This window comes from Pagrus pagrus (genome assembly GCF_965226575.1).
Source record: "Pagrus pagrus genome assembly, chromosome: 19".
Classification (NCBI taxonomy): domain Eukaryota; kingdom Metazoa; phylum Chordata; class Actinopteri; order Spariformes; family Sparidae; genus Pagrus; species Pagrus pagrus.
The window spans coordinates 27697426-27819321 of record NC_140203.1 but is presented as its reverse complement, the minus strand read 5'-3'; the positions used below and the strand labels follow the sequence as shown (position 1 = coordinate 27819321).

At 41.6% G+C, this 121896-nt stretch overlaps 1 protein-coding gene and 2 long non-coding RNA genes across 6 annotated transcripts; all 3 read right to left on the bottom strand.

Annotated features, from left to right (window-relative positions):
* Positions 1-11565: 11565 nt before the first annotated feature.
* On the bottom strand, positions 11566-33717 carry LOC311275294 (uncharacterized protein). Of its 2 annotated transcripts, none has more exons than XM_084383704.1 (6): positions 33448-33717; positions 27933-28072; positions 19761-20181; positions 17780-18022; positions 17351-17592; positions 11566-15781 (listed from the first exon to the last, which is right to left on the bottom strand). In XM_084383704.1, the coding sequence occupies exons 2-6, from the start codon at positions 28064-28066 to the stop codon at positions 12877-12879; spliced, it is 3945 nt and encodes a 1314-aa protein (XP_084239830.1). In that variant the 5' UTR covers positions 28067-28072; positions 33448-33717; the 3' UTR covers positions 11566-12876. The 2 variants fall into 2 exon arrangements, with proteins under 2 accessions (XP_084239830.1, XP_084239831.1); XM_084383705.1 differs by having other exon boundaries at positions 33592-33701.
* A 1896-nt stretch (positions 33718-35613) lies between these two features.
* On the bottom strand, positions 35614-38045 carry LOC311274982. 2 transcript variants are annotated; one of them, XR_014624802.1, is made up of 3 exons: positions 37902-38045; positions 37315-37614; positions 35614-36647 (listed from the first exon to the last, which is right to left on the bottom strand). It is a non-coding gene; the product is annotated as an uncharacterized lncRNA (long non-coding RNA). The 2 variants fall into 2 exon arrangements; XR_014624801.1 differs by having other exon boundaries at positions 37315-38045.
* A 13999-nt stretch (positions 38046-52044) lies between these two features.
* On the bottom strand, positions 52045-54044 carry LOC311274621. 2 transcript variants are annotated; one of them, XR_014624774.1, is made up of 3 exons: positions 53481-54034; positions 52484-52520; positions 52045-52171 (listed from the first exon to the last, which is right to left on the bottom strand). It is a non-coding gene; the product is annotated as an uncharacterized lncRNA (long non-coding RNA). The 2 variants fall into 2 exon arrangements; XR_014624773.1 differs by having other exon boundaries at positions 52045-52520; positions 53481-54044.
* Between the last annotated feature and the right edge of the window lie 67852 nt (positions 54045-121896).

Here is a 121896-nt window from a genome sequence, read left to right as displayed (position 1 = left end):
GTCAGTTCAGACATTACATTGGTTCAGCTGCCTTCACCATCATAACTGACCATAAGCCTCTGCTGGGCCTTCGCACCATGTCCATTGACAAAGACCCCACAGGAAGGAGAGCGAGATGGTTATTAGAACTGGACCCTTTTAACTGGGTCATGCAGCACAAAGAGGGTCAGCAGCATATCAACGCTGACACTCTCTCAAGGTAGCCTCAGAACCCTGAGTCTGGTGTAGAAAAAAACACCTCTCAAGAGACAGCTGCTCCGGTGAATGCTGTAGGCTCAGACAGAGAATCAGATGTCCCCCAGTCTCAGCCACCTGCTGCAGACCCCTGCACCTCTGACCTCAACACAGGGGGTTTGCAGGCAGATACAGACTGTGAGGTTGATGACCTGTCTTTCATACATGCACTTTCACATGATGGGACTGGAATGAGAGAGCTGCAAAGGTCCGATGGGGGGTGATCGTGCCCTCCCCACTGGTCCCTGATGTGCTGCAGCACCTACATGGAGGCCCTGCCTCAGCACACTTTTCTGCGGAGCGAGTATGGGAATGGGCAAGGCAAACCTGTTATTCGCCCTCTATGTTCAAAGATATTCAACAGTGGTGTGAGCAGTGCATCCCATGCCAAACCCGCAAAGCCCCAGCACCAAAGCATTGAGTATCGATGGGAGGGTCTCAGCTGGAGACTGCTTTTAGTGGTGCCAGTCAGGGCGGCGCTCAGGCTAAAGAGAAACAAAAGCTGTACAATGAAGGAGCGGCCTGTCACAAACCATATGGAGATCTGGTGTGGCTTCATAACTCTTTTCTTTGTTATGGCAGCATATTTCTATAAATGGTTTCATTATTCTTAATTGTACTTCTGTTGTAAAGAAATGTGACGTTTCTTTTCGGAGAAGGGGAGGTATGTAACCTATTTCCGGTTGAGTACTTTTATTTTAAAGGGACAGGACGGAAGTGCGAGTTGTCTGAATGTTTTCTGACTTGTTCAAGGCAGAGCGCTGAAAATAAAGTGCGACCCGTTCCATGTATGAATGGAGTTTCCCATTTCTTTACTTTATTATACCTTAGTATAGGCGCAATTACACTTCTAAGATGGCTGTGATGTGATGATGGCATTGTTTATTTCGGACATGTGAAAACAAAACAAAACAAAACAAAACAAAACAAAAAGTTAAATTAGTTCAACAAATAATCATCATAAAATGAAAAGCATGTTACAAAGTATTTTCCATTAATAAGCATTGACACGCCCCAAAAAAGGAGAAGGAAGAAGTATACACTTATTTACTCCTACTCCTTCTCCACAACTCACTCATTAATCCTAATTAATTTACTTCCATTCCTGAACCTGTGTACCTTTGTATGCTCCCATCTAACTATATGCAATTCCATATACTATATGGACAATTAATAATAATAAACACACACTCACACACATACAAATATACATTCATATCTTATACTATATTATACATAATATATATACATTTCTATATCTTATTATAAAAGTCATTACCACAAATGTATATTTTATAACATTTATATTTTATAAACGAAAACACCTGGTGATCCCTCAAATTATAACCCCACTCTCTATCAAAAAAGTTTCTGAATATTGCCTGGTAGTAGTTTATTTCTTGCTTTATACATTATTTGTGCAGTTTGACATACAACCAGGTAAAATAACTTTAACGCACAGGAATTTTAAAGCAATATGTTGGTGTGATCATAATATCCTCCTTTATGAACTCTTCCTATGGCTCTTTTTTGAAGTGTGAATAGTGGTTGCAGTGAGCTTATGGTAAGACCAGTGAACAGTAGAGAATGCCCAGTGATTTGTGATCCAGTACATGCTTTGCCTCACACAGGACTGAGATGCTTTGTGACAGTTTAGATTGTACATGTTTTATGTGAGGTTTCCAGCAGATTTTGGGATCTATTATCGCACATATAAATGTGTTTACATACACTCTTTCAAGACCAATCCAATGACCAATCTTGCCTCAGACTGATGTTACGACCACCCACTCAATTAACATATTGACACAGAAATATTTAAATTAATAAATGCAGAAATGTAGAAACGCGTAAATACATGTGGAAATACATAAAGAGATAAATAAGATAAATCAATGAAAGTAAAAATACATTTCTGCATTAATTTATTTATTCATTTATTTATGTATTTAATTATTTATTCCTGCATTTATTCACTTATTTATTTATTTATACTTTTGTCAACATTTTCTAATTAGCACAAAGCATAGTTTTGCTGAGGATGATGAGAATGTCATTCATTTTGCAGATATTTGATCATAACCCAAAGTAGCAGACACATCTAAAAATTGAACTGATGATGGTGAATAACCTGTTATGATTGAACTTTGTGGTGGCCTGTTTCCTGTGCTTTATGTTTCAGAGGTGCTTGGTGAGGAATCAGTATTGGTGTGCGATACTGCAAGATTTGGTATCGAGTTTTGGTATAAGTAAATACAGGGCCAGTATCGCAGATAATTAAGGTGGATGCATCATCAAATTGCTAAATCTAAATGAATTTTCATGACCTCTAAGTGTTTTTGTGATTTTTCCTTTGGATTATTAATTAGTTAAAACCCAGGACATAATTTGGGCAAAGTTTATAGGTAAACAGAAAATACATTATGATCATAATAAAAGTTTTTGTTCAGAAACAATAGAACAGTAACAAAACAATTTTTCCCCATACATTGTCATGTCTGGAGGTTGCAGGTCCTTCACAATCATTTCTGCCAGGATCCTCGTAATCTCCACTGCTCTTGGGGAATCGGCTAAGTGAAATAATAAAATAATTAAGTCTGTAGCACATCTACTTGTAGTTTAAATATAGTAATCATACAGTATCCCTTTCACAGTTAACACAAAAGGGTAATTATATTCAATCAAATCTGAGCCATATTATATAATTAAATTCAATCAAATCTGAGCCATATTATATTCAGTATATTTGTTTTAATTCCAGTAAATGTATACATTTAAATAACACGTTTCAATGGGATAAATTCATTATATCAAGGTCTTAGCATAATTTATACTTTTTGAGTTGGCTAAAGTAACAAATGACCAGTTGCACTTAAGATTAATATTAATTAATGCCGAAGATGACTAAAATATTACTTTCACCATTATTATCTACCTGGATATTCTCTGCCAGACTGAAAGGCCTCTACCAATGACCTCTGCCTCTGGGTCGGGGGTCTGGGTCTGTCGGAGCCTGGGGGTGGGGGATTTCTCTCCTCCTCTCTCCGTTTCTGTAGCTCTGTGGTTTTTTCCGCATGATTTTTCATATGCTTGTATAAATGTGTTGTGTTACCACTGTATCTTACAGATTTTTACAAATTATATAGCTTGCTGTTGTTTAATTTTCAGCCTGAAAATATAGCCACACAGCGCTCCTCTTCCTATCCTCTGCCATTCTTCTGCTTCATCTCTGTGCTGCGTGTGTGTGCTGCTGGCCGGGCCTGGCTGGCTGAGCCTGCTTGCTTGTTTGCCTGGCGCTGCTGAGTCACGTGACAACAACATCAAATCACAAGAGGGGGGAGGAGGAGCAGAGTGTGCCTGCTCGGTGCTGGGACAGGGGCAGCACTTGAACGCAGCAGCACTTACACAGACACAGACAGCCAGGTCGCCTCTTTGATGAAACTGCAGCAGTGCATACAGGAGAGAAACTGAAACTAAAGTATTAATCTCATTACACTGGTATCGATCAATATCAATACCAACGTTGGTATCGATATTATCGACAACCCTGATTTCCTGAGCCTTCCTCTTGCGTAACCGTGAGTCTCCACCTGCACCACCCTGGGAGCCACCGGCTTGTGCTCGATCTCACCATCTCTTCCTACCAGCAAAATTTTCTGGTGATCAATAAATTCACCTTTCAAAGTCACTACCTGTTTGGCATCAACTTTTGGGTCCACCTGTTGTATACTACAACCGTTACAGAATAATCTGGCCAAAATGGATCCAACCAACCCAAACTCGATCCATCACGCTTTCAATGCTCAAGGGATCCTTGTAGGAAGACACGAAAACATGCTCCAAGAAATCATGAACTCCCTACAACTCACCATACAGACAACGTCCTCTACCCCCTCCCCTCCTGCATCAGTGAGTAACCCACCCATGGGGTTATGACAGGGCACACAGCCCGCTGCAAGTTTTTCTATTGATTTCTGCATTCTCGCGGCAGAGAGTGGAGCCCCCTGCTGCCCCGGAGGAGCCCATGCAACTGGGACGAGCTCACCTGCCTCCTGAGGAGCGCCAACGCCATTTTCTGAAGAAGCCCTGCATCTACTGTGGTGTGCCTGGACATTTCCTAGCCAACTGCCCGTCCATGCCAAAAGACAAAAGACATGCCAAAAGAGCACATTGGTGAACCAGACCACTTCCTCCTCTAGCTCCCCTAATTGAGTTAACCTCTCTGCCTCCCTCCAGTGGTCATGTGAGTCCCTGCCTATCAACGTGTTAATAGATTCTGGTGCCGATGATAGCTTCATTGATTCAAGCCTGGTCCAGCAAGTGTCTATTCCTGTTGTGTCTCTCAACGATCCCGAGACTGTCAATGCCCTCGACGGCAAACTGTTGGCTGAAGTCACCCATCGCACTGTCGCGGTTACTCTCATCATCTCTGGCAATCACCAAGAGCAATTTCAGCTGTTTGTCATCTCCTCACCTACCTCCCCTGTGCTTCTTGGTGTCCCCTGGCTTGAACTCCACAACCCCCACATAGACTGGTCATCTGCCTCAATTTCCAGCATATTCTGCCATTCCCACTGCCTCTGCTCCGCTGTACCCATGTCCAGAACTCCAGCTCCCCCTCCTCTCAACCCTCTCAACCTGTCTCTAGTGCCCACTGAACATCAGGACCTCGCACAGGTTTTTAGCAAGGAGCTAGCCCTCTCTCCTCCCCTGCACAGACCTTACGATTGTGCCATCGAGCTCCTACCAGGCGCCTCGCTACCTTCTAGCCATCTCTACAACCTGTCATGCCTGAGAGGGAGGCCATGGAGAAATATATCACTGACTCTCTAGCTACAGGACTTATCCAACCATCCTCCTCTCCTCTGGGTGCTGGTTTCTTCTTCGTTGAGAAGAAAGATAAGTCATTACGCCCCTGTATTAATCATCGTGGCCTCAACAACATCACGGTAAAGAACAAGTACCCCCTTCCCCCGTCATTTGAGCTACTTTTCCATGCCCAATTCTTCACCAAGCTGGATCTTCGAAAGGCCTACCACTTGGTCCAGATTCAGGAGGGAGACAAGTGGAAGATCGGATTCAACACACCCTTGGGCCACTTCGAGTACCAAGTGATGCCCTTTGGCTTGACCAACGCCCCAGCTTTCTTTCAGGCTCTTATTAATGACATCCTCGTTGTTGTTGATGTTTAATCTCTTTGTGTTCGTCTATCTAGACGATATTTTGATTTTCTCACAGTTGCGGTTGGTCCTACAGAGATTGCTGGAAAATAAACTGTTTGTTAAGCCAGAGAAGTGTCACTCCCCAGCAGTGAACTTCCGACAACAGCTGCAATGTTTCTTGAGCTTCATCAATTTCTACTGGAGATTCATCCTGAATTATAGCCGAGCGGTCGCCCCCCTCACCCAGCTTACCTCTTCCTTCACCCCCTTCACCTCGCCCCCCGAGGTCAGCCTTTTTGAGGCTCAGGAGGCAGTTCACTAACGCTCCAGTTCTCAAGAACTCGGATCCCAAGTTGCAGTTCATGGTCGAGGTTGACGCCTCTGACTCTGGGGTAAGAGCAGTCCTCTCCCAACATGATGTCACCTCCCGAGAGGAATTATGACGTAGGTAATAGAGAGCTGTTAGTGGTGGTGTTGGCCCTCCAAGAATGCCGTCACTGGCTGGAGGGTACCCAACAGCCCTTTATTATATGGACAGACCACAAGAACCTCTCCTATCTATGCTCCGCCAGATGTCGTAAGTCCATGTAGGCCCTCGGTCAACATCACCTCAGATCTTGGTCCCCAGTCCGCTCAGATGTGGCAGGCATTCTGTAGGGCGCTGGGGCAATGGCGATTCTGAGGGGCCACCCCAGATTTGATAGGTAGTTGGTCAAGTTTGTCAACACAAGAAACAAGAGAAATGCTGTCAATCAATGATGACAGCTGATCAGCTGATTTAGGGCCAGTTTTACATTTTTAACTAACACAGTAATGGTCATACTGAGGCTGTGAGAGCTGATTTCTGCTCAGTGGACATTTGGCCATGCAGGTCTGATAGGTGAGCCATGAGAGATGAGCACGGCACACTGCATCTGCTGCTGCTGCTGCTGGTCCAGTCGTTAATGTAACAGGAGTATGTCATAGTGACAACGTCAACTGCTGGATAAAAATGCTGAAATCTGTCGATTGAGAGGTATGGTAATTTAATGTTTGGTTATGTCGTCTGAATGTGTAGGAAAACTTTATCTAGCACTAAGTAGCAGCTAAAAGATGAACTACTACTACTGCTAAGCTAGCTAGTACAGTAGTTCGTAAGCAGCCTGCAAACCAAATTAAGCATTTAACGTTAGCGTTTTTTTTTTTTTTATTGTTATTTGGATACCGCCATGAAATATGAAACGCTGTTTTTCTGGACTGAAGACTGAGGGTGTTCTTTTGCAGATGTGTGTGTTTAATAGAGCTAATGTCATATTTTTGACCAACCAGTGTGTGAAATATAGTGTGACAGTCTAGATTTAAGTAGCTACAACACAAGAACAAGCTGTGATTTATTTATTTGCTCTGTGATTTAAGGGCTGTTTAAAGACTTTTTTCTCTTGGAGATAAAGGACTTTTTGTTTGTATCAATTAGCTCATCTTCACAGTTCACATGTTTTAGATGTTAAATAGGTAGAGGCAGAGCAAATTCCATCAAAATGCCACAAATGCTTGAGATACAATATGTGTTAATTGTGTTATTAAATGTGATCGAAGATGTCGGTAGTTATGTAAAAGTAAACCTTTGTAGATACTATAAATAGACCTAATTAGGCACATTGTTGACACCTCCTTTCTTTTTGACATTTTAATGGAGTCAAAGCTGTTATTTAAGGGGTTCCAGAGCCCCATGAACATCCTGTATTTTGCACACTGATTCTAACCCAATTTGACAATGATCCTGCATGACGTTTGATACTTCAAAGTGAATTGACTGACTGATTGATTGATTGATTGATTGATTGATTGATTGATTGATTGATTGATTGAGTGAGTGATTGAATTACATTTCCCCCCAGGGATATTAAGAGAATAGCTATGAAGAAAAGCAGAGATATTCAGAGCTGCTTCTTCAAAAAAAGAATAGAGTCACAGCCAGCCGCAGCTTCTACCAGCAGCAGTGAAAAGGCCCAGTCAAGTCAGCAGCCTAGGTACAGCAGTAGTGACGAAGAGCAGTCAGCTCCCCCTGCACAGGATGGTAGGTCATGCTTGGATAGTTTGAATTTACCATGTAGGCTCACATTCAAGTTGTTTGTCAAACCAGTTATACAATTACAACAGTCTGAAACATCACTACACAAGAACAATTGTTAAAACAGTTGTAAAAGACAGAAGAACAAAAATGAAATGTGCATAATACATAAAGACACACACACACACGTATGTATGTATGTATGATTGTGTGTGTAAAATATATATATATATATATGTGTGTGTGTGTGTGTGTGTGTGTGTGTGTGGCAGAACCTTCAGCCTATTGATGTCTGGACATGAATACTGTCTGGGATGAAAACCACTTTTTGCACATTTTCATACATCACAAGGCATCCTATATAATGACATTATTCAGTCATCAGGCCATCATCTGTGTCACCTGTATCGTTACCTATGTTTGCTTTACTAATTTAGGCACCATCTTGTGGTTAAATAAAAATGCACCTGGCAAAGAACAAACCAAAAATATCAAATTCCAGTATCTCCAACAAATTATATCTAAGCTAAATAATAACATAAACTAAGCATGTAAAGAACAACAAATATTTCAGTTTTTTGGTTGTTTGTTTGGTTGGTTTACTTTATTAATCCCTCTGAAGGGAAATTGATTGTCACTCTGTACGTACAACATCCAACACACAATACTACAACATGACAAGCATTGACAACTCAGGCAGTACAATAAGTGCAATGCGATGCATTACTTAGCATAGCACACAACAGAAAAACAACAACAATCAACAACAATGTTCATTGAAAAACTTCACTGCACCAGGTACAAAAGACCTCCTGAATCTATCTGAGGAACATCTTGGCATCACCAGTCTGTTGCTAAAAGAACTCTTCAGTTCATGGAAAAAAACATAGAGTGGGTGGTCCTTATTGTGCAGAATGCACCAGAGTTTCCTACCCACCCTCTTCTCCATGACCACCTCTAAGGAGTCAGGAGGCAAATCAATGATAGAACCTGCCTTTTTTATCACTTTGTTAATCCTGTGTCTGTCCTCAGACTTCAACCCCCACCCCCAGCAGACAACAGCATAAAAAAGCACACTAGCTAAAATACTATGAAAAAACACATTCAAGAGTGGCCTGCTAACATCAAATGATATTAGCTTCCTGAGGAAAAACAGTCTGGACTGGGCCTTTGTGAAAATAGCATGGGTGTTCTCTTTCCAGTCCAGCCTATTATCCACAAGGATGGGTATCTGTAGTGGGGGACAACCTCGATAACCACATTCTTGATAACTACCGGAGTGACTGGTGTCTTTTTCCTTCTAAAATCAATGTCAAGTTCTTTTGTCTTGTTTAAGTTTAAAATAAGGTGGTTATCACACCATTTGACGAAGCTGTCTATTTCTCTTAAGTAGGATGTGTGGTTGTCTCCAGTGATGTAACCTACAAGTGCAGAGTCATCAGAAAATTTTTGTAGATGACAGTCAGAAAACAAGCTTGACCTACAGTCTGATGTGTACAAAGTAAATAAAAATGGAGACAAAACAGTACCTTGTGGTGCCCCTGTATTTGTTAAAATAGTTTTAGATACCCCATTACCCATTTTCACAAACTGGGGTCTACAAGTGAGGTAGTCCATAACCCATTGGGCAGTACAGCTATTTATATTCCAATCGAGTAATTTCTTATATAAAATGTGTGGCTGGATAGTATTAAAAGCATTCGAAAAATCAAAAAATAAAATTCTTACAGATGCACCAGCTTTCTCCAGGTGACTGTACACTCTGTGTAGCATATAAAGTAAGGCATCATCCACACCAACTCCTTTCTTATACGCAAACTGTAATGGATCCTGGTATGCAGAAACCTGCTTACTAAAATGCCCAAGGACCACTCTTTCAAAACATTTCATAAGCTGAGAGGTCAGTGCTATTGGCCTAAAGTCCTGTATGTCATGAGCATTTTTTAGGCACTGGCACAATACATGAAGTTTTCCAAATCACAGGGATCTTAGACTGAGTGAGGGAAAGAGAGAAAATAAACTGTAGGACATCACAGAGTTGTTCGGCACATATTTTCAGGGCTCGTGGTAAGACCCTGTCTGGGCCCGGAGCCTTATTTATCCTGAGCCTCTTCAGTGCAGAGCAGACCTCATCAGATGTAATAGCAATAGGGGGGCTAAGATGACTATCAAATCCCCTTTGAGAGATAGTGGCGCACACTGCATTCCGTTCGGCAGAGAAGTCAGTATTGTCAAACCTAGTAAAAAAGCAGTTTGCCTCATTAGCACACAACCCTCCAACCAGTAACTAAGCAGAGGTAGGGCCATAACCTGTAATTAATTTCATGCCCTTCCATAAACCTTTTGAGTCTCCCTGCTGGAGTTTGCTCGCCACTCTGTCCGTATACTTCCTCTTCCCCTGCCTGATGGCCCGTTTTAGGTTTTTCTGTGCTAGTTTGAGCTCATTCTTGTCGCCCTTAAGAAAGGCTCTTTTCTTATTATTAACAGCAGCTTTAATTTCCTTGGTTACCCAGGGTTTATTGTTAGCAAAACTTTTAATTGATTTACATGGGATAATCATATCAACACAAAAATTGATGTACCCAGTGATACCATTTTTCCTTACAAGATTAGTTTATCTTTTGCTTACAGATAAACTTTTTAATAAGGCCTATCTTTAAGTATTAAGCTTTGATTGGAAGTTTTTGGTTTGTTCTGTTGCCTGGATTGCTGTGTTTTTATGTAACCACAAGATGGCGCCTCAATTAGTAAAGCAAACACAGGTAACAATACAGGTGCACAGATGATGAGCTGATGACTGATTAATGTTATTCTATAGGATGAGTTAAGAGCAGTTGAATTTTGCTACCCTAATCTAACTTATGAAGAGATGAGGACTTTAATCAACTCCAAGGAAATGGCTCTTAGAAAATTTGTACCCTATCCTGAACATAATTACTGATTAAAAACATACATGTTAAAATAACCAGAGATTCCTGATTTTAAAAATATTTTCTTACCAGCATAGACACCTTATTTGACAGTTACGAGACAGGAAATCATGGGAGAGAGAGGGGATGTGACATGCAGCAAAGGACGTCTGGCCGGGATTCGAACCACGGTCGGCTGCGTACGTGTTATTAAACTTCGCTATGCCATGGCCACCCCACATAAGCTTTGTGTCCCATCTTGGCCACCCCAGGAAAAATGTCCTGGATACGCCACCTCTAGCCTCACGTCCGGTTACCATCCCCAATCCAATGGACAGACCAAACTGTTTCCACGAGCGTCCTCAACATTTATTAATGTGAGCTGTGTGTTTTCCCTCTACCTTTACAACACATGGTGACTTCCACAGCAACTGCAAATAAGTGTAGTCACATTGTGATAACATGGATTACAGCACCTGAATGTTGGAGAAGTTAATTTTATGTAAGAAAATGTAAAAAAAACCCAACAAATTCTGAGAAATCATTTCAGAAAAGCACTAAAATAGTGCACGACCCTACAAGAAGGAATCTTAATGGACTTTTGTTCCACTGGTTTAGGAACAAACTGTTTATCATTTAAAGTTATGAATGAAACATAATCCCTTCAAAAATATTAGACACTGGTTTAATTTGAATTAATTAATCATCAATCTGATATCAAGATGTCTTAACATCTTATCTTACAGCTATATGCGTCATTCTACCGAATTTGTACAATCTGTTGTCCCTGCATTGACTTTTCCAATCAGCATTCTTTTACCAGAAGGTTAACTTATTACATTTCCAAATAACTTGCCCAACACTGATGAAAATATCAGGTAGCTGCTTGTTTTTGTGTATGCATGGTTAACTGTAAAAAATGAAGACCCAACTTTTCAGTTAGTGAGCTAATTCTAGGGGTTGGATCAGATGTAGGCAGTTTCCTTCCGCTTCTTTTATTCATGCTAAGCTAACCACATCCCGACTCCAGCTTAATGCACAGACATGAGATTGATATTAATCTTGTCACTATCAGAAAAGAAAAAAAAATAGTATTATGCAGAATTGTTGAACTATTTCCTTAAAAAGACTTAAATCATTGTTAAAAATGTGGCTGCCTGGCACCAAGTGCTATAAAATATAATAAAAGTGTCTCACATAACACAACACAGACGTTTTTAACACATGTATGTGTATAACTTTATTAAATGCAGTTAAATATTGTTTATGCATCCATTCTCTTAAAAACAATGCAGTAAAGGTACACACCATTACACAAACTGTTGAGACTGATGTCTGCATATGCATTTTTCACATCTGAACATGACATTTTCTCACATTACATTTGTTACATAATTTGACAAATGTTGTAACATCAGTCATCTGTCTTAAAGTGCTTCATATTCCCACATTGTCATTACCTCATGTGCCCAAGAATTTGCTGTATTTAGTTGACAACATGCACACTGTTGGATTAATATTTTTTATTAAAGAAAAAAAAATATAAAAACTTTATTGGCTAAATCCATTTTTGTGTAGTCTGTGGTTTTGTTCTGCATCAATAAAATCAATCCAACCATCTCTTTTTGGATATCTTCTTTCACTTTGTGTGGTCAGTGTTGTTTTCCACCTTTGATCATTCCATGAATCCCTTTATTCAAACTGACACTGAATGTTAATGTCATGTTAAACATGTGTTTCTTTGGTATGATCATTAGCTTTCTAGCAATCAAGGGTAGTTAGCAGACATGTAATAACAGAGGTCAGGGGAATCAGCTGCAATGGTAAAACAGACAAATTGCCACATAGAAACCATATTGATATTAGTTTGTGCGTTATTATTTTCTTATCCTACCTTTACCTGATAGCTTTAAACACTTTAAACAGTTCAGTTTCAGTAAACTTGTAAGTGATGTTGCCTTCAAGTGCAACTTATGACCTTGTGTTTTTAATAAAGGAATATGAGCACATAAAATATTAGGTATTTAAGCTGTTTGAGGAGATCACAAAACTTATGTGACCTTGTTTTCTTTAAAAGATGGTGAATGATGAATGTTGTTCTCGGGAAGGAGAAAAAGGTGAGATCACTTCTAGGATTGGGTATTGTTAGTACTGATACAATACCTTGCTTTTTGTACCAATGCCAACATTATGCATCTTTACTTTAATTTAAGAAATACACTAGTTCCTTCTTTATGTTTTACAAAAGAGGCCAAAAGGTAAAACATGTGCACAACTACATATGGTGACTCAAAGCTGAAGCAGGAAACTAGACTGTAAAGAGCGGAGGGGCTCTTGGACAGACGGACATACACACAAGACCACGGAGGTCACGAGATCAGGTGACACAGCCAAAGGCATCAGTAGGCCCGTGCCGAGATGCTTTTCTACCTGTACTACAATAGAGGTTAATAGAGGTTTTTCATGTAGTGCAAAATAAAATAAAAATAAAAATGGAAAAAGCAAGGGAAAGCAGAACATTTCAACTTTTCTCTTCCTCTTCGTCTTCTTCCTCCTCCTCTTCCTCTTCTTCTTCTTCTTCTTCTTTTTCTTCTTCAGTGTCTACATCCTTTGCCGTAGTCTTGGTTATCTTCCAGCTGTGAGTCCATTCGCTCTTTCGCACACCTTGTTCTTCATGCATCAGTCCCATGTACCTCTGAGTCCGGTGTTCAGTGGAGAAACACACCACCTCATCCTCGTCCGGCTTCTTCCAGCGACAAATCCTCCATGACTCTTTCCAAGCTCGCCACTCCTCTTCCTCCTCCCCCTCCTCCTCATCCTCTTCTTCTTCATCTCCCACTCTGTGAGCTACTGCCAACATCCACGACTGCTTCCAGGAGTAGAAGGAGGTGTTGATTTTATGGAACTGCATATGGAGTGGCACAGTGGGATTGCATTTGATTCGTTTCTTTTTTTCTTCTTTGTTGTCCTTGTCTTTCTTGTCTTCTTTGTCATGGTCATTGTCCTCCTCTCTTTTGATTATCATCTCATCTACTTCAGCATTTTCTTTGTCAGTCTCCTCTTCCTCATCTACGTCTTCATCCTCCTCCTCTTCCACCTTGTCCACTTCTTTGTCCGTCTCATCCCTTTTGTCTCTCTCATTCACTTTGTCATCCTTGTCTACTTCTTCAATGTCCTCGACCTCGTCTTTGTTGTCCTCCCCTTTTCCCTGCTCTTTGTCTGCTTCATCCTCCTCATTTTCTTCTTCCTCCTCCCCTTCTTCTACCTCTTCATCCTCCTCTCCTGGATCTTCTTCATTTTTCACCTTCTTGTTTTCATTGTCCTCCTTCTGGTTTGCTTCTTTGTCCTCCTCGCCCTCCTCTCTGTCTACTTTTTCCTCCTCCATATCTTTGTCAAACTTTTCCTCCTCCTCTACATCTTCTTCATCCTCCTCCTCCTCCTCTATATATTCTTCCTCCTCCTCCTCCTCCTCCTCCTCCTCCAGGTCAGCTTCTTTATCCTTGTCCTCCTTGTCTACATTTTTTTCCTCCTCCTCCTTTACCTCATTCTCGGTCTCATCCTCTTCCTCATCATCTTCTCCATCCTCCTTTTCCTTGTCTATACTTTTGTCTTCCTCCTCACCCTCCTTACCTTCTCCATTTTCATCCTTGTTTTTGTCTGTTTCTTCATCCTCCTTGTCCTTTTTGTTTGCAATTTTTTCCACTTCCTTATGTACTTCCTTATTCTCCACCTCCACTTGTTCCTCCTCCTCCTCCTCTTCCTCAATTTCTTTGTCATCCTCCTTAGCTACTTTGTCCATCTTGTCTTTTTCTGTTTCTGTTATGTCTTTCCCCTCCTCCTCCTCCTCCTCCTCCTCCTCTACTTCTTCTTCGTCCTCCTCGTCTACTTCAAGTTCTTTCTTGTCCTTGTCTGATTCTTTGTCTTCTTCCTCTTCTTCATCTTCATCCTCCTCATCATCCATTTGGTCTTTATCTTTTTCTGCTACGTCTTTCCCCTCCTCCTCCTCCTCCTCCTCTACTTCTTCTTCCTCCTCCTCCTTGTCTACCTCAAGTTCTTTCTTGTCCTTGTCTGATTCTTTGTCTTCTTCCTCTTCTTCATCTTCATCCTCCTCCTTTTTGTCCTCCTCCTTGTGTACTTGTTTTTCCCTCTCCTCCTTTTGTTCTTCCTCCTCCTCCTCCTCTTCCTCAATTCCTTTGTCATCTTCCTTAGCTACTTTGTCCATCTTGTCTTTTTCTGTTTCTGCTGCGTCCTTCTCATCCTCCTCCTCCTCCTCATCCATTTGGTCTTTTTCTTTTTCTACTGCGTCTTTCCCCTCCTCCTCCTCCTCCTCCTCCTCCTCCTCTACTTCTTCTTCCTCCTCCTCCTTGTCTACTTCAAGGTCTTTCTTGCCCTTGTCTGATTCTTTGTCTTCTTCTTCCTCTTCTTCATCTTCATCCTCCTCCTTTGTGTCCTCCTTCTCCTTGTGTACTTGTTTTTCCCTCTCCTCCTTTTGTACTTCCTCCTCCTCCTCCTCTTCCTCAATTTCTTTGTCATTCTCCTTAGCTACTTTGTCCATCTTGTCTTTTTCTGTTTCTGCTGCGTCCTTCTCATCCTCCTCCTCCTCCTCATCTATTTGGTCTTTATCTTTTTCTACTGCGTCTTTCCCCTCCTCCTCCTCCTCCTCCTCCTCTACTTCTTCTTCCTCCTCCTCCTTGTCTACTTCAAGGTCTTTCTTGTCCTTGTCTGATTCTTTGTCTTCTTCTTCCTCTTCTTCATATTCATCCTCCTCCTTTTTGTCCTCCTTCTCCTTGTGTACTTGTTTTTCCCTCTCCTCCTTTTTTTCTTCATCCTCCTCATCCTCCTCCGTAATCTCTTCAATGTCTTCGTTATCCTCCTCCTCGTCTTCATCTTCTTCCTCACTTACCTCCTCCTTATATTTACGTCTGTCCTCCTCTGTCATGTTTACTGCTTCATCCTCCTCCTTGTGTATTTCTTTGTCCTTCTCCTCATTGTCAACCTCTTCCTCCTCCTCCTCATCAACTCCTTCATCTTCCTCCTCCTCCTGATCTTCTTCATCCTCCATATTCTTCTTGGTATTTTCTTTGTCTTCTTCATTCTTATCAACATCGTCCCTTTCCTCCTCATTATCTACTCCTTCATCCTCATCATTGTCTACTCCTTCATCTACCTCATTTTCCTCCTCCTCCCCATCCTCCTCGTCCGTGACTTCCATCATCTCCTGCTGGCCTCCTTCCTCCTGCGTCTCATCCAGTTCTACCTCTTCTGGTGGGATCCATTGTTTTGGAGTCATCCAGGCCTCTGCCCACTCTGTGCTATCTGTGATCTCATCTTCAAGCTGAAATGTGAGGAGGAGGTTTGTGGTTTTACGTCTTCTAGTCAGCATGTCGCTGTGTCGATGATGGGACTCCAGTGAAGCCTTGCACCACCTGTAGATAGAGTCATAGTTTGTGTATTATTATTTTTCAAATAAGTCTAGCAAATAATAATAAACAAATTGAAAGTTCAATCTTGACATTGTGTTGTTGTACCACACAGTTCTTGCTAACAAGTGCATTTCTGTGCATAAAATGTGTTTTTGTATCACCTAGTGTGCACAGTTGTCACTTTAATCCTGATGGTGACATTACTCTATAGGTATACAGGCTACAATATCGTGCAAAATTGAGTATTTATAGTAATAGTTATGGAATATTATACATCTACGACAAAACTGAAAGAGGGGTGGGACTGACAGAATAAGGTGCATATACAAATTGGTCTTCTACTTCAGCACCGAGGACATCAATGTATATTTATCAATAACCAGCACAGTAAGGCCTAGTCCAGTACAGTATGTACATGGATAATTTTTAGAAATGGTGTTTGTTTTTTTTTAAATCTCCAGATAAGGGTTTTAGCAACAGAAAGCAGATCTTATATTCTGCCCAGTTGCTAATTTACCAACAAGACCATGTGACGGCTCTTCACAAAATCTGTTTTCCATCATTGTATTATTAATATCCATTTGTCTCTCTCCCCCCGATACAAAACCCAAATACTCAACTATCATAATACATATTCCCAGTTTTTTTAATATTCTCATCCTGGAAGGAGTTTTCCAAAAGCTCCTTTTCAGTGACCTCAAGACACATAGAAATAGCTTTGTTTTAAGAAATACCCATGTACATGTAGACAGGGCCTTTGGCTGCTGTTATTTCAGAGCCATGGTCAGGTCTAGATTCTGACTTGACCAAACTTCAGCCAGATAAAGGACCAATTAGTCAGGCTTATCTGACTAAACAACCCCTCTGCCCCTGCACTCACTCTGCTACAAGGGGATAGAGAGGGGGGATGGCAGGTTAACAAGGGGAATGCATTTTGCCTTCTGCAAGTACCACGTTACCACGAAACCTCATCGTCGTATACGACATATTTAGATAATTAACTGGTATATTTACTAGTTACTTTGCTAATGAAAGCATCTAAATACTTCTTTTGCCACTGGTGTACACACATAAGAACTCAAACATTGGTAGGGTGACAGGCTGCCATTCATTATGAATGGAACCAGCAAAAATCAGCGCGGCACCTCCCCCTACGATTCAAGAATCAGAAGTTGCCCAGTGACATGGAAAAGTTGAGCAAAGGTCAACTTCTAATTAACATTGATGTATAAGCAAAATTAAATGTAAAAGTACTTCAAAATAATGTGGGAAAGGTCAATTGTTGCATGTTGATGAAGGTTCTCAGTTGTGCAGGTCATGGTAATTCTAAGTGCTGTATCGTAGGCAGCTGGACTTGTTTCAGTTTGTTGAAGATGTTTCACCTCTCATCCAAGAGGCTTCTTCAGTTCTAACTAAGTGGAGAGGAGTTTGCAGACTTTTAAACTATGTGTGGGAGTGTCCTTATAATGATTCAGTGGAAGAAAATAACTCCAATCAGAGCTGACTATATAAAATATGAGCTTAACTAGACAAACGCAATCGCCAGGCATGGAACTCTCAGCACCGACCCACCTGATCTGCTGCATGTATCCCCAACAGGAGCTCCAGTTCTTCTGATATTCTTCTGCTTTCTCTGGAGGAGCTGCAGCAAGAAGCCAGGAGTCACTCCAGCCGGGCAGAAAGCAATCGTCTATCCTCATCATCACTGTGGTTTTGGTGGTGGAGGAGCTTGCTGTTAGTGTCTTGTCATCTGTGGTGTCTTCAAGTTCTGCCCCGGACAGTTTCCATGAATCTTCCCAGTCTGAGAGCTGGTCCTGTTTATTACAATATACATTTTTAAATAGCAATAATAAAATGTGTTTCCTGCTCAGTGGTAACATCTGGCCACTGACATAAAATGCATCTATGTGTCAGTATTTCCTGTCTAAGTTTATTGGCCAGCAAAGTTGAAAGAGCACAAAACAACAATAAAATAGTTATTGCAAGGATGTTGTTCCCCACCTCCTCTTCTAGTTGTTGTACTTTGTCAGACTTGTTGCTAAGGTCTTGTTGGTAGTCCAGCCAGATATGATCCCAGTCCTTTTTCTGCTGTCCAAAGGCAAAGTTCATGATCTTCCAAGTACCGGCCCAGACAGGAAGAGCAAAGATTTCTATCTCAGGTGTGCAAACCATTTGTTTTTCATACAAAACATCCCACTGGAATTGTTTCACCTCAGAGCACTCCAACTGGGCAGAACACTTCATCTGGAGACCAGAACAATGAAGACAAATAATGGTTAACTGTTGAAGTTTTAACTGGTCATTTTTTACCTATCTCACAGTTGTCTTTGCTTGTGATTTGAGGAGATCAAGGATGTTAATTATAAGCTGATATAAGATTGATTGAAGCTGTACAACAGATGATTGACAGGTCTTCCTTCACTCTGACATCAGCACATACCCTTCATAGTTCTGACTGGAGGAATGCACCACCTGCTGGTGTGCTACCTGCATGTTTGCATAACAGTGAATCTGTACAGTGTTCCCAGTAGACAAAGTATATTTAAGTTTAAATCTTAATTTACTTGGTCTTTTAGTATGTCGTTGAATTACTTTACTTTCTCACAATACCATGCACGATGGAATATTACCAAAATACATTTTTTGAAGCATACTATCATGGACAAAGATAGTCATTGCTTGTTTGGTTTCAGTCTCAAAGGGCAAATCGTACCTGCCTTAAGTGGTTTAGTTTCTGTCTGTCTATTTGTTAACCAAAATGAAATTAAAATAATGCCAGCTCAGTGCATGATGGGACTGGGAAGAGAGCCAAAGTCTACTTGAGCAGGGATAGTTAATGCCACTGTGGAGAACAAGTGAGGCTAATCCAGAAATCTAGCGGGGCTTGTTTGCGAGAGCTGTAATTTTTTGATAAAGCTCAAATGTGTCACAACATACTCTTATAATAAACACAAAATTAAACATAGCATCAACACAACTGTCACAGAAAGTTCAGTAAAAACACTTGATTTTGTAAGCTGCCAGCTTTCTGTCCCCTACAGCCTAATATTTTGAGAGGATAACGAGGCATACTGCTTTGTTTTAACCGGTTACCTACATTTTATTATATCTTATTTAATTAAAGGATAACTACCGTTTTTTAAAACCTTGACCTTATTTCTAGCAAAATATATGATCATGTACTCACCCAGATAACTTTGGTGTCATTTGGCATCGTTCAGACGAAATTAGATCCAGTGTTGCGCCGATATATCCATATAATGCGAGTGACGGGGCAGCGACACACAGCCTCTATGAGCATTATCTGCCACGAAACTAGTTAATTTCACTAATATTTTGTCATGATACGCTAGTGCTATTCCCCTCTGAGTCCGGGCTCGTCCGTTATCAACATCCGGGGTCAAACTAGCAGTAGCAGCTACAGGTAAACAAGCCGGGCTGTCGCGGATGCGCGCGCAGCTCAGAGACGACATCCTCCAGGTCAGAGGTAGTAGGTCAACCTACAGACCCCGGATGTTGACAATAGACGAGCCCGGACTCAGAGGGGAATAGCACTAGCGTATCGTAACAAAATATTGGTGAAATGAACTCGTTTCGTGGCAGATAATGCTCATCAAGGCTGCCCTTCGGTGCCCCGTCACTCGCATTATATGGATATATCGGCGCTACACTGGATCTAATTTCGTCCAGACGCCAAATGACACCAAAGTTATCTGGGTGAGTACATGATCATATATTTTGCTAGAAATAAGGTCCAGGTTGTAAAAAACGGTACTTATCCTTTAACGTTCCTTGCACTCTTGTGGCTTAAAAGGTGTGTATACCACCTTAATTGTGTGGTATACCAAGACAACACAACACTGTACCTTCCCAGCTCTAGCCAAAACACACCTTCCCTGCCTCAAACACTTCACCAAAAACATGGACTCTGGGTTTTAGTGTATTTCAATATAAATCCATCAGTTTTTGTCAGTCTCAGTACCTGTTTCCAGGAGTGACTCCATTTATCAGCAGGGGACACCCATTCAGCCTCCGATCCATACTCCTTTGGTTTGTACTTCCTGTGGTCAGGCAGCTTTATTGTTGTGAATCCTGGGATTCTGGCTTTCAACTCCTTGGCCTTCAGGTAAAGATACTTTGGAGGCTTCAGGCTCATCCAGGATTCTCTCCAACACAGCCGGAACACATCCAACTCAACTGTGCGTTTTGGCCTGCAAGGTTTGGGTTGAGCTGGTTTCTTTGGAGGAGGCAGAGGAGGCTCAGGTTTTGGTTTGGGGGGAGGGGGGACAACTTTGAATTTGATCTTGGGCTTGTTTTTTTCTGCTTCACCTGCGCCACTGGTGACCCTCTTGAAGTCTCCATTGGAAACAAGAGACCAGTGATAGTTCCACTTTGAATAACATCTGCAGATTCAACAAATAACAAACAAATTAAACTTATAAAAACAACTCACAATATTGTCAGAATGAGTGGACATTGACAAGTATAGATTAATCCAGTGTATAATTTATGTTTCGTGTTCGTTTATAAGTACATCACTCACATAATGTAAGTTACGCACACTAACTTATTCATGAAACACAACATCACTCTGAAGCCTACTGTATGACCCATCCAGCCACCTAGACCATCACCAACTCAGACTCTTTAAACTACTGCACAAGAGAGTTGCTTTAAAGATGCTATAAGCAGTGTCGTTTTAGCTAACTTCCAGTCCATCTTGCAGTTAGTAATCCCCTCCCTCCTCTCTGCGTCACCACACTTGCACAACTCCTTTTCTGTTTTTCAAGGCATCTTTCTTTGTGTTCGAAACTCTGCTTACTATATAGTTCTGTTGTCGTGTTTGTGTAACAATTGACAATGACACAAAAGGAATATCATGAAAGCACAATAAATATATATAACTATATTTATGTGGCTCCATTTTATTCTTAATTTTGTTACGGACAGAGATCAGAGATTCCTCAAGGTCCTGATGCGAACAGAGATTTCTCAAGATCTAAGTCACAGGACATCAGAAGCTATTGGGTACACCTGTGATGTTCTCCCTCAGCAGACTTGCAGTCAGTCAACCAGGAGACTATATATATTGCAGTTTCCCTGCTCAATGGTTGTGTGTCTTCAGGGAGTCAACACCATCAGTCGGCTTTCAGTGTTTTCTGTTTGAGTGAAAATCTGAGTTGAGTGTGTTTGCAGATTTTTTCTTTTGGCCAGTTTCCATACATTTTGTTTCCCCCCGTTCAGTGACTCCCAGTGAATCAGTGGGTCGCTGTGTGCTTTATTCCCACCACCACCTTTTAGACACCAAAGGACCAGTTTGCTTTGACCATTTTTGTGATTTGTGCAGTGCTTTGTTAGTTTCCCAACCTGCGACCCCTGTCCTTCAGGTTTTGTTTTCTGTGGAAATGTAACAATTCTGAGTGTGAAAAACTGTAGATTTCCCTAAAAAAACAAAAATCCAACAACGGAAGTAAATGTAGTCTTCATGGCATGTGCACTCAACTAACAATCCCAGAGTGCAATGCGTAAAACTTTATTAATGCAAAGATTACCATTGTATGACACTTCTCAGTGATGATGTCAAATGATGATGATAACGAATCTCAATTTACTGCTCACTATTGAAAAAACTAGAATGTACATTATGCTGTATAGAAAGAGTAGTGAATGAACAAACAAGTAAGGGGTAATGCCTGACAAGGTGTCCATTATCAGGAACTATGGATGATGTGAAGACCAACACTGTCGCTTGCGACACAGAGTTCATTAATTTCGGATTATGGACACCTTGTTGGGCATTATCCCACTTATGCCATGGTCAATTGATAGTCCATGTGTACTGTCTGCCAATGCCTGCAGCACCGAGCTATAGCTACAGCGAATGGGATGTGAGATGATCGCTTGTGTTCAGAGAGATAGTGATGGCTTCTTTTTGTAGCTTGTGTGTTACAGGTGCTATCCCATGGGGCCAGTTCAAAACATTTAATCTGGATAAAAATTATCCGGATTTGGAAATCCCATTCTTTGCTATTCAGGATCAGGTAATCCGTCTTACTCTTATACCGGTTTTTCAAAGCAACATTGGACTGGATCACCCTGATCCAGATACACAGTTTTCAAGATTACCAAATCTGGATTACTAGTGCTCTGAATGGGACAACATATCACAATGTGGGCTACCAGCTATGTAAAGAACAACAGGTAGAAGAGCCAACATGAACAACATGAACATCGCTACCAGGCACAATGTCCCTCTCTGTGATGATGTTTATGATGCACCTGAGCCTGTTGAAGAACCAGACCAACCTCTGACGTTCTGCCAGAATGAGGGACTGACTGGACGTGTAGTAAGGGATGCAATTGTTAGAAATTATTTTTGATCATCTCTGATGATTGTTTCTTTGAAATTAATATACAGTGATGAATGACAGATAAATGTAATATATTATTTTTGTTTGTTATTGAAATCTGTTGGGGGATTGTTTCATGGGGACAAGATCATTTTTATTTTATTTTTACTTTACTATACTGAAAGGCTAAATTGGTAGCCTATGTCTACTTTATCTACTTTATCACTGTAACGGTTAAACAAGTCAAGTGCAAAATATAAATTAAAGTGTATATACACTAAATGATACAAATGTATTATTTGACCAATTTTGAAGTTTTACTACATTTTCTTCCTGAAATCCACCTTGAAATCCTACCCCCTGTTGGGATCAGGATGATCCTGTTTTTTGGGATCAAAGTTATCCAAATCCTACTGAAATGTTTTGAACAACACAAACTGAAGGTTTGATCCAGATTACAACTAGGATTGGATTCTGTGATCTAATCTGATTTCAGAATCCTTCTTTCCCTTTTGAACAACCCATTTTCAAGATTTGATCCAATCTGATAACCAAAATCTGATCAGATTACCTTTGAACAACTGGCCCATGGTGTTCAGAGGATGATGATTGTATGATGATGAAGGATTGCAGTCAGTGTTGTAAATAATATATTAAATTTGTTTTAATTCATCCAAATAATGTCTAAAGTTATCTGCAGACAGCTGATGCCAATGCTATTTTATATACATACGTATGTATATACATATGTGCCAGCTTGTGCAGGTTAATTGTTTGGCAGCGCCGCGGGTGATTAAAACCAGGTGTTGGTCACCGCTCTCCCTCTCTGCTTCTGCTTTGCGGTCGGCTGGTGTGTTGGTCGGCGTGCATGTCCGTGTCTCCCTGTCTTGTCATTAAGGTAGGCATCCTTTATTATCTGCTGTTTCGTTGCATTTTTTTATTCGGCTCTGGGGCTTATCCTCCCCCTCTGTTGCAGTGCTGGTGAGCGGGGTGAGCCGGAGGGAGCGAGCGGTTCGGGTGGGCGCGTGTTGGATGCAGTAGAGCTCAGAGGTATGCTGCTTGAATTTTTCTGCTGCTGCAGTTTTCCATCTATTGCACTAGTTGTGACACTTTCTCTTTTGCTGTGCAGTGGGACCGACGTAACCAGCGGCTCCCATTCTCCTAGTTCTGCACTTATCCAGTTGGCGTCCTGGTGTGTTCCTGTCATCGGCCACCACGACAAGGTTTGCTGCCGTCCTGGCTCGGCTCCGGGTGGACTGAGAAGCTCCATACTTTCTCGGGTCACTGCATGTGGCCACAGCTTCAGGTCCAGTGTGAAGGCATCACGCCATTATCGGTGCCCACACTACGAAATCCAGTCTGAGTCAAGCTGAGTTTGGCTCTACTGTCTTTTCTTTTGATTTAAATCATTATTTTCCTTTACTAATTTAAATATCAAAGATTGTTTCGTTTAATTAAGGTCAGGGCCGGCCTGTGCATAATTGCCGCTCTAGGCGAAAAACAATTATGCCGTCCCTAAGCCTACATTTGCAACGTACTGGTCCATACCAGCAACAACAAACAAACTGCAATGTGTCGTACACAAAGCAAAAACCAACAACAACACACAAAAGCCAATACGTTATACACATAAGGCAAAAAGTCTAGTGCAACGCTAGTGTGTTTAAAGTATCAACAATAAAATACAGTATGTGACGCAATATGCGGGCATTTTGCGGATCCATATACAAATAATGCACCAAACCACAGGTCTGCCTAATAACGCCAATAATCTGGTTCCAAATTATTTACAGCAATCACGACAGCACATATATATTTTCCAAATAATACAATTTCAGCTCCTCAATAAATAATAAGTGCAAATCTCTCCAACACACCACGTTCTCATATGCATCAAACACAGACAGAGTAAATAAAGCTTACCTTTCATAAGTTCTTAATTGCATCCTCTATTTCTATTCTCTGTGCCAGTTCATGTTCAATAGAGATTGTTGCAAGTCCATTCAGTCGGTCTTGTTTCATTGTGCTGCGGAGGTAGTTTTTAATTAGTTTCAGTTTTGAGAAACTGCAATCTCCTGAGGCAACTGAAACTGGAAGGGTCCGAAGTACTCGCAATGCTACAAAAGCATTAGGGAAAACTGATTCCATCCCATTTGCACAGATGAACTTGAGTGCGTCGAGTGGTTTAGTTCCAGCTGCCAGACGTCTACTCAAAGCCGTTAACTCCGCAAAAAGTTCTTGTCCATCCACATCTCTGGAGTCACAGTGTGTCAGGGCTTTTGCCAGTCCTGTGCACTCTTGGAGAACGTCTGTGATGTTCCTCTCCTTGATGGCTGAAATGTCATACAACACTCGAAATATGTCCCCGTGCTCCTGCAGCTGAGAAAAGCGTTCCTCCACAGCACTGACAGCGCAGTCCAGTATGCTGTTAAAGAAAGACACTTTGTAATCCTGTTGCGGATCCATCACGGCCTCATCTTCTCCTTCGTAGTTAAACATTTTTTTCCTCTTTCGTGGTTGCACTGCACTTTGCGGAGGAAAGCAGGGCTCTGTTTCCAAATCCTCCGCCAATGATCTTGCATTAGATAGCACTTTCTCAAAGTTGCTGTCTGTGCGATAGTCGAGCAGGAATTGTTTTGTCACGTTCAGCTGTGCCACTGCACGAGGTACATCAAGAGTCTTTGTCTGTAATGTTTTGCTGGTAATGTTTACCTCACTTAAAATGTCATACCACATTATGACAGAGCACATGAATGGGTAGGTTTTGATCTTAGCTGCAATGCCTCTGGCTTCACATCTTGTTTTAGCTCCACAAGCACCAGTTAAATTCTCATTTTCAGCCAGTGACAGCAGCGCATCATACACATCCCCTAACTGATGTCGGATGGGTTTGAGCGCATCTACTCAACTTTCCCATCTAGTCTCACTTAAAGGCTTGACTGTGAGGCCATGTTCACCTATGTGCTGCTTTAACACATCCCAGCGAGAGGTGGATGCAGAGAAAAAGTTATACACCTCTTGGACTGTTGTGAAGAAGTCCACTGCTCGCAGACAACATGAAGCTGCATCATTAAACACCAAGTTAAGAGAGTGGGCACTGCACGGCACAAAAAATGCCCTTGGGTTTATGTCTCGCACTCTTCTTTGGACACCACTGTGTTTTCCTTTCATATTTGATCCATTGTCATAGCCTTGGCCTCTCTTAAGAGCCCCAGTCATGCCGGCACCTGTGCAATCAGTTATCTCTGTGAAATGCTCCCTGATCTCCACATTTCCTCCTTGTGTTGTAACAAAACGCACAATCATGGTCATCTGCTCTATTCTACTCACATCGGGTGTGCAGTCTAAAATTATGGAGTAGTACTTACCTGATCTCAGCATAGTTAAAATTTGCTGCTCAATCTGGGATGCCAGCATTGCAATGATCTCATTTTTAATGTTTTTGCCCAGATAGTGAAAGTGCGTTTCTTTTGAAGTTACTCTCCTAATGTGTTCAGCCATAACTGTGTAAAAAAGGCCGATCATCTCCACTATTTTGAGGAAATTTCCATTGTTATGCTCAAACAACCTAACTGTGCTGCCACGGAAAGCCAGGTTTTGCGTTGCCATTACTCTAATAAGACTAATCAACCGCTGCAACACTTGTTGCCAATGCATTGTCTCGGCAGCCAGTTTGCACTGATTTTGCGCATCGATGGTGTTTTGCGACGCCAATCTTTCCACTTTTGAAAACTTACCATGTGTTCAGGTGATTTTTCATGGCTGCTAAGGATGCTTAACATATTTTTATAGTCTTTAACACCGTCTCTTGCTAGAGCCGATTTTCTCTCACTTCCACAAAAAAGTTTACAGCAGAAGCAAAACGTAACATCCTTGCTTACTGAATAAACAAGCCAGGGCCTTTCTAGGTTTTCTCCATTTGCTAACATCCGACTATAGTGTGACAATCAATTCCTTTTACTTGATGTGGTCCTCTCTCAATCAAAATGTCTCTTAGTCCTTGAGTCACTGTTGGCCATTGGCCAGGATCATTCGAAATATCCTGACCTTCTCGGTGGCTTGGCGGTAGATTTGAAGGCAGGCTGCCGTCTGCTGTTGTGGCGATGATGCTAACATTTGCACCGGTGGGAGTTGTGCTAACGTTAGCGGTCGGTGATGCACTTGGAGGCTCGTTGTCATCCTTACTAGAACTCCCGGCATCAATGTATTTTAAAAAAGAATCCCTCTGTTTTTGGAGAGCTTGCTCCTTCAATATCCTCTTCTTTTTGTATTCCGTACCAGATAATTTTGGTCGTTTCAACATCATTACTGTCCCTCCTCATACTGCATTTTTTTTCAGAAATACCGGTAGAATCAAAATTGTTAGCGGCAGCTACGATTGGCTCGTAAGAGCTGGGGGCGGGATTTGTGTGCATGAGGCAGCCACAGGTCTAGCAGGATTGACACATGTCTCAGCAAATCATACAAAACGCGTAGTCTAGTGAGCTTGCAGTTAGTTGATTTTGCTCATGAGTTGGCCCCGGTTGGCCCACATTTCGCCGCCCTCGCCAAAGTGCCATTCTAGGCAATCGCTGAGTTCGCCTATATGCACGAGCCAGCCCTGAGTAAGGTCGCACTTAGTTTAGTATTCGTTTGCTAATAGTTTGGATTATTTTGTTTATTGCATTAAGTTGATTTTGGGTTAAAATATTATTTTCTTTCTTTGTTTAATATTTGATTATTTCCTAGCCTAAGTTGGTTTATATTGTGTTTCTTTTGTTAATTTTCTTTAACTCCTTAGTTGTAGATCAAATTTGTTGTTTCTTTTGTGATATATAAATTATTTCTATTCTGTTCTGATATTTTCTTTCAGGTTTCTTTGGTATTAATTGATTGTTTATTTGGTTTCCTTTTCTTTTCCTTTTAACCCGTAGATCCCCCCAGATGTCCCCACACTGTGCCTTGTGTTAATTTTGTTTTTTTCTTGTTTTACAACAGGTGCTGAGGCCCAAGCGAGCAGCAGCCCTCCCCTGGTGGTGGTGTTTGACACAGTTTTTGGTTGCAGTGCACTGGTGGTTTATAGTTTGGATTTTGTCCCTTTTTCAGTTCCCTGCCGCCGTGGTAAGCCCCAGCTCTGGTTGGGTTCTTTTTGTTTGTTTCTTTTGCCAGTGTGGTGGCTCCATCTGGTCAGCCAACTCCGCAACCCTCATTTATTTTAAAGTCATTTTAAGCAATTTGCTGACAACTTTCTTTGAAACCACGCCCTCTGGCCCTCGTGTGATTTCACGAACCTGTTATGACCTTGTACAGTATGGCTATTTCCTGGGTTAAAATCCCAGAAGGCGTTGTTGACAGCACACATGCACACACACGCACACCCGCTCCCGCCACATTGAGCAGTTTCATAGGTGTCGGAATATCAGGCTTCATTTGACACCTTGCAGCCAATTGAGTAGACATTGGTATAAAAGTCAGTTGTTTTTTTCTCATGCAATTTGCTTACTGTATGTAGCACTATCACATTTGTCTTTTTTAATCCTATGTGGATAAGTATGGCCCATATCAGTGACATTTTCCACTGAATTGCAATAGTCACCAGCAGTTGAATAGTTAGTAGCTAGTTTGTGGTGTTACTTAGCCAGAAAAATGCTTTGGGGACCTCACAGCCAGATCATAATCTCTGATTTTTAAGATGATAGTGGCTTTCGAGCAATATTAAGATTTTTACTGTGTTAAGATTAATTGGTATTATGCTTAAGTTGTATTCACTAACTGTCACCTTACAATGTGATACAAAAATAACTTAAGTGATCACATATTCTCACAGTTTGAGTGAACTTTTCTGCTTCCATTCAGCCTCCTGTTTGTTCTGGTCTTCGACGCTCTGAGCTATCTTCTCCCATCGGTCTCTCAGCGGCCCGTTGCTGAACGACCTCTTCTCCTCCTTTTTTGACAACATTGTTAACTTTAAGAAAAACAAACAAACAAACAAACAAACAAACAAACAAAAACAGACAAGTAATAAAACAGAAACAATGTGTTACTCATGGCGTTCGGTTGCATGACTGTGAAACATAGTTCTCTGTGGTTGTATGTGGTGTGTTCAAGTGCTGGTGAAGAATCTCCAGACATCTGATACTTGATGGTCATTTTTACAGCACTGTGTTCACAAGCACGAGGATGTTTTGTAATTTTAAGGATTTTGTCACTTAAGCAATGTTAAATGTATATAGTTACAAGTTCCAACAGCACATGAGCACATCACAAGGACCAGTTGTTGAATTGTTAAGTAATAATCATACATTTACATTATCATTGCTAACCAGTTCAGTTTAATTAACTGCAGTGCAAGCAACTTGTAGGGACTTGCATCTTTAAGTGATCCATCACTATTTGATATTTTCCTAAAGATTATTCAAGTCTATGAAAAATAAAAAATGAAAAATGTCCCATTCTGACATCTTCAATGTTTTCTTTTGTTCACTCACACAAAGATATTCAGTTTACAGTGACATAAGTCAAAGAAAAGCACCAAATCTTCTTTGGAGCTGGTAACAGAATATTTGGCATTTTTATGTCTCTGATAGCCATGGCCGAAGGTCAAGTCCACTTTGACCTCACGGTGTCCTATTCTCGTGAATGCCATATCGCTAGAATACCTTGAGGGAATTTCTTCAAATTTGGCACAAATGTCCACTTGCACTCAAGGATGAACTGATTAGATTTTTGTGGTCAAAGGTCACTATGACCTCACAAAACACATTTTTGCCAATACTCAATATTGCATATGATAATTATGACAAACTTGTTTACAAATGTTTAATAGAATAAAATGATGAAGTCATGGCAGTTTATATCAGAAAGGTCAAGGGTCAACTTAACAGTGATATTATAATGTTTTACATAAGATATTCCCACCATTATTCAACACTATAGCTCAGGAGCAATAAGTTGAGTGGTGTATGGAGGCATACAACCACGTGGCGATAATTTTAGTTTCCCAATTTTTCCTTGAAAATGAAATGATCAAATTATTTGCCAATTATTTTTGACGAATTTATCACTTAATCATATTATTTATTAACTGTTTCAGCTTGATATCACAGCAAACATTATCTGCATTGTTGTTAATGTCCACTTTTCTAGGAAAGGGCAGAGTGTCATGTCTCATCTGTCTTCAGGTCATGCTTGTTGTTGTGTTTTTTCTTGTCTTTTAGTTCTGTTTCCTGTTTAATTTTGGTGTCCAACTCTCCTCTTGTATCAGATCTCTTCCTGCCCCTGTGTGTTTTCTGGCAACTGTGATTGTCTGCCTCTCCCTGATGTGTTACACCTGTGCCTTGGTATCCACTTCTCTCATGTATATAGTCTGCATGCTCCCTGTCTTCTGGGCCAGTTCGTCTTTGTCTGCCCGTGGCAAGCATTCCAGCATTTCTCCTTGTGAAGCCTTTCTAGTGTTTGACCCAGTTTTTGATCTCCTGTGTACCAAACCTGATTCCAGTAAATATTTTTGCCTTTTTAAACTTGATCTGTCTCGAGTCATGCATTTTGGTCGTGTCAAACTTTGTCACAGAGTGCCTGTTCTTTGCTGTCCTCCTGTGTCCAAACCCCCCTGGGTGACCTGGTACTGTACCCTGCAAACATGCACTTTTGGGGGCAGCGAGCAAAAATGTTGGGCTTCATGTGGGCAGCCGAATAGTGGCGTGAAATGCCAGGCACATGTGGGCCCCAAGATGTGTACCTAGTACAGTGTCTTGCTGAAGACTGACTCAGTCAAACTGAGACGCAAGACAAGAGGCATCACTCTATAATTAAACATAGCTCAGCAATTTGCTTCAAGGAGAAACAACAAGGAAACACAACTGCACTGAGTCTGTAAAGATGGAGATATTGGTTCTAATGGTGAGTTTGAGATTTAAAAATGAGGATTTGTCATTATTTAATAGGTCGACTACATTATTAAACTTTTTTCAATCAACTCAATTTAAGACATCAACATTTTATAAACCATTTTCTTTTTTGTAATTCACTTTTTATTGCTTTTTAACAGTACAACAAAAAGACTAACATACATGAACATGAACAATGGCAGGAACATACCAACATGACATGAAAAGCAACAAAAACATCAAAACCCCACAACAAAAACAAAGAGAAAAAAAAAGGAAAGAAAAAAGACAAACATTACTCACCAAGAAATACTCACATGAAGTAAATTAATCCAGACATACAAATAATTATATCTACATACACAGGGTTGACACCTCCACCGTTTCTCCTGACTCTCTCACCCCCACAGTCCCCGCCCCACAACATATCATACTTTTGTCACAGTCAAGACACAGCCCCCATCCACATAGAAATTCATCCCCACTGCCCCTCTAATCATCCATCTCGTACAAGCCACATGTAAGGACCCCATATTTACATAAATATTTCCTCCTTATTGTTCAGTCTGAAAATCAGTTGTTCGTAACTGGCTATTTTGTTCATTTCTTCCAACCATTCATTAAATATAAAATTAAATAAAATTAAAATATTTTTTTGTTTTCCAGTGTCTTAGAGCAATCCTACACCCAGTAGTAAGGGCCAATCTACACCATATGGTTTGCTGGAGTGATAACTCTACCCCCTCTGTTACTATACCCAAAATACATAGGACAGGGGTCTGAGATAAATCTATCCCGAATACTTTGTTAATGAATAATATTATATTTTCCCATAGGTTTTGTGTATTTTCACATTCATACAACATGTGTAAAAGTGTTCCCCTACTCCTCTCACACCTCCAACACAACTCAGATTCACAGAGCTTTAATCTCGCCATTTTACAAGGAGTCCAATAAAGTCTATGTATGATTTTATATGTAATTAGGCGGGTCTGTATTTCTCTAGATGTCTTATACCAGGATCTGGTTATTTCCTCCCACTGCTCCCCAGATATCTCACTCCGTAGATCCCCATCCCATGCTCTCTTGAGACCCTCAAGTTTTGGCGGGTGAGATTGTCTCATAAGACTGTTAAATTTTGATGCACCACCCCTAGCCCCTTGGTTGCCCTGTACTAGTTTTTGTAACTCTGTTTGAAGTAACAGGGGGAATTTACGTTGTGCAGACATTATACAGCTACTTAATTGCAAATATTTCCAAAAGTCTTGTTTAGGGATTCTGTATTTAGTTACCAGTTGTGCAAAAGACATAAAATCGTCTCCCTCAAAAACATCTCCAATAAAAATAATCCCTGCTTCAACCCATGATTTCCAATAGAGAGTTTTTTTTACCCACTTTCAATAATTTGTTATGCCATAGGGATGATTTTCTAGTAAAAGGGTTTATGCGAATAAGACGTTGTGATGCTTGCCAGGTTTCTCTTGCAAACAACAACAAAGGATTCTTAGATGGAATTTCTCCCCCAGTTTGCGAAATAAAAGTCTGTAACGGGATTGGCTCTGTAAGTTCAAAACCCAACCTGGAGCTCGGTCCTCTGTAATATATATTTTGGCCAGCTGATTAAGAGAAAAGGCATAGTGGTACCAGTCCACTCTTGGCAGGTTGAGGCCTCCATCTTCCTTTGCAGCACACATTTTAATTCTGTTTAAATGAGGTCTTTCACCTCCCCATAAAAAGGTATTTACCACTGCATTGAATTTTTTAAGCAGTGAAGGAGGAAAGCTCATGGGCAGTAGGTATATAATATAATTAATTTGTGGAACCACCATCATTTTAAGAATATTTATTTTTCCCAGCAGAGATAATCCTAATTTACCCCAATTTTGTAAAGTGCTCTCGATTTTCAAAATACTTTACCAACCCAATCCCTTTGTAACTTGGTTGATTCCTTGTTATTCAAATGAGTTTCCTGCAAAAAGCAGATGTCTGCTTTCTTTTGTTTTAGATATAGCAGAAGTTTCTTCCTCTTAATAGCCAGGTTTGCCCCTTTAATATTCCATGATAAAAACCTAAGCATGTCTGCCATATTAATACAACACTTCTGCTAATTTACCCTCAGCCATCCTGTCAAGCTCTGAAATATATGCCAGTGAAGGTGGTAACAAGTGAGAAATGACCCAGATTTGATGTCTCCCTGTGTTAAAAACGTGCACATGTATGAAACAGAAGAAAGAAAGAAAAAAAAAAAAAAAAAACAAACAAACAAAAAACAGACATAAAAGCTGAAAACCCCAAGTGAGAACCTTGAGAAGAACAGGATGGTTCTCCATAACCCCTTAAACCAAAACAACGGAATAATACGTCCGTGAAGCTCAAAGTCCTGACACACCAAACACCACCCCCTCCACGTACCTCAAATGCATCATCTTATCTGAACTTAACTCAGCATGTATTTTGTTCAAACAACCAAATAAATCCAAAACCTAAGTCATATAAAGAGCAGGAGTTCAATGTCCCATGTTTCGAATGCAGCTTCATGCTCAGAATTGGTATAGTAAATACATTTACTCAATCAAAACAGATGTTTTGGCTGCATTACATTCTCAAAATGATGAAGTCACTCTAACATTTATTCATGTGGTCAGTTATAACTTACTAATGTATGTAAACTTGACACTGTAGGAACAGTGGTTACCTGACCTTTTGAAACAAGCCATAACTACACCGCTGGTTGAAAATTCAGAAACTTCTGTAAGTAGTTAATGTCGTCCTAAAGATTGAATTTCAAAGACAACTATGTTGTCTGCTTGTCTGTACCTTATGGCCCACCTTTTAAGAATGCAAGTGGTCAAGCTAATATCATATAACATGTTGGCATGACAGAAACTGAACTGATGCAGTCATCAAAGCTTTCGCCATTATGGAAGAGGGCGTACTTTCATCTAAATCGGAGCAGAAAGACGATAGACGCGATTTGGGTGCTAATCACAGCTAATGTAGCCTGGAGCTGCTAGTCTTGAGTAGAGATGAAGCGCAAGACAGTGTTCTGGTAAGGTAAAATGTTTCTAACATCTCCACATTATTTTCATTTTAAAACTTGTGTTCAGTTCCAGCTGAAACTGGCTCAGGTGACATCACTTGAAGCATTTACCAGACTTCACTCAGCTCCCTCTTGAAACACTTAGGGCTGCACTATTTTCACACACCCAGTAGAAATCCACAACACCTGTAAACTGACTTAGATGTTTAAAACCGGCTTTAAAATTGTCTTGGACCTCCTTTGTCGGAAACATGATCTCAGTGTTCAGTGTTCAGCCTTGCCCAAGCGTAGCACAAAGATCGCTCCCTCAAAACTTAAACAACCACAACAGAGCACCATTTTGAAATATATAATTATAATATTGTTAATTTTCTGGTAAAACAAAGAGAAATCAGTAAATCGATAGTGACTTACCTTTCTGTCTCTCTCACAGTCTGCCTGTCTGTTTGTTTACATCTCCTGCTGTAACCAATAACAGTATACATTAAGGTGAACCAAGTCAGTCCCACGGTATCTCAGCCTGTCTGTCTTTAATCTTTACAGTAGCTACAAATGTACCTGTCTGTCTCTCTGCCTGTCTCTCTGCCTGTCTATCACACTCTGTCTGTCCTCAGTCTGTTTCTGTAGTTAACTTTTATCAGCTAACACAGTCCGTCCTGTGTGTTTGCTCTGTGGTGAGCAGGCTTCCCTCTCCCTGCTATTTTTACATCATACGTTGACAGATCCAGAGCTGCAGCTCTATATTTAGTGTCTGGCGAGGCAAACACGAGGAGAGCAGCCGGCAGCCTGGAAATTCAGAGAAGTGTCTTGAAATGAATTGAACACTTATGTGAAATTAATCTGTATTCAACAGGTTTAACAACATAAACAAACAGGGCAGCTGTGAGCATGTCTGAGCAGAAAAGAGTGCTGTGAGCTAACCAGTGTCATTCTGCATGCTGAAACACAGCAGTGACATTTATTACTTTGGCAAGAATCCAAGTCGAAGCTTTCTCCAACTAGCGAGCAGCCAGTCAGTGTGAGGACTGTCATTGATTGGTATAGAGTTACAGGTGTACAGGGTGCCTGCAGTAGAAGTCTCCTGAGGCCTGTACTATGAAGCATATTTTGCCAGGGAACTTGAGGGTTAACCCTGGGTTTTCAAGGTTATGATAGTGGTTCACTGCTTACTGGGGTACATCACAATGGAAAGTTGGCATGTAGACATGCTGCACACAATGACAGATCAATGTGTTTAAAAGCAACACCCATTGACCAATCAATTCTCTGAAAAATGGCATTATCTTTTAAAGAAGCTCCCATGGAGCTAGGTGTGCAGACCATGATAGGTGTACTCCTGTGTAGGAGGGCCACCTCATGGCTGTCAAAAGCCATATCATTGTCTTTTTGTATATCAATATCATCCTGACAGAGACAGTTTGAAGCATTGAAGCTCTGTGTTTTATGTACTCAGAAGCAAGACTATTTACCGCTTTGAATTATTATGTTAATATATTTATTATTTTGTTTGACACCGCAGGGGTTACAGCTGAAGGTATAAGACTAAAAATGTAATTAATTAATTATTGTCAGATCTACTGGTGGGCAGTAATATTATAGTCCTATTAATTTACACATTTACACAGTGGGCGATTTTTTTTTTTTTGCCAGCTGTCCTTCTTGCTTTTGGCAGCTGCTATGCTGCTTCTAGCCTTGTTTGTCTTTACTTTCTTATTAATATAGCTGACGCTGTGTGTGTGTGTGTGCCATCATGGCAAGACGTGGCTATATCTTTTGTAGTAGAAACTAACAGAAGTGGTTTTGACTACTCTGTCAGTTTGTCTGTCTGTCAACAGATATTGTCAACAGATGGTGTCACAATTGGCAAGATGAAGTAGGAAAGATTAAGTCAACTTACAGGTGTGTAATTGAAAACAAAATCAAGGCCGAGTTCAAAGAGGGAAAGCAAAGGAGCTGGAAGTTGGTGCCACAATATGGCGCCATATACTGAAATACAACACACATAGGAGTATCCTGGAGCATCACACACATCCTCAAGCACACACCAAATGTGTCATATAGACAGAAGTGGCTGGGAAGTGTCTATAAAGCTAATGTGACAAAATTGCTGCCTCTGTAAAGTGGATGCATGTGGTGAATAGAACAGTGGTGTATCCTTACGAGCTGACTGGTTACACTGAAAAAAATTTGAAGTGACATTTACTTAAAAAAAGCTAGACAAGTTTTTCCACGCAGAAAGTGCTTGTAATCTTTACTCAGGCTATTTCTAAGTAATATTAACTTACTAGAACCACTTATTTTTCATGAAAAATACACAAGTAAATTGCACTGGCAATACTCACCTATAGATTGTAACTTTCACTCAGATTACCATTGCATCTAATTACAAAACCCAAGTAAACGTTGCTGATGCTTCTTTGTGTTTCTTACTCATCTTTGCTTTGTTATATTCTATGTAAATATAAAGTAATATTTTTTATGAATGTTTTAGTTAATATTAATTGAATTAAGTAAATATTTTTACTATTCTATTAAATAATAATTCAATATCTTCCAAAAACAAATATTTGCAGCTTAAGGGATGTTTGAAAGACACTTTTATTTCACATTTGAAATGGCATAGATATATTTAAAATATCTACATAACATTATAACCACAAACACATGGCCATACAACTTCTTGCTAGCAAATTTCAAAACAGTGCATATATACATATACATAGAGTACATACATCAAAGGAGTTCAGAGACTGTTATTAAGCTCAAAAGTAAAGTAGTGTAGAATTTGAAAAATTAAATGTGGAATGACAAAGCACCAACTGACTTAAGAATAATATTCCAGCATATAAAAGAATACAGTGTTACAGTAAACTTTTCCCTTCCAATTCTGTAATTACATCAATTGGGCTCTATTACAAACTTCAAAAGATTGAAGCTGTCACTTCCTCATGGATTTTATAGGCAGAAGTTCATTGAGGCGGAAAAAAAAAATCTTCAAAGTTTCAACCAATCAGATAGCTGGCCTTAGCAGGGGAAAAAACAAGCTATTCAAAAACTCAGCGGGCACTGTCCCCTTTCTTCTAATCAACTTTCAGAACAGTAAAGAATACACACATCAACTCTGTCCATTGACAGTTGCAATCACTACCTTTGCAGACATTCTCAGGATGTTCAGGACAGAAAGAACTATAAAACTGAGCAACACTTGAAATCGCTGTCAGAAAACTGACACAAAATGCAAACAAATTGTTTGTGCTGGACAAAAGCACAAATAAACACTGGAACACTCACGCTAAAAGTTTCTTGTGGAGCGACTGGACCTTTGCTGACATTTTAAGAATGTCAAGCTCAAGAAACAGCTTCTAATACTTAAAACGTATATTTCAGTTTCAGTGGGTAACTTAAGTTGACAGCATACTGTAGATGACACCCATGAGCAGGAGGCAAGCGTTTGTCACACTTCCGCAGTCCTCCAGAACTTCTGTCCCCTCAATGATGACTGACACGTACACGGGATCTTGGTTTTCCTGTGCCACATTGGGATGGATGACGGAATTCTTCATCATGTGATTAATGCAGTCCTCTCTCACTGCTTCTTTGCTTCTTTTGACGTCCTGTGAAAACAAATAGCCACAATTAGAAATAACTAAGAATAGATTCCAAGTAAAAGAAAAGGTTAAAGCTCTGGTCTACGATCTAAGAAAAATTTGAAAAAAGCACCCCCAGACTGCGACACAAACGTGCCCGTAAACCGTAATCTCTTGTTTATGACAGATAAGACACACAAATACACACATCGTAACGCGTTTATGATAATCCATCATATTGATTTAGCAAAGGCTTTGTTGAAAACAAACGGACAAGACCGGGAGGAGGGTTAGCAAAACAGTTGAGTAGTGACCGGGCGAGAGGTTGTTATGGAGAAATAAATCCGGACAAATAAAATAAAAATCCGGAAATAAATCCGAAACCTCTCCGCTTCGCGTTGGGATTTCATTCATCCATTCATTCATCTTACTTGCTGCTTCATTTAGCTGCCACGAGCAAATAAATAGGCTCATTTGGTGTAAACATGATAGCAATGTTAGCTTGTTGTTAGCTTACAATGCTAGCATAGAGGCTAAGGTCTCCGTCGAACAAGTAAACAAGTGTTGACAACACTGCAGAGACAGACACCGTCTAATAACACAGAAACAAACTAACGGCAGCTTTCACAGTCATCAGCAGCATCAGCATGAAAGTTATCTGTGTCACAACATCCACAATAAAGACGAAGATTACCTGCTCAACAGAAACTCCGCTGTATCAGCACCGGGTCCATATCTTCACAGACCTTTCGCCACCGTTCAAATGATGACCCGATGTTTATTCGGGTTTGAGCCCTCTTTGTTTCACATCTCCGGTTTGTGTCTTTACAGTGACAGACTTTCTTTCTTTGAGTCTTTGTCAGTGGGACAAGCAGAGGCAGCTGAACTGCTCAGGGCAAAACAAACCTCTTGTCTGCTTGTAGTTTCAAATGCGGAAGTGGGTCGGGACCAGACGTGAGCAGGAGCAGGAGAGTGAGCGAGGATTGGATCGGACCTGCAAATGAATTTTTCGCAACATAAGAGTAGGCTACCTCCTATTACAAATTGAACCAGGCAAGGACAGGAATTCCCTCACACACAGGGGCGTAGCAAGCTTTTCAAAAGTGTGGGGGATGGATGTGGTCTTTCCAGTTAAGAGAACTTGTTCCAGATGCCTTAACATTTGCATTCCCTCCTGCTCAAATCTTTCTCTAAGCTGCATGTCAACAACATCCAGAACTTTGTAGAATTCAGTCCTGTAGTAGTCAGAAGGGGACACATGTACATGTGCAGGAGCACTACCTGTGAAGCGCTGAGGTGGGATACGGACAGGAGGAGAGGCAATAGGAGTGAGATGGAGTGTCTCACACATCCTTGTTGCCTCTCATTTACTCATTCACACACGTACGAATATATATCTGGGAAACAGACAGGTACCAAAAACAACGTCTGTAACGTTCTCTGATGATTATAAACGTTAACTACTCCTTATATGTTCAGTAAACAGGTAGGCACCAAACCCACGTATGTGTTTTTCTAATGTTTTCATGAGTGTTGACAGCCATAGACATATATACATATGTTCTTCAATGTGCCTCCTTGTACATACAGCTGTATAGATATAAGTATGTATATATGTTCTTCAGTGATCTGCTCTATGTAAAAGCCAGCAATTTACATAGACATATTTTTTGATTTTTGATTTGCAGGCTTTTTTATTTTTTTGTCTCTATGATTGTCATTTTTAGTAGTTAAAATCACTGGATATAAAAACGATTCATCTAAATCAGTTAAATGTAAAATGTAGACATCAGTGCTTTTTATTCCCACAGACATCACATTTACATGTCAGGATCTGGTTATTATAGACACAGATTCAATATTTATCATCACAGTAACAGAGTTACATACATTGGCAGCTGTAAACACTCATAGAAACATTAGAAAAACACATCCGTGGGTTTGGTACCTACCTGTTTACTAAACATATAAGGAGTAGTTAACGTTTATAATCATCAGAGAACGTTACACGCGTTGTTTTTGGTTCCTGTCTGTTTCCCAGGTATATTCGTACGTGTGTGAATGTGTAAATGAGAGGCATGAACTTATAGCGCTTTGTAGAAGGAGCTTTATAAAGTTCACTCCACTGACTCGACGTACGATTCACCACTCAGTGAAGCGTCTATGTATATGTACATCTATGGCTAGTTCCCGCCTCCTCAGCACGAGCTGAAGGATAAATCTAACACAGCAAGAGAGGCGGGACTTAAGGCAGAACAGCCAATCATCAGCCGGTCAGACTGAAAGCCGGTGTCATGTTTGAAGCAACAACAGGAGAGGGAGGGGGAGAGGAGGCATCCGCAGCGCAGACAGAGAGCGGCCATAGAAACTGAGCGACTGTAGTGAGGCATTTGTGCAAAACTACGGAAAAACTGCAGAAAAAGTGTGGGTGTTGAACCCTCTAACCGGGAAAAGTGTGGGTGTTAAAACACCCACATCCCCCACGGGTGCGACGCCCCTGTGTGAGTCACACAAGAGTAATATTTTGGGAAATGATTGTATTGGAGTCTATGGGCAGTAGGAAGGGATCTTGCTGCACTCAGAGGGTCACTTTGAAAATTCTGTAAATCTCTCTGCTTTTGAGCACATATTAAGGAGGAGATGACAGGTTTGTATACACTTGTGGAGAAAATCATGTGCATAAATTGTTAATTGTAGCCACAGTGACAGGATGAACAGTGAACAGTTTCAGGCCAACACAGACACTGATCAGATTAAATAAAAGAGTGATACATTCTCAGTGTGTATGACCTCATCATTAGATTATGTAATTAAAATAATTTGACATTTTACCTCATTCAGTGAGTCCAACATTGGTTTTATTTTGGTCCCTGCAGTCCCGCCCTTCCTCTGAAATATCTCCAGGAGTTTGGTGGTGTACTTGTCCAATCTGGACAAAAAGGTTCGCTCCAGATGCATCATGGTTATTTGTTTAAACTCCTCTTTGATCTGAAATGAGAGATAAAAACACAAAATCATGTTAAAGATGACTCATGAGATCTCACATACACTTGAACATGAACTGAACAAGAACAAGAACTGGATTCACCTGATTTTCACAGAACAGAGGAGGCCATCTCTCCAAGAGGTCTTGGATTGCGGGGCAATCCTTGACAACCTCTGTTCTTCTCATAGCGAAAGACTTCTCCATGTTCTCATTAATTGCCCTCTCATTGTTCTTCTTCTTTATTTCCTTCAGCAAATCTAGTCTCTCCTTTTTTTGTGTGTGTGTACTGCTGGGGTGCTCCGTTGCGTGCGACCCTCTACAGCGTGCACCGTCTTTTAAGTGTTTTTATTAGTTTTTACGTCACGTATATGTTGTGAAGTTGTCTGTCAGCATCGGGTGAGTGTGCAACTACTTTCGGGGATCAAGATGTGGACCTCGGTATGGATTATGCAATTTTTTGCACTTCTTTTTATCCTGGAGCTTGTCTGTAGCTTCTGCCAAGGGGAGAGGAGTGCTCCTCAATATGGGGACCGCATTGTTGTCAACAGGAAGCTTCTCCTTTTAATTACGATCTTTTTTTTTTTATCCCCTTCCACCAGGACTCAAATCTCCCAAGGCGACACCCGTGGAGGAAAAGGGGCAGGAGAGGAGGCATTAAGCGCAGAGTGAAAAAGTTTTGCCTTAACGACCGACGCCGGTTGCCCCCCCTGCCTTCAGTCTTCCTGTCAAACGCGCAGTCCCTGAGGTGCAAAATAGATGAGCTGGAGAGCCTGGCAAAATACAGACGCGAAATTAAGGAATGCTGCCTGCTTGGAATAACCGAGACATGGCTGACAGAGAGTGACCTGGATGACGAGATGGCGCTCACAGGATTCGGCTGCCCCATCAGGCTGGACCGCTCTCGTGATGTGACGGGGAAGAGTCGCGGAGGAGGTGTCTGTTTCTATGTAAACCAGAGGTACTGTAACACCATCACTGTGAGGGAGAAAATATGCACTCCTGATATTGAACTACTCTCCATCTCTCTACGTCCCTTCTACCTTCCACGGGAGTTCCCCCAGCTGTTCTTCACTCTGGTTTATATCCATCCCCGTGCCAATGCCACTACAGCCATCCAAGTGATTGAGGAGTTAGCACATAGGCCGGACTGCATTTGTAGTGACAGTTACTTTGTTAAATTTTCAGACGACACAGCTTTGCTCTCACTCCTTCAGGGCACAGAGTCAGACCACGGACGGGCACTCCCTGACTTTGTCAAGTGGTGTGACTATAGCTTCCTGGACCTAAACGTCTCTAAAATGAAGGAACTCGTCATAGATTTTAGGAAAAACAAGGCAAACACCACAGTCAGTAGGATTCATGATGAGGATGTTGAGATTGTGAACTCTTATAAATACCTGGGCACCGTGTTTGACTCCCAGCTTAAGTTTGACTTCAATACTGAGTCAGTAGTCAGACGGTCCCAACAGAGAATCCACTTGTTGCGGAGGATCGGCTCCTTTGGCGTCTCAAAACCCATTCTGTGTTCTGTGTATCTGTCCTACATCGAGAGCCTCCTTACTTTTTCCTTCATCATCTGGTTTAACAGCCTGGCAGTGAAGGACAGGAACTGTCTAAATAAAATTGTAAATGTCGGCTCTCAAATTATAGGTACACAAATGACAGATCTAAACTCTCTTTGGGAGAGATGTGTCCGTAAAAAGGCAAAAGGCATTATTAACCAGGAACACGCTCTTCATAAAGAATTTGTGCTGATGCCATCAGGACGGCGATATAAGCAGCCTCTTGGGAAGACCTGTCGGTATTCCAGGTCATTTGTTCCTTCATCTATTTGGCTGCTAAATGCAGAGAACTGAGCCGGGAATTTGTGCAATGAAATAGTGTTCTGTTTTATTTATTATAATATGTCTATGTATGTATGATTTATGTCGTATGAATGTTTTTCATGGCGGTGTCAACCACTGTAGAAACTGAATTGCCCTTTGGGGAGAAATATAGTATTCTTCCTTCCTTCCTTCCTTCCTTCCTTCCTTCTAAGGTTTCCTCAGTCTCACCAAATGGCATTGGTGGCAGATAGTTGACTTCAGCTTTTTTTGGCCTTTTAAAGCCTTTAAGTGAACCCTCTTCACTGGAGCATCGTCTCTTCAGTGTGTTCACCTCGAGCTCTGGAATGGCTAATTAGCGACCTCTTAACTTTGCCCTGTAGTTGCCCATTTTATACTTTATCCTCTGTTGCCAACCATATAGGCAATTAAAAGACCCTGGCTCTTTAAGGCATGGGTATTTTTCTACCAAGGCTTCAGCAACAGCTAAATCTGGACACCAGTTGGATATGCTGTGAAGCCAAATATAGTCTCTGCGAGCTTCTCAAGAATGCTACGAGCTACTCTTGGGTTTGTCACGGCCCTGCTGGCCTTTTAACTTGTCTTCTCTTGCAGAGGTGCTGCTGCCCTGGCTCAGATGACAAGGCTGATCAGGTGCACCTGGGCGGTGCTTCCAGAGGCTTTAAAACCCAGTCCCCAGCATGGCTCTCTCTCTCCTCCTTCCCTGCAGATGCACATTTGGTTTTTTGTTCCTTGGTTTTGCATCCAACATGACACACACACACACACACACTCACCCACATTTACACCACTGACAATACAGACTAGCACACCTCATCCATTTGGTTTGTTGCAATATTAAAACTTTTGTTAATAAATTATTTTATTTATTGGCATTTTTGTCACTCCGTGGTTGCTTTTGTCACTGCTTTGAGCTAGGTTGTGACAGGTTGTTCAAAAGTGTGCCAACATTTCATAAGCTTGCTTTCCTGCTTCCAGTGCAAGGTCTACATCATAAGAAAAGACTGGTATTTCAAACTTAAATGGCCATGGCTTAGACCTGTAGGATGGTCCACTCTGATCTGGGGAGGAAAGCAGGATTGTGTCGCATCCAGATGAGGAGGAGCTTGCTTCCGTAGATAGTGGAACTGGAGACTCGACTTCTGACATGTCCACAGGAGTGAGACTCAAGATCATTGGTTCAGTTTTTACTACTTTGAGGTTAGCTTTATCTTGTACTTCCTCAATCGAGGTCAAAGTGAAGGACTGACCGTCGAAATCCATGTCCTGGTACATAACAGTGAATGGTCCTGTAATATCAAATGTCTCTCGAAGAACATCAGGTTCATCACTTCAGGACCAGGTGAGGTCCTGAAGTGTGCCTGGGATGCCTGCAGGTAAAAGTACTGTGCGGACATCATCCTCCCCAAAAATGATCTGCAGTTTCGCTGAGGTGCCATATCAACAGGAAGAAGCTGCAACAACGGAGAAGAGAAATACACAGAGACATTTATTCACAAGCTTCTCTCCTCATACTTAAAAGGGCGTCTTCCTGCAAGGGTGTATGGAGCCAAAGGATAAAAATGTTTAAGCTCTCTTTGCTCAAGTAGCTGCACACTCCCTGTGTTCTCCAGCTCATTAACTCCTCAGGTGTTCATTGTGCCATGTATTTTGTTGTCTCACAAAAAAAATCAGTTTGTTACAAATCACCATTATCTGCAACACTTCAGAAAAGTCAGGCAGTCCTGCAGTGGAACGACAACACAACAGCATTTCCACTGCATAGTTGGTGACTAAACTACACACATTATTGGCAACATGCACAGCCGTAACAGCAGGGAATCTGCATTTCACCAGGTCTTTTAGATCATCCTTAAGCACATCTAAAGAGACCTCTGTTGTTTTTGTGACTGCAAGTGATGGTTTGACAGCATGTGATTTATGGTATGCAACCATGAGCTGGTGCTTATTTGCAAGGGACAGCAAGATATTCCTGAAACAACCAGTGTGTCTGACCACCTTCTTGAAAAAGCTGTGTTTGGCCTCGAATCTCATTGTCCAGAGGGCAGCTAGGGGGCCAAATTCCCAAATGAGCTGAGGATAGTGATCAAGGAAATGGTGCTTGGGAATGAGCTTATGTTGGGGGAAAACATAAAGGAATTTGCTTCGGTGTTCTGAAATGATGCTGTCAAGATAGCAAATGCTTTGTTCTTGTGGCAGAGCGGGTTGCTCATTTCTTTTTTTTAATTATTATTATTTGGGGTGTACTACTTTAAGTGTGGCTTTTCCTCTACTTTCCTCTACTTCCGTAGGAGCGTGGCTGATGTATGCTTGACTTTGCAGCGGTGTTTTGCCGACCAAGGTCGGAGTTGGGGGAGCGTGGCCTCGGAGCTGGCGCATACGTTTCCATGCATTGCGTGGCATTCAACTCCTACGGTAAAGCTGCATTGCTGTGGTGTATCCCTCCTGCGCCAGAGCCCTGAAGCCTCCACGTCCCGACGAAGTGGGCCCCTACACCTTGCATGGGCCGCCTACTGCTGTTCTGTCTGGGTTGTTTTTTTCTTTTTCTCAAAGCTCTTATTGCCATTTTAGTGTTTAATAATTGTTTTGTTTGTTTATTTTGTGTGTGTGTGAGTGATATTTAGATCCGTGTGTGTGTGTGTGTATTCTAGGCTCATTATATAGTGCAAGTTCCCCACCTTATTGCCTGGCCTAATAGTTGTCTCTCTTTTGTTTTTGGACAGGAGCTGGTGGTGCCACTGGTGCAGGAGACTGGCTGATCCCGGTGGTGGCGGTCCCCCCTCACTTTCCTGTACAGTAGTGCACTTGGGTGTGAACAATGTGTGTGGTTTTCACGTGTGGTGTGGCATAAGGATCCTTCCCTGCTCCCTCAGCAAGTCATCTCTGCCCGGTGAGCCCTCAGCCCTGTACCTAGCACTACAATGCTCCACTTTAAGCATTGTGTCCACTTTAACAGCAAGAAGTGCAGCAGTGAGTTCCATACGAGGAATCGTCACTGGCTTGAGTGGTGCCACTCTGGCTTTGCCTTGCATGAAAGAGACATGGATACGGTTGTGGTTGTTTTGCATCCTGAGATATGTCACAGTACCATATCCACATTCACTGGCATCTGAAAAGTGATGTAATTCACAATGAGTGGGTTGTCCAAAATCCAGCGGTTTGAGACATCTGTCTATACTGAATGCTGTTACCCTTTCCAGGTCTTTTAACCATTTGATCCACTGCTGTTGGAAAACTGAGGGAATTTGATCATCCCATCCAAAGCTCCTCCTACACAGATCCTGTAGTATGAGCTTAACTGAAAGCGTGAGTGGCGCAAGAAATCCCAAAGGATCATAAACAGAGCTGACCACTGATAGAATCCCATGTCTGGTATGGGGCTGCTCTTTGAGTGCCATTTTGAACTTAAAGGCGTCTGTCTCAACGCACCAATGAAGGCCAAGGGCTCTCTCAACTGGCAACTGATCTCTGTCCAAATCCAATTCATGTAAAATCTTTGATCTCTGCTCCTCTGGAATGGATAACAGTACGCCACGGTTGTTGCTAATCCATTTTGTCAAATGGAAGCCTCCCTTATGACAAACAGCTGTCAAGTCTTTGACCAATTTGACGGCCTCCTCCTCAGACGGCAAGCTTTTGAGACAGTCATCCATATAAAAGTTCAAATTGACTGTGTCAATTACCTCAGCAGGGGAACTGTTTTGGTTATCTTCTGCAGTCTTACGTAGAGCATAACAAGCACAGCTGGGTGAAGATGATGCCCCGAACAGATGCACAGTCATCCTATACTCCACAAGTTCATGCTTCAAATTGCCTTCAGGCCACCACAAGAAACGCAGGAAATCTCGATCATCCTGGGCTACGTTGACTTGATGGAACATAGACTTGATGTCAGCCATTACGGCCACAGGTTCTTGTCTGAATCGTGTGAGAACTCCTAACAAGGAATTAGTAAGGTAAGGGCCCTGTAAAAGCTGACTGTTGAGAGAATTTCCTCTGAACTCGGCTCCGCAATCAAACACAACACCAAGATTTCCTTTTTTGGGATGATACACTCCGTGGTGTGGAATGTACCACACCTTTCCATCAGATCGTTCCAACTGATGTTCAGGAACAAGTTCAGCATACCCCTCCTTGATAACATCACTGAGAAAGTTGGTGTATTCCCTGTGGAACTCCTCATTTCTCTCGAACCTCCTCTTCAATCCAAGCATGCGTTGCTTAGCAACACATTGGTTGTTTGGCAGAGAGACATCTTCTTTCTTAAAAGGAAGTTTCAAGATGTAATGTCCATCTTGAAGCTTTACTGACTCCTTCATGATTTCCATGAACCTTTCATCATCTTTTGACATCTCCTCTTTGCCTTCTGATGTATGTTCATTAAAATCATGGTTGTATTGATTATTCAGCAACTCCTCCAGCCTTTCTAATGATATCCTATTAACAGTAGCAGCGAGGTGGCCACTCTCACACCGCTCATCACTGTATCCTTTAAGGGGGCAATTAATAACCCACCCCAATAGGGTCTTAATGGCATAGGGTCCATTCCCATGACTGTTAATTACTTCCCAGGGTTCGAGCAATTTGGAGGCGTTGGTTCCTATCAACAACTCCACGTCTGCTTGGATGCGAGGAACATCAACAGTATTCAAATATGGCCACTTAGCCAATTCCTCTCTGTGGATGATGTTATCCGTGTTCACAGGCATCCTCTTCTGGGTGTAAACCTCTGGTAAGTCATAGTACTCTTTTCCAGTAAGACCGGAAATCTCCAGACCTCTCAATCTGTAACTGGACACTGATGTTCTTGGGCCCATGGTTTGTAGACTGATTTGAGCCTTCTTCCCTGTCATATTCAGCTTCTTCATTAGGTTTTCAGAGCAGAAGGTGGCTGTACTGCCTGGATCCAGAAATGCGTATGTTTGTATGATTTTGTCTCCTTTGTTGGACTTTACTTGGACTGGTAAGATAGACAGAATCCCATCACTGTTTCCGGCCCCTGTATAATCACATGGCTGCAGAGAGACCAGTGCACTGCTCACTGATGGTTCCTTGGGCTGTTTAAGGTCTGCGTTACCTGTTTTCACCTTTTGGTTTATGTGGAGAACACTGGGATGGGTTTGGCTGCACACCTTGCAAGTCAAGCGTTTATCACAGTCCTTGCTCATATGCCCAATGCGAAGGCAGCCAAAGCAGACTCCTTTCTCCTTACGAAAGTTTATCTTGTCCCTGTGCATTTTCTCCTCAAATCTTGTACACTCCTCCAGTGGGTGACCTTTGTTGCAACACGCACAAATGCTGGTGATCTTTGCGGGTGAAATTCTTTGCCTTTGAACCGGTTTAGAATATTTAGATTCTTCAGATGCAGGGGTTTCAATGGTGGTAACAGTGGTTGCAAAACTGTCTCTTTTAAATCTTGGCTTTGACTGGGATTTTGATGTGTTAACATTTTTATTTCCTGCAGTGAGTTGTGTATTCTGAATGTCCCCAAAGATTGGGTCAGAGACTATTTTAACTTGATGCTCAATGAATGTGACAATATCAATAAACTGTGCCCTACGATGGAATCCTTCCAGTATCTCATAAGCAGAAACTCTCCATTTTTCTCTCAGCTTGTACGGAAGCTTCATGATGACTGTTTTCATATTCGCAGGCATATCCAGTTCTCTCATGTATTGCACATCCTCCATTGCATTACAACATTCCCGCAAAAATAGTGCATATGCTTGAAGGGATTTGACGTCTTCAGGTTTTATGACTGACCAGTTGAGAACTTTCTCCATGTATGCTGCAGCGATCTTCTGTTCATTTCCAAAGTGTTCTTCTAAAAGTTGTTTAGCTAAAGTGTAGCCTCTGTCTGGAGCCATATGCTGACAGCTCCTTAGGCTGACCTCTGGTGTATTTATCCAGAAAATACAAACAATCCCCTTTGTTGCTGGCATTGTTCTCCACACAATGTTCAAAGGCTCTGATAAATGTTCTATACTGCAGAGGATCCCCATCAAAAAATGGAATTTCCCTTGGTGGTAGTAAATGAGCAGCTTGTTGTTGTATTAGCAGTGTTGATATTTCATTTTGCCTTTGCAGTAGGTCAAAAAGTGCTGGTGTTTCATCATTTCTTTGAAGAGGTATTTGAGACTGTGAAACATTTGGATTTGTTAGTTGAGGGCCCAAATGAGGTACGCTTATTGCTCTTCCATGATCTGTTGTTTCACTTAGTTGGCATCCTGACTGTTATTTTGTGTTGCATTCCTATATGCATGTTGTTTTATAAATGGTTGGCGTTGTGAGTCCACGAGTGTAGGTTGATATTCTTTTGCCTTTGGGTTAAGAGTGGAGGAAGCTTCCTTTAATTGTTTTCCTTTTTCAAAATATGATTGCATTCCATCAGATTGTGTTTTTGAGAGCGCTTGGAGACTGGAAGATGATAAAACTGCTAGCTTAGCAGCAGTAGCAGCCATTTCAGTATCGAGCTCCAGCCTTTCCTTTCTCCTCCTCAGTTCCTCTGTTTGTTCCTCCAGAGCGTGTTTCTCCTTTAATGCCGCAGCGCGAGCTTCAAGTGCAGCTCTCTCTGCCTCAGCCCGAATGTGTGCTGATGCAGTGGATGATTTTCCGCTTCTTGAGCTGGCATAACTTTTCAGGCTTGATTTTTTACCAGAAACATTCGTCTCGATGTTGGAGATGCTGTCACTGGGTTTGACCTCACTTTCAGCACAATCCTCATTTTCACCAGGTCTGGGAATATCTGTTTTTTCCATCCACTTGTTCACATCATCAATAAACTCATTTATGCTCAGAAATTTTGCTTTGAACCATACCTCATGTTTGTCTTTTTCTGCAGAAGGTAAGTATTTCAACAGAGAATTGTGTGTTTCTTTTGCTTCATTGCACAGAGTTTTGTATTTGCCGAAAGAACAATGTACTTCCGTTTCATATTCTCTGTCTTGCATTAATTCTTGAATGGTTACTTTTAGATTAGATGCTTTATTTAGTTTAGATTTTCTTGTTTTTTTGCATTGTTTCCAGTTTCTCCAAAAATGCCTTTTCTGTTAGTTTAATTGGACGTTTAATGGCAGATTGCGTTTCAGTTTCCGTATTGTTTGCACCCCCGCTGGGCTGCGCGTCAGCCGACTCATCAACATTATTTTCGTTTTGTACCGTTGAATCCATGACCAAACACACACACAATCAGAAAACTCTTTCAATAAACACCTTTCACAGATCAATAATACACGACCCCACATTTCCATAAAATACCAGTTCGAACCAATGCATTGGATTTGTTGGTAAAGTGTGCACACAACGTTTAGTTGGCCATTTAATAGTTGGTAGCGCTACACATACCTCCGGTCCAAATGTATTGTCTGTGTGTCCCGGTGGTGGTCCGTGGTCCCGGTTTGCGGTCCTTGCTGCTGGCTAGCAGATGCTGTGTTGCTTGTCCACACAGTCCAAACGATCCTACAGAAATCCAGCGATGTCCAATCGATCAAACTCGAGCCACAGAAATCCAGCGATGTCCAGTCGATCAGCTGTTCCCGTGAACGGCGATCCTTACGAGTTCGTTAGCGAGTTTTTTGACTTAAATATATAGTCTTTCCTATAAAGACTCATATATTTGCGGCGTTGAGGCAGCGATGAGGGAGAACTCTTTGTTCGGACGCGTGTTCTTGTCCAGTTGTTCCGTAACTTTCAGTGCAGCGACCCGTTTATTCATTTACATCCATGTCATTAAATTGAACTCAAAACGCTAATACTTTTTCTTATTTCTATATTAACACACTCTCTCTCTAACACGGTCAAAAAACTATATGCAGGTTCCCTCTCACACACCTGCCACTCATTACCTGGCGCATACCTATATGCCTTCTCTGGCGCTTGTGACACCTTGTGTTGGGACCAAAAAACTACAAGTAAAATAAAAATAGAACAAACCAAAATATTGTTATATGGCTCCAACAATAATAAAAAAAATTATTTTTTTGGAATCATGTCAGAGCCAGTGTCTTTTTACCCTGTGTGTCCTTTTGGTATATTAGTGATATAGTGATATACTTAGATTTCCTGACGGTGAAATTCCACTAGGTGGCGTTGTTGGCTATCAAATTCTATCAAATTACCCTCGTAGCATTGCCACATTCTGTATGGACTGGAGACATGACAATGTAGGAACACATGTGCCTCGCCTCTCCTTTTAATTGAGGATTTGTTTTTGAAAGGCAAACATTCCTTTTAAAGATATGAGCTCTCCTCTTCACCTGGAAAGGAGGACATGTTGTCTTTATAATAAAGCCGTCAAATAGACGATTCTCAGAGCAATGGCGACTCTTTGGCAACCCCTGTGGCCACCCCAGATCTGATAGGTAGTTGGTCAAGTTCGTCAACACAAGTAACAAGAGAAATGCTGTCAATCAATGATGACAGCTGATCAGCTGATTTAGGGCCAGTTTTACATTTTTAACTAACACAGTAATGGTCGTACTGAGGCTGTGAGAGCTGATTTCTGCTCAGTGGACGTTTGGCCATGCAGGTCTGATAGGTGAGCCATGAGAGATGAGCACGGCACGCTGCATCTGCTGCAGCTGGTCCGGTCGTTAATGAAACAGAAGTACGTCACAGTGACAACGTCAACTGCTGGATAAAAACGCTGAAATCTGTCGATTGAGAGATATGGTAATTTAATGTCTTTTAGCTGCTATCTGAAAGACGAACTAGCTGCTAAGCTAGCCTAGCTTAGCAGCCTGCAAAGCAAGTTAAGCATTTAATGTTAGCGTTTTGTTTTTTTTTATTGTGATTTGGATACCGCCATGAAATATGAAACGCTGTTTTCTGGACTGAAGACTGAGGGTGTTTTTTTGCAGATGTGTGTGTTCAATAGAGCTAATGTTATATTTTTGACCAACCAGTGTGTGAAATATAGTGTGACAGTCTAGATTTAAGTAGCTACAACACAAGAACAAGCTGTGATTTATTCATTTGCTCTGTGATTTAAGGGCTGTTTAAAGACTTTTTTCTCTTGGAGATAAAGGACTTTTTGTTTGTATCAATTAGCTCATCTTCACAGTTCACATGTTTTAGATGTTAAATAGGTAGAGGCAGAGCAAATTGCATTCAAATGCCACAAATGCTTGAGATGCAATATGTGTTAATTGTGTTATTAAAAGTGATCGAAGATGTCGGTAGTTATGTAAAAACAAACCTTTGTAGATACTACAAATAGACATAATTAGGCACATTGTTGATGCCTCCTTTCTTTTTGACATTTTAATGGAGTCAAAGCTGTTATTTAAGGGCCTCCAGAGCCCCACGAACATCCTGTATTTTGCGCACTGATTCTAACCCAATTTGACAATGATCCTGCTTGACATTTGTAGTTATAGCTATTATTCAAAGTGAATTGACTGACTGTTGATTGAGTGATTGAATTACATTTCTTTACTTTACTTACTAAAAACACACCTGGCAAAGAACAAACCAAAAAAATCAAATTCCAATATCTCCACCAAATTAAGCTAAATAATAACATAAACTAAGCATGTAAAGAACAACAAATATTTCATTTTTTTCTTACAAGCTTAGTTTGTCTTTTGCTCACGGATAATACTTAAATATAGGCCTTATTAAAACATTTAAGTTTTGATTTAAAGTTTTTGGCTTGTTCTGTTTCCTGGATTGCTGTGTTTTTATGTAACCACAAGATGGCACCTCAATTAGTAAAGCAAACACAGGTAACAATACAGATGATGAGCTGATGACTGATTAATGTTATTCTATAGGATGAGTTAAGAGCAGCTGAATTTTGCTACCCTAATCTAACTTGTGAAGAGATGAGGACTTTAATCCACTCCAAGGAAATGGCTCTTAGAAAATTTGTACCCTATCCTGAACATAATTACTGATTAAAAATAGACATGTTAAAATAACCAGAGATTCCTGAGGACTGTGATAGGTGGAAATGGAATTTAAAAAATGACTTTTTTTAAAAAGATTTTTTTACCAGCATAGACACCTTTATTTGACAGTTACAAGACAGGAAATCATGGGAGAGAGAGGGGATGTGACATGCAGCAAAGGACGTCTGGCCAGGATTCGAACCACGGTCGGCTCTGTACGTGGTATTAAACTTAGCTATGCCATGGCCACCCCACAGTAGCTTTGTGTCCAGGGGTGGACTGGGACAAAAATTCAGCCCTGGCATTTTCTGTCCAGACCAGCCCACTACATTATCAGCGGACACCACGTAGAAGTCGGTTACACCCCGCCTTTCTGAAACCCCGCTGTTCCGAAAATAGACTTCCATTCTTCGTAATGGTGTGGTTTCCCATTTTTTCTAAAGACCCCGCTATTCCGAAAAGGCTATGGGGGAACCCCTGACCCTAACTCTAACCCTATTGGGAAGTAATTGGAACTTGAAAGTTGGATTCAGAACAGTGGTGTTTCAGAGTGAAGGTGTTTCGGAATGAAAAGACCATCCCGTAGAAGTCCACAAATCTCGCGGCGTCTTCTCTCACACATACTACAAAGGAGAGTCATATTCTTTGATAGCAGTTAACAAATAAAGTACGTAGCTATGAACTCAAGGACGAAAATTGACAGCTATAGCAATCAACCAATCAATCTTTATTCATTATAGTGTCAAATCACAACAGAAGTTATGTCATGACAAGGGGTGGGACGAGACTAACGGGAAGAACCCAAAACCAGACTCGGGGTGGGCGCTACCTCTACCAGTTGGGTGGAGGGGGGAGAAAGAGCGAGAGAGACAAAGAGACAGAGACAGGGCAATGAGGACAAACAGGGACAATAATAACAAAATATCCTGACAAATAATCTAAATAAAAACATATTACAGACAATAGCAGCATTAGAGCTGGAACTCATTTGTATTAACGGTGACTCAGTCATTATGAAACCATAAGTACAGAATTGAAAAAAAAAAAAAAATCTATAGCTGTGTGATAAAGTCTTAGAATTACAGGTCTGAATAGATATGCATTCTCATATACGTGTATGTGCACAAGTATGTATTGCCCTACTTCCTCGTCCGCAGCCAGCCAGCTCCACTCTCGTGACCTGCAAGAAACAGCAAACAGAACTTGTACTCAGTATCTGTGTACTGACAAGTATATGTAGCCAAGTAGCCTTTTTGTGACGTGGTGACACCTTTAGTACAAACTGCAAAACCGTGTTGATAACCTGCAAAAGCATGTCACATGCTCAAAATAGAGGTCATTCCTCAAAACCAAGCATTCATATCAATGAAAGTGTGGGTCTCATAAAAAAAAAGTCCTGATACCATCATTTATGAACAAGATAGTCAAATGGCTTTGTCGTGTTTTCATTAGGACACTTTACTAGTGTTTTCCAATGCAAAAAAGCCAGATCTTTGTGACCTGAAAATGCTCAAGACAACACTATACACAGCCATTTGAAAACTACAGTTAAGGTAACACATTTACACACAAATTAAAGTTACACACAAATTATCCCTATTAAATAGTTATCACCTCAGTAAACAATAAATGAATTGAAAGATTACAATAAATTCAATAGTAAATATTGCAAATTAAACATTATTTCCTATAGGTTTACTTGTATTTTGTGCTAAAATTCAAAGTATCTCAGCTTGATTCTGCATCTCTATTTACAGCTCATCAGTCCACGTGAATGTTTACTGTTGCTATGGCAACAAGAGACCGCTGACGTTAGCATCTGTTAGCTAGCTTAGCTAAATCATCTGAACAATAATAACCCATAATATCACAATTCGGCATATTTGAACAAAATAAACCACAACTACCAACAGTCACAGCTCTTCAACTCTGGGCTAATAGTCTGTCACATGTTAGATTGTCAAAGTTAGAAAAATAATGGCTTCAATCCCTGAGGAGCTGCGTTAGCATTAGCGGCAGCTGCATTCATCAGTATGCAGTTAGTTAGGTCACATCACATTCAATGTAAAAACGTTGTTTACTTTGTTTTGGACGTGTCTCAAAAGTTTAGCCTAGCCAGCCCCAGGCTAGCGTTACTTACCATGTCTGCCTCCACTCGCTCATCATCATTAGGTCCTCCTCCTTCGTCTCCCGGCGCAGCAGCACCTGTGGCTGCTGGCGGGTTGGTGTCACTGGTCCAGGTGTCGTGCCAAAAAGTGATCGTCTGCCAGAATCTGATTTCCGGCCGCGGGAGCGCGCACAGCAGCCCGTTGAGCGGTAGCGTTTAAACGTCTGGTTTTCTCTGGATGAAACGGTCATGATATGCAGATACACACAACTGTACGTCCGCAATTATAGCAAAGGTATGTGTCTTAGAAAGTTTAACGTTTGTTGTTACGTAATTATCACAACTGTGGCCAAAAGAAGTGGAGTTTGTAGCGAAATCAGGCCTGACAATTACGTGATAGACATGTCCCTATGTGCTTGGTATGTATGATGCCTTTTCTTTAGCCCTGTCTTATGAATTAGACTGTAATGAATGTGATTTATAGGTGTGGATTTTCAATAAAGAAATGATCACTTTTGCAATTATCCTCGTGACTCTGCATTATCTTTTATCTGATCTGGGCTCTACATTTGCTTCCCATGTTGGGATGTGTCTTGTACATCTAATATTCTTGTTTATGCCTACTATTTGGAGACAATACTATGAAAGACATGATTCGGGAGGGTTAAAAGCCTATAAAATAACAGTTTTCACCTGCCAAAAACTGATTGAAGGACATATACAGTTATTGAAAAGTTATTTCTGCCTAAATATGACTTGATCTCATTCTTGAGCTTCATAATATGAAGATCTGAGCTCACAGGACAGCTTGAAAATCTTGTAAAGGACCATTACAACAGAAAATGTGCCTTTTCAGCTGCCAAAAAGTGATTGAAGGACATATGCAGTTACTGAGAGGTTATTTCTGCCTAAATATGACTTGATCTCATTCTTAAGCTTCATAATATGAAGATCTGAGCTCACAGGACAGCTTGAAAATCTTGTAAAGGACCATTACAACAGAAAATGGGCCTTTTCACCTGCCAAAAAGTGATTGAAGGCCAAATACAGTTACTCAAATGTTATTTCTGCCTAAATATGACTTGATCTCATTCTTAAGCTTCATAATATGAAGATCTGAGCTCACAGGACAGCTTGAAAATCTTGTAAAGGACAATTACAACAGAAAATGGGCCTTTTCACCTGCCAAAAAGTGATTGAAGGCCAAATACAGTTACTCAAATGTTATTTCTGCCTGAATATGACTTGATCTCATTCTTAAGCTTCATAATATGAAGATCTGAGCTCACAGGACAGCTTGAAAATCTTTTAAAGGACCATTACAACAGAAAATGTGCCTTTTCAGCTGCCAAAAAGTGATTGAAGGACATATACAGTTATTGAAAAGTTATTTCTGCTTAAATATGACTTGATCTGTTTCTTGAGCTTCATAATATGAAGATCTGAGCTCAAGAGACAGCTTGAAATTCTTTTAAAGGACCATTACAACAGAAAATGTGCCTTTTCAGCTGCCAAAAAGTGATTGAAGGACATATACAGTTACTGAGAGGTTATTTCTGCCTAAATATGACTTGATCTCATTCTTGAGCTTCATAATATGAAGATCTGAGCTCACAGGACAGCTTGAAAATCTTGTAAAGGACAATTACAACAGAAAATGTGCCTTTTCACCTGCCAAAAAGTGATTGAAGGACATATACAGTTACTCAAATGTTATTTCTGCCTAAATATGACTTGATCTCATTCTTAAGCTTCATAATATAAAGATCTGAGCTCAAGAGACAGCTTGAAAATCTTTTAAAGGACCATTACAACAGAAAATGTGCCTTTTCACCTGCCAAAAAGTGATTGAAGGCCAAATACAGTTACTGAGAGGTTATTTCTGCCTAAATATGACTTGATCTCATTCTTAAGCTTCATAATATGAAGATCTGAGCTCAAGAGACAGCTTGAAAATCTTTTAAAGGACCATTACAACAGAAAATGTGCCTTTTCACCTGCCAAAAAGTGATTGAAGGCCAAATACAGTTACTCAAATGTTATTTCTGCCTAAATATGACTTGATCTCATTCTTGAGCTTCATAATATAAAGATCTGAGCTCACAGGACAGCTTGAAAATCTTTTAAAGGACAATTACAACAGAAAATGTGCCTTTTCACCTGCCAAAAAGTGATTGCAGCTCCTTCCTTGTAACTTGAAGATGTTTTCTGCCTCAAAATGACTGATCTTTATCCTGAAGCATCATATGTGACAGATTACCACCTCACACTGGCCCTTTCCACAGTTTAAAGTAGTGAAAAGTAGTGGTTAAGATATATTCTTCAGAATATAACTGATGAGTGATATGAAGTGACTTTGAGGCAGAGCATCCCTTTCAGTCCAACATCAGGAGCATACTGTGAGCTCAGATCTTTACATTATGAAGCTTAAGAATGAGATCAAGTCATATTTAGGCAGAAATAACCTCTCAGTAACTGTATTTGGCCTTCAATCATTTTTTGGCAGGTGAAAAGGCACATTTTCTGTTGTAATGGTCCTTTAAAAGATTTTCAAGCTGTCTCTTGAGCTCAGATCTTTATATTATGAAGCTTAAGAATGAGATCAAGTCATATTTAGGCAGAAATAACATTTGAGTAACTGTATATGTCCTTCAATCACTTTTTGGCAGGTGAAAAGGCACATTTTCTGTTGTAATTGTCCTTTACAAGATTTTCAAGCTGTCCTGTGAGCTCAGACCTTCATATTATGAAGCTTAAGAATGAGATCAAGTCATATTTAGGCAGAAATAACCTCTCAGTAACTGTATATGTCCTTCAATCACTTTTTGGCAGGTGAAAAGGCACATTTTCTGTTGTAATGGTCCTTTAAAAGAATTTCAAACTGTCTCTTGAGCTCAGATCTTCATATTATGAAGCTCAAGAATAAGATCAAGTCATATTTAGGCAGAAATAACCTCTCAGTAACTGTATATGTCCTTCAATCACTTTTTGGCAGGTGAAAAGGCACATTTTCTGTTGTAATGGTCCTTTAAAAGAATTTCAAGCTGTCCTGTGAGCTCAGATCTTTATATTATGAAGCTCAAGAAAGAGATCAAGTCATATTTAGGCAGAAATAACTTTTCAATAACTGTATATGTCCTTCAATCACTTTTTGGCAGCTGAAAAGGCACATTTTCTGTTGTAATGGTCCTTTAAAATAATTTCAAGCTGTCCTGTGAGCTCAGATCTTCATATTATGAAGCTCAAGAATGAGATCAAGTCATATTTAGGCAGAAATAACTTTTCAATAACTGTATATGTCCTTCAATCACTTTTTGGCAGGTGAAAACTGTTATTTTATAGGCTTTTAACCCTCCCGAATCATGTCTTTCATAGTATTGTCTCCAAATAGTAGGCATAAACAAGAATATTAGATGTACAAGACACATCCCAACATGGGAAGCAAATGTAGAGCCCAGATCAGATAAAAGATAATGCAGAGTCACGAGGATAATTGCAAAAGTGATCATTTCTTTATTGAAAATCCACACCTATAAATCACATTCATTACAGTCTAATTCATAAGACAGGGCTAAAGAAAAGGCATCATACATACCAAGCACATAGGGACATGTCTATCACGTAATTGTCAGGCCTGATTTCGCTACAAACTCCACTTCTTTTGGCCACAGTTGTGATAATTACGTAACAACAAACGTTAAACTTTCTAAGACACATACCTTTACTATAATTGCGGACGTACAGTTGTGTGTATCTGCATATCATGACCGTTTCATCCAGAGAAAACCAGACGTTTAAACGCTACCGCTCAACGGGCTGCTGTGCGCGCTCCCGCGGCCGGAAATCAGATTCTGGCAGACGATCACTTTTTGGCACGACACCTGCACCAAAAAGGTCCGTCAACTTCGCACATTTAGAAGCCTCCACCTCCAGAGACTTCAACTTTTTAATCGCTGTTTCTCAGCACCACCCGGGCGTTTCTTCCTCTTATCCATTTTCAAGTAGCGAAGACGCTCACTACTAGTACTCACTAACATTACTACAGGCTCAGCAGCAGCCCGTCCTGCCCGCGGCCCGCCCATCGAGGTCCCGCCCCACCCTGGTTCTTGTATTGATTGACAGCACTGTCAGGGCTCTCTGAGCCTGTCAGCCCATGATTGACAATGACAAACAATAGACCAATTATATGTGTCGATGCTGGTAACACACTGCTAGCCCTCTGTAGCCAATTGGCCAGCCCAATTGGAGGGAATTTAGAGAAAGAAAAAAACAAACAAAAAAAACAAAAAAAAAACAGCGGACTGGACTGGCCCACATTGGGTCAACGGCCCACCGGGACGATGCCCGGTATGCCAGATGGCCAGTCCACCCCTGTTTGTGTCCCATGGCCACCCCAGTAAAAATGTCCTGGATACGCCACTGTCTCAGAGATCCTTCCTGGTATCTACACCCATCTGTAGGGGGCCGTAAAACGGGATCTAACCACCCCCCCTGAAATTGATTAGAATTGTTACAAGTTAAAGGATAACTACCGTTTTTTACAACCTGGACCTTATTTCTAGCAAAAAATATGATCATTTACTCACCCAGATAACTTTGGTGTCATTTGGAGTCGTTCGGACGAAACTAGATCCAGTGTAGCGCCGGAATAACCATATAATACGAGTGACAGGGCACCGAAACACAGCCTCTATATAACGCATTATCTGCCACGAAACTAGTTCATTTCACCAATATTTTGTCATGATACGCTAGTGCTATTCCCCTCTGAGTCCGGGCTTGTCTGTTATCAACATTCGGAGTCAAACTAGCAGTAGCAGCTACAGGTAAACAAGTCGGCTGTCGTGGGTGCGCGCGCAGCTCAGAGACGACATCTTCCAGATCAGAGGTAGTAGGTCAACCTACAGACCCCGGATGTTGATAACGGACAAGCCTGGAGTCAGAGGGGAATAGCACTAGCGTATCATGACAAAATGAACTAGTTTCGCGGCCGATAATGCTCATAGAGTCTGCGCTTCGGTGCCCGGATCACTCGCATTATATGGATATACACGGCGCTCCGCTGGATCTAATTTCGTCCGAACGACGCCAAATGACACCAAAGTTATCTGGGTGAGTAAATGATCATATTTTATGCTAGAAATAAGGTCCAGGTTGTAAAAAACGGTAGTTATCCTTTAACCTTGTCCAGTCGAATTTGATTAATTACCTCCGGATTATTCAAATAGATAAAACAACAGAGGTGGTGCCCCATTTACGAGTGCTTTATTAATCGCCATTGATTAATAAATTACGTTTATTATTAGTGTATCTCCTACAACGAGGTCCACAATGTCTTTCAGTGTCATCAGCATCTGCCATACAGGCTCTTGTTCGGGTACTTTTAAACCTATAATCAGAGGCAAAGATGTAATACAGTTTTTTTCAATTGTTTACACGCAATTTTGAAAACCGGGTTCTTTTTTTCAAAATATAATCACAATTATCCAAACACCACACTCAATTTGCATAATTTCCTAGATTGTTTGCAAAATGACACACTTCAGTCAAAACATACACACTTCAGTCAAAACATATACACATATTTGTGAAAATGCTATTAGTTTTCATTTACCCAACACAGTCCTCAATGATCAGACACTATTGCACTGCACAACACTGATGCTGCAGACTGAATATTTCAAGTATTTATTTCAATACTTACAGTATTTCTTACCATAATCAGTTACAGTAATCAACCAACAATGAAATCAATGAAACAAATAAAATCTGTAGACAAATAAAAATTACTGCATTAAGTACATACACTTTGACTCTGAAGAAAAACTACTGTAAAAGCAACAAGAATACTGTAATTATTCATCATCTCTCCGTCTGGCTGGATCAGGCCATAAGATTTCATCCACATCACAGGCTATGTCTTCATTGGCAAGGCACCGTTGGAAGAATCGCCTCGTGTGACGAATCCACCCCTGCACAGAAGCTGCTTCGATATGATCACAGGCCTGCTCCATGGCCTGAATGAGGGGCAAATGGTCATAGGGCCGCAGGTCGTATACCTTCCACCGCAATGCTGAAAAAAACTCTTCTATTGGATTCAGGAAGGGGGAGTATGGGGGAAGGTATAAGACTTCAAATTCAGGGTGCTCATGGAACCAATTCTGGACCAGAGCAGCCCGATGGAATGAGACATTGTCCCAAACGACAATGTACCGCATCTGGTCCACTTGGTTTAATGCTGTGACAATCTCGTGCAATCTGTCAAGAAATGCAAGTATTAGATTTGCATTATAGGGTCCCAGATTTGCATGGTGGTGGAGGACCCCATTTTGTGTAATAGCAGCGCAAAGGGTGATGTTACCCCCTCGCTGCCCTGGCACATTGGTGATTGCCCTGTGTCCAATTACATTTCTCCCTCTTCTTCTTGTTTTCGCAAGGTTAAATCCAGCCTCATCCACATGTATAAATTCATGTTGAATTTCTTCAGCATCCATTTGCAAGACTCTCTGACACACAGTTAAAGACAATAGGATGCTATTCAATACCTATTGCCCAGTATTTTTTTGTGCCAGAACATTATGAGCAGTGCACAATACCACACCATAGTAAGATGAACAATACATACCTCCACATACTCATTGCGCAGATGTTTCACTCTTTCTGAATTTCTGTCAAATGGTACCCGATACAGTTGCTTCATGTATATTTGATTTTTCTTGAGGATTCGACCTAATGTTGACAGAGAGACTCGGATGTTATTGAAAATATGGTCATCATTGATGATATTGGCTTGGATTTCTCGCAGCCTGAAACAATTATTGGTCAAAACCATGTTCACAATGGCGGCCTCTTGTGCATGAGTGAATATGGGGCCCCTTCCACCTTGGTGTCCTCGACCCTCAATCCTATGTAAAAAAAAATATATTAAAAAAATACACATGCAGCCTACTGTCAAATGTCACAGTAAACAATATTGATAAGTACAGCAAGCTTCAGTTTCAATGTACTGTGTGGTTAGCTTACCTGTTTTCTCGATGTAATGTCCGAATTACTGACGCAACAGTATTTCTGCTGAGATTTGGTTGAACTCTTTGTCCAGCTTCCATCAGTGTCAGTCCATGGTTGATAACATGGTCAATAAGTGTTGCACGGATTTCTTGAGTCAAATTTGGTCCTCGTCTTCTTTCTATCAACTCTTCAAGTCCTTCTCTACCTCTTCCTCTACCAGGGCCTCTTCCTCTACCTCCTTCTCCTCTTCCTCTACCTGGGCCTCTTCCTCTATCTCCTTCTCCTCTTCCTCTACCTGGGCCTCCTCCTCTACCTCCTTCTCCTCTTCCTCCACCTCCTTCATCTCCTCTTTGAGCTCCCCCTCTCATTCTCACTCTTCTTCTTCTTCTTCTTCTTCTTCTAGCCCCTTCCATTTTTGTTGAAGACAGGTGAACCCACCTGCTGCCTTTTATAGCACACCTGAGTGCTGCGTTTTCAAATAAGCATGTGTGCTTCCACACCTGGTGGATGTGATTATCCAATTCGTTCATTAGTGTGGTCATTGGCAATCCGGGGCTTTGTAATGACAAGGAAGTAACCTCACAATCCTTATCTGTGTCTAAGGTGTGAAAATGTGTGTAGAGTTTTACAAATCACTGTGTGTAATGTTTTGCAAAAAGGGTGAAGCAGACATTGGGCCGGATCTACTAAAGGTTTGCGTGTATTAAAACGTGTGCAAACTGCTTGCACACGCAAAAAAATGTACAAACAGTGCGCAAAAAGGGTTGCTTCTGTCAAAGGTGCAATTTGGCGCGTCTGCATTCAGTTAGTACGTTTGCAGCAATGAATATGCAACATGGGGCGTTTACACGCAATTGTGCGTGTTGTGGGTGGAGAAAATGTAAATACAGTATATTAATTTAGCACACGCAAAGTGATTTATCAAACCTGAAAGCAATTTTGCTCATAGAAACTGCGTCTATATTTACCACGTCTGAAAGGGAGGTGCAAACGGTTTGTATGCGTAATTGCGCACACATGGCAAATTGCAAATGGCATTATTCAGTTCCATGAGACAATAAGATTTTTATTTAGATTTTTTATTTTTTTTGTTATCAAATGCCAAAGCCAGTTCCACTGGAACAATGCCCTCCAGCAGATCATGTAAAACATCTGGAGGGTAACCAGATGTCACATGAAAATGTTCAAGTTTTTCTGACAATGCACACTGTTTTTTTACACCATAACAAGGAGTGTGATCTGGACTAGACACAGCTGTCTGTACATGCAGTGTATGCTGATCTTTGGTTCTTTGATGAAAAGACCCAGATCTCACTTCATCGGACTGAAACTTGGATCGCTCCCCAACACAAAACCGGCAGACGTATGACCCTGCAAAGCTTTCGACAAATCCTGCCACAGAGTGCGCCCCCAAATTATCTGCCACCACACTGACCACAGTCCCTTTAATGGCTTTCCCTAACACTGGAACAAAAAGACCATCTTTCTCCAAGCTTTGGATATCTGTTAACAGTGGCTCTAAAACTTGCTGGAATCCAAACTGCTTGGTGTCTTCAGCCTTACACAGAATTGCAAGGTAGATTGATGTCAATGTGGAACGTAACTGCACTGGAATGTTTCCCAACACCCAATAGATAGCTGTGACTTTGTGCTTTTTTCCAGATGTCCCAAGAGGATTACATACCTCAAAGTCATCAATGTACAGGATGAGACTCACTCTGTTCTCCTCTACAAAAAAAAATGTTTTTGATAGTGAGATCCATCACGAAATGTCTGGTACTTAAAGTCATTTTCAGATTTGTTTTCACCTTCAAATGTGTTTTCAAGAAAAGACTTACTTAGGACCTGCACCAAGGAGGGCAATATTGGGACATACTGGAAGGTTTTGCCCTCTTTTTTATCAAGTATGTGTTCTTCTGGTTCAACAACTGAAAAATGCTTCTTCGTGAATTCTCTTTTCTTGTATGAAGTTGTGAAAGGGCCACCTGTTCCCAAGGCAGTACTTATAGGGTGTGTCTCACAAATATTTTTCATTAAATCTGAGATAATGGCTGGATCCAGATCACAATTATGGCTTTTCAAGGTGGACACCACCACATCTCTTACAAGTGGACCAGATGCAGAGGTGGATATAAACTGAAGCTCATCTACTATTTCATCAATGCATTTGTTTGGGACATTGAACATGCTTTCCAACTTTAAAAAGAGATGGCCAAATTTCTCCTTTATATCTTGAGACAACTCCTGTGGTTCCCCATCCCAAAGCTCTAAGCTCTCTTCCACACAGGTCTCATCCTGAGCAAACATGGGTTCTTAAGGTTGGCTTTTTAATACTTCAGTTTTAATATCCTCAAGGGTGTGTGACTGGTGTTTTCTGTGTCTATGTGTAGCAAAGGTGGAATAAATATTTGTACTGAAGTTGCAGTTTTTGAAGACACATGCAACTGCTTCTAAGTGGCTGCCAAGATGCTCAAAATACTGCTTCTCTGAATCAAAAAAACCAGAGCAGCAAAGTAGACAAGTAAATGAAAGAGGTCCACTTTGTGTGACCATCTCCACATGGTGTTGAGATAAATGGGTCTGAATGACAAAAAGAAAAACACAATCACAAAAAGAAAAACACAACTACATTAACAGAAACACAACAACATTAACAAAAACACGACAAAAAGAAAAACACAACAACATTACCAAAAACACAACATTAACAAAAACAAGACAAAAAGAAAAACACAACAACATTAACAAAAACACAACATTAACAAAAACACAACAACATTAACAAAATCACAACGACAAAAAGAAAAACACAACAACAAAAAGAAAAACACAATGACATTAACAAAATCACAACGACAAAAAGAAAAACACAACAACAAAAAGAGAAACACAATGACATTAACAAAAACACAACAACAAAAAGAAAAACACAATGACATTAACGTCTACCGGAAAAGGTAGGTACCTGCTATCATAGACATATATACATAGATGCCTCATTGAGCGGGTTGGCCCGCTGCTGCGATACGTCGACGTCACCGCCATATTGGAGGAGGCAGATCTGCCCCGTGAACTAATATAAGTCAATGGAGTGAACTTTATAACGCTCCTTCAAATGTGGACCATGGACATATAGTACGTGTCTGACGAAAGACCGCTCAAATGTGGGGAGGGGCTTTGACGTCATGCTCCGAATGCAGAGAAGGTTGCCAGATTCACTGATGTCACTCAATAACATTTTACTTGGAAATATCAACTAATTAAGCCAATGAACTGGTTTAGTGAATATTACTTGGATCGAAGGATTCAATTTACATACAAAACTGAGGACACATAATTACAATCACCAAGTAATGCACTACATGAAAAAAAGCTTTTTTAAAGTAAAAGCACTGAATTCGTATTTTTTTGTGGAATTTATATAGATAATTGAAATAATAATTACAGGGCCAAAAAAATCATTTTTTTCAGTGCAGCCATGCCATCAGACCATCACAATAGCTCTGTTTTTACGGTGTCCTAGTAAGTCATGACAGTGTCACAGTGAGCCTGACGTTTTAAGAAGATTGTTTTCTATATCATGTGATCTCCTGATTGTAGGTGGATCACTTAGAGCTGGCTTTTATTTTCACATGGATGTTTCCCTGAAGATCTTAAATGCTAAGATATTGCATTGTACATTTTTACTATCTGTATTATGGATATACAGAATCGTTTGCCCTTTTTGTCCAACCACAATCCTTATTCAGTATTTATCAGTGACTGATGAGGTCAAACTGAAACATGACTAATAACTGTCGTAAACAAATATCTCATCATGACCAACACAGCTGATAAATAAAGCCACAAGATTCAACGAGGTGCAGACATCTGGTTGGTATCTGGAGGAACATAACAAAATTATGGCTTGGCTTTACACTGCCATGCCACATGGCATAGACAAGGGAAACTACAAACATAATGGCTGACCAAAAGGTACTAACATGGCTGACGAGGGATGGGATGAACCAAGATGGCAGCTGAAAACTGCATCTCTTTACCCTATTCACACCGCCTTTTCAAGGCAGGAATATAGTGCGTGAATGGGGGGACAGTTTCGCTCTGCCTCTGATCCGCCGGCAGAGGAACAGAGCCTTAAAGCTGGGGTAGGTAATCTGTTCAAAAGCATTTTTTATCATATTTGTATAACATTTCTTAACATCCTGAGAGCATTCAAAACATTAAAGCTGGGGTCTGCAAGTTGGAAAAACCATCAAGACCGTGAAAGATTTTGAAAGTATCCAGCCAGTAAACTCCGCCCCCTGCACTCAGGCCTCTCTCCGAAGCTGCTCCCCCCAAACCATGAACGCGCACCGTCCGAAGACTGCCGAACACCGCCGACGGAGTCCGAGTCCTCACGAGCGGTGAGGAGGACAGCGCATCATTTTGTCTCACAACGTCCGACTACCAATAACTTTACGATGTCTCATTCGCCTGTAAGTAAACACCTAATATAATCAAATTGAACGTATACAACCAACATAGCCATAGCTGTCAACTTAGCTTTTTTTTTTAGCATTGAGACATTGTTTTGAAAGTGTGTTTTGATGTTGTAACTCATTGCTGGTTAGCTAGCAGCAGCTGGCTATGCTAACATCAGATATGGAAAAGCTAAAACATCAAGATTAGTGGTGGGCCTGCTACGTGTTTTATTTTTTTGTTTCCCTCAGTGATTCACAGACGAACGTGAATATTGTATTGGACTCATGATGATACGATGTTTTGCATGTTAGAGCTTCCACGATGCCAACATCGTTGACTGATGATGAAGACACGCCAGAGCGAAGCACATCATCCCGTCAGAGGAGGACATGAGTGGAGGCAGAGGCCGTGGACGTGAGGGCGACAGGTCAAGGAGCAGGTGTTCATAGATCGAGTAGATCTTCTAGCTCAAAGGACTGCACATGAGCAGGTCAGCATCTAAAGTAGAACATTACTGGTGCTTTTTGTCCCCTGATAACCACCTACAACTATTTGTGTTTGTACAGTATATTGACCAGGCATGTAACTTGGACACACATGCTCTGTCCAGAATCACATTTTTTGCCAAGTAGTTTTTAACCATTTGAATTTGTGTTTTGGTGCATAACAATAAACACAGTAAGTAGAAACATGTAAAGAAAGATCAACGGCTGGTCCTTTTTATTTTTTAATGTAATATAAACTGGGACATCTGTACAGTTTTGTCCAGGAATGTATAAAGTATTGACCATTGAAAGTGTGTATGTTCACAGTATTCTGAGGACAGTCGAGTTCTGTTCCATAAAAATATCTAATCATGTTGCTCATCTGTTGCTTTACAGGCCACAATTCAAGGACTACGTTTGGAGCAGTCACATCAAGTGCTGAACTCTGCCTGACACCTATTTATTTGTCGTTCTGTATTTACTGCTTGTTTTTTCTCTAACTTGTTTGAATAAAGTCTTGAAAATGATAAATGCCTTTTCTTTACACTAAGTAAATAAAACTACAAATATAGTATACAAATAGTATACCTTTTATCGTTTACACAATATACAGTACGATTAGCATAAACAACTATATACAGGAAGGACATCCAGAGGTTTCTTGACTGGTTAGGCTGTTGATGTTGGTGCTGTCTCAATCCCCTACTGTCTTGGCAGCGACTGTCCTGTAGAAAGAACACAATTACTATCTGACAGTAAATGCAGCTTTTCAAGGACCTTGAAATTAATTTCAATTTATTATAACACCACAACCTGAGTTGCATTTTATACAGTGACAAATATTCCTGAAAACAACCAGAAATAGTCTCTCTTACAACAGAATTGTGCCATTTACAGTCATTTCATATTTACCAATTCTACTTTTTGAGGGGTGAGCAAAATGTCACTTTCAGAGTAATTTACATAGTTTCACATTCTCATTGTTTTTTCTATGCATTTTTATAGTAGTGTGTACAAGACTACTTGCTGGACTTCTTGTTGTACACCTTAGAGTACCCGGCCTAAGAGAAAGGAATGTCATCCTCTGCAAAAAATTATAATAATTACAGAAAACTGGATAAGGATGGAGAACTCAATGTGTTTACAGGACATAAAGTTACATCTAAATGTGTTTATGGGGCATAAAAATGTTGTTGATTCGCTCAAAGACAACACAGGACTGTTGCTATGTAAAAAAAAAATGAAGTCTGGGGTTAGGTGGGTGATGGGAAGCTTATGTGATGGTGGCAAGCGATTATTTATAGGGATTGTCAGGTGCATTCTGTGTTTCCCACATTCTGCTGTGGTCAGCTGACAGTCAGATCATGAACTGAAATGCAAGTCTATTTTCTTTTAAAAAATGTCTTACTAATATGCAATAGTCTCAAGCAGTAGGCCAACATGTGACTGCAATCACAGATGTATGTAATCTTCCTATGACCTCTGAACAGTGGACTTGGCCTTTCACATGTGTTGCACACAAGAACTAGTCCGCCCCTCACATACAGCTCGTCGTACAGCTTTTGTCCAAACAGCCCAGAGTAGCAGTGTATGTGTGAACACTGCTGTATGGATCAGATCCACAATATATGTAAACGGCACATGTAAATATGTTTCCTACTGCAGCAGTCTGTTATTTTAGCTAGCTAGCTAGCTAACGTCAGCTACAACCGGCTAACGTTAGCTAGCTAGCTAACGTTAGCTACAACCGGCTATCGTTAGTGTTGGGTGAATACATGCGACAGCAACATAAGGAGCTAACGTTAGCTACGTTGACTACATAATGCAGAGTAATAATACATTTCCCCAACAAAACAAACCAGCTCTTACCTGTCCAACAGAGACACAGCCACCATGGCGTCCGTCCTCAGGTCTTCGACTCCTTCAGTTGTCACCATCACTGAAAAGCCGCTCCGATGTTGACTCGTTTTACTTCTTGCACTGTCTAACTTCTTTTCTTGATAGCCTTCTTGAGTTCAGTCTTTCTTTTCTGTCTCTGTTCAGCGGTGTAAGCTGCTGTAGGTACCGCTGGTGATGAGAAGTGTGGCTGTAGTTTCTCTGCCAGTCTCGTCGTAAACAGTCCGCCATAGCTCCAGTGTAGAAAGCCGGTCACGCGCAATGACTGATGCGCAGACTCAGCAGAGGGTGGGGCGGGTGGTCAGGTAAGGGCACATTGATTGACAGGTAGTCCGTCCATACAACATCCTCGGGCCGTTAGCAAGGATTGGGAGACGTTTTTACAGCCCTGGAGCTGCCAGAGATAATGGACTTATTTTGGGTTTTTTTCAAATGATTTAATATTTTGATTGCTGTCAGGATGTTAAGAAATGTTATACAAATATGATAAATCATGCTTTTGTACCAAATTGCAGACCCAAGCTTTAAATGATTTGAAAAAATCAATTTCAATTCATTTCCAATCAATTTTACCGGCTGACATTTTGTATGGACAGACTACCTGTCAATCAGTCTGCCCTTACCTGACCACCCTGCGCTGACTCTGCAAATCACTCATTGCACGTGACTGGGTCTATTAAACACACTGATGGAGCTGTGACGGACTGTTTACGACAAGAATGGCAGAGAAACTACAAATTTCTCTGAAAGTGACATTTTGCTATTTTTGCTATTGTGCCAAAAAGTAGAATTGGTAAATATGAAATGACTGTAAATGGCACAATTCTGATGAACAGAGGCTATTTCTGGTTGTTTTCAGGAATATTTGTCATTGCATAAAAATGCATCCAAAGTTGTGATGTTATAATAAATTGAAAATAATTTCCAGGTCCTTGAAAAGCTGTATTTACTGTCAGATAAGTAATTGTGCTATTCCTTCTACAGGACAATCGCTGCCAAAACAGTAGAGGATTGAGACAGCACCGACATCAACAGCTTAACCTGTTGGCCAACACTGATCTGTGTTTAAAATCAGTCAAGAAACCTCTGGATGTCCTTCCTGTAGATAGTTGTTTATGCTAAGTGTAGGGAAGAACGGGGTAAGACGAGCCACTGGGTAAGATGAGCCACCCCCTGTATCTAGGTAACCGTAAAAAAAAGTCATTATGTGACCACCAATTAATGAAGTGTAGTTCACATTAGTGAAGCAGTGTTGGATTCAAGCACACGGAGAGAGTGGTAAGCAAAATAGAGCAAAAAAAAAAGATTTTTGTCAATCAAAGTAAATTCACCATGTCTTTAAAGTTATGAGTCTTGTATCTTAATCAAAACAGATATGTTCTGGACGTTATTACATGTTGATTTATGTCAGTGTAAGCTACAAAACAATGTCATAAACTTAGCATAATTGTTGATCTGAGCTACTGTGTGAAACAGTTTTGACAAAATGCAGGTTGTGGGGTAAAATGAGCCACTGGGGTGGGGGCAAGTTGAGTCAGTAACCCTAAATCTGAGCCACACAAAAAGTGGTCAGAAATCATTCAATGCATACAGACACTACACTTACACTTAAATACATATGGACTGACACCCATGCATGCACACACACGATAAACACACATTTTCTGCCTGTCATTGTTACAAGTTAATGTTGATGTTTAATCACTGTTGCAAGTGTTACCATGTTGTTGTTATAAATGCCAAATTGCTGTTCAAGTTAAGTCACACACAAACATGTTATGCATATACCAAAAGCACATGTATATGTAGTCTTTCTGTAGCGAACACAAAGATCACAGTTACTGAAAAATGAAATGAAATGAAATGAAAAATAACTAACAACAGGACACAAACATGGTTTTACATTAAAGTAAGAGAGTTTTTGCTTTTGTTCAATTTCTGGCATTAATAAAGTTTAAAGTTGTATCAGAATTGTTTGATTTTGTCTCATTTTTATATCAGATAGTACTACTTATATTATGCCTACATGGCTCAATTTACCCCATGGCTCGATTTACCCCCCATTACCCTCACTTTACCCCTACCTCGGGGCAAGTTGAGCCACTGGATAACTAGGTTTACTTTCCATGGGTACACAACAACCTGAAGTATATATAGCAACTACTATTTGAAGCTAATATACTTTTATTTTTCATTGAAATCATCAAATGTAAAAAGTGGCTCATGTTATCCCGTTCTCTCCTACTGTATATTGTCTTAATGATAAAAGGTATACCATTTTTGTAGTGTTATTTATTTACATGTGTTCCAAAAAATTCAATAACCAAGAGTCTTGCCTAAATCAGTTATTGTTATCATGTAAAGTGAAAGAACTGTAATGGGATGGTTGTTTATGCTGTGTGTGTAAAGTGTAAAGAAAAGGCATTTTTCATTTTCAAGACTTTATTCGAACAATTTAGAGATAATGCAAAACAAGGAGTAAATACAGAGCGACAAATAAACAGGTGTAGGGCAGAGTTCCAGCACTTGATGTGATTGCTCCAAATGTAGTCCTTGAATTCTGGCCTGCAAAGCAACAGATGAGCAACATGATTAGATATTTTTATGGAACAGAGCTTGACTGTCCTCAGCATACTGTGAACATACACACTTTCAGACATTCCTGGACAAAACTGTACAGATGTCCCAGTTTATATTACATTTTTTTGAAGTACCAGCCCTTTATCTTTCTTAACATTTTTCTACTTACTGTGTTTATTGTTATGCACCAAAACACAAATTCAAATGGTGAAAAACTACTTGGCAAAAAATGTGATTCTGATTAGGGCACTTGTCTGTCCAAGTTACATGCCTGGTCAATATACTGTACAAACACAAACAGTTGTAGGTGGTGTTGATCAGGAAAAAAGCACCAGTAATGTTCTACTTCAGATGCTGACCTGCTCATGTGCAATCATTTGAGGTTGAAGATCTTCTACTCGACGTATGAACATCTGCTCCTTGACCTGTCGCCCTCCCATGTCCACGGCCTCTGCCTTCACTTCCTCAGACACTGCTGGTTGCCCTCCTGTCGTCCTCTCTGACGTGATGATGTGCTTCGCTCTGGCGTGTCTTCGCCATCAGAGTCAACTATGCTCTCATCGTGGAAGCTCTAACATGCAAAACATCATATCATCATGAGTCCAATACAATATTCACGTTCGTCTGTGAATCATTGAGTGAAACAAAAAATAAAACATGTAGCGGGCCCACCACTAATCTTGATGTTTTAGCGTTGCCATTTCTAATGTTACCATAGCCAGCTGCTGCTAGCTAACCAGCAATGAGTTACAACATCAAAACACACTTTCAAAACAATGTCTGAATGCTAACAAAGCTAGCTTGACAGCTATTGGTGCTAGCAATGGCTGTGTTGTTTGTTTACGTTCAATTTGATAATATTAGGTGTTTACTTACAGGTGAATGAGACATAAGGTAGCTACTTGTTGTTAGATGTTGTGATGAAAACGATGCACTGGTACTCTTCTTCCTACCACTCGTGAGGACTCGGACTCCGACGGCAGCATTCAGACGGTGCGCGTTCATGGTTTGGGGGGCGTGGCTTTGGAGAGAGGTCTGAGTGCAGGGGGCGGGGTTTACTGGCTGGACACTTTCAAAATCTAGCCTGGGCTTGACGGTTTTCCAACTTACCAACCCTAGCTTTAACAGAGGCGAATTGACGTCTGTGTGTAGGGATACACAGGTTGGGACAGGGTTGTGTCATTCTGATGGTGTTCACAGTCCCACAGCTAAACAGATTCTTCATTGGATATCGCTCAAAATAAAATAAAAAAAATGTCCCATACTTTGTTATGTTCATAATATGCCAGTATGTGGTTACTAGTTATAACATCCAGCCATCAGAGGCGCTAGAGGTGGGGAGAGAAAGGAAAAGAGAGAAGAGGAAGAAGTGTACAGAGGATGTAAACGATGAGTAAAGATGGCGATTCCCTCAACGTATCCATGTATTATTGTTCTTAGTAGGTTACCAGCATAACACACTTCAACCCACGAAGGTTGTCACCCTCCACTATTGTGTTGTTGTTGTCGAGAACATTTGAGATTTTCTGAGACATTTTTTAGATTTACAGATGGAAACGAGGTGGAAACACGCTAAAAACGCCCTACTGATCTTAATGTCAGGATGTGTCACGTCAAGCTCTTTTGGTTCGGAAAAGCTGGCATGCTGTATGAAATGACACACTGGAGCAGCATTATGCCAGCGCTGCTTGGTTCAGTGTGAGCAAACAAAGGCGGCGTAGGTGAGTCTTCATTGTGGCGCCATTGTGGCATCTCAGTCTGAAAAGGACTTTTGTTAAGAGAGGGACAAAGAGACAATAGTGGTGCTCAAACTGTGTGCTCAGCGATATCACATGTAGGTGTGGTATATGGTCCAGGCTGAGGAAAGAGTGTGCGTGTAATGGTGCCAGGTTAATATAGGTGGTTAGTAGCATGCAAGACCTTGAGTCTGTGTAAAGATTTAAGGTCAATTTTAAGGTTCTTTTATTAGTTTTTAAATGTCTGAGTGGTCTCGGGCCTTCTTATTTATCTGAACTACTTTTACTATGTCAACCCTCGCGGACCCTGAGGTCCTCCGGTGCCGGCCTTTTAATCATACCACAAGTAAGAACTAAACACACGAGGCGGCATTTAGTTATTATGGCCCCCGATTGTGGAACAGCCTGCCAGAGAAACTCGGGGCTGCAGAGACTGTTGATGTTTTTAAAAAGAGGCTCAAGACCCACTTTTTTAATCAATCTTTTAACTGAGCTTGTTTAATTCTTTTTAATTCCTTTTATGCTCTTACCCCTATTCTTATAATTTTTTATTATTCTATTCTATTTTTTACTATTTAATTTAGCTTTTACTCTCTTAATCCATCAGCTTTAGCCTTTTTACCTTTTACGCTATCCTACTGATTTATTGTTTTTCTTCAATGTCTTAATCGTTTTTATTCCCCCAGTCTAGCTTTATACTTTTATCTTATTTTATTGTTTTAGTCCCTCGCATTTCCGGTGTTTCCCTAATGGGGGCCTACCACACTGGGAGTTGTTTTTGGTCTGCCGATGGGGGTGCTGTCCCGTGGACGGCTCTAGCCAGGGTGCCTAGAGGGCTTTGCATCTTGGTGTGGGGCCTCCTGTGTGCCTGGGCTGGGGTGGTCCCTGTGGACCATGATTTCTCTCAGTGTGTGTGGCCCCCAAACGTAGCTTCTTCCTCACCTCAGGTCTTGGTGCCCAGCCATGTCTCCTCAGTTACAGCCAGTGTAGGTGTGTGGGTGTGGGTGTGAGCGTGTGTGAGTGTGTGTGTGTGTGTGTGTGTCTGTCTGTCTGTCTGTCTGTCTGTCTGTCGGTGTGTGTGTCGGTGTGTTCACCTGCGTTTGTGCCTGAGTGTGTATGTATTCATGTATTTATATGTTTATTTGTGGGGGTGGGAGGGTTGGGTTTTTAAAAAATGTCTTTTATGTTTTTATCCTCTGTGAGGCACTTTGTGTTACTGTATGTATGAAAAGTGCCATACAAATAAAAATAAAGTTAAAGTTAAAAGTTAAAGCATTACTTACATCAACTAAGCCATGTGGCAGAGCCAACTACCAAAAACCTGAGTACACAGAGATCACAGTAATACCCAAACAGTGAACAAAGCACATAGATTCAGCACATGTGCATTACATCAACCAAAGCTTAACAGTCCTGTGCTTAGTCATGCTGTGTGCTAGCTAGGTCCAGTTCAACATTATCTTTGAAGAAAGGGTCTGCTGGTTCCCTAGCTGATGCCAAGCTGGGGAAAGTGTTGTCCTTGCTGTGCAGAGTGCGATGAAAAGTTGAAGGAAACTGGTCGCTCCTTTCCTTTGCAGCAGCTCTATGCTAACTCACGTTGCGCTCCTCTCGCCCGTGAAGTTAGCTGACAAGCTTTATGTTACAGCAACTGGTGCTTACTGAGCTTGGGTACTAACAGGACCTTGCATCACTGCTGAGGAGAGAAGTACTGGGGACCTGCTGGAGCACCAGGAGAGACCAGGAGGGAAGAGGTCTGTGAAAAGAGCTGGGGGGCAAGGCAGCCCCAGTGGGAGAAGAGAAAGAAACAAGGAGGGAGCTGGACTTTTGATAACCTGGCCAGGGTGGGGTGTCAACCTGACCAATAGTAGCTCAAAGCTGGGTCTCTGGGCAGTCTTTGCACCTAGGTGTGACGGCCTCGAGAATTCTGAGGGACTGAGTTCAGTTCAGAGTCCATTTTGAGACCTACAATGAAAAGATTTATCTGTGGATCCCAACACAGGTGACCTCAGGTTTACACCATTTTGGTTTATCTGCAAAAACCTAAACAGACAGGAACCACAAGGTAAGAGTGGAACCTTTTATTTGTCTGCTCTGGACAAACTACAGCTGTTAACACACCAGCGCTCGTTGCGACGCCTGCAGCTTGTGCAGAACGCTGCTGCTCGTCTCTTGACAGGCACAAAGAAACGGGAGCACATAACCCCTGTTCTGGCCTCTCTGCACTGGCTTCCGGTCCAGTTCAGAATTGATTTTAAGATCCTGATGTTTGTTTTTAAAATTTTGAATGGTATGGCCCCTGTGTATTTAGCGGAACTCATACATGTTCACAGACCAATCAGAGCTCTGAGGTCTGCAAATGACATAAATCTGGATGTGCCTAAAAGCAGGCTAAAAACTAGAGGCGATTGTGCGTTTGCCGTGGTTGCCCCTAAGCTGTGGAACAGTTTACCACGGCATATCCGGTTGTCAGAGACTTTGGAGATTTTTAAGTCCTCTCTAAAAACCCATTTTTTCTCCCAGGCTTTTGGACCTGCGTGAGATAAATTGTTTGGTTTGCTGAATGCATGTGTCATTGCCGAAAGTGTTTTTTGATATGTACTATTGTATTTTATTGTTATCTATTTTATGTAAAGCACCTTGGTCAACCTAGGTTGTTATAAGGTGCTCTATAAATAAACGTGACCTTGACCTTGACAAGCTCGTCACCTTCCTAAAATAATAGCCTAAGTCACTTTTTGGCCAAAATGATTTTTTTGTCAAATCATCTCCTCATGATGCTGGCCACCTCTGGTAAAATCGCCTACATCCTCAGTTGAACAGATCATGTGATTCTACCCCTGAAGTATAGTGGCCTATGTCAAGAGTGTGACTTAGGCCGTTTTATTTTGCCTAATTCAAAAGTCAATGTTACATAGGCAATTTTACAAGCTTTTCAAGATGGCGGCTACATCAAAAAAATCTACTCCACCACTGAAGTTATTTCCATGATTCAGGACTCATCCCCTATTGGTAAGTGATGTGGTTTACTATAATAAAGGCTAGGCTATAAATATTGCATAGCTATTTTGCTGACTAAAATGCTGACTAAAAAGAATCAATAAAAAGACTAAATAACTAAGTCCATGAAGCTAGCCTTAGCAAAGGCTGGAAAGGCTCCAGAATCAGTGGCTGTTACAATAAACTTTCTGTTAACTCTTTTTTGTCTTTTCAAACAATATTTCATCTACAGTTTTTGTCTCAGTTTTTCCACATTACATGATCTAATTAAAATGTAACTCCTGCGATATTCGACCCATAGCCCTGTTGTTTAAGGTCACTGAGTACTGTTCGTAGGAAAAACAATGACAAAAGTTGGTACAACATAGAGAAGTCCACACTAAAAGTGCCCCATCAGGTTAGCTTTAGCTGTCGGGCCACTATTTTGGTCTATTTTGTACCAAATTTTCTCGTTGTTTTTCCTACCATAGCATATTGTAATCTAACAGCTAGAAATGATGTGTATGAATTACAAATGATCCTTTTTACTTTTGTGTTTTTTGAAAATCTCACTTGAACATAATATTAGTACTCATAACATAATTTGACTGGTATTATAGTATTCCTGTTGTGCAGTGCCTAGAGGCAGCTTGTGGTGCATACACATCACTTTGGGAATCCCTGATGTAGCTTAATACAAGTGACCACAAGACAATGAATGTTTTTCAGAATGATCACACATTTGTGACTGTACACCTCAAATGCTTTAAATATTTTTTCCTTTTTTGTAGGAGATGCACTTGACGATCAGGTCTCATCCACTGAAAATGACAATGTGACTGTCGTTGAAGAGACAAAGCAGCATGTAGTAGGCCAAGACTCTGTTTCAGATGGAGCAGACAATAGCTCCCAACACCAAGAAAACACTCCCATTGATGATGTTGAAGATGCCACACTATGAAGAGTACGTATCTGATGATGATGATGATGATGACATCATAGATCCAGACTATGCGCCATCCGGTGATGAGTCCTCTGCCCCTGAAGGTGAAGACAGCCTAACCTTGGTGGCAACAACTCCAGAACAGCAGGATGAGGATGTTGATTTAAAAACTATGGTCAAAAGGAAAAGAAATAAATGCCTTAGTCCGGAAACATGGAAGCAAAATGAGTCCAAGGAGAAACTTCTCAAAGGAATATCATACAAGAGCAAGGGTGGCAAAGAAATAAGTGCAAGGGCTATGGGTCCTCCCTGCAACTCAAAGTTCTGTCAACGAGTCTCAGCTCGAGACTGCCAAATCATTACAGAAGAGCAGCGGCAGGGGATATTTCAGAAGTTTTGGGCAATGAACACCTGGGAAGAATGTTGGATATACTTTGTGACCAAAGTCAGCACTTTGGTCACAAAGTATAACATCAAGCAAAAGAAAGTTGCTGAGGGATCCCTAGGCAATTCATCACTGTCCAACCAACTGGAGCTTCAAGATGGAACGAATCTCAAAATGTGCAAGGCACTTTTTTCCTCTATACTTGGTCTCCCTGAAAGAACCATTACACACTGGCTGAGCGAAGACACCATCGGCAATGACGAACAAGCGGCAGCATTATGTAATAAGTTTAGTTAGTTTGTTAGTGCTTTATTGTTGACAGAGTTAAGGGTTTAAAATTGCTTAAAGAGTTACTAAACCCCTAGGTTTTGGCTGAGGTGCATCTAGGCTGGAAATTTAAAAAATGCCTTGATTCTGGGCGGGGCTCCAGGAGCAGTTAAGACATGCCCAGTCACTCTGTGCAGCCTCCAACAGAAAGGAGGTGGCCCAGGTAACGTCACACCCTGAAAAAAGTTATATCAATACCTGACATTGCAACTTAATAGTACTGACCAGTCTATGAATTACATTGCAGTATTAGCTCACCTGTTGACTTAAACAGGTATTGTCAAAAACAATTATACTGTGTACTGGCTCATTCCACATTACAGTATTAGTTTACCCACCTGGACTATTGAGGTTATAATACATTCATCCTAACATGACACCACAATAAAGAAAAAATGCTGTTTTTAATTACACATAGGTGATGTATAGATGTGAGCAGATGGGGGGTGCAGCCTGTGTGACTGTGCACCCAGGTTTTGAGCCTGTTGCCCTCAACCCCTACGTGCTGCAGGCTGTTTATGGAACATACCTGCAGCTGTTTGGACAGATGGAGGAACCTGTGCTCCATAGGTCAGTTCAGGAAACCAGAATCAGTTCATTCATATATAGAATAGTATTTACATTATTTTATTTATATAATTTAAAATGTTGTATGCATGAGGATGCAAGTAATCAGTGGAAGCACATGTCTTACAAAACACCAACTAAAAAAAAGGTTGACCATTAATATCACATTCCTTCTTCACAGTTGCTACAGACACCTGGCATACAGAAACTTTGTGCGGTGGTGCTGGGGGTACATGGGCCGGCATATCAGGGTAATCATCCTGTCTTGTGCTGTCACCCACATCAGGCAGGAGTTCCCTGAAAATGGGGAAAAACCCCCCTCCCCCCCTTGATTAATTTTTTTGGAGCTCTACAAGGTCCTTAGCTGTCATCTCCCCCCACTTGATAAAAATGCTTTTTGAACTCTACAATGTCCATGGATTACAATTTTACATTCTTTTCAGCGCAGGATGGTTTCATCATCACATAATAGAATACAATGCACTACAGATGAGACTGAGAAATATAGCAACCATGTTTTTATGATATTAGGGAGTAAAAAGAAGGGATACACATTTGATGATGGGGAGCAGGCTGAGGAATAAAGTGTAAATGTAGATGTGTTGATTGGTAGCCTGTGCAGGTGGATGACAAACTGGATGACATGGCCTTCAGTAGAAATATAGCAACCTATAGGAGACACTTGATCACCTCTTAGTAGAATCTCTGGTGGGAAACAGAAAGCAGAAACTTAAGGAAGACAAAGACTAGTCAATGAGTTAATCCTTCAAAACATTGATAAAAAATGTGATGGTGTTTAAAGTTAAAGCAATACAACAGAAGTGTCAGGTTAGTTGAGTTCATTTATGTGTGTGGTCTCACATACGGTACTCCATCACTGTGTCTCAATTCAGGGGCTGCAGCCTTCAAGGACGCGGCCTTTGCGGCCCACAAAGGCCGGGTCCTTCAGAGAGACCTTGAAGGCCTTGTCCACCGTTTGGGACCGTCTAGCCTTTGGAGTATTTCCTGGTTGGCCACCAGATGTTCCTGCCCTTACCCTTACGTCACAATTATGAATGAAGAGATGCATTAAAGCCTATTTTGATTCAAATCTATCAAACGTGTACATTTATTTGTGTGTGTACAAAAATTAACGACAAAATCTAAATTGAATTATCAACATTACAAATAAACATTAAGCCATTGGTGAATAACAACTATATTTACCATAGCATTACCAGCGTCACGTATTTTAACGGAAAGTTAAAATTTGGAGGTTTTATAGTCCCTTGAAGTTTAACATATCTGGCGTTGGATATTCAAATGACTAAAAACCGGAGTATAAACCCATTACTTAAATTTGAATGTCAAGTCTGCGCCACTTGATGTCGCCATTTTCTCTTGCTTGCTCTTCTGTTTCGGGACTGAGCAGCGAAGGATATTTGCGATGCGTCCTCCAAAAAGAGGGAAGTGCAGGCTGCAAGGAGCCTTCCAATTGGGACAGCCTTCGCGCAGCGTTGTGACGTAATTGGCCTTCAAATGCGCCCTTCGAGGGCTGCAGCCCCTGAATTGAGACACAGCCTGTGTGTAGTGCAAACCCCAAACCTGGTCAGGAAGTCATTGGTGCATGTAAAAAAAAAAAAAAAAAAAAATAGCTAGATCAAATGATGGTAATAGAACTGGCAAAATAATTACATAATCAATAACAAATGTACTCTTACGACATGCTATGTAGTGAGCCAAAACTCACGTTCTTGAAGAACCGTGACTTGTGTCTGGCCACTGCCTCACTCTTGTCAGGTCTGGTGAACTGGGAGCAAAGTTTCCCTGGCACAAGGACTGTGTCCAGAAAGTCCTGGTATGGACCCGGGTCTTTCACCACATAGTGGAAGAGAAGCTCCATTAGTGTCTCAACGTAGCCTAAAGTATACAGATAGAACAGGGTAGTAACACATTTCCCCACAAATCGATCATGATGCCACTCTTTGCCTAATAACAAATGACCTGAAGAAGGACGACTCCGCAGTGGTTAATGCCAACCACCCTCTGCACACTGTCATCAGCAGCCAGAGGAGCTGGTTCAGCGACAGGCTGCTCCTTCCAAAGAGCCGGACAAATAGCCTGAAAAACTTTGTCCCCCGTGCCATAAAACTGTTCAACTCCTCACTGGGGGGGAGGAGGGCGAACAGATGTACAGTGAGACAGGACAGTCTAGAAGTATGTATGTAATATGTGTGTGTGTGTGTGTGTGTGTGTGTGTGTGTGTATATATACACACACACACATGTGTGTATAATACATTTAACTTTATTCTTAGTGTTTTTTTAATATGTATACCTTTTTATTTATATGTATACTACTACTCTACTGTGTGTGTAACAGTGCTGTGAGTGACATGGAGCTTCAACTTCCTTGAGGGAACCTCCCAAAGGATTAATAAAGTCGTCCGAGTCAGTGGTCGCACAGTGAAGTCTCCATGCTTATATTTTGGGTACACTACGGAATATCGTAGTTCTCCAGCTGCGGTGGATGCATGAGCTCTCGGTGCATTCTCATTACAGTGCATCGCTGTCAGCTGGAGTCTAGAAAGAACCACGTTACATTTACATGGTCAGCAAACACCTTATAAGCTATGACTATTTAATAGAAAAACAAGAAAATGTTACCTGCACAATACAATGTTCAATAACTACACAACATCTCTATGAAGGAGAACACCACATTTTTGGGGGCAAACTTCAGGATTAGACTGTGAAATGATTAAATCCCTGAAGTGTGGTGTTGTGGGCTGATCTTCTCCATATCCTTCAACAGTATGGGAGCCAACAGAACTGCTGTCAGTTGCTCAAATGCTGCTGTACCTACGCACAGTCTACTTCCGGGGCACTGCACGGCAGGTGACCTGGGTGGTAGTGCAGCGGCTGCTTGTGTACTTGTGTTGTGTATTTGTGCCGCTTCCTTTTCACTATTTTATAAGTTGTGTGTTTCACGTATGACAGAAGAAAAAAAGTGAGGTGCAGCTCTAGGACGACTGGCTCTCAACCCAGTCAGCTCCTTACCACGCAGTGGTAGCCACCACGGACACCTGAGCTAACAACGCCAACTAGCTTTGGGAGCCTCAGGCAGCTACCGGGCAGCCAGCAAAAGAGGAGACCGAGCCAAGCTATCGGCAAACCACTGAGCGGCCTCCCGACTTTGGCGAAGAGGAGCTGCAGATCCAGCGGGTAGGCGCCGACGGCGTTAGCCAAGCAGCTGGCCCACGAGAGAGAGCCCAACCTCCGGACAAACGGCGGAGTGGAGCAGCGGACCCAGTGGGTAGACGCCGACGGCGTTAGCCAAGCAGCTGGCCCACGAGAGAGAGCCCAGCCCCCAGAAGAACGGCGGAGCGGAGCAGCAGATCCAGCGGGTATGAGTATGCCTTGGTTGACAATTATCATAGTTACTAGGTTGCAACAGTAGAGTTTTCCCACAGTTCGGTATGCATCACAGTTTTTGGCCCATGGTAACGGTACGGTTTCGATATCTTAATATAAAACTACTCACACTAGCAAGGGCAATATTGCATGTAAAAATAATTAAAAGCAGATAGTCAAACCACAAACATTATAAAAATGTAACACTTATCTTAATTGCCTTCCGTAAAAAACATAATGCAGTATCCAATCAAGTTAATCAGCAAACATTGTAGTATTGTGCTGTATTGTATGCCTTTGTGTATTGAACGGTTCGATAAAATATTGAATATTGTTGCATCCCTAATAGTTACACAGTAACATACTCAAAGTACATTTTCACCTGGTGAGTCAGCACACATGTCACCACCCAGTGTCACATCCCCACCAGCTATGGAGTCTGATGAGGTGTTCCTGGTTTTGGTTCCACTGCCAGTAGATAGTAGGGAAAAGGAGTTTTGCTTGACGTTTGTGGAAAGTTGTTTCCGAGATGCCCTGGATCTTGAAAGCATCCATGAACTAAAAGAAAAAGAAATAATATGATTTGATGACACACTTGTAATCAAGTAATGTAAAAGTACCTGTCATTACAAATTTGGTCCTGTCTCACCTTTGAAATATGAACAAAAGATGAGCCAGTGAACAGGACTGCTGCACACAGCTGAAGATTCTCAGCTGGTATATTGTTCACCATTGGCTGGCTGGACCACTGGTGAACATACTTGCAATGTGAACAGCTCTGCTTTACTTGCAGAAGTGTCCCAATGGCATTCTTTGATCTCACAGCTCCGGGTACACACTGGACATTTTTTGAACAGCGCCATTAATTTGTCTTCATGGACAATGTACTTTGTCACTGCATTTGGTGCCATGTCATCAGAATTACTAAGTAGAAGAAAAAAAAAATGTGAATGGTAAATGACATGTGAAAAAAGACTTAGAGTAAATATTCACACAACGTTAAAACACTGGTTAATTACACAACTCCTACTTTTGGATCACATGTTGTGTTGAGGAACAACATGTACAGACTGTAAATTTTGCCTTGGGTTACTGTATTTCGGCATTATTCAAAAGGTAGGTATGAATGGAAAATATATTGTATTATGTGTTACTAAAAGCAAGTTCAGCGTAGAAGTTTAATACTCATTGAGATAACTGTTGACGTAGTTGGACAGTGCAATTCAATAACATGAAAATATATTTGATGCAAACACCAGGAAACTTTATCCTCAGTTGTCTCGGCAATATACAAAACAGCATGTCAAGATCAAATGTGAAATTATACTGTAATTTTACATTACTCATTTATATGTCAGAATTCTTTATAATAGAAACAGCAGCAGTCTCGTGAACTAAATCCTTTGCCTTGTACAGTTCATGGTGCTGTTGGTGACATCAAGCTGGTAGCTGGAGTCATTAGCTGACACCTCGTACCTTGTCCTTTTGCGTGGCGTGGAGCTTGCCACTGGAACCTCAGGGATGGCTACAGCCTCAGGATCAGCCACCAACATGCCCGTGTCACACGACACACTCCTGTTAGGAGGTCGGGCCTGAGAAACTGTGCACAAAGAAATTATTCCACAACAAGGTTTATATCCACTGAGCAAAATGTAGAAGCACAAGCTGACATCATACTAAAGTAGGTTTATTTGACAATGGAAATAATTGTTAGTTGCAGCCCGGACAAATCAAGTGTAGCACACAGCTTATGCTGTATTTGTCAGGACAAAGGTTATACAAAATGGAGGACCCAAGCGCAGACACACAGGAACACACACAGGAGGCAGGATAAGGGGAATGAAAAGTGAGCTTTATTTAAGTAAAGCTAAAAGTACAAAACACAAGGAAACTAGGCAAACCAAAAAGGATCACAAGGACCAAAAACAAAGTAGCAACTTAACGCTTATACAAATTGCAATAGGAAAGCAAAGTTCAAATCCAATGAAAAAACAAGGAACCAAAATCCAAACATACCGAATGTGGGAAGACAGGAGGAGACACTGGACACAGAACACGGCGTACAGGAGACATCACAGAGAACGGACTGACAAACACATGAGGGAGAACAAAGACTATATACACAGACACTAACGAGGGGATCAGGAACAGGTGAAGTGATGAGGGAAGAGGAACAGGTGAGGAAATTAGTGGAAAAGTACTGGGAGGGAAAAACACACAGGAGGAACTGAAAAGCAGGATGCGACACACAAGGGTAAAACTTCAAAGTAAAACAGGAAACAGAAACAAATAGACACAGAACCATGACAGTATTGAGAGAGAGAGTCCTTATTTGCTTACAGCTACTGCAACTGTTGTTTGTTCAAATAAAAGACAGGGCTTTGAAATCATGTTTATAAGAAATGTATTTACTCTGAGGCACTCTTCATCTGTTTATCGTACTCCGCCCTTCAAACAAACAGAAGCACATGGATAATTATTACGCCAGGTTCAGACAGGACGCCGAAGCGCTGCGATTAGCTGCGAAGCGCCAAGGAGCGGAGCCATTTTCGTTTCGGCGCCCATGTTAACTAATTGTGTCGTTCACATAGGTAGTGCCGGGGGGCTCTGCTCCGCTGCCGGCGCGCGTCGTGCAGCAATTGTTTCGGCGTCTGGTCTATTTTTTCCGCGTGCCGCAGCCGAATGTGTCAAGCCGGGCAGGAAGTCAAACAAAGCAACAACGAGAGAATCCGGTCGATTTTCAAAATAAAACAAATTTCAAAATAAAACTATTTTCGATAATTAAACATCCCGATTGACAGAAAACTACTCATTACTATAAAGTGGACATACATTTACAGTTGTCAGGAAAACATGCCGTTGTAATTTTATGCGGTTATTTACTTTCCTATGGTGAAAAACAGCTCCAAGTGTGACTACAGAACAGCTGACGAGCAGAGCCGTTTGCCGAATGGCGTGGAGAAATTCGTGTCTGGTGTGAACAGAAGGGCCGTGGCTCGCGCGTGGTCAGAGCTAATCTGTCAGATCTTAGGATGGGACATTTTATCAACAATCCAGAGTCCCACGCAGCTGTGATATTATGATGTCAGTGAGAGTGCAATCTCCTCGATGTGGTCAATACCTGCAACGAGTATTATGTCTGTTTGTAGGACTGCATACCAGTACTATAATTGGCTAACTAACACGAGACTAGGAAACCAAAGATCACAAGGTAGTGGCATCAAACATCATAGACTTGAATGAATCCTGTCCCACAGCCACCTAAGAGCATATACCACCAAAAGTGCAGTCCTTATTATGACTCACCTTTGCTTCTCCTCAGAGGCTTTATGTTAGCCTGTCCAGCAGCATGTTTTGTGCTGACTGGTTCCATTTGGCACCCGATCTCCCTGGTCTGTTTTGGCTGAAATATAACATAATTGTGTTTCACAATTCTAGTTTAGGCTAATGTTTCAATTTTTTTTTGCCATATTCACTGTTACCCACTTTTGTGGTTACAGCCCAGCCCGGCTACTGTAATATACACCACTCTATAAGCCTATCAACCGACTGAATATATGGATTTAGACTTTGCAATTACGAGACACGTTAGCTTCAGTCATGTCACTAGCATTTACGGTGGTTATTACAAACATATTTGTACTCACCTCAATATGACGGACAGTTGCTGGCAGTTGCTGGAACCCATGTTCACCTCTATGAGATTGGAAAAGCACTTCGGGGAAAAATGACTGTTGCAAACTCTGGCTCTAGGCGGGAGATCACGGTCTGGTAGGCGCAATGCACGCAACCATTGGCGCCTAATTTCTGTAACTACCTACTCAATACTCACTATACCTCTCTATTTGCAATTCTCTCAATCCAATCTAGTTGCTCCACAGATTGCAGAGTCGACGGGTGCAGAGCCTCCATCTCAGCCAATAGCAAAATTCGATTGTAATAGCTGGGTTTCAACCCATAGAGGGCAGTCACTCTTACATTTTTACAACAAAATACGCCAAATTGAAATACTTTGACTAAAATGTCAAGAGTTGGACCAGAATCAATCAACAACACTACTTCATACTCAAATACATTTGTTTTCAGCAGAAAAAAATAGTTTGGGGGTTTAGTTACTCTTTAAGTCACAAAGGCATGTTCAGAAAATTGCCTAAGTCATTTATGTATAGTCAATAGTATGTCAATTGCCATCTTTTGACATAACCTTAAAAGTTTTTTGTGTTTTCTGAAAAAAATGAAAAAATGACTTAGGCCATTATTTTAGGAAGGTGAAGTCATGTAACTTAAAGCAGGAGAGTTGTTGTTGCTGCTGCTGTTCACAGGTCAGTTTTCTTTGAGGCAGCAGCAGTAGACCCCTTCACCTGTAACAGGATCCTCAGATCACCCTCCTGCAGGTCAATTTGAGCTGAAGACCAGGCGGCCTCTCCACTATTTTTACAACAAGCACTCTGTGTCAATCTCTAGGGACTCACTGTGAGTATTTTCAGCTGATTGTATGTAAAAGGAGGCATGGATTTCATGAATATATTTACAATAAAATATCTATTTACATTTACACATTTTTACAAAATTAGTCTGGGTGGATTGCTTCTAGCAGCAATCTTTGGAACTTGCTAGAGCCAGAAAAGTTGTTATGTGTCACAGGAATGAAGACCACGGTAACAATTATATGTGACCTGTATAAAGCAGGTAAAAGCAGGAACAATGAGGTCGAGGTGTGTTCTGTCTCACTCCAAATCGCCTTTCTGGTGTTTTTGATTTAACAACCTCAAATCATATAAACAAACATTTTTCATCAATGCATTTCAGTTGTCCATGTCACATTCAGGTTCATATTAAGGTAACTAGAGTGCATTTCTTATTTCTTTACCCTAACCCTGCAACATTCACAGTTTCAGTAAAACACACATTTTCCCTCCTAGTCAGTAAATGTTGTGATAAATATATTCCCATTGATATTGAATTAACATTAGTAAATAAATCACCCTTACTCACAGTAAATAACTGGTACCAAAATTCTCTTCCACATTTAGTGCAATTCAAAATATAATGTAATGCTCCTTCTTAAATACGTCAAATTTGAAACTAAGACACCCATTTTTACATACCCTTAAAATGTATTGATTCGAAAGTGTTTGTGTGTTTAAACCATTTGTTTCAACAAGAAACCATCACTAACCAGCTACTATATTCAGTGTTACATATAATTTGGACAATGTACATTATATGCATTGTGAACACATCAGGGTGAACAACATGAGCTAAAACATTTATAGTGTAGGAGCCTTCAACACATTACTGCATATATGCCGTCACCGGTTCCAGGGCAGCATTCTGAAGGGCCGCCATTCCGAACGTTCACTTTCATGTTTCGGAATGCTGGCCCTTAATTATTTTTGAAAAAAGGGCGCCATTCCGAACCTGAAAAAAGGTCTGCCTTTGGAAATTTTTGGAATGGCGGACCGTCGGAATGGCGGTCCTTCGGAATGGGGGTCGCCCCCCGCCGTGACCGTGGGAAAACTTTGGTAAGGACTTTCTCTCACTCGTTAACACATTACAAAGTCGCCACACACAGTCTAAACTCTTAACAGATAGTAAAGCTTAGCTTTCTTAGGGAGGTACTCACTGTTTATTTACAGTTTACCAACCTGTATAAAGCAGGTAATAGCAGGAACAATGAGGACAAGGTGTGTTCTGTCTCACTCCAAATTGCCTCCAAGGAATCAGAGGGAGGGGCCACCTTCAGCATTATAACTGGACATGTGGGTTTTGTTCTATATTATTTTCTTTTTAAAAGCAAACATAAATATGTAATCTCAAAATCTCAAATCTCCCCACATGAATGTGGTCAGTCTTTTGGGTGTGGCACAAATACAGTTGCAAATTGGAAGGAACCACTGGCCCTGGATGTACTGTACTTTCCCCTACTTTTGAATGGTATTTTAAAGTTTGCTTTTAATCATTATTATTTGGAGATCGTGTTTTTTCTGTCAGTTTGGCAAATGGCTCTACTGTAATACTAATGCAATTGGTATGGAGGAGAAGCTGGCCAGAAATCTGAACGTTAGCATTGCCCTGGTTCCCTCATCAAAAAGCCTTTGGGGTTTTTCAATCAGATATTTGATTGTTGCAGAAAATAAGCTCCGTAGCAAACACAGGTTTACGATATCTACACGTTTTGTTCAGCAAGATAATCTTCACGAATTAACACTATTGATTTCTAAAGCATAAATAGAAGTCATGTGACCTTGAGATGGTTCACTGGGTTTGGGAGGGGTATGGGCATCTGTTGTTGAATCTGATTTAGTATAATTTGCTTGCTACATGCTTACCTGCACTGATTAATTGTAGGTTTTTGTCAGTATGCGGCACTGTAAATTGACGTGGAAGTTCAGGTTTATGGCTGCACACAGCAATTTACAGGCAACACTGAAAACTGCCGTGAATGGTCAGAAATTGACGTGGGCCTTGCTTGGCAGTTGTCCCCCCATGACCCCCCTCCCCCTAAATCTATGGGGCGGCTTTAACATGTAAATGAAAATGCTGTGAGCTATACACATGCAAATCAGGGTAGCAGGGGGAGTTTTACTCCAGGTGACATTTTTCTAAAAGGTATTAACTTCATTAAAAAATCTCTGGTATAGTATAGCCTAATTATAGACTCTTAAATTTTAGCTTGAAAGTATGCTAGATTAATTACTGTGTATGTCATTAGCAATGGCCAATGTTATGTAAAAAAGATACACAAAACAATTTGTTTCAACAATTAGTTTTAATCAGTCTTTGCCACAAAGGTAAAATGTGCATTCCATGCAAACATCACAGTCTCCTAGAGCTCAACCACTGTGCATAGTGGCATGACTACAGTGACCTTTTCTTTGGTCTTACTTAAATGCACAGTGGATGTGTTAACCACACATCTCCCAGCAATGCGCTCAACAGGCAAAAATGATGCTGGGTATGACGTGTCTGTTCCCTGCAAGCACCAAACTTCTATTGGCTTTCCATAAAAATGTCTGTCCAGATGGGGATGAAGCCAGGAAACTTGTGCAACAACATGTTTAAATGCAGTACCTTTTGACACAACATTAACAACTATAAACTGCTTTATAATGGCTGGTCGTAGTTCTGCTAGAGGGTCAAGAATGGGTTCCTCAAAACTGTTAGTGTTTCCACACCACTTAGCATATACATATGCTGACTTTTCTGCTCTAGATCCATCAATTGAGTAATTTACATTCAGATATGTTACCCTTTTGCATGTCATGGCAAAACAGTCAACGTCAGTGACACAAGGATACATCTGATGATACATTGTCAACATTGCATGTCTGTCGGGCTCATTCAAGATTGTCTGGTGGAATGGAGACAGAGGCACCACTGTACAGTTTTCTAAGAAAAGTCTTTCTGCTGACACAAAAACACTGTGCTTCACATAAAGCATATCAGCTGTGTCATTGCATGACAAAGTCCCAACCATCTGACTTCCTAAAATACTGGCAAATTCAGCACCATATTCACATGTCCATGGCATATGAAGCTGTTGGCTCTGCTGAAATTGCTTCATAATCTGGACTTCAATTGTCCTATTGTTGTTATTAAACTTTCCCAGTATTCCATTAAAACGTGCAACATGCAATCCAACATGCACTCTTTCAAATGAAGGTGTAGATGCATGTTGGGGGTGCAGTGCAATGGGCCAAACAGTTTGACAAATTTTGCGAGAAATGTCTGCAGGTATCCATCAGCTTCTTCCAGTCTTTTGATGGATATGACTCTGGAGCAGAGTATGATACATGCCTGCACAAAGTCAAACCACATGTCATAGTGTCTGTTGTCAATAAGCCCCTTCAGACAAAACAGTGAGTAAATGGTTGTCCAGTTTTTCCACTGATCTGCTGTGAATCCTGTAAAGCCAGATGAAATCCGTAAGGGAATTCTTCCAACCTCATAAGGTACTTTGATGTTTTCCACTCTAGCCTGAAGTTCATCAAGGCTTTTTGTTGTTAAAATTCCTAGTTCTGTCCACAGTCTGAATACATGTCTTGCTGTACCAAGGAGAAGGTTGTGCATTGGATCTATGACGACAAATCTGATGGCGTCATAGTAACTCAAGCGGAAAAGTTCTGACCATCTAGCTCCATACTTGCGTTCAATTCTTTTCTGTTCTGCCTTCATCCTTGCCCGTTTGGATAATCCAGCATGTGTGATCCTTTGACGTGCGTGGCTCCCATGAAGACCGCTCAAATCCTGAGTAGTCAATTTTTTCACCAAATTCTTTCTTGCTGAACGTCTTCAAACACTTGTGGCATCCTGCAAATAAGTTTAAATGCAATGTTACACACACATATTTATATTTGAGCATTCAATGAAACAGACCAACTGCTATCCATTAAAAAATAAACAATGTAAACATCTATATATTGATTTTACTGATTCAATGATCAATATTAATGTTTATTAATTATAGCCAAGAATGTTTGAATATTTCAATTACCTCTGTATGCTCCATGTCCAACAAAGCCTCCACATTTTCGAGTTGCGGGGATATCAGATGAAAGACAAAGCAGAGCTGCTCTGTAAACCTGATGTCCTAAGAAAGAGCTGTCTTCCAGAATTATGCCATGCCAAAGTTCTTGAAGCTCATCAACTAAGGGGTCTAAGAAAGCATTTATGTTTAGTGATGGCTCTTTTGGTCCTGGTATTAGTCCAACAAGAATCATATTTTCTTCCTTAAAACGGTCTTCACGAGGTAGATTCAAAATCAAATCAAATCAAATCAAATCAAATTTGTATAGCCCAAATTCACAAATCACAGTTTGCCTCAGAGGGCTTTACAATCTGTACAGAGACGACACCCTCTGTCCTTCGACCCTCGATTCGAGTGAGGAAAAACTTGCCCCAAAAAAGGCCCTTTTAACAGGGAAAAAATGCGGAAGAAACCTCAGGGAGAGCCACAGAGGAGGGATCCCTCTCCCAGGACGGACAGACGTGCAATAGATGTCGCATGTACAGAGCAGATCAACGAGATCACAATGTATTCAATTATAAGCGATGGTTGACAGGAGTGAAAGTACACAAAGATGTATTACAGCAATAATGATGAAATGCACATGGAAATGTGATTACTAGTGATAACAGTAGTAATGATCAATGGCAAGGATGGTATGTAGCAATGCAGTACGATAATAGTAGTGGAACGTATGTAACAGAGATGTGACTAATATTGACCAAGTAGATGGCTCCAACTGAATAAGGTGCGTTTTTGAAAGGTTGGAACCAGTCCACATTCAGCATCAAGGCCAAATTATTTGGCTCTGCTAAAAAAGGCTCTCCATTCACATACTGGTAATCCTGCCATACTTGTCCATCATATACGTCTCCTAACACACCCTCAGGTATTTTCCGCTTTCGCCATTCTTCACATTTCTCTCCAAATCCAGGTCTTTTAACAAGTTCTTCCAGAGACTGCACAACACTCTTGTAACAGTAAGAATGTATTGGATTGACATACTCTTTACGGCTAGAAGATTTTGCCTTTCTTAACAAGGCAGAGCCACATTTCTTCCTTAATGCAGACCTCTGCTGTGGGTGATTGTAGAATGTGATGTGACCACAAGTCTTGCAAGCCTTAGTGCCATCCCGTCTGAGCTCGTAGATTTCAGTAAGCATTTATACTGCCATACATTTTGGACAAACCACATACTGTAAGAAGTTGTCACGGAGGATACCAGTCCATTTCCTCAAGGAGCATAAAGTCTTTGGAATATTGCTTGCAAAGGCAGTGAGGGAATTGGCACAGAGAACATTTCCAATAATCCACACGAACTGTTTGATGCACAGAAAAAGTGATGTGATGGCATTGTCAGAAATCTTGAAGGTTGATTGCCATGACAAAAGCATCATGGCCAGAAGTTTCATCAACAAGTCTTCTGGTTTTTCACTTCTGGACTGATCACTTCCATGCCTCTCCCCATCTTGTATGTGAGGATAGGCTTCACTCTGCTCCTCAGCAAGGCTTTCCCCCTCTTCATCCTATTCAGTCAAATACTCATCCTATGAAAATGTAAAGTACACATTTAAAACGCATGCAATGCCCATACTCAGCACTCAAACGACTGTACTCAGTGCATGAATATGTCCATATGAGTGAAAAGACTACCATGAATATGTCCATTTGAGAGTGAAAAGACCATCATTCGTCATGGGCACCTCGTCCAATCATGTGTGAGGTCATGGGCATGGCTCGTACAGCAGTACTTGCAAGACGAGCATATAAACAAACATGTTTTCATTCCTATACTCAGACCTCTTCCTCCATTTCCTGTGTTTTAACTGCTTTGCTGTTTCGTGAACTATGGCTGGACAGCGTCTCGCATTCAACTCTCCTTCAACTCCTCTGCATGGACGCGACCGAGCCCTTTCAGCCAGTCCGCAGACCGGCGATAAGACACTGCTGAATGCTATTAGCGGGCTGTCTCGCCAGCTTACTGTTTTTGCTGCCGATGTGAATGAGAAGTGCACCGCAGTAAACTCCAGGTTGCTGTCCATAGAGGATAGGTTGGCTGCTTTGGAGTCGAAGGAGTGTGTGCAAGACAATAACTCTAGGAAGAGAAGATGGGTGCACAATTCCAAGATTGTGGTAAGAATATGTAAGCTAAAAGTAGCCTAGTAGCCTTGTAAAAGAACAAGTGAGCAGAACCAGTGTACGTTGTTTTATTAAGTACGCCGTCTTCACAACTCGGAGACAAATTGTAGGCGCTACGAACCGGAGCAACGGTAAGATTTAAAGAATATGCTTTCATTCTGCTGTATAAGGAAACAGATATGTTAATAGATACCGATCTTAACCGTTCATTTTGTTTTCACAGACTAACCTCGTCTCATAACGAGGCCGTGACCTCGTATTTGCTCGGAGCTGTGTCCGCAAGTCCAGTCTTTCATGACGCTGATAGTAACGCCATTGTGTGTGAGTAACTTTTTACTTTAACTTGTTCATGTTCCTTCCTTGTTAAATTTTACTGTGACTTATGTTTTTTTATTAATACTCTCATTTAATTGTTTTCCAGCTGCCTGTAAGACGTACTATGAGACAGTAAGCAGGAGCTTCAGGTACAGACAGCCAGATCTCTCCTCGCAGGCGGAAGCAGTGAAGAGTAAAGCTCGGAGTCGATCGAGAAGAAAGAGGGTAAGACTTATTAGATTAGATCCGTTTTTTGGTCAATGTGACTATTTTTCAGGTGTATTGTGTCCATACCCAGTGCATAGTGCAGTACTGACTGTCTTTATTGATTGTTTTACAGCTGCTGGAAGCGAGACAGACTGTGCTTGCTGATGATGAAGTGGAGCTTTTGAAGTGCGCCACCATAGACTTAATGTCTGATGAGGAAGAGGGAATTGTTGGCGGCGTGTCTGGATTGATTTTATGCGACCTCCATTCTCACGTAGCCAGGAGCTCACCGAGCTCTGTGCCTCGCTGCAGTCGCGATTGGAGGCAGATCCCAAGTACAGGACAACGCACCGCAGACGTCTACAAAATGGACCAAATTAGACATAATGCCTGCCTACTTCCAGAATTATACATAGTTGTGTGTTTGTTTCTGCCAATAAAGCTCTGTCTTTGAAAAGCACATTCCTGCCATTTTTCCTTTCCTCAATAAATTATTAAATAAAATAGTGTAGTCCATAGCATATGAATAATATATATATATATATTTAAAATATATATCCGTCGCACAATATGGGGTGGGGTTTACATTTATAATGACCCAGGCTGACCAATAGTGACAGATCTGCCATCCAATCACGAGTAATTTTTTGTGTTTAAAAGTAGTGGTTTCATCCAATCCTGAGTGAGGAAATTCAAGTCAGGCCACACATCCTCTGACCAGGCGTGGTTTCGCTGCTATTCATATGCTAATTAGAGCCGTTCGCACCTCCGCGAGCTCCACATACGTCATGGTTCGTTTCCGACAATTTTCGGCACAGACGAACGCCACGTTCACAGCCTGTAAATTGTCGTTAACTGCCGAAAATTAGGGAGATTTCCGGGCATTTATGGGCCCGAAAATCCCACTTTTCATGCAGTGTTAGAAAGGAGTGAAATGTGACTGTGACATCAAGCTAACAGGTTCATTTCAACCACTCACAGACTACACCCACATTTCTTTGAGAAAACTGGGTGACATACTGTTGCCCTTTCTTTTTTCTCTCTTGTCTTTCCTTTTCTATAACCTCCTTGGATTATACTCCTCCTCCGGAGCCTCTCTTGACTGTCATCTGTGTCTCTGGGTACGAGAGAGTGGACAGGCTGGATGTCCAAAGGGCAGGCTGCCCCTCAACGAACAGCTCAGTGGCACCAGCTTGCCGATACCAAATTTTCAACGCATTTTCTTCCTCCTGTGGTTCACTATTCACTCCACCCATGACACTAATGGCAGATTAGCTGCGAGTATGACACATTCCTCACCAAAAGAAAGACATGACAGTCATGTTGTATAACCTGCTATCACATGACAGATGCATCTTATGAGTGCAGAGGGAAATTATCCAATCCAATCCACTTTATTTATATAGCACGATTTTAACAAACACAGGGTTTTCCAAAGTGCTGCACAACAACATAAAAACACAATAAATAGATGAAGTACACAATAAAAAGATAAAAGTAATACAATAAAATAAAATATAAATAAAAAGCACTGCCCGTAGAAAATAAAAATATGCACGTAAACAAATAAAATCATAAAATCATAAAATCAACACCCTACGTGGTGTTAAGAGCCAAAAAAAGAGATGGGTTTTGAGAAGCGTTTTAAAATGAGACAGTGAGGAGGCCTGTCTAATGTGCAGCGGCAATCCGTTCCAAAGTTTTGGAGCTGCAACGGGAAAAGCTCGCTCCCCTCTGAGCTTAAGCCTAGCTTTGGGCACTGTCAGGAGCAGCTGATCAGCTGACCTGAGAGAGCGGCTGGGAGTGTAGGGATGCAGCAGCTCAGAGAGGTAAGGTGGGGCAAGGCCATTCAAGGATTTAAAAGCAAATAAAAGAATTTTAAAATGAATCCTTAAATGGACAGGCAGCCAGTGGAGTGAAGCTAAAATAGGTGAAATGTGCTCATACTTGCGTGTGCCGGTTAAAAGACGTGAAAGAAATTAAAACTCACCTGGTAGAACATGGATGCTTTTCACCCTATTTAGGACATGAGTAGTTGTGTACGTCAGCCTCTTGTGGTCAAAATGAGTATTACAAAAACAAACACTTAAAAAAAGACCTTAGTTTTTACTTCCAGTTAGGCTATGCCCAAGGCAGACACATAAAAACCATGCTCCAACCAACCCATTAATAAAAAAAGCCTAAAATGCAAGAAACGCAACAGATAAACAAATAGTGACTGACAGAACTTCTACCACAATGAGTTCAAGTCAGAGACAACACAGGAAAGACAATAAATCCAGAAAATGAAAATTTCAGTGAATCCTTCGGAAATTAAAACTTCAGTGAATCCTTAGGAAAATGACAACTTTGGTAAATCCTTTGGTCTCCTTTGGGAAACCAAACAAACCCTAAATAGGCTAGAGACAGCTATGGGTGAAATAAAGCAGCAAATGGAGAAATTGGATGAGAGAATAACTGCAGCTGTGAGACAGAGTGAGTGCCACTGAAGATAGGATCATACATCGGTAGAGGGCTGGAGGCTGTTGTGGAGAGAGGCTAAGCTTATGGCTAAACAAGACAACATGGAGAATAGACTCCAGCAGACCAACATCAGGGTGTACGGGATCAGGGGCGGTTCCTCATTAAGGCAATATGGGCAGCCGCCCAGGGCAGCATTTGTGGAGGGGCAGCATGAGCACCCGCAAAAATAAATATATGAATAATTACAATTTTATCACCTCTGGACCTTAGATCTCCGTACTGGTGCAATGGAGGGGTGAAGCAGGGGATTGATCTTATATTGCACAACTAATGCAATTAGTAGGCTTAAGTCAGTCACATTGCAAATTGCCTCCAAATAAAGCACATTTCAGTCATAATAATATTGTGAATAAAGGCCCATAGTTTCACATAATGTTATTTTTCTGGGTTTGGTTAAATAGTGAAATATGTTACAAAACGAATCTGCACACCAAGGCGAATTGGTTTAGTCTAACCCTTGTTTGACGGTGCTGGGGGATGGGTAATGTGTTGATTCCCGAGTGCCAAATAAACACAAATGGATAAGAAGAGGTCAAAGCCATCAGGTGCCCAGTTCAGAAAAAAGAGGAAAAAAGAGGAAAGAAGAGGAGAAACGAGCAAAAGATAAAGGTATGGAGCTATGTCATCATCTCCATCACAGAGAGTTTAAGATTCAGGGGGGTCAGATCAGAGACCATGGGTCAGACATTAGTTACAACAATGTTTGCCGCCAGATTGAAGAAGGCTTAAAGGAGCAGTTTAGCGATGTAGAGATTGTAAGAGCTGTCCTCAGAGCTATCAAACCTGGAAATTTCAAAGACATGTTAATGAATGAGGACGATCTCACTGTAGAAGAACTTAAAGGCTTCCTCCACTCCAAAGTAACACAGAGCTTTTCCAAGATCTTATGTGCACCAAGCAAAAAGACAATGAGACACCTCAACAATTCCTGTATAGAGTCATAGGGCTCAAACATAAGATCTTGCTGACCTCAAAACATGCCAACACAGATGTTAAGTACAGTGGAGTACAGTCCAGGATGTTTTTCTCCACACTGTGTATCAGGGCCTAGGGCACAAGCATGATGATGTCCGCAGAGAGCTCAAACCATTGCTTGTGGACACTAGTGTAACTGATGAGGCGATCCTAAAACAGATGAAGAGAATAATGAGTGATGAAAGTGAAAGACAGCTGCGTTTAGGTCCAGCCAGCTGCCAAAGACTCACAAATGTGCACAGTGCCCAACTTAAAATGAATGCAGCTCAATCCCCCAGTGTCAAGGAGGACATCATGGTGAAGAAACCTAAACCAGATATGATCCAGCAGCTAACAGAAAAAAGTTGAAAAGCTTACGAATCTTATTGAGCTGATGCAACAGTCAACACAGACAGAAAATTTGGGACAGGTCAGTCACCAACGGAGAGGCAAAGCAGACCATATGAGAGAAAAACTGTATGGCTGTGTCAAGTGTGTTGAACAGAACCATCCTGATTGTGCTAACTGTTTCCACTGTGGTGAAGAAGGCCACAGAGCAGCTGGTTGTCTGAAGAAACCAGCACGCCAGGCAAACTGGAGCCAGTCCTTGCAAGGGGACAGACAGTGACCGGGTTCCTACCATCCCAACCTGACACAAGTCATACAGGAGAGTCTGACAAAGTGTGGTGAAGGCTAACACCCAAACACAAAGTAAAGTAACAGAGAACCAAAGACAGAAACGAACAAAGCAGACATCCAGTGCACCTAACAGCAGAAGCAAAAGCCTAGCCAAGCTCATTAGGAGAAAAGTTCTTACCCACTGTAATCTAAATGGCTGAGCAGTCTGCTTTGTTGGAAATGGGAGCCCAAGTGAGCATGATTGACAGAGACTGGAAAGACAAGTACCTCCTTGACACCACTGTTGATGACGAACAAGAGATAAAAGTCTATGCAATCATGGGGAAATCTTCCCATTTGATGGCTGGGCTGCCCTTACAGTCAATTTGATGGGGAATGAAAATCCTAACCTGTTAATCAATGTGCCTTTTCTTGTTAGCAGTCTTGTTCTTGAAAGACCACTGCTGAGTTTTAATGTGCTGGAAGAGAGGATACAAGAGCAACCTGAAAAGCTGATTCCAACCCTCACTAGCCTACTCTGTAATGCCATGTTCATACCAGCAGAAAAAGCAGAGCTCCTTGTAAACTTCGTCCAGACCAGCAAACCCTCTGTGCAGTGCGTGCGCTTACAGACAGGCAAACAAGACACTGTCATTCCAGCAGGCCAGGTGGCCTGGGTCAAGTGTCAAGTCCCACCCAACATGGATTTGTATGACTCTGTCTTCCTGTTCGAGCCTGATGACAACAACGTGCATCTGGCAGAACTGGATGTTGGTGAAGGTCTGTTGGAGGTACAAAACCCAAGGAGACCCTATGTACAGTACAGACCAAAAGTTTGGACACACTTTCTCATTCAAAGAGTTTTCTTTATTTTCATGACTATGAAAATTGTAGATTCACACTGAAGGCATCAAACTATGAATTAACACATGTGGAATTATATACTTAACAAAAAAGTGTGAAACAACTGAAAATATGTCTATGTTCTTCAAAGTAGCCACCTTTTGCTTTGATTACTGCTTCGCACACTCTTGGCATTCTCTTGATGAGCTTCAAGAGGTAGTCACCTGAAATGGTCTTCCAACAGTCTTGAAGGAGTTCCCAGAGATGCTTAGCACTTGTTGGCCCTTTTGCCTTCACTCTGCGGTCCAGCTCACCCCAAACCATCTCGATTGGGTTCAGGTCCGGTGACTGTGGAGGCCAGGTCATCTGGCGCAGCACCCCATCACTCTCCTTCTTGGTCAAATAGCCCTTACACAGCCTGGAGGTGTGTTTGGGGTCATTGTCCTGTTGAAAAATAAATGATGGTCCAACTAAACGCAAACCGGATGGAATAGCATGCCGCTGCAAGATGCTGTGGTAGCCATGCTGGTTCAGTATGCCTTCAATTTTGAATAAATCCCCAACAGTGTCACCAGCAAAGCACCCCCACACCATCACACCTCCTCCTCCATGCTTCACGGTGGGAACCAGGCATGTAGAGTCCATCCGTTCACCTTTTCTGCGTCGCACAAAGACACGGTGGTTGGAACCAAAGATCTCAAATTTGGACTCATCAGACCAAAGCACAGATTTCCACTGGTCTAATGTCCATTCCTTGTGTTCTTTAGCCCAAACAAGTCTCTTCTGCTTGTTGCCTGTCCTTAGCAGTGGTTTCCTAGCAGCTATTCTACCATGAAGGCCTGATTCACACAGTCTCCTCTTAACAGTTGTTCTAGAGATGTGTCTGCTGCTAGAACTCTGTGTGGCATTGACCTGGTCTCTAATCTGAGCTGCTGTTAACCTGCGATTTCTGAGGCTGGTGACTCGGATGAACTTATCCTCCGCAGCAGAGGTGACTCTTGGTCTTCCTTTCCTGGGGCGGTCCTCATGTGAGCCAGTTTCTGTGTAGCGCTTGATGGTTTTTGCGACTGCACTTGGGGACACTTTCAAAGTTTTCCCAATTTTTCGGACTGACTGACCTTCATTTCTTAAAGTAATGATGGCCACTTGTTTTTCTTTACTTAGCTGCTTTTTTCTTGCCATAATACAAATTCTAACAGTCTATTCAGTAGGACTATCAGCTGTGTATCCACCTGACTTCTGCACAACACAACTGATGGTCCCAACCCCATTTATAAGGCAAGAAATCCCACTTATTAAACCTGACAGGGCACACCTGTGAAGTGAAAACCATTTCAGGTGACTACCTCTTGAAGCTCATCAAGAGAATGCAGAGTGTGTGCAAAGCAGTAATCAGAGCAAAAGGTGGCTACTTTGAAGAAACTAGAATATAAGGCGTATTTTCAGTTGTTTTACACTTTTTTGTTAAGTACATATTTCCACATGTGTTAATTCATAGTTTTGATGCCTTCAGTGTGAATCTACAATGTCAATAGTCATGAAAAGAAAGGAAACTCATCGAATGAGAAGGTGTGTCCAAACTTTTGGTCTGTACTGTAGCTGTACCTGTGGGGAACAATACAAAACATGCAATCACCCTACCAAGAAAAACAGCCTTTGGCAGCATCCACTATGTTGAAAAAGTGATCCCTTACAGACTTACCTGAAACGCCCAAACCCACAGTGACCGTGAATAGTGCTGTTTCAACATCTGCCAACACCAGTCCATCTCTATGGCAACCCCCGTCGACCTTAGTCACCTTGATGATGAAAAAAGGGAAAAAGTTAACAAAATGCTTTGTGAAGAAGCTGGAGCTTTCACACATGACAGCAATGATATTGGATGCATACCAAACCTGCAAATGTCTATCACCCTCCAGGACGAGATCCCTGTGCAGAGAACTTACTCCTCAGTCCCAAAGCCGCTGTTTAAGGAGGTGAAGGAGTACATACAAGCTGTGGCAGAGCCAGGAAAATTTCTGTGGGGTGGCCAGGATGGTTATGTGATCATTTTGGGATGGCCATGTCTCACTAGAAAATATAGGGGTATTTAGGGCACCTAAACCACACACCTCCACAATATTTGGAATGCAGGTAATGGTGGAAAAGATCAAATAATATTCAGTGTATCTAACTTTTTTTCTTATTCCTGCAAGTAAAGTAACAAAGATGCTTACACTATACAAATGTAGCACAATTTACAGACAACTGTACTGCGTACTGTGCTGAGAGGACTTGGGAGATGTTCAGCTCAGCTTGTAGTGATCACTATGAGCTCATTCTCTCGGTGTATCAGGAATACACAGACATAATTTGAAAAACAGTTGTTTTTATTATAGCCTGATCAAGCTATATACACACACATATGAATAAGAGAGCCAAATGTGTGAATGAAAGATTTACCTGGAGGTCCTCTTGGGCCACTGGTCAGTGGGGGCTCCTCTCTCTCACTCTCTGAGTCTGTCTGCTGATGAGGTCTTTCAGTAACATCTAAAAATAGAAGTGTCAGATTTTAAGGTGTTTGAATAGTTTTCCAAAAGGTTTTATAACATAGTTTCTCCATGATTTGTTTAATAGACAGAATAAACAAGAGGGTAGCAACGCAAAAGAGCCAAACGTGTGAATGAAATATTTACCTGGAGGTCCTCTTGGGCCACTGGTATGGGGGAGCTGCTCACTCTCACTCTCCGAGTCTGTCTGCTGGGCTCTTTGGGAAACAACTGAAAAATAATGTGTCTGACTTAAAAGTGCTGAAACTTTTTTTTTTTAAAAGGTTTTTAAAATTCAAGTAAACTAATTTTCAACATAAGATAAGATATTCCTTTATTAGTCCCATGACGGGGAAATTCACAAACATGACCTGTATATGAACATAACACACTAGTGGACATTGTCAAAGAGGGTAACACTATGGCCATGTGTGAGAGGGTTTGTATACCTGGAGGCTGACTTGGGACCACTCCACTCACTGGGCACTCCTCTCTCTCACTCTCTGAATCTGTCTCTTCTATCTGCTCACCCTGTCTGTCATTCTGTGCCTCAGCTAGCTTCTTCTTCCTGACTGCTCCCTTACTGAAGAAGGAAGCTATGTCTGCTGTCTTTCTCTTCATGTCTGTGCTGCTCTGACATAATACACCAATGCTAAATGCAGAACATATCAACAGTACCACAATCATTATAGCTAGTACTAGCAAAGTTAACTAAACAAATACATTAATAAAATTGACAGCCCAACTATGACATATTTATTATGTTTGATTTAACTTATTTGGGGGAGTTATCTAACATTAAAAACGTGTACAAAGATGCTAGTCAATTTCCCTGTTATTAAAATTATTCAAAAAGTAATGTGACTTTAGTTGGAATGAGTAAAAAATGTGACGATACATTGTTTTTTGCCTCATTTAGCTTACTTCACAGTTTAAGGATGACTTCACCGATGCATAAAGAAGTTAGCCAATGCTTATACATTTTGCTATCTTTTCCCGTTAGTTAACTTGCTAGCGTCGAAACGCGAATCTCCCCATTGATATTATTGCCTACCTGTGATTATCTGTTGTTCAGTCGCATTTGGACAACCCTGCTGGCACTCAGTGGTGACTGGCCTATGGATGTGACTCTGGTCGAGCCTGCGTGCCAAATATCCAAAACACATCTAACATGTCCGGTAGTGCCGTCACAGTGCAGGAAAGGTTCCGCACGCCGGAAAGTAGTGACAGGGTGGCCAATAGGGTGGCCAGGATTCAGCGCGAGGTGGCCACGGCCACCCCCTGCCACCCCACCGCTATTGCATACAAGAACTGTTGTTGAGAGTCCCTGTATGCAGCTCCTGTTGTGTGCGTCAAGGAAGAAAAATCCTACGGCTGTGCATCGACTATCGCCTCCTGAATAAGAAGACTGTTCCTGATTGACATCCGCTTCCCAGGGTACAGGACCTGACAGACACCCTTGGTGGCTATGCCTGGTTTAGTATCCTGGATCAAGGGAAAGCCTACCCTCTGGGCTTTATTGCTGAGGGTTCGAGACACTTCCGCCTCCATTAGTCCATGGGGTCTCTATGAATGGGTTCGCATCCCATTTGGACTCACAGAGATGGAGATGTTAAGTCCCCTCAGGGATGAATGCTGCATCCCATATCTGATGAAGTGCTCTGTTATGCGAAAACATTTGACGAACATGTCGAGGTCCTCCACAAGGTCCTCTAGGCTCTCCAATGCCATGGAATGAAACTGAGGGCTGAGAAATGCAATCTTTTCAGATAAGAAGTCAGGTATGTGGGTTGCCTTGTGTCAGCTGAAGGAGTTAAAATAGACCAAGGAGACCTTGAAGCTATACAAACCCTGGCGAGCAAGACACCACGAACAGTTGGTGGAGTGAGGAAACTGACTGGGTTTTTGGGCTATTACCGCCCATACATGCCGGGGAAAGCCCAGATTTCAGCATGAGGCAGAACTGTCAAATGTCCACAGTTGTGTTCCTCAGAACCTGTTGACTGGACCACTGAGCATTAGGAAGCCCTTGAACAACTGGTCACCCTCCTGACAAATCCACCTGTCTTGGTGTATCCTGACTTTAACCTGCCTTTCACGCTACATACGGACGCATCAGACCAAGGCCTAGGAGCTGTTCTATATCAGCACCAGAATGGAATATTGAGAGTTGTTGGATATGGATAGACGATGCTGACACCAGCCGAGTGCAATTACCATCTGCACAGTGGAAAACTGGAGTATCTCGCATTGAAGTGGGCTGTGTGTGAGAAATTTCAGGACTATCTGTACTACTCACCACACTTCACTGTTTACACAGATAAAAACCCATTGACTTCTGTCATAAGTACAGTGAACCTAAATGCTGTAGGTCATCGGTGGATTGGAGAACTTTCAGATTTCCGGTTCGACATCAAATACAGGCCTGGGAAGTCGAGCATTGATGCAGACACATTGTCCCACCTTCCCTTGGACATGGAGACATATGTGATGGCTTGTACAGAAGGGCTCTCAGATGAGGCAGTGCGTGCGACGTGGGATGGAAGTCAGGCAGCGGAAGGGAAAGATGTGGCCTGGGTTGCAGCACTCAACGTCTCTTCCTCAGACCTTCAACCACAATCTCGTTCACACCTGCCAATTATCAGCCATGATGATCTTGTGAGGGCACAGAGAGAGGATCAAGCCATAAGCCAAATAATTGAGTTTAAGAAGCAGACACCATACAGCTTGTTTGCACTGACTACTTGCATCTGGAAGCCTGTTGTGGAGGTTATGAATATATCCTAGTGGTGGTTGATCATTTCTCTAGATTTGCTCAGGCATATCCTACAAAGAATAAGAGTGTAAAAACAGCTGCGGAGCTCATTTTCAGTGACTTCATACCCTGATTTGGATATCCATCAAAGCTACATCACAACCAAGGCTGCGAATTTGAGAACAAACTGTTTCAAACATTGCAACAACTGTCTGGAGTGGGCTACTCGAGAACATCGCCATGACCCCCCAGTAGAGCACACTCACACAGAGGTTAGAAGGTCTGCTCATGACAGAAGGCCAAGACAGTTTCTCACATACGAGTCTTTAGGTGAACTGTCAGTGTAGTCACATGCTAAAGTCAGTTCAGTAGCTGCACATACAGCACCATACTCACCTGTCACAGATACACCCTGTCACACATCATACCCCCACTTATTACTTCCATACATTCTGCCCATGTGTATGCCATGCTCATACCCCATCTTGTACAACTAAACACCATACACCAGCTACATACATTCCACCCACAATACTTAACTGTTAAATGGGGATTTGAGAAGTTGAGATGTTAGAGCTGAAACTAAGATTTGAAAATGGTTCAAAGGTTTATGCCAGGTTCAGACAGGACGCGGATAATTAAACACCCCGACTGACAGAAAACTACTCACTACTATGAAGTGGACATACATTTACAGTCGTCAGGAAAACATGGCATTGTGATTTTATGCGGTTATTGACTTTCCTATGGTGAAAAAACAGCTTCAAGTGTGACTACAGAACAGCTGACGAGCAGAGCCGTTTGCCGTCTGGTGTGAATGGGAAGGGCCGTGGCTCGCACGAGAATTTCCGAGCGCGGCGCTTCGGCGTCCTGTCTGAACCTGGCGTTAGACAAAGAGTTTTGGGTAAATGTCGGGAGCCATTTTTATTTTGTCAGGGAGTGTGTGATGCCCACTAATGTGTGCCCACATTTGTGAATGTAAATATTTGGTTTTATTGTGTTTCATAATTAGGGCCCAAGCACTGACAGTGCGAAGGCCCTATTGTATCTGTAAGGATTATTTATTTTCATTATTATTATTGTTCCATCCCCGAGAACGCATTTTTGGTGGCATGAACATACCCCAAAACTCACAAACGCCTACGCACACCAAATTTTGCACACACATCACGAGTCACGCACATTGATATCTGATATGGGTCTGGGCATTTTAAGTTAAAAAAATGGCTCCATAGCGCCCCCTGAAATATTTCAAACTTTAAGCCCCACCTCCTACATGCACATACATGAACGACATTCGGAATGCATATGTATCATGACCAGACGCACAAAAAACCCTTTTTGGACCCATACCCTCAGTGTTACGGGAAGTCGGCCATTTCGGTTCAAAGTCCTCCTACAGATTTAACACCACAGACATTACATTCACTAAGTATCATCCTTAGACATTGATGATCAACACTTATCAAAAGCTTTCGCCTACTTTATACCTGGTGGGCGTGGCGGTGCGGTCAATTTCGCTGCTTTGCCATTGTAACAGGCATCTCCATGTATGGTGTGGGTTGGACAAAAATTGTCCACTAGGTGGCACTATTGCATTTTGGGTGACATGTATCCCAGTTAGGTAGGAACCTTTCCAGAGGCAACGGGCAAGCACACATCTGGCTGCGCGCCCTCCGACGGCGCCACGGCCCGACGTACGAGGGTCGAGGGCCCGTTCATCACTGCTTGCAGTTTTAATTAGGGCCCAAGCAGGAAACCTGCGAGGTCCCTGTAGCACCCTATTATGTAATAATTTCCTGAAAATGTAATAACGCCTGAACATGTAATAAAATTTGCACTTAACTCAATTGAAAACCCAACAATGTAATAACTTCACCAATAATGTGACTGATATTGTAATAACATTTGTACCGATAATGTAGTACCTTATTACATTATTGGGAATTTATTACATTTTCAGGAGTTTTTTTTTTTTTTCAAAACTGATAATGTAATACTTGACAGATAATGTAATATATATGTTCATTTTCAGTACGGATTTCTACATTTTGTGCTTTGAGAATCTAAAAATATTATATACACTGGATTTTAAACAACAGAATAACTATTAAATTGCAGACCTTGAGTACCATACAGCCATATGCATATGTGCAAATACTCAGGGACATGCAACAACATCCTGGTCTTACTGAGTGGGTGATGGACTTACCTCCTTGGGAGCCCAGAACACCAGCTCAGATATAAGCTTCTGAGTAGCACTGGAGACCCCAGGTAACTCTTCCTTAAAGGTACCTCTTCATTTCACATATTTCCAACAAATCACTACCTCATGAAAACAACCACAAACCAAAACCAAAGCAACTTTCAGTAACACTTCATTTGAAGAGAGTATACATAAGCATTCATAACACCTGCATAAATATTACATGACACCCGACATAAACATAGGCCTACAAATCCACTCATAAATGGTTATTAAATCAATTTCAATGTCAAATTGACATCTCTATGTCAAGGGACATAGTGGCCAGTGGACATACTGTCATATTGGTATATGAGATTTACTTGTATAAATAAAGATTAAATACAAATAAAAATCACAGAACTTCAATGCAATTGATATGGTCATTTTGCATGTTTCTCATCTATGAAGGCAGGAATTTCTGACTGTCTGAATGTGGCTCAATTATCTTGAGAACTGGGCACTGCTGCTTGAGCGTGCGTGTGAGCCGAGTGGTTTCAGTTTTGCCGGAGACAGAGGAGAGCCCAATCAGCTGCATCTCAACCTGCAGTCAACTTAGCCTACTTGTACTCAGCCCTGCCACATCCACGCTGCCAAATCGTCACTGTTCAGTCAGTTATTGGTGAAGTTATTACATTATTGGGTTTTATTACATTTTCACTTGAGTTAAGTGCCAATTTTATTACATTTTCAGGCGTTATTACATTTTCAGGGAATTATTACATTATAGGGTGCCACAGTCCCTATTGTTTTTGTAATGATTATTATTATTATTAGGGCCCGAGCACGAATCTCGTGCGAGGACCTATTGTATCTGTAGGCAGAATTCATTATTAGGGCCCGAGCACGAATCTCGTGCGAGGGGCTGGCATTTTTCCGATGCTGTTTTCGGGACTTTAGAATGTTCACAGATTCACCAAATTTGGCCTGTAGCTCCTTACCCATGCGTACGTTAATTTGATACCACAACTGCCCTCATGCGCAGCACGATAGCTCAGTAGCGCCCACTAACACCCCCCTTATGGCTTTTACCATTCATTTTTTTTCATTTCTATGCCTCATACTTTATTTAACTTGTCCAACAGATTTCACGCCGAAGACTTCAAACTCACTACATATCATCTTCAGACCTTGATGATGATACCCTGTCAAAAGCTTTCGCCTCTGATATCCCTGGTGGGCGTGGCGGTGCGGTTAATTTTGATGAGCCCCCTTATGGCTTTTCTCATTCTGTACGGACCCAATATGTCTATGCCTCGTACTTTCACTAACTCGTCCTACAGATTTAACACCACAGACTTCACATTCACTCAGTAGCATCCTTAGACCTTCAACAGCCTGCATTGTGCTTGTTGGGCGTGGCAGTGCGATCAATTTCGATCCTTCGCCATCACGCAGGAGGTCCTTTTAACTTCCACATACAATTTCCCATCTTCACCAAATTGGTCACACATGTAGAGGGGCTGGCCATGATTATGTCTATGCATCAATACTGTGTTAAGTGAAAAGATGGCTCTATAGTGCCCCCTGGAATATTTCTAAATTGAAGCCCCGCCTCCTACATGCATGTACATGAACAACATTCGGTATACATAGTGTCATTACTAGACGCACAAAAAACCCTCTTGGACGCAAACCCTCAGTCCAACGGGAAGTCTGCCATTTTGGTTCAAGTTCAGAACGTCGCCATTTTCTCCCATTTAAAATCCATTTTTCTGCCTCGTAGCTTAACTAACTGGTCCTACAGATTTCACACCACAGACTTCATATTCACTCAGTAGCATCCTCGTACTTTGAAGATGATGGTTTGTCAAAAGCTTTTGCCTAAGTTATTCCTGGTGGGCGTGGCGGCGGTGTGTTCAATTTTGATGACCCCCTTATGGCTTTTCCCATTCTGTGTGAACCCAATTTCTAAGCCTCGTACTTTAACAAACTCGTCCTGCAGATTTAACGGCACAGACTTCACATTCACTCAGTAGCATCCTTATACCTTCAACAGCCTGCGTTGTGCTTGGTGGGCATTGTGGTGCGGTCAATTTCGATCCTTCGCCATCACGCAGGAAGTCCTTGTAACTTCAACATACAATTTCCCATCTACACCAAATTGGTCACACATGTAGAGGGGATGTCCCTGAATAGGTCTATGCATTAATACTGTGTTAAGTGAACAAATGGCTCCATAGCGCCCCCTGGAATATTTCTAACTTGAAGCCCTGCCTCCTACATGCACACATATTAACGAAAGTTGGTACGCATATGTAACATGACCAGTCGCACAAAAAACCGGGGGGCGAGGGCCCGTTCATCGCTGCTTGCAGCTTTAATTTTTTTTTAATTTCTTTGTCCCAAATGATCGCATTTTTCACTGCCTGAACATGGACGAAAACGCGATTTTATTTGGCAAACACATTAGGCTTGTCGAAACATTTGATAATCTATGGTCGTCGTGAACTCCCACCACTAGGTGGCGCTATCATCAAGGAAAGTGCGTTTTGGCTCATTGTCGCATATTCAAAAACCTTATATCCACACGTTCCCTGAATTCGCTCGGTGCAAGACTCTACTTCCGTTCTACTTCCGCTCTCTCGAGTGTGTGCTTCTGTACTTCCGGTAGGATGGCGATGTTTTACACCAGATGTCTCCAAGACCTGCCCAAGCAAACCATGTCAGACGTCCACAGACTTGTCCGAAAGGGATGCTCTGCCCCCCGGAGTAAACAGGAAAAAGGGTACAAGATGTACTTTTCAAGTTTTATTGACAACTATGAAGGTAAGTTTGAAATTGACAGCAAAACACATTCACATTGTGGTATCGCTAACTAGCTAGCAGTAGCTATGTAGCTAACATTTAGGTCAGTTGTCCTGTAGAGATTTTAGATTTGTAGAATTATCAATTGTCTTTAAGCTGTCAAAACGTTTAACGTTTTATAGTTGAGGTGCATACGACCTAAACAAAAACGCAGCACCCTGAAAAAGCGCTAACTTTTCAGAACCAGAAGAAACGATTCAATCGGGCGCAGAGAAAACATAACCTATTGCTATCGGACACTACGTTTTGACAGCTGTCAAGTTAGTTTTAGTATGAGATTGTCATAGGTGGGCCTACCTAATAGTGGTTGGAGTATTTCTTTTTGGTTCGTGTTGTAATGTATTGGTTCCAGTGATGCCGGTAAAGCGTTACTTAGTCTAGAGATTTAATCTGACCACCTTTTTCAGTAACGAGTAATCTAACGCGTTAATATTTCCAAGCCAGTAATCAGATTAAAGTGACTCAAAGTCACTGTGCGTTACTATTATTTTTGTCATTTTCCTTAGTAAAAATATATATCTTTGCTTTCTTCTTGCTTCTCGGGGAGTGATGTCACGTATACGACAAGTCACGTTTTCAGCATGAGGACAACTCACGTGTAACACCACGCAGCGACACAAACAACAATGGAGGGAGGAGAGAGATGCGCTTGTTCTTGCTGGAAATACAGTCATTATTTTGAGTTTGTGTCAGCTGAAAAGTGTGTTTTGTCTAACATTACATGAATGATGTTGAATTCCCACAGTTTCAAACAAAGACCCTGCAGGGAGGGTGACCGTCAGGGCTGTATGTCATAGGTCCATGAGAAAGCATGAGAAGCCTCACGACCTCAGAGTAGGGAGGAACACGTGTTTAACCAGTTCAAGTCAGATTCTGGGGTATTTTTGTGGCTATAGTTGGTGATGTGGATGTAGAATCACAATAATAAAACTTAAGTCTGTTTATTTGAATTAAACCTGAACTATACTTTCATGGACACCCCATAAACTGGTTGTTACTGCTCCCGTTCTTTGGAGCATAAGTTTAAGTAGGCCTGTTCATGAAGGGTACATTAGTCAGTGTAAGGTAAGAGCTGATTTTGTACCCTCAGTCTAGGCTATACTCACCTGTTCAATTCTGTACTGCTCCCGTTCTTTGGAGCATAAGTTTAAGTAGGCCTGTTCATGATGGGTACATTAGTCAGCGTGAGGTAAGAGCTGATTTTGTACCCTCGGTCTAGGCTATACTCACCTGTTCAACACATTACTAACACTGTTGTTCTAACTGTATTATAATACCAAGAAAATATTTTAAGATTAGTGAGGCAGGCTTATTTGTTCTGGTAGTCTAATAAATCATACCGCTACTATGTGCTTGAACAGTTAGCCTGCTCTCACCTTTCACCTTTATTGTTTTTTTATAGTTGTCATGTAATGACTTAGTCTAATTGTAATACTAAAATCATGTTTTATTCATAGATTACTTTTGAGGACTGCTCACCAATTGAAATTGCAGTGGCTGAGTGCTCCTGTGTGGCTGGAACCGCTCTCTGCAACCACAGTGTTGCACTACTGTATCAGACCACGAAGTACTCTACGTTGCAACTGAAAGCAGTACCGCCTGTCCTCAGCTGCACAGAAACTGAGCAGCGATGGCATAAACCACGAAGACTTGTAAGTACTTAGGCTAATCACAAATTCTAAACCAAATTCTAAACCAACTTCTGTCCTTAAGTTTTGTTTGTTTATTTGTTTGTTTACTTGATAGGGTGTGAAACCAGGCAGAGTGAATAACATGGTCTTCATTTCAACAAAACCCAAGTCAAGACAGTACACAGCTGCTGATGGTGTAAGGTAATATTCACTGTTAGTCATTGTCAGATTCTTTTTGTTTTGAGAGTTATTGTTTCTTTTTTTCTAATTATGACATAACTGTTTTCAAAGGAGCAAGCGCTACAAAGCAGTCCGGGGGGACTTGCCAGACCCAGATGTCCTGAAGGTCGACGAGGCATACCAGGACTTCACGGCAGACCTTGCTCCGCTAATTACCACACTCTCCATAAGTAGTGATGTCCCCCTCGTCGATTCAGCCTTTGGGACCGTTCAAGAAGGCAGCCCTATTTCGTACCAGCACCCAGTGCCAGTGAGTAGGATGATCATCCACCACCCAGACGCACCCCCCCCACCACCGCTGCCGTTAGATGGTCACAGGCTGGACCCAACCACATGTTCCTTTGTGTGCACTCACCAACAACACCTAAATGTAATGTCGCTTAACATCACTTTCGACATGGCAAGATCCATCGAGATGGCCACGAGGGAACAGAGTGGCAGCGCAGAGTGGCACAGCCTGAGGAAGATGAGGCTCACCTCCTCCAGGTTCCGGGAGGTGTGCCATGTCCGAGGTCACAGCTCTGCAGAGAACCTTGCAGAACGCATCCGCAAAGGTGGGGTTCAGACAGCCTTGATGAAGAGGGGGCTGGCACTGGAGCCAGAAGCTATTCAGGAATACGCCCACATTAAAAACGTCAACTACTGGCCATCAGGATTTGTCATCCATCCGGATGCTCCCTGGCTCGGATCCTCTCCAGATGGTGTCGTTTTTGATCCGACGGAGGCACCACCATTCGGGCTGGTGCAGGTGAAGTGCCCAAACGTGAAGAGCTATGTGGACTGCGGGTACCTACACATGCAGAGTGGTGCCTTGCGCCTGAAGCCAGGCCACAGCTACTATTGGCAGGTGCAAGGCCAACTGCTTATCACCGGAATGCAGTGGTGCGATTTTGTGGTTTTTGCAGAGGAGGACCTTCTTGTACAAAGAATTTATAAGGATGCGAAGGTCGCTAGGGTTATAAGGGAGAGGGGGGATTATTTCTTTTTCTATCATTACTTGATCTGATCTTTTAAAAATCAATGGTTCATTCAATCAGTTCTGTTTCAATCAGTTGATAAATGTTCTTGTTCTGGTTTTGTTGTTCATCTTTACAAATCTATACAAACCCAGAAGTGATAATTGTTCAATTGGTGTTGAGATTTCATTGTTCAGTTTAACAAATCTCTACAAAACCAGAGCTAATGTCACTAATGCAGGCCTACAATTGACCTGAGACCATACCTTTTGTACTGATTGAAATGAGAGCCCGAGTGTAAAAAGCTATGTGGATTGTTGATATTGGATCATTGAATAAGTGTTGTTCATTATTTCCTTATTAAATTCTACATGTTTTAATGTCATCTCTGGTGTGTTTTCATTTTCATTTCAAGTCATTAAAAACCCAAAGCTAATGTAATAATGACAATGACACAAAGAATGTTTTTTGATCTTTAATTCATTGCTGAGTTGCCCATGCCTTCACTAACGGCCCATTCTGATAGTTGACCAGGAAGCAGGCCACATTGAACAATTCATCAATGTTCCCGCATATAGACAGTGGTATGGCCTTGTCGAACAGTTTGTTCTCTTTCACTCTCCTTATGCACCTCTCCACATGCACTCTCAGACGTGCAATCGACTGTGTCTGTCTGACATCCTCTCGACTCATTTGTTGTTTGTTGCTGAGAAAGGCAGGCCGGTACACCTTACAAGGAGCAAGGTTGTCCACAACAAACCCTTTGTCCACCATGATCACCATACCTGGCTTCAGCAGCTTCACAATCCCAGACAGCTTGAAGATCTCGCGATCACTCATAGAGCCTGCATACAGTCCAGACACAAAGGTGACAGCACCGTGGGGTGCCATGCCAATCATGGCCTTGAATGTAGTGTGGGATTTGTATGTAGAGAAAACCTCACTCTGAAGGAGCAGAGAGGATGGCGTCTGACAGAATATCTCTGTACAATCAAGGACCACCTGTGTGTCAGGAAAAGCTGCAAACTCAGGTGGCAGGTGAGCTCTCACCATCTCTGGAGGAATCCAGAGGCGCTTGCTTCCCAGCAGGCAGTACAGGAAATGAGTCCATGTGGAGATGATCCGACTTGCAGTAGTGCGGTGAATGCTGAACCTCTCTGCAAGGTCCCTGACAGGAAAACCCACTGACAGGTACATCAGGAACAGCAGAAACTCGTCAATGGGTCTCAGTTTCTGTTGAGATAGAAAAACAAAAGCATCTGTTTAGTTACCTTGACATTGACATTGTTATTACAAAGTATAAATCACAAAATAATACCAATATCAGCTGGTTGGCTTTTACTTTTTAGTTAGATGTAGTTAACTCCTCAAACCAACAGGGGCAATTACGAAGTAAAACAGTTTGTATCATTAGTAACATTAGGCCTACAACTCTTAGGGAGTCATTCCCTAATTAGGGGTACATGTCATGTCCATAGACTGTATTTATCAATTTAATTATTTATTCACTTCAAGTAATGATCAATTTTACATCAGGGCACATTTCTCTTTTATTTAATACAAAAAGTCAACAGATCCCACCATTTATTTAGCAACAAATGCATATACTAAACTCGAATTTGTTGTTCTTTTGCTGTCCGATTTGCTAAATGTTAGGTTTTGCCCTCTACTTCTCCTCTTCAATATTTTATCAATATTATGGTGTGCACATAGAGTAGATTAATTCATTGTCAACTGTGTTATCAACTTGCTCACGTGAACTTGCATTAGATGTTATATTTACAAATATGCAGATAAAGTGTATAAAAACACAAGTTGATCAAAGTCATATGGTGACAGGTCTGAGGTCTGCAGTGAGCACAAGGCCCTAAAATGGCTGAAATGTCAACTTGTTGACCACATTTGTTACCTACCGTTGTTGGGTGATGGACTGTGCTGATGTTGGCAGAAGCTGTCTTCGCGCTGGTTATGCGCACCATCTTGTGGATCACAGCAGGTTCAATTAATCTCCAAAATGCCATGAAACTCCTGTAGGACGCAAACCTGGTATAAAAGCGTACATCCTCATCTGATGCAGACAGGCGCTCTATCCCAAAACGGTGGCGAAGATGGAGGTCTTCCAACTGCTGTTGTAGCTCCCCAATCTGGCGACGTAGGGCTTCGTTCTCGTCGGCCAAATTACTCGCCCTCGCTCCTGTTTGAGGGACTACACAGTAATCATGATCTGGCGCCATTTCCGTCTCCATCTCCGAGTCCGAGTCTGACTCTGGGGCGGGACTCTCGGCCCGCGGACGCCGTTCCCAGACGCTCGGTCTGGGCGCAGGTAGTTTGTACCCATTCCAAGAAAAGTAAACTGGTACGGCTCCCTTCTTCAGCCTCCTCAGCCCCCCGGCAGTCACATTAAAATCAGTCTGCTTAAAATGCCGACTACAGACCCGGGTGTTTTTGGTCGGGTTGAAGTCATCTCTCCGGATCTTCTGCATCCACTCAGCCCGTACCGCCCCGTCAACGGGGAATGCATGAAAGCTGACTTCTTTGTTGTAACGTGACGAAGCGGTACATAACGGCACACAACAATGAAGTGCTGAGGCTCCAACCCTCTGAAAGGCAAGTCGCCTCTCCTGAATCCTAAAAACACTCATTGTTTAAAATGATCTCTGGTAATGTAACTCAGTCGCTGTTCTCTCTCGCTCTCGCCGTCTCCCGCTCTCGCTGTCAAATCACCGGAAGTTTTGGCCGGAAGTACTGGACGTTTTGACCGGAAGTACTTGCCCACACACTCAAGTTCGAAGGTCAGCGGTCGCCATATTGTGCACGGAGCGAATAGTGTTGAATCTTGTGATATGGCCACGGCCATTTCCAGTTACCTAATTTTTTCGCAAATTCGCAAAATGTCGCAAACCTACTTTTGCTAACTCCTCCCAGGCAATTTCACCGATTTGCACCAAACTTTGCACACAGCATCTGTGGACACTCCTGACAAAAGTTGTTAAAAGAATTTTGATATTCCAAAGAATACTCAAGTTATTAAATAACAACTTCCTGTAAATTTTGTTCCAAACAGACAGTCTTGCATATCTTGCTGAAATACGGTCCCATTACCACAAAACCTTTGCTAATTGTGTTCCATGGCCCGCTGATGGTTTGTGCAAAACTTGGTGCAATTCGGCCAATAGGTGGCGCTTTTATTGCTAAATGACTAAAGAACCGCTTGACTGCATTCACTTTTGATTGTAAGTGCAGGGTTTCTCCAACAGACGACAGTGCTGGCTGGCTAATGGATACAAACCTTTGTTTAAGAGTCTGTAGGGTCACACAGTGTAGTCCTCTCATTATTTGTTCTTTATGTATATTGCGGGGAGTTCTTCGGACTTCAGCGTACATTTTTTAATACAGACAGCAGCACGCCCCGACGCGCATGGACTGCGAGGGCCTGATGATCGCTGCTTACAGCTTTAATTTGATATTATGTCTGTATTGTCTCTTACTTGAAAAAAAATATTTTTCCACGCTTCATGTGGTTTCCTGGACCAAAAGAGTTCAGTTGATGTATCAGGTTGTGACGGTAGGGGGCAGTGTGAGGTTGTGGTTTTCCCTGGGGAGTGTAGTCAGGAGCGAATGTAACGCTGTTTTCCTCATAACTGCGGAAGACTCAGACAAAGAAAGCCATGTCTACCTGTGTCATCCTTCTCCTGTTTTTCAGGTTGGTAATGTGTCAGAACCTCACAGAAACTGCTGTCACTTGTAACTGGTTCAAGTGCAAGTGGAAAAAGAGCTGTGAAAGAGCTTATCTGTTGTTTAGCTTTACATAAATGCAATGATTGTTTCACGTTTAACATACTGTTTGACGAGTGTTGCACAAGCAAACAAGACCACTCTAAAACCACTTGAAACATTATATAAACAAAGCCTTAAGGTCCTGGATCGAAAACCCAACACCTATCATCACTGCCTTATTTTAAAAAAGCATAATCTTCTGAGTTGGGATAATTTAATTAAGTATGCAAATCTCTGCCTGGTCTTTAAAATACTGCACAATACTGCCCCTCCTCCTCTTCAAACATTCATAACCCAGAGATCAAACAATAACAGGGCAACCAGAGGATCAGCTCGAGGAGACTGTGTTGTCCCCATGAGAAAAAGTGCTTTTGGCCAAGCTGCCTTCTCAGTTAAAGCAGCGTAGGACTGGAACTCAATACCAGGGCATATTAGAGAATCAATGCATTGCTTCATTTTGACCCTTTTTTGGTTCTTAGGTTGCCTGTAACATCTGGCCAGGGACAATGGATGAAAATTAGCCTTAATGGCTAACTCTGGCTCACCTGCAGTTTTTTTTCTGTTGATCAGTGTTGCACTGTCCCTGTCAAATAAACTAATAAATAAAATAAGAACTTGCCTGACTTGCCATCAAAGACCATGTCCTTGCTTGAGCTGCTGACATTTGTCCAGGAAAGGGAGCTCTCTGAAATATATCCAAATTTATGGACTGCTCTCAGAGTTGGTCTTACTCTTCCAGTCACTGTTGCTGAAGCAGAGAGGAGCTTTTCAAAGCTGAAGCTCATCAAAACCTACCCGAGGTGAGGTGTGCCCAGGGCGTCATGCAATCTACTAGCCACTGTACGGGATACCCGAAGACGCAGAGGGGAAAGAGATGACACTGTTCATAACCAACTTTTTAAGTACAATGCTGGAGCTGCAAGAAGGGGTGGATATCAAACTGGAGAGAGCACACAGGGCTACCACACCTAAGCTGAAAGCAACAGCACCACCAGTGTCCATAATAGTAAGACTTCTGGATTTCAGCATGAAACAAATGATACTGCAGCGAGCTTGTAAACAACAAGAGATTACTTTCCAAGACCGGTACCTACACACCATAGGTACAAAGAAAAGGGGAAAAAAATACAAGAGGTGATAAAAAAAATTGAAGGAGAAAAACATCAGAGCTCAGTCACCATACCCAGCTCAACTTAAGCTTTTCCTGGTTATGGGGGTGAAAGTGTTCCCGTCGCTGTAAGAGGCTCAACCAACATTTAAAGAGCAGGGTGTTGACACAGAAATTGAAGAACGGGACATTCTGGAAAGAGAGCTGACCCAAGACATGTTGATGACTCAAGACTCACTTGTTCAGACTTCACCTCGACCCCGCATAGCATGACTCCCTCCCCCCCAAAAAAGAGAAGAAAAAAAGAAAAATTCACTTGTATGTTCTTACCCTTAGCACTTAAATCATAGCACTTAGGTACTTGAGTTAACCCTGATAAATAGCAGCTACTTTGCTCAGATGAGGGCTTGAAAATTGTTTCTATCTTTTCTTTTCTACTTTATCGACGGTGATATGTTGTGGGTTCTTTCTTGTGACAAATGGACATATTGTAAGTCACTTTGGACAAAAGCGTCTGCTAAATGCCCTAAATGTAAATGATGGCCAGGGACAGTCGGAGGAGAAATCAGCAGCTACTGACCCCCACAGAGATTAGAGCCATCATGCGGGGAGCAGATCAGCATAACTGAAGGGACATGAGTAATAAAACTCCCATTGAATTTTTTGTTATAAAATAGTCATCTGTGGGACAAGGCTGAAGTGATACTCAGTTGAGAGAGAATGGCTTATATTATGTTATCAAGGACTCCATTAATATTTTTGGGTCGTGGTGGAAAGGGGACTCTGTGAAAGCCACACGTTATGGTAAGAGCAGGGCACACAAAGCAAGGGGATCTTCAAGCTAGGGCAACCTGTTGGACCGTTGCAAGCACACTTTGTGTTTTTTGCCTGGAGAGTTATAAGTCTTTGCCCAATCTAGATCCGTGGAATGCCTATGGAACTTTAATTTGTAAAGAAGTGCGAATTTGTTTGTCAAAAACAGTGTTGAACTTTAACTGTCCAGTGGTTTGCCTCAGAACGATGACGACTACGATCTCAGCAGGCACGTTTACAAATGTGACGAATACTTGAATTTTGGCTTGGCAATATTACAAGGTATAGTGAAAATTAAAGCACAGAAATGTGTTTAGGCTGGTTAGGTAGATAAAAAAGGGGTATCATAATATGAATATACATTGAACTTCATTAGTTATAATAAAAAAAGGAATTAATTATCCCATAAAGAGGAAAAAAAATAATAAAAAAGGTTATACAGTTCATTGGGGTTACTTCAAGAGACTCACCTGAATAACAAAGAACACAAGAAACTGAAAAGGGAATCGCGTGGCAGGTTTTTAGTGCATCATGTGAATATGGGAAATTGAGGGGTAGCAATACTGTGTGATAATTAACTAGGTCTTGTCCCAGACAAGGTGTGTGAGGATAAAACGGGAGGGCATATCATGGTTGTAGGTACATTTGGGGATATAAATATAACTATTTTGAACCTCTATGCTCCAAATGAAGACGGAATGGAATAATCAAGATTCAAGATTCAAGAGCTCTTTACTGTCATTCAGCACAGAACAAAAAAAGTAGTGAGCAGAACGAAATTACGTGCATGGCTTTTTTTAAAAAACACTACAAAAATCTGTTAACACAGATGTAACAAATGTTTAAATATATGAATATATTATATAAACATAATGAATAAATAGTACTGGTAGGGTTATTGCAGATATAAAAACGAAAAGAAGTGAATTGAGCAGACACAAATTATAGATAATATATGGATATTGCACCAGATATGTATTATTGCACATTGGTTGAGGTTAGTGTGGGTGTTTGTTAAGCAGTCTGGAGCAGGGTAGAAACTGTTCCTGAACCTGACCATGCTGCTACGCAGTCTGCGGTATCTCTTTCCTGATGGCAAGAGGGAGAACAGTCTGTGACAGGGGTGGGTCGAGTCTTTTAGGATGCTGGCGGCTTTGGTCAGTAAGCGCTTCTGGGCTAATCGTAATAGGAAGGGATTTCAATTGTGTAGTGAACCAAAATATAGATAAATACTAGGGGTATAACAATACACAAAAATCACGGTTCGATACGTACCTTGGTTTTGAGGTCACGGTTCAGTTAATTTTCGGTACAGTACGGGAACAAAATGCAAAACATGAATTTGCTTGTTGTTTATTCAGAACTTTTGTAAACCAACAATTTATTGTAACATTATACAAAATATGAAAATAAAATAAAAAAATAGAATACTGTTGTAAAGTGCTGCCTGGTAATAAGTTAAATAAATTATTTTCACTTTCTCTTTAAGTCCCTCTGCCAGGTTTGCACTGGTGTGTTGTTCATATGGGCTGAGTTGCTAGGGAGAGGCTGCTTGATTGCCAAAGTCAGCTGTGTTTGCACCAAGGTCTGTTTTTTTTCTTGTAGCAGTGATATTCACACTTGGGTGGTGCCGTTTCAAGTGCCACGGCACAACGCAGAAATTCAGCCGAATTTAGCACAGAGCAGACAGGAAGTCTGACACGATGTTTCGTTTCTCCAGCTGTTCGGCGGAACTGCGCCGTGCCGGACTCGTCTTTCTCCGTTGCAATATTTAACCAGGAAGCCGAAGTGTTCCCAAGCAGGAGACTTAAGCGACAAGGGAGGGTCTTCAAGCTCTGGTTTCGCACTAGCGTTAGCCATGATGTAAACGGGCTGCACGTGTAGCTGCGGGCAGAAAACTTCCGTTCCCGAAACTCACCCATGCACAGCCCTGTACCAAACCGAACGTCCTGTACCGAAACACTTCAATACAAATACATGTATTGTTACACCCCTAATAAATACTCATTCAAACGAAGAGCCCAAACATTAACATCTAAATCATTATGTAGTATGATGCAGGAGCTAGGGCTCATTGATATATGGCACTTGAAACACCCTAGTGGGAGGGACTATACATATTTCTCAAGAGTGCGTAAAAGCCACTCCAGAAGTGACCTTTTCTGTGTCTTAAGACGAGATGTTGCGGGGTTCTATTTTAAACTCCTCCAAAACGAAAAAAACGATGGCGTACTCGTGAAATTATAAAGTGAAAATATCTTTTATTTTCACCAACCACCACAATGCAGGAGTGCAAATATTTACAAAAGTGAAAATAACAAAATAACAAACAAACTGTACAATAAGGTGAAGGTTGAATTCTACAATAATCCCCCAAACTTCACAGCAATAAAGCAAAAGTTGAGCCCAGCAGCTACATCTCTCTGTCTCAGATGCCACCTTCTCTGTGAGCATCCTGGTAAGACTGCCATTACCCAGCCAAATGGCCCTCTCTTAAACGAAAAAACCCCTCCCCTGGGCGTATTCCAGCTTCCCAGAATTAACGGTCACCTGACCCTGGAAATGCGTGTCCCACTCTTTTTAAGGGCGGAAATGGTTTCACTTCCATTTTGCCTGCTAAGCGAGGACAAGGTGAGTGTGAACTGATTGTGTGAGTATGTGTGTATGCGTGGAAATAGTAGAGTGAGCAAGTGTGCACCCTTGATCACGCTACTGAACAGTTAAGGGTATGGATAATTATGCGATGTCTTTCATGCCGACGTAAACGGGTCGAAGAGCTGTGTGGCGTGTGTGTGTGTGTGTGTGTGTGCGTGCGGACTGCAGCCAGCGACACCACGGAGCAATATGCCTTGGGTGTGTGTGTGTGTGCGTGTCTGTGTGTGTATGCGCTGCCCGCGGTCAGTGACGGAGCTGCTCCGTCACACTCCTCAAAGTGGACAACTGCCATATTGAACCAATAACCATCTCCAACCATGGACCAGTTGTAATGTCAATAAGGTTAGATTCAGATAAGCATTTTAAACACTGTAGATTGACTGTTTCATTACTGAACAACCCAGAGGTGGTACAAAATATAAAACACGATTTACATTTTTTTAATGATAATGGAGAGGTTTCAGTATCTACTTTATGGGAAGCTGTTTATTGTCTGTCACTGGTGACGCATAGAGTGTCTTGTAATAAAGAAGAGAAAATCACTACTGAAAGGGGTTGATTAAACCAAGCAAGAGGAAAATTAATCAAAAGCTGAGGCTAAAGCTGAGCCAATCACGGAGAAGGAAATTAAAGAAGTTATAAAGAATATAAAGAACAATAAGTCACTGGGGGATAGACGGGTGCCCAGGGAATTTTTGTAAATGTTTGAAAGATGAGATCACGCCCCTTTTGCAAAGAGTATTCAATTATGCTCTACAGCGATCATTTCGGTGATTCACAAGGAAGAGAAAGACCCGACAAATTGTGGTTCATATAGACCCATAAGTTTGCTTTGCAATGATGTAACGGCAATACTGAGTACAATATTTGCTTGAAGAATTCAGACAAGTATTAACAAATTGATCAGACGAGTTTTAAACCCGGGAGACAGGGAATAAGCAACTTTAGACGTACCCTGAACATAACGTCAGTGGCACGGGAAAAATTGGAAAATAAACGATCTCCAATGCTTGGACACTGGGAAAGCATTTGATCAGGTTGATTGGCTTTATCTGGAGCACACTTTGTCGAATGGGATTTCATTTAAATTTTTTTAATTGGATAAAAGTATTGTACAATGTCCAATGTCCAGGGTAGGGGTCAATGGGCATATGTTTGAACAATTTGAGCTAAAAAGAGGGACTGGACAAGGGGGCCCCCGTCCCCATTATTATTCACAATCATCATAGAACTGTGGGCAGAAATGAAACAGAAAAACCCTCCAATACATGAGATAATCGGATGGAGGAGGGGCGCACAAGATATCTATGTATGCAGATGGTGTTATTTTGAATGTTAGTGATTCTCTGTAGAGCCCTGCGCTGGAGCCCGAGGCCCGAGGAGCCCGACAGCCCGACAGCCGGGCTTCGGGCCAATTACCACATCATTACCTCGGACACAGGCCGGGCTCGGGCTTGAACGCAGCAGCCGCTCTGCCCTTTCCTCTCCGCTGCACGTCACTCACATCATATTATATTGATCCCATTCGCACATCCAGCCCATAGGTCCCACCACAAACATGGACAATATAAAGAAAAAGATTGAAGATGGTGAACTTAAGACGGTGAGCAACACCAAGGAAAAAGCTCAGTATTGGACAAATCCAAGGGAGTGCCAGACTCAAAGCTGTACGTACGACGGTAAGCGTGTTGCGTCATTGCGTCATTTCCTGTTGTTGTGTTACTGATAGTGATAGCGTAACTGTGCTGCTCTGGCTCGTCCGAGCAGATTATTGTTATATTCCTTACTGCAGCGGCTGAATTCCCGCTTACAATTAAGCATGTACTAGTCCACTAAAGCATTTAACAGTACTCTGTGTTTATAGCTTAATCGCTAAACTTACTGCTGTTTGTAGCTCTCCTAGCTCTGCTAGCTAATCTATCGTATCCTAGCTTAGCCGCTATCAGCTAGCGATGGCTTCTCGCTCTCCTCTTTTCTCTTGCTCGGTGTGCCAGATGTTTAGTTACACCTCTGCCTCCCTTAGTGATACTGGTACATGTATTAAGTGTAGTTTATTTGTAGTGTTGGAGGCGAGGCTCAGTGAGTTGGGGGCTCGGCTCCGCAGCATGGAAACTCCGACTGTAACTGCTGCAATTAGCCAGGCCCCCTTAGCTAGTGCTAAGGGGGCCTTAGCAACTCCCGAGCAGCCGGGAAAGCAGGGCGGCTGGGTGACTGAACGAAGGAAGATAATACCAAGCCAAAGCCCACGTTGCACCATCTGCCGCTTCACGTTTCTAACAGATTTTCCCCACTCAGCGACACACCCGCTGAGAAACCAACTCTGGTTACTGGCAGCTCCATAGTACGAAACGTGAAGTTAGAGGCACCAGCGACCATAGTGAAATGCATCCCAGGGGCCAGAGCGGGCGACATCGAATCAAATTTGAAACTGCTGGCTAAAGCTAAACGTAAATATAGTTAGATCATAATACATGTCGGCGGTAATGACTGCCGGCGACGCCAGTCGGAAGTCACTAAGATTAATGTTGAGTCGGTGTGTAACTATGCCAAAACAATGTCGGACTCCGTAGTTTTCTCTGGGTCCCTGCCAAACCTAACCAGTGATGACATGTTTAGCCGCATGTCATCATTCAACCGCTGGCTGTCGAGGTGGTGTCCAGCAAACGATGTGGGCTTTGTTGATAATTGGCGGACTTTCTGGGGAAAACCTGGTCTGATTAGGAGAGACGGCATCCATCCCACTTTGGACGGAGCGGCTCTCATCTCTAGAAATCTGACCCATTTCATTAGCCAACAACCAGCCTGACAACCCAGAGTTGAGACCAGGAGGCAGAGCTGCAGTCTTACACGCTTCTCTGAGCTTCCATTAGATCAGTTGCACACCCAAAACTTTATTGAGACTGTGTCTGCCCCCCGACCACCTAAATTAATTAAATTAATCAAATCAAAAGTCCACATAAGAGGAGTTGTGCATGAAAATCTAATAAAAATTAACAGCAACTCTGCAATTTCCAAACAAGACAAGAGAATTAAATGGGGACTCCTAAGCATCAGATCCCTGTCATCGAAAGCTGTATTAGTAAATGACTTAATTTCAGATTGTAATATTGATTTATTCGCTTACTGAAACCTGGCTGCATCCTGAAGAATATGTCAGCCTGAATGAATCCACTCCCCCTAGTCATATTAATACTCACATTCCTCGAGGCTCCGGCCGAGGAGGTGGTGTTGCAGCTATTTATGACTTAAGTCTGTCAATCAATCCTAAACCTAAATTAAATTATAACTCATTTGAAAGCCTTGTTCTTAGTCTTTCACATCCAATGTGGAAAACTTTACAGCCAGTTCTATTTGTTGTAGTGTATCGAGCACCTGGTCCTTACTCAGAATTTTTATCTGAATTCTCTGACTTTTTACCAAGTCTAGTCCTCAAATCAGATAAAGTAATTATTGTAGGTGATTTTAATATTAATACTGCATTTATCTCATTATTAGACTCTATTGGCTTCTCTCAGTGTGTACATAAACCAACTCACTGTTTTGACCACACCCTTGACCTTGTTCTAGCTTATGGTATCGAGATTGAAAATCTAACAGTTTCTCCACAGAATCCTCTTTTATCAGACCATCACTTAATAACTTTCGAAGTTCTATTACTGGACTACACACCATTAGGCAAAAACTCCTTCACTAGATGTCTATCTGATAGTGCTGTAGCTAAATTTAAGGAAATTATACCGCTGGCACTAAATTCAATGCCATGTCTTAATATAATAGAGGACTCCTCCGCTAACCTCAGTTCCTCACAAATTGATCATCTTGTTGATAGCACTGCAGGCTCATTGCGAACAACACTGGACTCTATTGCCCCTCTGAAAAAGAAACCTATAAAGCACAGGAGGTTAGCACCCTGGTATAACTCGGATACCCGCAAATTGAAGCAAACATCACGGAAATTTGAAAGGAAATGGCGTTCCACCAATTTGGAAGAATCCTGTTTAGCCTGGAAAGATAGCCTCAAAATATATAGGAAGGCTCTCCGCAATGCCAGAGCAAACTATTACTCGTC

Excerpts from the sequence above, each read along its gene's own strand:
- LOC311275294 (XM_084383704.1), bottom strand. The coding sequence starts at position 28,066 with ATGTTGTCAAAAAAGGAGGAGAAGAGGTCGTTCAGCAACGGGCCGCTG. Across the intron at positions 20,182-27,932 it reads CAGAAAAGTTCACTCAAACT|ATGTTATTCAAAGTGGAACT; the intron begins GTGAGAATATGT and ends TTGAATCTGCAG. Across the intron at positions 15,782-17,350 it reads GGATACATGCAGCAGATCAG|GTGGTGCAAGGCTTCACTGG; the intron begins GTGGGTCGGTGC and ends CTCTATCTACAG.